Source organism: Diorhabda sublineata, chromosome 2 (genome assembly GCF_026230105.1).
Source record: "Diorhabda sublineata isolate icDioSubl1.1 chromosome 2, icDioSubl1.1, whole genome shotgun sequence".
Taxonomy (NCBI): domain Eukaryota; kingdom Metazoa; phylum Arthropoda; class Insecta; order Coleoptera; family Chrysomelidae; genus Diorhabda; species Diorhabda sublineata.
Genome location: NC_079475.1, coordinates 19,496,982 through 19,599,055, shown reverse-complemented (window position 1 = coordinate 19,599,055; position 102,074 = coordinate 19,496,982). Strand labels below are relative to the sequence as shown.

General features: G+C 31.9%; 5 protein-coding genes across 8 annotated transcripts; 3 read left to right on the top strand and 2 right to left on the bottom strand.

Moving 5' to 3' along the window:
* The first annotated feature begins 10,079 nt into the window (after nt 1-10,079).
* LOC130453252 (branched-chain-amino-acid aminotransferase, cytosolic) lies at nt 10,080-51,751 on the top strand. 3 transcript variants are annotated; one of them, XM_056792883.1, is made up of 8 exons: nt 10,083-10,416; nt 29,096-29,236; nt 30,845-31,054; nt 36,860-37,090; nt 40,975-41,281; nt 42,328-42,482; nt 47,076-47,302; nt 47,690-51,750. In XM_056792883.1, exons 1-7 carry the CDS (start codon nt 10,393-10,395, stop codon nt 47,262-47,264), a joined length of 1,257 nt encoding a protein of 418 aa, XP_056648861.1. In that variant the 5' UTR covers nt 10,083-10,392; the 3' UTR covers nt 47,265-47,302; nt 47,690-51,750. The 3 variants fall into 3 exon arrangements, 2 of the variants coding, with proteins under 2 accessions (XP_056648859.1, XP_056648861.1); XR_008911029.1 differs by having other exon boundaries at nt 10,099-10,416; nt 47,076-47,629; nt 47,690-51,751; XM_056792881.1 differs by having other exon boundaries at nt 10,080-10,416; nt 47,076-51,750.
* A 2,769-nt stretch (nt 51,752-54,520) lies between these two features.
* On the top strand, nt 54,521-68,072 carry LOC130452932 (bifunctional purine biosynthesis protein ATIC). The gene is made up of 8 exons (XM_056792472.1): nt 54,521-54,697; nt 56,802-57,018; nt 57,073-57,348; nt 57,423-57,759; nt 59,914-60,162; nt 64,296-64,695; nt 66,508-66,668; nt 67,690-68,072. Exons 1-8 carry the CDS (start codon nt 54,676-54,678, stop codon nt 67,807-67,809), a joined length of 1,782 nt encoding a protein of 593 aa, XP_056648450.1. The 5' UTR covers nt 54,521-54,675; the 3' UTR covers nt 67,810-68,072.
* A 3,840-nt stretch (nt 68,073-71,912) lies between these two features.
* LOC130453456 (SUMO-conjugating enzyme UBC9-B) lies at nt 71,913-76,322 on the top strand. 2 transcript variants are annotated; one of them, XM_056793218.1, is made up of 3 exons: nt 71,913-72,000; nt 72,568-72,836; nt 75,685-76,322. In XM_056793218.1, the coding sequence occupies exons 2-3, from the start codon at nt 72,569-72,571 to the stop codon at nt 75,897-75,899; spliced, it is 483 nt and encodes a 160-aa protein (XP_056649196.1). In that variant the 5' UTR covers nt 71,913-72,000; nt 72,568; the 3' UTR covers nt 75,900-76,322. The 2 variants fall into 2 exon arrangements, with proteins under 2 accessions (XP_056649196.1, XP_056649197.1); XM_056793219.1 differs by having other exon boundaries at nt 71,973-72,093.
* A 5,130-nt stretch (nt 76,323-81,452) lies between these two features.
* Nucleotides 81,453-86,365, bottom strand: LOC130453460 (uncharacterized). Its single transcript, XM_056793225.1, has one exon. It carries the CDS (start codon nt 85,900-85,902, stop codon nt 84,541-84,543), a length of 1,362 nt encoding a protein of 453 aa, XP_056649203.1. The 5' UTR covers nt 85,903-86,365; the 3' UTR covers nt 81,453-84,540.
* A 5,672-nt stretch (nt 86,366-92,037) lies between these two features.
* Nucleotides 92,038-101,685, bottom strand: LOC130453292 (delta-aminolevulinic acid dehydratase). Its single transcript, XM_056792947.1, has 6 exons — nt 101,296-101,685; nt 101,094-101,241; nt 99,936-100,155; nt 98,671-98,815; nt 96,692-96,996; nt 92,038-92,181 (listed from the first exon to the last, which is right to left on the bottom strand). Exons 1-6 carry the CDS (start codon nt 101,430-101,432, stop codon nt 92,111-92,113), a joined length of 1,026 nt encoding a protein of 341 aa, XP_056648925.1. The 5' UTR covers nt 101,433-101,685; the 3' UTR covers nt 92,038-92,110.
* Between the last annotated feature and the right edge of the window lie 389 nt (nt 101,686-102,074).

Genomic DNA, 102,074 nt, shown 5'->3' with positions numbered 1-102,074 from the left:
AACAATCCAATTTGATGAAGATATTCAAGATTACTTAAGAAGAGTTAGAAAAATTTATTGGTATATTAATTTTTATGTCGTTCGTGAAACTACCGGTATTAAGACTTTGCTGGAATTTGGAAAGAGGACAGCCTCAAGTAAATGATGTAATGATGTGCAACAGATGGGAAACAATAAAGCGTTTCTTAAATATCAACGATAACTCACAATTTAATCCATTTAGATCCAGAATCCAGAAATGGACAGCGCCTTTTGATAGTTCCTAGTGAAGAATATTTGGTCTACCAAAAGAAGACACGAACTCAAACAGTATAACCCAGCAAAATCGGATAAGAGGGGACATAATAACCAAGTTCTGAGGGAGCATTCAGGTTTCAACTACAACTTTGAGTTATTTACGGGCGAGCAACAAGGACCTTAGAGTTAGTGGCAATGTTTTGGCTCGTTTAATGCAGTCCGTACCAAAGCACAAGAATAACAAAATACTTTTTGATAATTGGATACAACAGTCAAAAATTATAAGTATAACTAACTCAGTGTGGTCTTTTGCGTAAAAATGAGAATAGCTCCAGAAGAGGACTTACTCTTCGTCTCAGTGCGGACTGATAATATTGGACCATAGTGGCAAAAAACCGACAAATTTGTCAAGTTTTTTTCATGAGAACCTATACTAAGTGTCGCAAATGAAAGCTAAGTATATTTATATTATACCGTAAAAAGAAATTGTCTTACTTTCATTAATATAAAATTCTTTTCTACTCCAGATATAATAAGATTATGATATCACTTGAGATTTTTTTTTTGGAATCCATACGAACCTACATATGGTTTCTCGAAATAAAAACTTAACACATGTACTTTTTAAAAAATCTGTAGTTTATTTTAAGGCTTTAATAAAACTAGTCACTATGAAAAATATTTTTTTTATTTATATATTTAATATATCATGCAGTAAAGGACCAAATTGTCTAGTCTGTTAACATAGATCCGACTTTTTAAATGTCCCCATTGACAAAAATCAAGTTGAGTAAGATCAAGTCATCTAGGTGGCCACTATATTAATCCATGTCTTCCAGCCGTCCTTCAAAATGATTATCCCAATACCTGTGACCACATATTGGGATATAGTTTCTCTCTATTATTTTCATCCGGAAATGCCTCAATTAGTTTAGCAAGCACTGCAATACGAAGATGTTCCGCTGTTAAATTCTCACGAAAGAAATAAGGACTGATGAATCTTTCTTTACCGATTACTACCCAAAAATAATTTTTTGGGGAGACTGGGAGTGTTTTGTCTAAGCTGTGACGATTTACTGTACCACTTAAACAAAACGTACACTATTAAAATAATATAGATTTTTATCACATATCAAAAAATTCTAAATGTCTGACTTGATCATCTCCTGAGAGTCCGTGAACAAGTTGACCTTTGTATGGGTGTAGTTTTTCTTTCTTTAACAACATTGCTACAAACACGGAACACTATTTTGGTGTAAGGTAATTTCTGTTACAGTTGCGTACTAATAACAGAAAAATAAATAACTTTGCATCGTAGTCCTAGTCTTCTATATTTTAGAATACCCCCCCCCCACGCTTCCCTTCTTTTCTTTTTTCTTCAAACAGCGCTACGGTCCTTTCAGAACCAGGACCTTCTCAGGAAACGACTGCCAATCCTTTCTGTCCTGAGCATAATGCCTCGAACCCCTAGTTGGAACCGGTCCGCCTCAACGTCCTCCAACCAGCAAAGGCGCTATCTTCCTCTCAGTCGCCGTCCTCCAGGAACTCCGTACATGGTTGGCTCTATGGGGTATCTATCAGAAGGCATCCTCTCTTCCCGGATGAACGTCACCAAATCTCTTGTCCTCTTGCTTCAGCTGCTCGCTCGAACTTCTCAACCGTTCCTGAAAGAACCGAAGTGGTTCGTGTCATGATGTCAACATCATCCGCATAGGCGAGGTGCTGTGCGAGCCTATTGCAAATAGTTCCTCTGGGATTCGTCCGAATGCACCTTGAGGCACCTTCCAGTGAGATACTGTACAGTGTTGTCGCTAGAGGGTCTCCCTGACGCAAGCATGTGTTCCTAGAGACCCCAATACCTTCACTCTGTTAGAGGCGTTCCTCAGTGTCATTCTAACCATATGCACCACCTTCTTTGGAGCGACAAACCCCACCAAATTCATGAAGAGATGGTGAAGATCGACATTGTACTCGTAGGTTTTCTCTAGGGTCTGACGGAGCGTAAATATGTGGAAAGGTTACGGCTGAAACCGCACTGATACTCACCCACTTCTTTCTCCATATAATATACCAGCTTTTGTATCTACCTTGTAATTTGAACACGTTTACCGTTTCATTAAATTATGCAACAATTCTGCTTACTGTGCTTCTAGCAATTGAAGACCTCTCAAAATGTCTGTCGTTAAATAAAACACATGCTTCTTAATAAACTTCGAGGTCTCTTTCTCCGTAATTCACCATCTTTAGAATTTATATTCTTTTTTTTTCGGTTAAAGATACCATAATAATAAAATTGATATGATGCTATTTGTAAGATTGATATTGACAACAGTTGTTTAATCAAAACAATTGAAAATATTGATGATCTTAATAGATTTTCTAAAAAGTTACTTTTTTTATCATGTAGTTTCTTCCATAAATTATACATAATTAAATCAAATCAAGTTTATTTAGTTTTTCTTTTATTAATCCTCTTTTGCGACATAATTTTGTATTTTTAACCAAAATGAACGTACAACGCTCCATGAATTTTATGTATTATATATATTTTTGTCTCATCGGTTTTCAACCGATTTCACAATTCTTCTTCGCAGATTGCGTTCCAGAGCTCATTCCGGTTCTACCTCTCTAATATACTTGAAAACTGCTTCAAACCATTTTCCTTTGGTCTCCCCTTTCTTCTTGTACCTCCAACCAATTCTTCAATGGCCTTTTTGCAAATCTATTTCCCAACTACTTATGTCCAGCTACCTTACTCTTTTGGCTTTTATGTATCTTGTTATATATGGGGCTTTTATGTATCTTGTTATTTATGGGGCTTTTATGTATCTTGTTATTTATGGGTATATACAAATCCTTTAGTTCTTCATTAGTTCTTCATCTCCTCTTCTAGTCCTTCACTTTTTATTTTTTTATTCCCCCAAAAATATTCCTCAACACCATCATTTCCCATATAACCAGTTTTGTATCTTCAGCCTTTGATAAAACCCAAGTTTCACTTCCGTATGTAACTATTGGTCATATTATTATTCGGTATATTTTAATTTTGGTTGCTCTAGATAACTCCTTCGATTTTATCATTTGACTCAATGGCTTCACTTCCTTTGGCTATTCTCTTATTTATTTCTGTCCGCTCTTCATTTTTATTTGACAGTGTTGCTCCGAGGTATTCGAATTCACAAACTTTTTCTATCTTATATTTTCTGTCCTTTCTTGCTTTAATTTCTATATATCCCTATCTACCAATTAAATTGTGTCTCGACACCATATACTTTTTCTCTTGGGTTTTTTAATCCATAAATTTTTGAAGCCTCTTCTAGTTACAGATTGTTCTTTCCATTTCTTTTTTTTTTCTGGTTATTGAAGCTAAATCGTCTGCGTATGCAATTATTTGCTGTTTATGGTGATAAATCAGCCCTGTTGTTTTATCTTGTTATCTCGTAAAATATTTTTCAACACCAGATTAAAAGCCACTGTGGAAATTCCATCAGTCGGTACTCTGCTTTGCAAGTTATCTAATGTAATCTTGACTAACTTAACAATTTTTTGACAATTTCTAGTAGATTAGAGACAGCATACATTTTATTACTGTCTACTGTGTCATAAGCCTGAGCTTTAATCCATGGTCGTCTTAAGGGTAAATATTTGATCAGTTGTTCCTCTTCCTTTCTTGTAACCTCTTTGGTAATCTCTGACTATCCTTTCTTGTTACTGGTTAAGACTGTTTCTCACTTATAAAATTGGTATGACGCTAACTGTAAGGTTGAAAATATTGATGTTCTCACGAGATTTTTTTCAAAAGTTAATTCTTTTAATTATGTACTTTTTTTTGATTAACTCAAAATCAAGTTTATTTTGTTTTTTATTTATTAATTCTCTCAGTTTTTTCTTATGTGACGTGTTTTTGTATTTTTAACTAAAATAAACGTACATTAATTCTGTGAATTAATTTATCATAACTGATATAAAATATGAATAATAATTTATGAGGTCTATATTTTGAAATCTCGAACAAAACATATAATTTGTTAAATGAAATGTATGATTTTGATATAGGGCTTCATTACGTTATACAGAGTACTTTAATAGGTATCAACACGTTTACGTTAAAATCGTATGTTAATCAACACCGAGGCTGCTATATTTGCAAAGAAGGCTGGCACTGCAGCTCCGGATTTGGTCCTGCCTGGACATAAAATATTACCATCTTCGCAAATTCGCTTGTTGAGTGTTGAGATTAGAAGCAATATGTCAATGCATAGTTACGTGGCCGCATTAGCTAAAAGAAAGCTTGAAGCCCTCTTTAAGACCAAAAAGCTATATAATCCGCAACAGCTTCTAGGCCCAGATTCGTCCATTTTAAAAATATTACTCTGTTTTACCGATACTACCACGGCAAATGATCTTTCAAGCTGTCCCAGCTAGAGCAGTATTTGTAAGTCCTACTCGACAGGCAGACGTGACTCATGAACACCGAATTCGAGGCACAGACTTTCCTGATATGATGAAATATCTCCATATTCAATTATATTGCCTTTGTCTCTTTTGTATACAGGGTGGACGGAAACTTCTCTTTTATTTCTCCAAACGGTACTCTCGGTATCTTATAGCACTAGTAGAATCTTGGGTTATATAACTCATATCATTTTGATTAAGCATTCTTTAGAATAGAATTCAATTCAATGTAATACTGGTGTTTAAATTCAATTGTTTATCAGAATACTAACGTTAATAGATCGAAATACCGCTCTGATTCTTACTTCCGTGTCCTCATTAGTATTTCGCCACTTTTCTGAACCCCTTTTTCAATCCATCTTTTTCGAATTTGATATTGAAATGATCTCATATAAGCACCCAATCATGTAAACACTATATTTGTTGCCGTATGTTTTGTAATAAAACTGGCAGATTGGAGAACGTATGGTTCTATCATGTGATCAGCTATAATCATTTAATGGCCACCTCCATTGACACTTACTGGTTGAGATTACATTTGGATTACAAAGCGTGTTTTCAAAGTATCGTCTTAAAATAAAAAAAAGAGGTTTATATAAGCCTAAAATAATGTATTAACTCGAAAGACGACATTCTATTTTTCTGCATAATCTCAATTGGTATTAATGAATTTATCGTATATTGGGACCAGATTGTGTATTCCATCATCAAAGAACATTATTTTAATAACTTTTGCATTACGATCGTTTAAACTTCGTCATCATCGCTTTTGCGCCGCTACGCCAGATGCGTCTTCAATTGTGGAAACAAATGCTAGTCGCTCGGCACTAGATCAAGTATGTATAAGAGGTGATTCGATTATTCTTAACCGAAGTAGTGATGTAGTTTTGTTTTTGCTCTGCTTTATGTGGGAGGGCAGTATCGCCAAGGCTAGCGACAATCACTCTCTGTATGTTCTTAAATAAATACTGGGTACATCCACAACTACCTCATTTGATAGAAGGAGACATTTTTTTAAAATTATTTTCGGATGTCCATAGCTACATTTAACGATCTTTTTCAAAAATTAGATCAGGTTTCAAAATACATAATGCGAACTTTAGAGAAGCCAATACCTCCAAAGAGAAATTAACGATAGGCTCGAGGTAAAAAAAATTGGTAAACGATATGTTCATTTTTGAATCTATATATTCATCAAATTCTTTCACTAACTGAAAACTTACATAGATCTACGTCTAAAACATTATATTCCGAGTCATCAGATTGGGCGGAAGTAATTTGGGCGCTAAAGGATTAATGTACTTTTTACAACATGTAAACTAGGCGCTAAGACCGAAAGGTCATTTTAATCCTATGTGTATTTTTGTATTTTTAGATTTTCCTATAAGAGAAATGACCTATTATCACTTAAGGTCTGAAAATATTTACCGTTAGAGGAGGCTACTTTGCACTTTTTTTAAATGAAAAATCTGCCCTTAATAAAGTTTCCTCACAACATTTTTGTAACACTCTACAGAATAAAGTAAATTTTATATTTCTTTATATTTTTATTTAGTACTTAAGTACATATTACATATAAAATAAGAGACTTACATAACCTAACCTAACCTAACCTACTTAAAAATCTATCAACGTTCCCTCTATTGGGTTATTTTATGACTCGACCTACCTGCACTTCTTAGCGCCGAAAATACATGTCGGATTATCTACCCTTCTTGGTCAGTCAGGTAAAGAAGGTGGTTAGCGCCCAAATTACACCCGCCGATTAGATTGATAGGTGTATGCAGTTGGCGATGATATAGCAGGCTTAGATTGTGAGGGGGAGAATGCTATTGACGGACACTGTCAACGTCAATATGTCATTCGTCATCAATTTATGAATTTCCGCCAAATTTCCTTCAGACTTCGGTACACAGGTAGGTGATATTATCAGAAATGTTGTTTCATTTACAGTGGGTTTTGGGTTTGTAGTTGCAAATAAATTGAGTCCAATCTTGATCAATGTTCGATTTATTGAACAGGATTTCAAAAGTGCGTTCAAATAACAATAATAACGGAATAACAATTTCGGAGCACGTTTTTCTTTCGCCTTTCTTTTCGCTCGTGTCACTATTACATGAAACTGTCAAAAAGTGCTTATCGCCTACTAATTTAATAAAATCAGAATACATTAGAATACATAATTACCAACTTTGACTCTACATAAAACAAAAGTATAGTGTGAAGTTGGATAGGGTCAAGGTTGGGTTGGGTTCGGGTCAGCTGTCAATTGATCAATTCTCAACAAGAAATGATTTCTTGTTGAAATCGGTTTGAATGGAGAATATATATTTCTGAGCATGTAGTCAGCTTTTAATTTTATATTAATGAGAAAATGTTATCGAGCTAGGTAGGCAGCATAACCCTAGACGACGAGAGATCTTTTGGAAATAACTGAAAAATTTATAGCTAAATACTCTTTTCTGTAATTTTCCATTGAATATTTCAGGGCGGACTTCAAAGTAGGTGACAGAGTAAAGTATAGATGTAAATTTCCAGGCTGCAATAGTAAATATATGGAAGGAAAGATAAATAAACATTTTTGTTGACTTCCCAAATGCTTTTCTGGTGTGTGTTCTAAATGGGAAAAATTTTGTAAAATCAAATGCTCAACACCAAATTATAGCTTGTGTGGAAATCATTTTTTGGAAATTTTGCAAATTGCAATAGAAAAAATTTGATGTATAAAGCTTCCTATCTCTCATGTGCCCTCATTGTCTACTACCATTTATGAAGATCAAAATTATGCCAAAGTTCATGACTGTATACTAAACCAACAACATTCATATGCTATAAATACAGGTATAGCAGACATTGGAGTTTGTAAATTTTCATATTTCATTGTTACAGAGGAAATTATTAGTTTTGACAAAGAAAAACTGAGTTTTTTGACTGTAGCTGGAACTAACAGGAATAATTCAACACCTAGGGAAATGGTTATGTATTAAGTTCATCTGAATACAATAACCAAAATATCACAATTGAAAAACAGTCTAAAGAATAACAAGTTAAAGACATTGAAGAAGATTCGAGAAATTGGAACATTTGAGTGTATAGAAGAAAGTTTAAATAATGTAAAGAAAAAATTTATTTATTTACAGTTAAGAAATATTCGTAGACAAGGTACTTCGATGGACTATAAAACTTTTGCTCTTTCTATGTCGTAGAAGTCGTAGGTTGAATAGGTATTTATCAAATTATTTTCAGCTGCCTTCAGTTTCAACACTGGAAGGAATGTTGGCAAGAATAGCTTTTGAAACTAGTATCAATGGAACAATTGAAGCTCCAAATTAATAAAATGAATGAACTTGACCGCCACTGTGTATTATTACTACAGGCCTTCATTATGAAAAGCATGAAAGTTCAGTTTCACGTTAAGTAGATATTGGAAACTTTGGAACGGAAAATCAGTTGGCTGATCACTAGTTTTTCTAGATAGTGGAATAAGGAGGAGTTGGAAGCGAGTCATTGCCTATTATTTTACATTACATAGAATACAGACATCTGATTTGAAGCAAATTATTCTTCATTGTGATCATATTATTATTTTATTCTTTTGATTATGGTTAGTGTTTCTAATGAATAATAGGATACAGTAGATATTCTTTGTTATAAATTTGAACGGACCTCGAAAATAAATTAGTTCTGCCAACTACCATCGAGGGCATTGGCATCGAAAATCCGCCATGTTGTTTCCGCTGAATAACAACTAAGTTTGCATTTCTTCTTAGAGTATTGCATTTCTGTGACGTACACTGTGTAAGAGGTTATTAGGAGATAGATTACACGGACGGTGACTGTTTAGAAAGTCGATTAAAATATGCCTTCTGATTATTATGAGGATGAGTGCAGTTATGAAAGCTCGAAACCATGACCTTTTGCCTTTCATATTCTATATCTGTAGATTTGTAAATTTATAATGGTGTGGAATTCTAATACTTGATCAAAAAACGCTTTCAGTAACCTATCACTTGGTCAGGAAATTAAACCCTATTCTTGCTAAAAATAAATAAGACTTACCAAACGGTTATCTTTACTTTTACTCCATTTTTCTGGAATGCTCATTCAAAATCACACATATTCTGCTGTTTTTATATTTTCGTCGTAACTATCTGAGAGCTTGTCTCTCAATACTGATCTCTGTTATGATAATAATAAACAATTACTTCAAAAGTCTATTCTTTAGCATTGCCAACCATAATCCACGTGCAACGCCTCCGAATAGACTAGCTGTTGACTATCTATGTACTGTGTAAGCTTTTAAAAACTGATATGCTATTCTGTAGTTGTGATTTGTTGACAAAAGTGTATAGCGCATGCAGATTCCCTGGGATTGTGTGAATATTTCGGTGACATTCGTTAAAAATAATAATAATCCTGAAAAAAAGCGGGATCCTCGCTATGTGAACGGGCTGCAACGTAAAATTCTAGCAAAGCAAGAAGTGTGAGTCGATGACTTTACTATTTACAATGTTCTGTCAACAATTAGGAGGGATGTAAATATTCTGGCAAAAATTTTATGAAGTAACAATACTGTCGAAAGTAATTTCCTAGAATTTTATGACTTATAGTTTAACAGAAATAAGTCTTATTTTCAGCATCTGTAGGTATTAAGGTTTGACTGTGAAAAGTTTCATGACTTTTGAAATGACCACTTAAAATTGGTCACTGGCTTTTGGTCTAGTACAGTGTGGTATAGAGCGTTGATAAACATATCGATACACAATACACTTAAACTACTCTGTACAACCACCGAATATTAATATGTAGTGGTTATAGATGTAAGAAGAACCGTTTTGTATGGGGGATTAATTGAATAAGTGTCCATTTGTAAACAGCAAATTATAATATGAAGACTTACCAAAATAGCGCTAGTGTAGTTTTGTTTTAGTTCCTTTGAAATAGTTTTGACTTTCAAAAAAGAATTTAATTTACTATCCTACTCTAATAGTTTGTGGCGCTCTTTTTAAAATTCGTCCTCTGGCTACTATAACGCCACCTTAATTTGCTTCCTTTCATCAGACACCGAGATGGTTCTCCTTAGTGGTGGTATAACTTCATATCAAAAGCTTAAGAAAATGTTAGCAATTTGAATTCGATAATATCCTTACATACATCTACCTAGTATGGGACATAATAAATATTTTAATAAATATAGATTTCCATTACAGAAACTATAAATATTTATAATAAATATCTGTTGTTGAATGGTAAAAATGTATTACTGACCATGTCTTACCTACCGATTTTAAACGTTCATTGATAATACGGATAATATAGAATAATGATAAGAATAATGTATCGGAAAGGTCATGATCTCTTATTATCATATTTCGACATAACACTGATTTAGTTTGACAACGAACATTGCTTCGAATACATTACTGCTGTTTCTGTCTTACAATATTACTTGTCCTCGAGTTTTCGCCATTTCACGTTGCGTCAGTTAATTAATAAATATATACACAAGTTTTTCAAAAAAAGATAACTCTATTTATATATAAAACGAACTAATTACTAAATTTGCAGTTTAGTTTGTTGTTCGGACGACTTGATAAAAATTAAATTAAATATTCCATCGACGTGAACGACATTTGCAAGTTCCGATTGTGATTTGAAGAGTGGAAATTGTTTTGTGTATACATATTTTTTATAAGTACAATGGCTGTCATTTCTTCAAAACAGGTACGTTAGAAATTAATTTGAAATTATTATTAAAATTTTATCTACACTTATAAACAGAGAAAGTATCACTTTATCCGGCAGTAGAATAATTCGCTTTATCTCCTAAGTAGAATTTACTAGAATTAAGGTTTGTCTTTTAAATGTTTGTTTAGAATTCACGCCATGATTTTAAATTTTAAATGTTTCAGTTTAATAACAAAAAATATCTTATGCTCTAAATGATACAAATTCAATGAGTTGATGATGGGTTAATTTATAGTATATCACATAACAACCGCAGAAAGTGACATTTAACAAACGCGAGTGTGTTTATCACTATCGAACGAGTTACATACAATATTTTTCCTACGATCCCCACAGCTATAATCTTTTCTATTTGTAATGGTTACAAAAATTTATAGTAATATTATTATTTTTAAAATGAAAAGAAGGTTTTTGGTGATTTATATTTTGCCATATTTCTTGGACAGATTTCAAGTTTTCTGGTACGCCAGTAATGTTTCTGATTCCAATAAATCCCTAAATCCATCTATATAACCTTTCTCTTGAGGGTCCTAATATCGCTTCCTGCATCCACCAGGATTGTCGCGAATGACTTTCGGAACATTGCCCCATATATAACTTCAGATTTGGTAAACGCAGATAGTTAGCAATTACTCTCGGTACATTATAAATTAATACATGAATTTGTTCATTTCTTAAAATCTTTATTGTATTTGGTGTGTAATCATCGGACTTGTGCTTTAGTAGTACTTCAAGTTTTGAATACTTGGTAATATTTAAATCATGATAAATATTAAGTGTGGTGCATAAAATCGAGTGATGTGTCTAAAGACTATTTGGTTTAATTTTCCTAGAAAGTTCTTCTACTTAGAACATTAACACATTTCAGGAAAAATAATAATTGATTCCTTTTTCTTTCCGCCATTTCTTGAACAGAGTACGAGGATGGCCCCAGAAGCACCTTGTCTGACCTATAGTTGGTGGTAGTTGCTTGAAGAATATATCTGAATTACAATCACAATCAATACAGCATATGTTTCAAGTTTGAAGAATCCATGTTGTTTCGTATTTGTTTGGAAGCCATCAATAGTGAACGTTTTCAGTGAATTTGAAAACATGGAAAAAATTGGTCATCGCTATGTGATACAATACTTTTCTTTGAGGGGCTTTAGCACAACCAATATAAAGACTGGGCTAGATTCTACTCTGGGTGAGACTGCTCCTCATTTATCAACAGTAAAATATTGGGTTGCGGAGTTTAAACGTTGCCTTACGACCTATGAGGACCAGCATCGCAGCGGTTGACCAAATGAAGAGACGACTTCAGAAATGCTGAAAAACATCCAAAAAGCGGTACTGGATGATCGTTGACTGAAAGTGCCCGATTTAGCAGGCTTAGTAGGCATTCCAAAAAGTGTGGTACATCGCATATTAACTTAAAATTTCTGAAAATTTAGACATGAGAAAGCTGTGCACAAGTTGGGTGCCAAAACAAAAGAAAAATCAAAACAATGGACTGAAAAGGGAGAACCAAATCCAAAGAAGACAAAGACTGTTCCATCTGCAGGCAAGGTCGTGGCGTTGGTGTTTTGGGAAGCGCTTGGGATAATTTTCATCGAGTATCTTAAAAAGGAAAAACTATCAACGGTGAGTATTATGCAGAATTATTGCAACGCTTGAGCTAAGAAATCAAGCAAAAACGGCTGCATTTGGCTAAGAAGAAAGTGTTGTTTTATCAAGACACTGCACCAGCTCACACACCTGTTGTTGCAATTGTCGATATTAATGAATTAAAGTTTGCATTGCTACCTCTTGAACTCTACTCTCCAGATTCAGCCCCCTCGGATTATGTTCTGTTCCAAAACTTGAAAAAATGTCTCGGTGGTCAAAGATTTTTTAACAATAAAGAGGTGTTGTCGGCAGTTAATGGCTATTTTGAGGAGTTTGACGATTCTTATTATAAAAAGGGTATCGAATTTCGCTGGGAAAAGTGTATGGAGCTAAAAGGAGATTACGATGAAGAATAAATGTATATTTTTTCCTAAAATATTTGTGATTTCTTTGTTGGACCAGGTACTTCCGGGACCATCCTCGTATAGCAGATTTGATACTCTTTTGATATGAGATAAAAATGAAAAGTGGCATTTTTAGCCTCTTCTGGGATATTTGGGGGTGTATTTTCTAGTAATAACTCATCGTCACTTGTAGCGATATCCATATTTCAAAAGAATATAGCCCTATAAAAATCGACAAGAATAATCTGATATTAGTTAGTTACCTACTCATTTCAGTTTTTGAACTACGAAACAACACAATGTGAAATAATTAAGCAACAAATATGTTTGACAATTAAATTTTTTAAATTTTCTATTGCGACGTACGAAATCAACCAATTGTGCGTAATTTGCCATAAAACTCTACATTCAATCACATATGAGTTGCCAAATATCTCTACAATGTCGTGTGTTAATATCCTAAAGGCCGCTTGACATAATGTAATACAACGTGCAAGAAATTACATGCAAGTCTCTGTAAACTGTAAAAGTAAACAAATTCCTAACCTCAAATTTTACCTACTATTTTGTACTTAGCTTAATAATGAAAATAACAAAGCTAAGTTTTACGAAAGTTAGCTGATCTGTTAAGCCAAAAGTAACTAGATTGCAACTTGCACGCAATAAAAATGGCACAAAGCCGATAATGTCAAGACATAGCATGAAATAATCAGATGAACTTCATCTGGTATGCTTTTGATCAAGAAATATTGCCAATATTTTATTCAATATTTTGTGATCGGAAGAAAAATTTTGAAAACTCCTAATAAATATGAAACATAACTATAAAATTATTGGCAAGAGACGTAATATCAGCAGATTAGAAACTCATTTCTCTCTTCTTTTTATTATAATGTTTCCGATGTTCCTTAGTAAATTTAGGATAAAAAATACGTGAATTTTGTATATTGAAAATATTTAGAATTTATCAAAAATACTACTGATTAAAATATGTAAATTGTCATGTTAGAAAACAGCTGAAGCTAATAATTTAATATATAAATACTTTTATTTTTCTTTCTCATGGAGCATAACTCAAAGTAATATGTTTATTTCTATATGAAGATTTGCAACAACTTGTTTTTGACAATTCTGATCGTAAAGTATTCGTTAAAAGGCAATCATTATAAATTGGACGGCATTATACGCCGTTATTTAGACAGATGCACTTAAATGTAGTCCTACTTATAACTTAGAAAAAAATCATAATTTTACCTCGTTAACTTATTACAGCTGAATATTAGATTTTAAAAGGTAAATAGACGAGGAAAATGTACCTGCCTGTTGGGAGTTTGGCTTAAACACGGTACCAGACTTGAGCTTGGCCCTTTTTGTATCCAATTCGTTTTTTTTTCTGGAAAAAAAAATTTCAAAGCATAAACCATGAAGGAAAATAAATTCTTTGCAAATAAAACAAAGTATCCTTATAAATACTCATGGTAGTTAGAGTCGTCTGATCATTTAATTGAATTATGATGGGTTGTAAAGAGTGTGATACCACATACTCATCTTCTTCTTTGATAACATGTTCAACACAGTTTTTCAAAAGCTCTTGGCGGTCTGCTGCTAGAACTTTCTTTACGACTTCTACAACCTCTTTACTCAGTTCTAGAAACTGATTACATTTTAGTAATTCTGATTTTACGTTTGCCCATATTAACTGTATGGAGTTAAATATGCAATAGTAAGGAGGTAGTCTGAGGAGAGTATGACCCTGTTCTTTGCACAGCTTGTCAATATCTCTAACTTTAGACCTTTAACAACAATAAGCAATTCTTTGTTTGTTGGGCCTTTTTTACGAGCCCTGACGGAAATAGAAATATTTTTTTCAGACTTAAATGCTACTACTACTATTTGGTATCTTAAGGAGTTGCCCTGAGTGGTAGGATGCGTTGTCCATAACAATACTGACTGTGCTGGAATGTTAGGTAAAAGCTGTTCACTAAACCACTTTTCTATGTTTCTTCTAGATAAATTATGTATCTATTAGAATTTCGGTAGTCTTTTATCTGACGCAAATAATCTTGTCGCCATCGAACGATCTTTGACGATTAGGTTATTGCTAGCCGTTTATTCAGTTGTTTGTGTTTAAAACCACATGCTGACAAAACTTTTCGCAATGTTTCTAAACTGGTATAATTGTATTCTGGATAATCTATCTTTATTACTTAATTCATTTCATTGCCTTCATTCGCCCATGGTCTAAGGAACGCCATATTTCTGTGTGTACGTTTATGCATTTATGTTTACGATTCGATGTTTTCATTGGTAAACAGTGGAGATGATGAGTCCACGTGGACTGACGGTTTGTTACATGTTATATATTTATGTGTTATATGAATTTTATATTGGGAGTAAACATTTTTTTTCTTAATTTGATATGAGTGCTGTGCATATTTATGAAATATTGATTGACCCTCGCATAACTGTCTTCTGAAATTAATATTGGAAGAACTATACCGTTTTGTGTTAACAAAAATCAATAGTATCAGTGATATGAATAAGCGTGGACGAAATGTATATCGGTGTCTCAATGACGAGGTCATTGTAACTACTTTTAACATTAAGGGAAGTCTACGATACGCCATTTTCAGTATGATCCCCTCAAAAGATTTTTTTCTCAACCAAAGAGCAATAAGTATGTTACTAATCCTTAGCAACCAACTTAATATATAAAGGGACACAAATACCCCAATTTAAATTTAAATGATTAGGTACTTATATATACGTATACCGAATTAAACTACATTTTTTGTTGATTCAATAAAAAAGTTGATGATTACTACTTAAAATTAACTAGGGAATAATTTCGTTTTATAATTAGCATTCAATTAAACGAATATAGGAGAGTATAAAAAAAACATTTTCATTAACTTAAAAGAACGAAGTACGTCGAAACGTTTATTTTTACATGTTATTTTAAACTGATTTTTATAGAAAAGAGACCTAAAATCAAGACAAATTATAAAAAAAAAACATTATTATATATTATTAGCAATTCTAAAATTAACAAAATAACTGAAAATCTATGATTGTCATTGGACTAAAGATTTGTTTATATACGGTAGTCCCTTTTCATTCTTCGCTATTTTTTTCTATTAGTCTTCACTACTGGTCTAGATCCAGCGGATTTCCTGGCGTAGTCTTCTCTGATGTAATCCATCAGCTCCCTCGGTTGGATGATGGGACATATCCTCAGCTCTTGGAATCTTCTGACGGTTTCTTCCATAATATTTCGTATCTTCTTTCGGTCCAAGTATCAGTAGATCTGCTGATTTATAGTATTGTATCCCCACGCTTTAGACGCATAAGGATGGTCCGGATGAGTGGAGCTTGGGTTCCAGTTTGGATCATTTTTCGGTCGTCTCTTTACCTTCCTCGTCTGATCTACTAGATTCGACGTAGTTTTTGAATGTCAGATTGTCTTCCAGGTATTTGATTTTAGTGATTCAAATGACACTTTGTCTTCTGGTTCGTATACAGGTATGGTGTAGCCTTTATTTCCGTTTTCCGTATAATATGATACCTGGTCAGGAGCTCATGGAATGCGATTTTGATAAAAATTATTCTTATGAACGAATGATGAACATGTTGGATAATAGTTTTATTATTCAAATAGAAAAGTTACGTTTTATGATTAATCCAATTTTCCACTTAACGGTAATCCTAATCGGCAAAATTGTGCTACAACTTAACGGAAAACCCTCAATGGATAAGAGAAGAACATAATTTGGGCAACTCCATTCATTCCGGCTCCGGCCAATTTATATCCTGATCCAGAAAATCCTTAATTTCCAGTGAATGCGGTATGGTTTCAGCAAGATGAAACACCACCACGTTACCAGAGCAATGTCCGGAATTTCCTCAATGCAATACTTATCAATCGTTGGTAAGGGAGGCGAGGATCGACAGATTAGCCAGCGCGATAACCTGATCTTATATGATTAGAATAATTTTGAAAGGAATATGTGAACGGTATTGAGTACAGGACGTAAAACAAAGATTTATTCAACAGATCTCAATATGTTAATGTTTGAGCAGGGATTGCTGAAAGCTGTACCATTGGTTTCTTTTTCATTAGAGCAATTTGAATGACGAACGTAATTTGGAATAATCTCATGTCCTGCCCTTTCTGTCACATTTATATCCTGATCCAGAAAATCCTCAATTTCTAGTGAATGCGGTATGGTTTCAGCAAGGTAGAGCTGCACCACATTATCAGAGCAATATCCGGAAGTTCCTCAATGCAATACTTATCAACCGTTGGGTAGGGATCGCATTTTGACGTTAAAGAATATCAAATTATAATTTAAATTTGACGTATAGTGGCATTTCATAAGTATATACAATAACCGAAATAATAATTCCAACTCAGTGTATTTTCTAATTTCGTTAAAATTTTGAATATTTGAAGTTTGCGAAACGTAGTCAAAGTAATGAAAACATTTCTAAAATATCCCTTTGCATAAATAATTATTATTATATATGTTTAAATAACAAAGATTCATTTGCAAGTGAAATTGTTTTCAAAAACAATACCTGATTATACAAACAATTCCTGTTGAGCGCCACAGTATTTGAAAAACTAAACATGAACAGCAATGATGTAACAAAAATTCCAATAATGACACAAAGATCAAAATGATGAAAATTCATTAGAAAAATGGTGAACACATATTAAACTGCGCTTTTTTTCAATTCGTATTGTGACACAATGTCTCTAAATCATACAAATTGAATGCATTTTTTTCTTCAATTTTTACATTTATTTATCTTTTTATCATAAAAACCACTGAGGATGTAGTAATAAAACACTAAATATGTTCAAATCGTCCAAATAATGCCAACGAATTGAAAAACCGTTTTAAAACTATTATATTATTAAGCTTTAAAACAAGCGGGTTTCAAATTTTGGAAAAAGTCTTCTGATGCTGTATCAGGACGTAACGGTTATTGTCCCAAATGTGTTCTAACAGAAAATTTGTCCACAATGGCTGTGTGAGATGCTATGTTATCATAGTACTCAAACAATCGTTAAATGGCCATGTCCCCCAGACATAAAATTCGATTTTCATCATCTTTCGAATTCAAGATGCTGGTGTCAAATAAAGCGTTTTTGATTGGACTGCACTATTCATACATAAAGTAAAACCGAGACAGGAATACCACGAACTAGTTAAGACTATTAAAAATAATCTAAAATATACTTACAACATTAATAACCAAAGCTATGAAAATGATACGTGTGGTCCGAAGATGTTCAAATGCTGATTCACTAGCATATTCCCTAGTTCAGAAGAAAGTCACGAAATAGAAATTTTATATAAAATGCGAAAAGTCAAGCAGCCATTACACCCATTTCTTCAATCGGAGTGCTCAATTTATTTTGTTTTGAATGTTTGGCCACCCCGAGAATCCCCTAATAATCATGTAAGTGCAAATCAAAATCTACGCCTCCAAATTTATCAATTTTTCCATCCATTAGAAGTAATTGTATTATTTTTCATAAACTTATCCCGATTTTTGCGAATCCGTGATTCTGATTTCCTTTATAGATAATCAATGTTATCACATTTTCAAGCAAATTATGAGCAGTAACAATGTGTCAGGTGTCATCAAAATATTTTCCAGATTCAAATTTGAAATTCTAAAAGACTGTGGCCAAGATTTTATGAGAACTAAAACGTTCCTTGTTCCATTTTTTCTTGGGGTATAATGGTCTTAGACCTATTGATAGGTTTAGATTTTTAAATCGTCTTGATTTTAAGTTCTTCTGATTTATAATTAATCTTTGTAAGAGAGATAAAAATTTTACATTTCGACTACTTTGAGTATTTGGAATCAATTCGAACGAAGTCTTTGTCAGCTAGATTATGAGCGTTATCTTAATGGGATTAAATTAAACACCAAACTGCACTTTTATACATATTTTTATATTGTACTTGACCATAAAATATAACAATAATAAACATTACTTACAGTAATTATTTAGAATCATTTAATCTAATTCTCTGATCTATAGCCCAATCTCCATTTCTCTCGGTCCTCATAGTCCCTTGGTTTGGGACATTATCGTGATTATTCCTTTTAACCAGGTAATGTTCCGCCTTTCTTATTCACGTTTTCTTAACATTAATCATTTCTCATATTCTGATATTTGGAATATGTTTTGGTTAACATTAAGGAAATGACAAATAATGTTCAATGAGCTCTCCAAATTCTTTTTGTTCTCATTTACCCAACTACGGAAACAAAATTCTTCACATGAGTATTAAAACTAATTTAATACGTAAAATTTATCTAAAATTTTGACAGATGACATCAGAATTATGGCGGAAACTAACAACCTGTTAATTGTCGCTCTTCCATCGCATCGTATTAATATCAGTATTCCTGATTTCAATGTATAAGTATCGATGAGAAATAGCATGAATATTGGAATATAAAAAACTAATTTTAGTCTGTTTTAAGGACCTTAATAACCACTTATACTTACTTTAATGTAGTATTCTTACATATATTCGCTAACTAGACTGAGGGGACCAAGAAAATGAAACGGGTGAAATATATTTCAGAAGTAGTTGATGTATTGAGATCAACTGATTCTGAGGCCTCGACTGTTTCAAATAATAAATACAACCAGTCAATTTTTCCTTAAGTTTCTCTTAAACACTTTGAGTTTTTATTTTTTCTTCTAAAGGAAGGAAAAAAATGAATTGTCTTCCAATATTGCTAATTTCCGTCATTTTATCTATTATTTCCGTTTTGAAACCGATTTTTACAATCGTGAGCTGCGAGTGCACCGATTTCATGTGCACATGGACCAACATAAAGCTCGAACTTCGCTCTAGATTGCAGAGGTAAGCGGAGCCATGGATTGATCAATTAAATCTAACATTCAGATATGCAGTGAACGTGACTAACGCCGAGCAAATTGAATCGCTGGATTTTTCGCGCTAAGCATCAGCTACTTTCGATTTTTTAAATAAAAACAATTATCAAAATAATGACAGTGTAGGTGCACATGCATTCAGCAACTTCCGCTGTTTATAACTGTCAAGTTTTCAATTTATTATTAATATTAAGAGAAGGGATGCTAATATTTGTTTTATTGTAAATAAAAAAAAATGGATTTACGTAAATAGATATCAATGAACTTTTGACATTAGGGTGTGTAATACAACGTTTAAAAATAATCGTTCCGAGATTCAAAACAACTTACTAAATAACATTGTATATTGCAAAAGCTGGTAGCGATAATAAGTAACCAATATTACCACACCGATTTTTTCAAATATATTTGTGTATATTAAATCAGTTACATTTTATCGTATAAATTATTGTATAAATTAAATTTTAACATAATATTCTGGGTTACAAGAAAAAATTTACTTTCTATTATGAACAAGGGAGACATATCAAAGCAGCAATTAGTGAGTTTCATAGGTGTACAAATGGAAATAAAAATATTTATATACTCGTATTAACTCAATGAAACTCAAAATACATTTGGCTTAGGTGGAACTCCCAAATTTGTAAAAAATTTGGAGATTAGATTTAACGATGTAGAATGTAGATTGGGTGACTTTGGAAATCACTGGTTTGGAAAATATACTTTAATGCGGCCACCATATTCTGATAGACATTTTTTCTCCTCTTTTCCACCGAATCTGCCATCAGGCACGAGAAGAGAATCTACCTCTTATCTTCTTTTAGAATAGCCAAGCCACTGCATTGCATTCAACTGATATTATCTTTGGCTCTCTTCCTTTATGTGGAACGAAAATGCTTCATTAGGCTCTAGGCATTTTTTAATAACAGTAATGTTTCTATTTGAAATAATGAGAGTAGCGAAAAAGCCAAGTTGGATTCAGAAGTAGTAACTTTTGAATTATTGCGTCAGTAAGAATAATATTAGAGGAAACAAAAGAGCAAACTGAAGGTATCTGATTTTTGTAGACTTTGGCACGATAAACAGAAAAGTAATGTGGAACATCCTCAAAGCGCACGAACCATCAGATTCCAGAGTAGTACTTTTTTATAACAATTGTTCAGCCAGGGTACAACGCAAAGGAAATTATCCCAGCAAGTCAAAATTGAAAAGAGACTGATGCTGAGTCTCCAATCTTCTTTACCATTGTAATAGATTGGTTATTGAGGAAAACTGAGGATAGAAGGTGAGGCATCAACTGGAACTTATTTGAAAAACTGGAAGACCTTGAATTCGCGGATGTCAGATGCGAGAGAAAACTAACAATCTACACAATAACTCATGATCAGTTATTTTAAACATGAACAGTGAAATAAAAAAGATATTAAGAATAGCAAAACCGAAACAAAAAGCGCTATTATTTGGGAGGAACAGGTATAGAGCAAATTGAGCAATTTTGCTATTTAGGCAGCATAGAAAGTATAAATGAAGATAATGAAACTATTATCGAAGGAATAATAGGCCGGCGCAAAAGGCTTTCAAGTCATTACTTAAAATATGGTCTTCAGAAAGTATTTCAAGGATAAAACTAAGTCTGCTTTATTCAATCAACATTCAGTCGTTTATCAACAGATGCCTACGAATTATAAGGAAAATTTTTTGGCCAAACAGGATAAGTAAAAAACACCTCTGAAACTTAACTGAAGAAGATAAAACAAACGTACAGATTACGAAGAGGAAATTGAGATGGAAGTGAAAACAGACAAGCATTAAATTATAATAAAATAGGCAAAAGAAAAAGAGGCGGACCTGTACAAACATGGAGAACTATCGCGGAAGAACTGCAACAGATAAACTTAACATGGAAAGAGGATACAGAAATAGCTAAAACAGAAGAAAATGGAGAGCTTTAGTGCTCTACTGGTCATATTAGAGTAAAATTTTATTATTTTTCAAACTAAACCTAATCTAACCTAACATTACCTAATCTAACCACCTCTAAATACTACAACAAAAGCAGATAAAAGACTCTAAAGAATGTATTTGCATTCATATAACACTTCACCCCGACAGATGTTAAAAATTTAGTTGGCATTGCAAGAAACTGACTTAAAGGGTCACTGAACTCCCGGAATTTGGCGAAAATACTGAGTTGTTTTTGCGTTTGATTAAATTGTCATTTTTAATGATTTTCATAAAGTATTGTTTGAAAATTTGGTGAATAAATATAAAAATTTTATAAATGATTTTTTCTCACAGAAAATCGTCCATCTCATATAGAAGTTTCTTCTCAAGTCTGTACGTAGAAGTTAGAATGACTTAAAATAACAGAATTATTTCTATTTTATATCAAAAACTGATAAAAAGTAGGTACACTATATTCATTAAGTTCATTATTTTAATGCACGAGATGCAATGTCTTCCATACCAGTAGCGTCACTCGTCAGATTAAGACAATGACTTACATCCAATTACGACACTCTGCTTGGTAACATATTGCTGGCCCAAATGTTTGTTTGATTCTGGTTGTGTGGATCAGGATTTCCAGTTTTTTTTATTCTATTGTTGAGAGGCTCATTTTCTAACGTTTTTTTTTCCATATCAATCGATTCTAAACTATATGAATTTGCAAAAAGTGCATGGCAGTGTTGTTTAAAGCATCACTGACTGATCATGAGGTAACGTTTGGTTTATAAAATTGTTTGGCCTATAAGGATCTTCAATATCATTATCAACCTATTCGAAAGAATCTGAAATCTATTTTTCCAGTTAGAAAGTTTTTCAGTTTTCCATTTAAATGCACTACCTACAACCAAAATAATAAGAAGTACTCAAGGTGTCCATCTTCTTTGTTTATACTTCTCCTGGAGTATCTTCGCCTGTTTAAACCTATACTTTACCTGAAACTTATTGAAATAGATCTAAAACTCCAGTATTTCCTTGCAAGTCAAATAAGTTGTAACTAATGCTCGGAATTTTGTGCATTGAAAATTAACAAACGTCTATTGAAAATTTTGTATGCTTGAAAATCGTGCGTTATATTATTTTTGTGAACAAAAAATGGATATTTTGAAAAAAAAATTAGGACGCAGAATAAATTGGGATGAAAACTTACTTTTATAAATTATGTTCCCAATATTTGTTTTATGTTATACATTTTCGTAGGATAATGATCTTTTTAATCAGTGAATTGTATACTTTTGATTTTCTGAATTAAAGTTAATAATCAAGTCAATTGGGATAATGATCTTTGTACTCTACACAGGGCAATTTTGTAGCAACTCAGCAATTTGGAACTTCTTTCGTTTGAGGCTGACACAACATTCAGGCAGTCATTAAAATATTTTGATAGTTGGTATCCAAGATTTTTATTCAATAATTTGAAGTTTTCCATAGATAAAGATCCCTTTTTCGCTTTTAATTGCTCACAACAATTTTCCAACATCCTCAACGATTTTTATATGGACACAGATAAAGATTTTCTTAATAGCAACCGGCAAACCTTCTAAATGGGATCTAATAAAAGCCAATTGTCGAACTCACTATAATAATTCTTAATTTGATAATTGATTGTGTATTTGATCACAACTTCAGGCGGAAGTGGGCAATCCTTTATGCTTTAATATTAGCACTCGCTATAAGGAGATTTTAGGAAAATTTGGATCAGTTTATTTACTTCAAGGAACACTTCTCGAATTTTTTCTGCAGCTCGTTTTAATCAATGAGCCGCACAAAACACGTAGTCAATTTTGGGAAATAAACCTTCAAATGTTGCCCCGTTTTATCATATACGGAACATCATCCCTCATTAAAAGTAAAATTCGGTCGCATCCGAGAAATAATTAGTTAATATATTGTTTACAAAACGAGAAACTGTTTCATTATTGATTTTTTCTAATATAATGCACGATATTAAATGAGGTGTTGGAAGTTTGTTGAGGTCAAGGATGCCTGCTATCAAGGATCACACACAAAAGACACGAGCATCCGTTGCTTCATCTACCATTGTCTAAATGAAATTATCTGCCAAATTTTCTTTGATTTTTTTAACAGTTAATATAAAACTTACTAAAACACTCCATTAGACTGGATTAGGATAAGTAACTTTGGTAACTTCGCATTTTTCTGAATTACTAATAAAAATGGAAGAGGAATCCGAGTATTGTTTATAACAATGTTTAATAATAAAATCCACGACTTTCACTGCTCAAACAGTAATATCAAACACTTTTAATGAAAACTATTTACAAATGCACTCAAAATTGTCTTAAAGATAGTATAGAAAATTCAGCACAGAGCAAAACAACAACAAAAACTGTCTTACTCCACTGTCATTTTGAAATAAACAACTGCTAGACCACAAAGTACTAAGTATTAACACGCGTTGGTCGCAAAAGAAAGCTGTTGACAATTGTTAAGATGAGAAAAACATCTTACATAGGACACATCTTAAGAAAAGACAAATACCTTCTGCTACAGAACAGGGCAGAGTAGAGAGAATGGAAGGCATCGACAGGAAGAAGAAATCCTGGCTCCGTAACATAAGAGACTGTACAAATTTCAGCGTTGGAGAATTGTTTCATGTTGCGAGGGACAGAGACGCATTTAAAAACGTGGTCGCCAACCTTCAATGATATGAGAAGAAGAAGAAGACCACAAAACTATTAGTAGCGCATTTCAATACTACTGACTTCTTTGAGATCTACTGGTGATAATGTATATGGCTTATAACAGTTTATGTTCCCATACTCAATAAATCCTTGTATAACTTAGTTCAAGTTCAGGGAATGCATATTACAATCCAATTTCCGGATTTTCTAAAACAATTTTTATGAACTTGTGCGATTGTATTCAAATGAAATAACGCTTATTTCTTTATTCAAATAAAGCTAGCAGTAAATAGAGTTCCTTAATCCCAAGTACGTTTCGTTACTTTATTTTACAACTTATAGAGACTCTCACTCTGTTGTATATTTATACGACGGTTGCCACTTAAGTTTTGAGATATGGCAACACTGATGTGAATATGTCAAATCTGAAATTGCCATCATAAAGTTTGACATTTCTAATGGCGAACGTACTCCGGATATTTGAAATTAATCTTGATCAGAAAATAGAATTAAATCCAGTTCGATACTGAGGGTAAACTGATATTGTAAGATCCTCATCGCTCAAAAAAAGCTCGTGTTGATTGGTGCGAATAAATGCTGAAAAAATTCGATAGCGGAGCTTCAAAAGACGTCTATAAGATCGTGACATGTGACGAATCATGGATCTTTGCTTATGAACGAGAAAATAAACATAAATCGACTGTATGGGTTTCTGAGTACGAGCCAAATCCAACAAAAGTTGTACAAATCACTTCGAAGCAAATGGTCGTCTGTTTTCTCGGATAATACCAGCATTTGTTTGCCAGAAGTGTTCGAAAAAATCATGGAAACCAATCGAGAAGACGAATCATCTCCACCACGACAATGTGAGCTCTCTCCATCAGTTCAAACAAAAACGTTTTTGAACAGTTAAAACATGAAATTGATGGGTCATCCACCACTCAATGATTTCTTCTTATTCCTGCAGAAAAAATAAATAAATTGCGAGGTCAACGTTTTTCTATAGCTGAAAAAGCGGTTGATGCGTTCAAATCACGTTTTATATATTCGAGAATATATTATAATAATCAGCACTATGTGTCCTGTGGTTCTTGCAATTTCTTCCATAATATATGTCATTGAATAACTCTAAACATTGATTCAGAGTATCTTCCTTCCGAAGTTTCTCCAATAGTAGTGACAACATTTTGTTGTTGTCGTATATAGCATTTTTTATCTCCACTTATAGCAACTTATCAATCTTTTCGAAATTTTCAACGATTCTTTTATTTCTGTCGAAGTTGCTGTTGTGCTTTATATTTGGCACAGTTAAATATGGTGCTTTTTTTCTTCTGATTTCGAAAATATGTAGTTGCATGTCATCTTATCTTTTCTATTTCGTGTATTAAATATTAAGGACCACCTGTAGGAATCTTTGGTGGGTGTCAGTAATCTACTAACTACCTTCTTTGCAATATGATATTCGATAAATATGTATAAAATATGCTTCGTTTGGTTAAGTTTGGAACCATAATATTTATACTAAAAACACTGTTTACACTACCACTACATCAACACTCACGAAGGTGTAATTGTGAGTGTTGATGTAGTGGTAGTGTAAACAGTGTATTCAGTATGCATAGTTCGGAACATGTAAAATTTGAATTATTTTCTTTGAAGAGCAACATAAAAAGTTGCAGAGAAAGAATATATGGCGTTTAACTTCAAGTAATAATATATTTTTAAATATTTACACATACACACCAGGGTAGCTACTTAAGTTTCGAGATAAACAAATAGAAACAAATATTTATAATTGGATATGGCTTTATCATTTTTCAAATATTCTCAATTAAAATCGACACACTTTTTCATGCGTTGGAACCAATTGTCGAAGCATTTTTTCCATTTCGGTTAAGGTATGCTTACATATTGTTTTTGTTATGTAACTATATAGTTTTTCTAATTAAAATGTGTAATTCTGGTGTTTACTTCTTTTGCTTAAAATGGGCTTCAGACTGTCCTGTATTCTTTAAAGTACCAATTTTTGGGATCGAACAAGGGTCAAGATCTGGTTTATTGCATGACGAGAAGACTGCAAACTAAATGATCATTATTTGCGATGAGCAATTTCACTGGGGCCATATAGGATGGCACTTACTCTATATTAGTTTTTAAAAATTTAGTTGGTTTGCTAAGAACTTTTGTATGAAATATGCCTGTCCAGAAACAATATTAATAGAGGTCACATTATAATTAATTATTATTGTACTGGTTTTCTTATTTATTCCTACTTTTTCTATAGGTGGCTTAAGTTATAAGTTATAAACTTATTTGATTTATTTAAATTCACTGGTAACTTTTGTGTGTCGTTCCGTTCATTATAACTTTTAATTATAAACTGACTCCGCTAAACAAACTTATTTTTATATCCAAAACGAATTCCTCAAATATTCTAGAAAAATAAACAAATAAAACAAATAAATAAAAAGACCTTCCTAGAAATTAGTTGAAAATAAACAATGTAAACAAATCGTCTACTTTGTAAACAAACCTCAAAGGAATTCCTCTTTCGCCAAATTTTGGAGTTTTATTATCACCGGATCGGCTTCACGGACCATATTCTGGACTTGTTCAAAACATTACGCCCTTATTAGATGGAAGCTCCTCCTGGAACTCATGTATAACGGGGATTGGATGTTTAAATCGGCAACTGGACCCATTCCTTTACTTTACACGTCATATAAAAATAGCAGGACACCGTCTTTACTGATGACGATGTTGATAACTGCTTATTAATACGTGAACGCCGGTATCCTGGAATATCACCTCTACCATGTTCCTGACAACTCGCCAATGTTCGCGGAGGCCTTGAAGCATTTCCCACAAATCGCAAGATCGATCTTCAAATTCATTTTTGATTATCAGGTAGAAGATGTGTTTGATTGTCAGCTTCTTGCCGGGGGCTGGGGTCTGTCCCCAAGTTTTTCTTATTGATCAAACTTCTTCCGGAAGACAGTTGCTAACTCTCGTGCGTACCTGATACGAGCAGGGATGTTACCGGCTAGCGAATAGTGACTCCATATCTAGCTTTGCTCATGGTTTTCTTCGAAAGGCGATTTTGGTGGACTACTTTCGGTTTTCCAATGGAAATCTTGCTTATGCAATAGATGACATCATTGGTTCCTTTTTGATTAAGGATGATAGACCTTCCCAGGACTTTTGTAATTTTGGAGAAAATTCCTTTCTCCTCGTCTAGTTGTGCAGCCATACTTACTAACCCTCTTTAATACCGCCGCCTGAGGCTTCCGTGTTGTATCGTTTTTTAATTCTGTCACTGGCAACTTAAATATTTGATTTGATTTGATAGCCGATCGAGAAGCCATTATAAATAGGCATTGATACTGATACCAATCTCTTTCGTGGCTGGAAACTTCTTGGGACAGATAACTGCTAGTGGTCCTGTTCGTTCTCTCGACCATTCCATCTGATTGTGGATATAATGCTGTTGTTCTGTTCTTCTTCAACAACAGCTGGTCACATATTTCCTGGAGCACATGGCTCTCGAAGTTTTTCCCTTGATCGCTGTGAAATAATCCATCACGACCACGATATCTAAAGCAATCCTTTCGAAATGATTTCCAACATTCTAATGGTCCACGCGTGTCTTTATCTTACGATCGTAGAACAAATAGTACATTTCTCACACCAGTCTTTACATTGTCGGAGCTGTTCATCCAATAAAATCTTTTATGGACTCGCTGAAGGGTTTTCATCACTCCTAGATGTCCTCCCGATGGACAGTCGTGTAACTTCTTCAGTACCTTGGCTACTCTCGTTCTTAGAATGACTAGCTGTCTCCTCTTCTCGGGACCATTATACCATTATCGTTCTTAAGGATTCTCTTTAAAAGGCCCTCTCCCAGGACAAGGAAATCTCATTACCTTTAGTGCCGGTGCTACTTCTTGCTAGGTATGTCACCAATTTTCTTTCTTTCATTGCCGAAATATTTTCAGGTAAGGATTATTTTCCTGATCTTCTTTGATCGTTGTGGGTGACCATTCATCAATGACACTGTAGTTCTCGAAACTAGGGCTTCCTCAAATTTGACTTTATTGTTCTGGGCGCTGTCTGTTGGGTACGCCCGCCCAGTCAAGGTATTGACTTTTCGATGACCACAGAAGTGAAAGGCAAGGCTACAATCCTGGGTCGGAGCTGCCTCCTTGTTGGCGACCCGTTTCAGTTTTCCCTATGTTTTTGCGGAATTCCCGGGCTGCTTGCAGGATATGAGTACATCCCTGGCTTACTAAGATTCTGACATTTGCCCTTTCTTGGCTTCTTGTTAACCATAACTTTCAACTGCGTCATATTCAAGAGAAGCATTCACGGCAACTACTAAGGTTTTAAGATAGGTTAACCGAAGCGTCTTCATATAATGGTTGCGCAGGCCTTCAATAAATACCTAGATACCCAAACATTTTGTCATGTGCCTTGGAGCTGATGAATAAGCGAATCGGACAAGTCGGGCAATGTCTACCTCGTAGTCTTGAAGAGATTTTTCTAGCAGAAATATCGCTCTTCGTGGTTGAAATCTTCTCATCCATATTGGTAGAAATATCGTCCTCCATGGTCGAAATCTTCTCGTTCATTTTAGTAGAAATTTCGTTCTTCATTCTAGAAATTAACCAGATTAAGTTGAAACACATAAGGTGAAACTAATTCCTTCAAAGACAAGTTTTTGGATCCAATTCGTCACTTACCAGTGCCACTTTGAGTCTTTATACTAATTCACCCTTCTTACCGGGCGTTTCTTCAATAAACAAACAAAACATATGAATAAAAAGATCTTTCTAGGTATTAGTTAAAAAAAACAATGTAAACAAATCGACATCTATGATAAAAACATATATAAAAAACCTCAAACGAATTACGCTTGTGCCAAATTTTAGAGTTCTATTATAACCGGACAGGACCGGCCCATATCGTGGACTTGTTCGTAACATTATTATTATATCAAAAACATTTTTAATATATGAAAAACCCACCGATATTAATTTTTTCGTCCATTCATGATATTCTTTCATTATCTATTTTAATTGTAGAGCGTCTACAGATGGATACTAAAGCATCAACATAAATTAAAACAAACTGTTAGATCCTGTTCCTTGCAAGTTAAAGAAGCTCCTCAAATAGATGATATTGCAAATGAACGTTATGAAACTGATTCGGAAATAACATTTAAGGTAAATTGTTTTTTATATATTTTTGTAACTTTTCAATTTGTTTTATATACATACATACCTTTGTGCATTAAAGTGAGATTATAAAAACTAATTGTTTATATAAATTTGACATTTTATGCTGCTTTTTGGAACCACATACACGAGAGATTAACACTAAATCTTTAGTACAAATCCAGTTAGCAAAATCTACTTAGTTTTAATCAAATGATTGAACAACACGATACTTGCTACTTATTAAATAATCGGTGGACACTTTTTATATAACTTATTGTAGATAAGAGTTATTTTATGAGAGATATGGTTTTCTTTAGAGATGGCCCTGATATAGGAATAACTTCTCTGCATGGCCGGGATTGGTTCGCGTTGTATATGCGTTCGGGAGGTAGTAAACTCGGCCAGATAGCAGTTAGATGACCTTTTAGTGTGATAAACTCGACCAAATAAATTTGAGATGCAATATTTGTACATGTAATCTTGACAAGATTTTAGGGTGCCATTTAAAAACCAAAAAAGTGAATTAGATATAAAAATAGTTCAATTGAGTTAAGTAAATTGAAGTATACAACTGTCAGATAGATATATATAAACTAATATTTTCAAAAATTTACTAATTCATACCGATAAAATTTTCTAGTTTCTAACGTAACCTAACCAAGCATTAAAATGTAAATTTGCCCCTTTTCTGTTTTCGAATACATACTTACCTGCCTCTTGTACTCAAGTACCATTGACACTTTACAATTCACAATATAGAAATGAGAGATCGGAAGTATGGAAAGTCATCAGCAGAAGCATCGCGACAATTCCAAACCATTATTAGCAAACCGTAACTGAATATAAAAATATTGATGTGAACGATATCACACAGTTGCGCGAAGAAAAAGAAGCTGGAGAAAGTATGATTTAACGAAATATCTTGATACTTATCAAATATACTAGTTTTTTCGGTATCAGGCTCAATTCAGTCTTTCTTTCTTCTTTGTACCTTTCGATGCTTTCGTTGGTGTATGTTTTTTGCAGTCTCTATAAAGAAATTCTCAACTTTACTTGAGATCCTTCTTCTTCGTTTTCTCACTGCTGTTCGTGGTTTAGATGTTATTTTGGCCTTGAATATTTGGCATTGTTTTCTCCGATGTATTACGTCAGTTCACTCATCTGGATGTTAGAGTAGGTCCTCAGTTATCCTGCTAGCTATGTTCTCTTGAATTTTCGTAGAGTCCCACTCTATTTAAAGTATATCAATAAGATATACTAAGAGAAGTTTACTGTTTGTCTCAAGATGATGGGTTTGGGACTTGTTTCTATGTCTGCGTAGCTAGAGAGCCACAACTTTACATTAAAAATTCGCAGAGATACGTCAGTTTGGACAAAACACTCCCAAAACTAGTGAAGGATTTCTTTTTTCATTTTCTTATTTAGAAACGAGAAATGTGTTAAAATTTGTTAAATAAATGCAACTTTCAAATTGGTATGGAAAATAGTTCAAATATAAAACCACTTAGATAAAAAACAGTATGTCATGAATTTTGAAGCTCAAGTTTTTTTAATATTATCTCAGTATTCTTATACAGCTAAAAAATCATGACAATGTTTTACACTTTATTGCAGGCTAGTGATCTCACTACAAAACTCGCCGATCCGGGAAAACTTCGACCAAAACCTGATGTTAGTGAATTAAAATTTGGACATTTCTTTAGTGACCATATGCTGAAAATAAACTATTACGAAAAATTGGGAGGCTGGCAGAAACCCAAAATAGTACCATTTGGAAATCTTTCACTGCATCCTGCAGCTAGAGCACTACATTACGCTATTGAGGTAAGATATATTCAAATGAAATTCAATCGCCAACTTAAGCATTCACAAAAAGTAGTGGTAAACATGAAGTATCTCCTTTCCATATTCTACTCAACAATAAAGAAAAAAAATTCAATTTCTATGAAATTTAATACTTGTAGAAAAAGATTAGTGTGAACATCTGGAGTAGATTTTTTTTTCTTCATCGCTCTGATCCTTCCTGGCGACGATTCCTGTTATAATTACAATTTCTGCAAGGAATATTTACGCATACCTTATGACATCTGGTTTGAAAATTTGTCACCATCATATTTACCCCCCAAAATAATTTCCATAATCTGGGATAACTTGTAGTGGACAGCAATTTGAAATGTCTGTATAAACTAACGTGTTATGCTTTGTTTTGACATAATAATTTCCCATTAAAATTTATTTAAATTTAAAAACATTGCAAAAATGTAACCCAAACAAACGTACAACCTCGTGTATGTAATTTAATTCACTCCCAGTGAGAACCATTGGGATCTGTTAGTCACATTCAGTTGAAGGATATAATAATGTTCCTTATTTTTACCCTCCATTGACGTATCCTCACGGATTAACAAATTTCTGTTTTATATTAATGTAACTGTGAAGAATAAATAAATTTAGCTACTAAATTCTAAGGTTTATTGTATTCATTAAAATTTATGGTACATGATCTTAATGGGAACCCACATCATAAATGATTGATTCCGGGTGTCCCTTGGACAATTGAGTTCTATTAAGGTATCAAATTACGTACTTTATTTTGTATAGATGTGACTTTAACGACCATAGATAATTATAACCTTTCATACAATACAATTTTTCAGTATTTAAGGGCGGTCAGTAAACAGATAGATGTCTTAATATTCTGGCGTTTGTTCGAGTACGGTTGTCGGATTATTGAAACCACGTTTAACTACTGATTTTATTATTTTATAAGCATTATATCAACCATCATTGGTTAGCAAGATTTCAACTCCACTTTTTTTCTACAAATAAACTCATCATCTATTCTGCTTGCTCGAATGTATTTACTTGACTTGTCTTATTGGGTTAGGGTATTATACATAATCTGATCAAATTTTAACCGAATTTGGGTATTCAAAGAATCGGTAACATTTTCATAGATCATAGACTGATGAATGAGACGTTTTGGCTTCCCAGCCACTCTGCTCTACAAGAATTTTGCCTCTACATTTGCTTTCAAAATACGTATGCTCCTTCCAAAGTAGGATATTTTACTGGATTTTTGTCCCACTTCCTAAGATGTTAGTTATACTCCTTCGAGGTACTTAACAATTTGAATAAATCGGCAAGATATTCGCAGAGTAGATGCTCTGCTGTTTCCATGACTAGCTTACGCAATATGCAGTTGCCGTTCTCTGTCATACCTATAGTCTTAAGCTTTTTTCTTAAATTGATATACAACCTACAACCTTTTTTGATGTTAATGTAAAGTTTGCGTGAAGTTTGTGTTTTCAATGGAACTACGGCTACGGGAACGTAGCACACCTCAAAATTCGCCGATGATACTGCTATAATGACTCAAAGCTAAGAAGATCTTCAAATTCTATTCGAAAGAGTCAACCGAGAATGTGAAAATGTAGGACTCACTATAAATATTAAAAAACTAAATTCATGTTTATAAGTAAAAACCAAAATATTAATATTTACCCTATTCCCACACTGAATGGAAAACAAATAGAATAGGTGCAAAAATATAAGTATCTTGGTTCAATCATAAACGCTCGAATGAATCCAGACGAAGAAATCAAGATCAGAATTGAAATGGCTCGAGAAGCATTTGTCAAGTACTCCTCAAAGTTTGCAAGCAGAAATCTTAACCTCCGCAAACAGAATAGGATTCATAGAATGTTATGTGTGGTCATTACTGCTGTACGGAGTGGAAACTTGAATCTTGAAAGCTCAAATGATAGAAAAACTTGTGGCATTTGAGAAGTGGCTCTATAGACGCATCCTAAAGATACCCTGGACTGACAGAATCACCAACGACAAAGTACTAAGACGTATTGGTCGCAAAAGAAAGCTGTTGACAATTATTAAGATTAAAAAACATCTTACAACATCTTAAGCAAAGACAAATACCTACTGCTACAGAACAGGGCAGAGTAGAGAGAATGGAAGGCATCGACAGGAAGAAGAAATCCTGGCTCCGAAACATAAGAGAGTGGACAAATCTCAGTGTCGGAGATTTGTTTCATGTTGCGAGGGTCAGAGACGCATTTAAAAACATGGTCGCCAACTTTCAATAAAAAGACGGCATGAGAAGAAGAATAACCGTTCCAATAACGGTCCAAACTAGCAGGTTGGAACAAATCTGTAATGTACATGAAATTTTATAGTGTAAGGAAATTATGTACTTTTTGCTGATAAAATTAGTCTCCAATATTGTCTGTTTACGAACGGTTTGGTAGAAAAATATTGTCTTCATCTATTTTACACAAATAAGAGATACATATGTACACATTTTAATCAATAAATTAAATCGAATCTTGTTTATTGTAGTTAAACTTAGAGTGCAATTGAACTGGAAAAGTTTATTCGAAATAATATTGATTATTTGACTACAAACGACTGTTGCATTTATATATTTCTAAATTAATTGTTTTTGTGTACTTTTCTTATTGCACTCAAGGTCAGTACAATGAACTTATTGAGAACCCGATTTTCAATATATACCAGTAGTATATAGTAGCTAGATTATTGACTAGTTTTTATCTTCTTTATAATTATATCACTTTAATATCATACAGACTGTCCCGAAAAAATGGATATAGGACATTTTATAAATGTTAAAGTTGAGTTCAAATACTGAATTTCACAAAAATTTCGATTTTTCTGAAGCTTTCAAATAATAATATTGTAATACCACTAATGTAACAAATGACACACGCGAGTGCATATCTTAGGATTTCTAAGAAGGTTGCCACCTTATAGTAGAAGAACTACAGCCGGAATTTCACAATAATCGGTAATATGGAGTTTCACCATCGTAAACCATTCATTTGGTGTCGTTAGTTAATTCCGAAGCCGGCTGACACCCTAGTGGATACAGGGAGTAGTTCTGAGGAGTGAAAGTGGTCAATTTTTCGTGATAAATAAACGATCGATAATATGCCTGACAATTTGTCAAGATATAGTACGTGGAATAACTAAAAAGAATACCAAAGGGCGGACGCGTCAGTGGATACATGGACAGTGGCAGACAAGGGTAAAGAGGGTCAAATTTTGGGAAAAAAAGATCAGTAATATGTCAGCCTTTTTTACTAAAGAATGGTTGATCTCTTAGTAGTACAAATCCAAAAGGGCTGACACCCTGGTAGATACAAAGGGCTGCTATGCAGGGTCAAATGTTTCACCTAGAGCATTGACATCGTATAGGGCTCTCGTACTTCGGTACTACTCGTTCGATTTTGACTTATATGGTCTCAATTTGTTTGTTTTTTTCATATTTATATAAACAATGCTTCGATATACCCATAATATGTATATATACAAATAAGAAATTTCTTCAATTTCCTATTTGTTAGACCTATTGATATATTAATAAATCTAAACTAAATGTTCTTGATTTTAGGTTTCTTCTGTTTTAAAATTAGTTTTTTTGATAGTTCTTAAAAGAAAGTCTTTATCAAAATATGATATTGGCACTGACAATTTGCGTATTTATATTGATCTATAGATCACCTTCATCATGAATATCAAAATAAGGATAAAATCAACTTTTTTCCATTAAGAAAAATTAATTTTTCCTTGGTTTCCACATCTTGAATATATTAAATTTATTAGAATTTACAAAATAGAGCTATAAATTTTACTTAAATTATTTAGAACTTTTTTATCATTTATAGCTTTTTCGTTCTTATGAATGTGAACCATTTCTAAAAATTCTCTTTTTCGTGTATTAGATTCCTTTTCAAGAATTTTTGAGTCTTTATAATTGAATTTATGTTTTTTTGATATTTCATGGTTTGTTGATGCAGTTCTATTTTTTTATCGTATTGATGACCTCTTAGTCTATTTTCTAAATACTGAGATGTTTGCCCTATGTAGACAGCGTCATAATTAGTACAAGGCACTTGCTATATAATATTACTTCTTTTGTTTTTTGGTGTTTTAGATTTTAATTTAGTGAAATATTTGGATAATGTATTACGTCCTCTATGACATAATTCGATAATTGCTGGAAAAGTCTTTGTACATATGGTGAGAAAAAATGTTTCATATTTTGATGTTTCGTTTCTATTTTATTTTTAAATTGATTGTAGTATCTGTTTATCCTTTTCTTGAATTTGTTATTTATCATTTTTTCCGGATAATTACTTTCTTTCAATGCAGTTTTTGCTTTTTGAATAGCTAAGCATCTAAATTCAGGATCTGATAGTTGGATAGATCTATCAGCCAAACTTATTATCACTGATCTTTTTTGTGCCATAGGATGACACGAATTGAAGTTTAAATATTTTGAGAACCAAATTGCTTTCGTATTCCAACCAATTTGAGATGTGCAAACCAAGGAAAAATTAATTTTATTTTTTATTTTTTTTATTGGAACAAAGCTCTAAGTTGATTTTATCCTTATTTTGATATTCATGATGAAGGTGATCTATAGATTGATATAAATAAGCAAATTGTCAGTGTGCATATCATATTTTGATAAAGACTTAAAGAAAAGTCGAAACGTCAAAATTTATCTTTCTTTTAAGAACCATAAAACTAATTTTAAAACAGAAGAGATCTAAAATCAAGAACATTTAGATGCATGTATATATATATATATATATATATATATATATATATATATATATATATATATATATATATATATATATATATATATATATATATATATATGTTCTTGTGTTTTAAAATTTGATTTTCTCAATAATTTTTAAGAGATTGGTGAAAAATTGACGTTTTGACTTTTCTTTAAGTCTATATAAAAATATTTATAATTGTAACGGAATCTTTGCGCCCTATATTATTACCCCTTTTGTTATTGGGAACGTGGAAATGAAACACCAAAGTGGACTAATTTTAATATATTTTCTGAACTTACAAATATTTATGTATTTATCGTCTGGGAAATAATTAATAATGATTTTCGGTGGTTTTGAATTTTATTAATTCTTGTAGTCACTTTGAATATTGAAATTTGAATCCCATGAATTTAAAAATTTGTACAACAATTAATACAATTCAAAACCACCGAAAGTTACCCTTGTCTGCCACCCCTTTGTATCCACTGACATGTTAGCCCTTTGGTACTCTTTTTAGTTATGCAAAGTACTATATCTTGACAAATTGTCAGGCATATTATCGATCGCTTATCTTCCCGACAAATTGATCACTTTCACCCCTCGGAACTCTCCCCTGTATCGACTAGCTTGGTATATTAGACCATTGTATTAATCCTCTTCACACTGGCGATTTACTATCTAAATTAAGAATTTATAATCTCGAGTTGATCGTTTCAAGTCACATGGAATTGGAAAATCATGAGTTTTTTCAGCAGTAAACAATACTTCTTAATAATTGAAAAACTGATTTTATTGGAATTATTTTAGAAAAACTATGACATTGAAAGCGCCCGCATTCTTAAACGAAATTTCATAATCTGAACATCAGGACACACATATTGTTTATTTATTTCTGATGGAGATTAAAAGTTTTGTACCAAAAATTCCAACCCACTAAGAAACTTATTATTTTACTTTCAAAATCTACTTTCTAGTTTTTAGGAGTAAATTTCTATTTGAAGAAGTAACTTTGTTTCAGCTATTTGAAGGAACAAAAGTGTATAGAGGTGTAGATGGCAAATTGAGATGGTTTCGACCGGACCTAAATATGATACGTATGAATAAATCCGCCGAAATGGTCGGATTACCAACTTTCAACTGTGACGAACTGATTAAATGTATTACCAGATTAATACAAATAGATCAAGAATGGGTACCGCATAGTGAGAAGGCCAGTTTGTATATAAGACCTACGTTCATCGCCATTGATGTGAGTACTAATTTTTCAGTTTTTCATAACACAATCAACTGGAGTCTAACAAACAAAAAATTAGAATATGAACGTAGATTGGTTAGAGCTGTGGTTTGACCCCGTCGTAAAACGTGATCATTGTAATATTTTTTCTCAATATTAAACTGCATACTCGGGGATCTAGAGAACTTTGTCCTTTAAAGGAAATGTAGAATACCCTAAGACGGTGATTTCCAACCTTTTTGTACTTGCGCCCTCTTTTAAAAAAATGTTGCCCTCTTAATTTTCCTAAAAATGTAATTTCATAAATAATCAACTCATAATATACGCAAGTTTTACAAAGAATTTCGTCTCATAAAACAAATTTGCTTCATCTCTATTATTATCAGGAAGAAATATGGCGATCTCTTCTTTTAGCTCAAACACCCTTTGAAGTACTTTGGGCACGAGACAGTCAACGGGCCTTACAATAACATAGAAGTGATCTATATTCTGAAACCATGTCATCACAAATTTTGCGAAATGCCTTCCTCTCAATGGGCTATTTTGAATAAAATTTACAACTCTTGTAATAACTTCAAATACTGTATATCTCTACCCATATCTCTTGAATTATGCAGACTAGAAACCACTGCCCTAAGACATGTTTTTAACAATTTTATTTAAAAACTCACAAAAAGTCAAGAATAGGCTATGAATTTATATATCAAGGCTGCAGAGAAATTGATTTTTTTAAAAATTTGTTGGTCCTATAACTTCTCAGGGATGCAACTTTGGATAAAGGTAAATTGCCCTCGATCAAAACTCAAATGTAGCAAGCTCTACGTATCATTGTATCCAATTATCTTCTTACAGCAATTCAACTTCCTTTGATGATTGTATCAATATACTTTTTAAAGCGTATTTTCCCATGTCTCATCCTAATAGTAAATTTTTCAATTTTGTTTCATTATCATTGTCTGTCTTTTTATCTATGCCGATTTAATGTTATGTTTAGCAAGGCTAAATTTAATTTCATTGCTCATTGCAATTGCAACTTTATATCGAAGAGAAGAAGATTACCTTTAACAAGTACGATGAGATACTTATAAAATTCTGAGCCCTCTCATTAGAGATAGGCTATTAGGATACATTAAAAAAAGAACATGATACTTTTAGCAGCTTATCAGAACCGGGAGATCGAGAACAGATGCAGTGCAAGTGATGTCACAAAAAGTAGAAAAGTGCTTTTATTACGATATGGACCTGCGCCTAATGTTTGTAGACTTTAAAAAAGTTTTTGATAGCGTCACCAAGAAACTCTTAAAGTAGGCGATGGTAAAAAAATTACTAAATTATAAAGGATGACGATTTAAGGCCAAAATTTTGACGGAGTTAGTTGTAACAAAGGTAGTTCCAATAGAAAGAGGTGTTAGGCAGAGAGACGCTCTCTCAACAGCTCTGTTCAACATTGCAATAGACAGAGTAGTAGATAATAGAAAGAAGAAAAATATCCCAAAAGATTACGCAGAAAATAGAATATGCTAATGGCAAGGGATAAGAGAAGCCTGGAGAAACTTATAATATAGTTGATGAAAAAGGCCAGTTGGAGGTGAATACTCAAAAAACAAAACACATATTGGTAACCAAGAGAAGGACAAATAATTATAAGGATATCATTCTGGGAGGATATCTATTCCAAAAAGTGAAAGATTGCAAGTATTTGGATGTAACAATAAGTAAATAATAGAAACATAGATGTAGCGGAGAGAATCAGAGCGGCGAATAGAGTGTTCTGAATGTTTTACAGGAGTGAAAAGCTGAGCACGCGCATAAATTTGAGAATGTACAGAACAGGAATTAGACCATTTATAACATATAGGACCGAAACCATGTGCCGGTCAATGACGGCCGAAGAGGATCTTAAAATATCGGAGAAAAAGATGTTAAAGAAGATACTGAGGCCGGTCACGACAGACAGAGGATAGCTGAGAAGGTTAATGAATCACAAGATTAAAATTGAGGTGAAATAGTAGAAGCCAGCCATAGGACGGCTAAGAGGCCAGTCTAAAGCATGCTGGGAATAATAAGTAATGCAGGATATTGAAGCGGAGGATGCTGAGGAACTGAAGAAAAATCGTAGAAGATAGAAAAAAGTGGAGTAGGATAGTTAGAGAAGCGACGAAGAAGATGATAGGCTGGGGAGTGAACAAAAAAAAGCAGAGTGATTCACCACAGAGGTCGGAAGGACGCTATCATCCGCAATAGATGAGAAGCCAATAAATATGGAAAACAGCATACTTTCTATAGGAAATAAGGCTCATATTATAATATACAAATTAATATGCGGAGCCTCAGTCTACTTCACACAACTTCAACTCTGCTGGTGGTACAAAACAAATGCTTATGTATGATAATCAAATATCCTTGCTACGGTATTTTTTCAATTAAATATGTCAAAAGACCTTAGACCTGTTAACCACAAAGAAATTTGCCACGATAGTGAGTGCTGACCTCTGTATTTATCTCTCACATAACACGCTTCTTAAATCTCAATACCCCATCAAGTTCGAACCAGTGGTAAATTCAACCCCATCTCATCGATAAATCTGTACTACCCCTACCGAGCATTACTTTCAAATCAAACATATTCAATGTCAGACATATTGTTTTCTCGAAAACTAATTTATCCGTTCGAATTTTTGGGTTGTTTTTAGGGGTAACTTATTCGAATTACGTTAAGTATATATGGGTGACAGAAATATTCAATGAAAAACTTATAGATGATGCTTTGATTAACTTGGAACACCTGAAAAAATTACGACAAAGAAGACAAGGATATCTGAATGAAGACCAATATAATTGGTGTTAAAATTTTTGTAGACTTTACAAAACTTTTCCCTAATATATAGTCCGACTTACAGTTACGCATGTAGGCCTCCCAAAACAAAAAACGTACTGTAAACTGAATATTGATTTTAAATAAACTAATAATCCGGTAGCAGGTGGCTTTTGCACATATTAAGTATATTATAATCCCTGTATGTATGTATGTATAAATTTGGGGTTTAATATATACTGCGACCCAAAGGATCCATTGTGTCCCCCTTTCTCGCTGCGATACTCGAGAACCAAGTGTTTAGAGCTGATCCATCAATCCCATTCCTTTTAAAACGTCTCGAATGTGGGATGGCTTTAATTACAGAGTTCTTCGTCTTCTATTTCATACGCACCCAGGTGTAGTGCTCTGGAGTTTCACACTTCGAGAGAATGTGGATAGAGGTTTCGCCCTCTGTGCAACAAAATCTGCACGCCGCATTATCTGCTAGGTCTAGCGTCTTCAGGTGTTTGTTGAGGCGACAGTGCCCTGATAGAACTCCTGTTAGTTTTCGTAGATTTTTCTTACTTAATACATTCTGCAGATCTACTCTGATTATAGTTTCCCAGAAGAGTCTTTGCCGTTCTGCACCTTCTTTTCTAGTGCTTTTTCCATTGTTCTGTAGCTGATACCACAGAAAGGCTCAGGTCCTATGGAGGGCTTGCCGCTTTAACGAGTTTATAAGCTATTTCATTTCCCTTTGCTCCAGTGTGTTCCGGAATCCATTGTAGGGTAATGTTATTTTACTTGCCTGGCTCGCTCAATTTTTCTAGGCAATCCCTACTTTTTGCTCTAAATTTTGGCATTTTAACTCAAAAAATGATGGAGCTATGAATTTAAAAAAAGGAATTGGAATTGGAATTTCTTCCAATATCTTCTTATTTAATGACAATAAGTATCAGAAATTCAAGTCCAAAAAACAAGTATAAAAACCACGTTAAAATTCTCTATTGCCAGAAGGTGCAGACAAAAGGCAAAAAAAATATTTTAATTGAAACTTTAATTTTCTTAAAAACTGTATTTATCAAGATATATTTGATTTCAGGGAACTCTCGGAGTAGCGAAAAGTGAGTCTTCATTACTTTACGTCATAATGTGCCCTGTGGGATCTTACTGGGCAGAAGGGCAAAATGATTCCGTCGCTTTGTATGCAGACCCAAGATACGCTCGAGCTTGGCCCGGTGGTTGTGGAAACAGTAAATTAGGTTCAAATTACGCACCGACAATTAGAGTTCAAAGTGATGCTCAGAAAAGAGGCTTGCAGCAAGTTTTGTGGTTATATGGACCGGAGAACTACATTACAGAAGTGGGAACTATGAACATTTTCCTTTATTATAAAGATTCTAATGGAGGTAAGAAGTATTTAACGATGGTGAATTATTACTATGTGAAAGTAATCTATAAGGTGATGAACAGACTTAGTCCAATACAATCTAATGATAAGCGAGACTGATTTCGGTGTTGCTGTTAATTCTAGGGTCGAAATTTTTTTCGAACCATAGAGATATTCCCTTTAACACTCCAGTACATGCCTTGTATATGACAGATACAAGGGCTGAGGTTTCTGAGCCGAGTTACTGAAGAGCTATTCGCCAATCACTTCGCAGATAGTACTTTCATATGTAAATTTTATCTATTTATCTCTAGTACTTTTGCCTCTATATATCTCTAAGTACAAGGACACGAATTTTATTAGTGAGTATAAGTAGTATAAGTCATTATAATAAATGACGGTCAGGGTGCAATCGCAAATATTCGGGTAATATCCATCTGAATCTTTGCTTGTAATATTCCTTTGACATATTTGTCGAACTAAAATAGGATTTTTTGTTTGAAACCTTATTTCGTTTTGGTCATAAATTGTGACGAATTAGCGTAGAGTTTCGAAGTTATTGCAGGTTGTGAATCCGCGAAAATCCTACTTCAAATAACTCCAAATAGTATCGTAATGAAGCTCTTCCAATTGTATTGATTGGTTAGGTCAGATAAGCTAAGGTTAGGTTAGGTTAGTATTATGAGCAATTATAATCTCTACTTAACTCTACTTAATCTAACTTAAAAAAACCTAACCTAAACTAACAACACGTTTATAATGATATATAAACTTATCAATTCACGAAAATTGAATATGTAGCATTGAACATATAAGCACGTGTGTAGACATTTAAAATTATTTCAATATAAAAACATTGTACAAATTATAAGAATAACTGCGGACTATGAAAATATACAATATATATTATAATTTTTTGATATCGCTTTCAACTAAATGAAAGTAGTTTCGACAAATTGTCACATTTATTTTCAAAACCAATTCACAATCTAAATTTGGCGCCGGCACCGTAGGAAAATTAATTGTTGTGATCCATAGTTTAGTTAATATTCATATTTTTTCCAGAAAAAGTTTTGGCAACTCCGCCATTAAACGAATTAATTCTTCCTGGTGTAATAAGAGACTCCATACTTGCATTGGGAAGGCAATGGAAGGAATTTAGAGTAGAAGAACGGATGGTAACGATGAGGGAATTAGTAAATCTCCAAAAACAAGGACGAGTAAGTAAATTTTAATTGTTTCCAATTAGTTAATTAATTCATTTGTTTTCAAAAAGTTGACGCACTAATTCAAATCGGTTTGGATTGTTGCCTAATTCGATTCTATTTAAGGATTTATGAATTCGCAATTGTTACAATATTACCAACATAGGAAAACAAATAGTGCGCGTTCAATTTGTCGAATAAACGTTTGTTTACAAAATCCACACTCATTTATTTCGAAATTAATATTAATAGGCTTCATATCATTAAACAATAAACATAGGAAAAATTTAACTTATTTGCATTCCAGTGAATGTGCATTAAGATATGTAAACAGAACTTACCTTGCTCTCAGTTTTTTGAAACGAAAGAAAAGCACTGAGCACGAGAAAACAGACGAAAACTTGCCTCGACTCAAGGCTCGCACGTTTCTTAATAGTGGGCGAGTTGATGCTTAGAAGAGTGTGCGTGGTATTTGAGCAACAATATGCGCCGGTTTAAATAAACTTCCTGAAATTTATATTCTGAGTATGTTTTCAAGTATAACCAAATTTGTACAATACAAATTCGAAACAATATAAAATAAACTACGCATTTTAGAAGCGTATTAGTACCTTGATGAACTGAAAAACGAAAAAATCCTTTTTTTTTACATCTGATATAATATATTTTTTCATTTATTTGCATTCATAAAGAATGTAATTTCTGAATTGGTTAAAAGAACGTGAAAAAGGTACCGTATCGGTTCATTTTTTCTCGCTTTTGCGTTAAAAAAAGGTGCCGTAACGTGTCATTTTCTAACGCAATTATAAAATTGTGAAGAAAGTTTAAACTGCACACCAGATGATGTTGCAACTGCAGCGACTATGAATCTTCTTGAGAAATCCAGGGAACAGGAATATAATTATAAAATAGTTTTATGGAGTAGCGTACTAAAAAAGGCATAAACAGTTTCACAGAAAGAGCTTACTTTGAAACTAAATCCAAAATGTGAAAGTCTTCAACACTTTGGTCGTCTTATTCAAAACTAAAAGGCAAAAAATTTTAACGTAAGCTTAGATATTATTCATAACATCTTTTAAGTTGCTTTAATATTCGAAATCTCAGGAGCTCTGCGAAGAGAACAATTATATAAAATGAAATATGACGATATTAATAATACCGGAAATGTTTTAATTACCACTGATATGTGTGTGATATGTGACAATAAATTAAACTTAAACTTTATAAAAAATATAAAAACCAACGACCCACAAATGTCAAAACCAATCATTCCTTTTTGCAGTATATAAATGGAAAATGTAAAATCCTAGTTGTACCTTTTCAAAAATTCCTTCATTTATCGCAACATATTTGAATTTACGTAATCCAAAAAAAATGCACTGGGCATACATTTCGACGCTCTTCGGAGCGAATGGATTCCACAGTGAAAATTTTAACGGGAACCAATAGTTCGACTTCAAGCAACATTGTAAATGTTCACGATCCTAACAACAATTCAATAAGTACGATTACAAAATAAAAATTGATAAAAGTTTTGTCAAATTTTTTTTGTCTATCGACGTAGAAAAAATTTTGTATGAAACTCCTGAGTAAAGTAACTTTTCACTCTTAGAAATTGTCGGACTCGCCTTCGACCCGTCGAACCGTCCTACTCGTGAAAAAAAATATTACTTCACTTTCTTGTTGCATAAATAACTATTAGCAATCTTCAGAGGAGAAAAAGCAGAGAAAAAATTAAGAAATGTAATGATATACATCGTTATCAAGCATTTCCTGGTTGTAATTATATTGATTTTCTCGAAATGCTAACTTACATACTTTTTTCTTTATGTTCGTTGTTTTAAATTATTAAATCCCCTTGCCACTTTAACTAATGTTTCATTGCAAAATGACCCTTTTCCTAATTGCTTTAAGACAGCTATAATTATATCTCTGCATAAAGGAGGAGATAAAAATCAAGCATTGGTCAAAAAGAGGCTTTTATCATTTTGGTTTAAATATAAAATACTTACTACCCATCAATTTGAATTTTGAAATAACACATGCACAAATGATGCTATAGTCTCCCTCCTAAATAATGTCTACTCCAGCCTAAACAGCCATCACTCCACTACAACAACTTTTTGTTATTTTTCTAAGGCTTTCTATTGTGTCAATTATAATATTTTAATTAACAAACTGCAGTACTACGGTTTCAGGAACCCCTCTCGCATGGTTTGAGTTATACCTTACAAACAGAAGTCAACTTGCAAGAGTTGATACAACGATGTGTTCTTGCAAGCAAATAGAATGTGGAGTGCCTCAAGGCTCAGTACAAGGTCCTATTTTGTTTCTCCTGTTTATAAATGATTTAGCCTATCTAGACATGAGTGGTAAAATATATCTGTTTGCAGACGACAGTTTCTCTTAGAGCAACCCTGATCTCACGGCACTTCATAGGATCATATCTAGTGACCTTATCACCCTTAAATCATGGTGCGATTCTAATCTTCTGTAACACAACGTTTCTAAAACTGAAGCTAGTTAGTTAGTTAAATAACACCACCCTTGACGTCGTTGAATCTGTAAAATTCTTGGGCCTTGAAATGGGAGTTACATATTACCGCCTTATCTAAGAAATTAAGTTCCTCCTGTTTTGCGCTGGGATCTAATTCAAAAGAACTGAACTTATCCACCTCCTTAACAGTTTATAATGAGTCGCATCTCCGATTTGCCCTTCCCTTCTGGAGTACGAGTGGGCGACTCAATTTGAGTGAATCTTTAAACTACAAAAGAGAACTGTTAGATATTTACTTGGACTAAACAGTAGGGTCACTACAGGTACTTCTTTAAAAGATTAAAAATTCTGACTCTTCCTTCTTTATTCCTCTTTACCTAATTGCCTAATTCGTAAACACTCTTCTCCAATTTCAGAAAGATCGTTGCAATGGTATCCACTTAGGAACGCGAAGTACGACCTTTACTTACCTACTCCACGTTCAGAATTAGTTAATGGCTCAATATTTTACAATGCAAATAAATGCATAATTACTTGCCAATTGAAATCGATATCATCTTTTCCGCATTTCGCAATCATTTGAGGGCATATTTACTGGAAAATACATTCTACTTTGTAAACGACTTCTATTCTAATAAATAATAATATTTAATTCCGGGCCTGCTGCATACTGATTTCATTTTGCTATGGACTTATATACTAATTATTAACTATTACTATTACCTATAATTTTGTTACTCATTGTGGTTTTATTCTGTATATTGAAATTTTATTTTATTTCTATCTTTTTTTAGTTATTTTTATGTTTGTTTTTTAGTTTCTACAAACTTTTGTCTACAAATTGTAAGATTTTTTGTCAATGAAGCATTTATCTGAAAATTCGAAATTCTCTCACTAATAATGCACAAAGTATTATCAACTACTACTACCTGTGCTCTAAGTAGCGATTTCCAGAATACAGTCCCCACTTAGTAAAAGAAACAAATTTCCTTTTCACAGTAAATGGACTGATTTATAGACCTAGTTCGAAAAAGGGTGAACTAATACAGTTTGTTCTTCTTAAATTGGCTGCTAATAAATCATAAATATTGACCGATTTGTCTCTATTTTTCCCCATATATGTTTGATAAGGTTGACTGCGCCAATTTCAAATCCAAGTTTATAACTGCCATACACGAACCGAAAAAAATTAGCAAACACATTATACTTCTAGGAAGCATGAGGATAAATTTGTTAACATAAACTACAGCTACAAAAAATGAACATCAATTAAGGATTATTGTGAAATTCTGTGATGCTATTAGGTAGATCTTCTTACAATCAACCGAAATCAGCAATGTTGATTCATCAGAAGGTCTCCAAACTTCGGCCATGTAGAGTTCTCATCTGGACAACTATTTTCGAAATTACAAAATTACTCTCTACGCGACCGCTAAATGCCAAGTAAACTATAAATATAGATCGGTGTGACACGATTTTTGTTGTAGATCCGTTTGACATTCTATTGACTGTACAACTTTTATGTTCATTCCATTATTATTAGTTATACATGTAATAGTTATTTAAAAAAAGAAGAATATAAATATATTTTATTCCCTCTATGAAATAACTTATTCGATTTATTATTTTTTTCCTATATGATTCAATAAGGGTGCATTTCTAATGCAATTGAGGGTAAAAACCATGCTAACGCGGCCCACAGGGGTAGCAAACTACAAGATTGTGCATTTCGTGACCTGCATGACACATGCGCTAATTGACCAATTTTTCTTTTTGTAATACAGATTTATACCCTTTATCTGATTGATCGTAAAGTGTTTTTCAATTGGATACACACTGGAGATGGAATTCGTCGTTCATTATTGTATCCATATTAAATCAAAAGGGGACCCGATCAAAAATCTCAAAAAACAAAAAAGAGGTGATAAAGGCGCATGTGCAAACGTTGTACGCAAAGTCGTCGGTTTATTAGAAATGAGCCAATTTTATGTGAAAATCGTCCGCGAAATGCATTAGAAATGTACCTTAAAACGAACTTTCCGACACCCTTCGATTTTCTTAGGGATGGATTCGTAAGATTCTACTGTATTCTAATTTGTTATTTTTTGCAGCTTTTAGAGATGTTTGGTGCGGGTACTGCTTGTATAATAACCCCTGTAGCATCTATCGAATTTCTCGGCGATACCATCACCATACCCACCATGCAACAGGAGAATCCCATTTACCGAAAATTGAGGAGTTACCTTTCGGCTATTCAATACGGTCACATAGAACACCCATGGGGAATGATAATCGATTAGTAATATCGAATAGTATTTATAACGACTGTGGTACATATGTAAATAGCTTTGTTGTTTTTAATTTATGTTTTTAGACTTAAATAAGAACGAAAAACGTCCTGAACTAAATATTTGACGACTCTGGTCAAAATAAAAACTCAACTTGCCACATGCGACAAGGTTACATAAAGAGCGAATATAAATTCACATTCGAACAATGCTGCCAACCTTTGTAAAGAGCATGGAATTTGAGGTTATTTTGATTTAAAATCATGGACATATTTTAGTGTTATATTAAAATTGTTTAACTTACCATTTCGTATCTTTTGTTGAATATGTTTTATAAACAAATTCTGATTTCATTTGCGCCTAGAGCGAAGAAAAGGGTATAAACTTTTGCTAACAAGAAAGGGAAAGGGAATGCACAAATTCATTTTTGGTTTTAGGATTGAATATGCAACAGAAATGACTTCTGATCCACAATAATTAATGAAATTGAAGATGTTAGACAACAAATTATGAAAAACTGAGCGGAGAAAGGTGGGATTACGAACAAGACAAACTTGACAACATCATACAATGTATACAAGATTTTCAGTGCTTGAATTCAATATTCCAAAGATGCAGTTTTCAACCAGATTAATATAATAGCTACTTTCCATCTACATGAAATTTCAGATTATTCTCACTTGTGAGGTCTTAACTCAGTTCAGTGCAATTTTCTTTTCAATCTCACAAGTGAGACTTAACTGAGTTTTTATTAGCAATCTGTATAAGTTTGAGATCGTGTGCTTTAGTGATTTTTGTGAACTCAGATTGAAAGTGATGTTGAAGACATCACGTCAGATTTTGCCATCAAAATAAGCAAGAAAGTACTAAATATTAAATGGTGTCGTTTCTTTCGCTGCGAGTATCAGACGATAGACCAATGATATTGGTAAATTTTATGTGATTATTTAGAATATCAACTCACATTACGCATTCCTTTTATTCACTGGGCAGTGAAGTCATTATCTGAGTATAAGATTCTCACGTAATTGAGTGACTCAGTTCACTTAAATGTAAATGGAAAGCAGCTGATATCTTGGCTTAGTTAAGCTGTGGCTTGTTCGTACTTACGATAGCTAATTCATATTTTTGATTAATGTAATTTACGATCTTTGCATTTTTTTAAAAATTATAGTTTGACGTATATAAATTCATCTACTTTACGGTTTGAAATAGTTATAGGCAATGAAACTACAACATCTCGACTAGGCATGTAGGGCATATTAAATCATAAAATTTTTAAATGTAATTATATGTGAAGAAACAAAATATTTTTTATTTATTTTCCACTAAAAGTTTAGACAAATGTATTAGTCGTAATTTTAATGATTTTGGATCATTCTACTCTACCAACAGGGCACTTAGATACATATGGTGGGGTAAAGTTGAATGAAATTGTTTAAATTATAATTTTTATTTATAATCACTCTTACAAATTACTTGTTACTTTACCAAGTGTAATATTTTTAGTCTTTAGAACAGAATTGCTAAAACTTTCTTTCCTTCAATTAAAATAAAACTAAAAAAAAATAGAAACAAAAAAATCTAAAATTACATTTAAGTACTATCATCAAATTTTGTTCATTATTTTTATTAAATACTGTTATTTTTGTTCCCCACCACGTTGTCCCTTTTTTTCTCAAGTATAGATCCTATTACTTTGTCTCATGTCGCTTTAGGTCTTCCTCTTTTTTTGTTTTTGCCTGATTTTACTTCCCGAACTCTCTTCACTAGTCTTAAATCTTCCATTCTTTGTAAATGACCCGACCAACTTAACTGCATTGGCTCAATGAATTTAATGAGAAACATGATTTCCAGATTTTGTTGTATTTTTGTGTCACAGTAAATAGTGCAGCATATGCATTCAAGGAGGTAACAAATAAGGATTTGTCTTTGGGAGCACTAAGTCACACAAGGTTTAGCAGCAAATATAAAAACTTGCGATCTCTTCAACAACACTTACTGCACACTCTGGGCAATATTGAAGCAACTGACTCAAAAACTGGCAGAGATGCTCACGGATTGATCACACGTATTACCAAAATTGAGTTCATTTTTGTATTGAATATTGAACCTCTTTTATGAAAAAATTAAATTTTTTCATAGTACAAACAGAATCATAATGGATCTATTCATGAAGTAGTTCAGGTGGCTGACAGCGTAGTTATGTCCATAAATGGTAAAATACACGAAGAAGAATTCCAAAAGTTTTTTACTGAAGCATTTGATTTTTGTGAAAGACATGGCTTTGAGAGGCCAACAGTTGAACGCAAAAGAAAACTAACACCTAAAATAGGAGAAGGAGGTGTTCATCTTGAATATGATTCGCAACTATCCTATTTTTTGGAAACGTTCTACTTCTCTGTTAGATACACTTAGTGAGAGCATTAGGTTACGATTTAAAAAACAACAGACTCTACTCTGCAACATGAAATTATTGCTGACTGCATCGACGAAAAACAATTCAGTTTGTAAAACCGTATCAAAAAAGCATTTTTTGTTGTGGTTATAGTCCCAGAGCTGGCTACATTAAACTGTACCGATAAAGTACACGACGTTTGAGTTCGTAAACCCCTAGAAAATAGTTGTGACGTTACCAAATGGCTGTTCTGCCTGTTCGGATAGGAAGCATATGAAAATGCCAGCCGAGTTTCCACGTCGAACAAATGTGCCTAAAAAACCGATGGGGTACACGCGTGAAAATTTTTTTATAGGTTTTTATAGAGTTCAACTAAGAGCGGTAAAGCAGTGGCAGAAATGTAACCGTTCAGAAAACCTCCGGCAGAAGCGATAAAGACTGTCGGAAAACTCATGTGAAAAAACCGATGGGGTACACGTGCCAAAATTTTTTACGTGCTGTTAGGAAAAATTCAAAAAATATCGACGTACATGTAAAATTATATACATTCGCAGTTGTTGCATTCAAAACCTGTTTTTTATAATGCCATTCCAAATATCTTTTTGTTCTACCCCAAATTGAAAAAATATTTATATATATATATGTATATATATATATATATATATATATATATATATATATATATATATACATATATATACGAAAACTTAATTCGACTAAGTTTAATAAAGTGAAAATAATGCATTAATCAAATTAAGATTTTTATTATTAACATAAATAGGGTTATCGACGATTTAAAACTTAATTCCTTAATAATAGGTACACGTTCACGTCGCACACGCCTTAGGTCGGCCCTGGTAAAAATATTGATTTTTTCGGCCTATTTCGATCTCTATCTCCTAATAAAGATTATTGTCAATCAGAAGAGAGGTAAAATAAAGGAGTTTTGTCAACACGAAATAAAATAAATAATTAATTAAAAAAATGTACTAAATCCATTTAAAACTGTTAACTTGCCTTTGATATACAGGGTGTTTCGAATTAAGTACGCACTATTGCTAACTTTTTTAATAGTCTAGATACGAAGTCGGTTAAAGAGCAAAGTATTAGTATTATGTATGTTTTATATGAGCTTTTATATTTTGCAAATAATTTAGAAAGGTTTGAGCCAAAAACATACAGGGTGTTCTATTAAAAAATATTCTATTTGTCCGAATTACTCGAAAACGGTATAAGCAATTGTTTTTCTGTTTTCACCATCTTAATCAGCGTGAAAATACTACTTTGCATATTAAACGTCTTCGTATCTAGAATATTAAAAAAGTGAGCAATGGTGCGCACCTAATTTGAAACACCTTGTATATGTGGATATTCACAGGATGTTACAGAAGATCGTGAACACATAGCACAACATATCCAATACTATTAGCTGACTGCCTGTCGATGCGATCACATCGAATAATAGAATTAATATAAAAGATAGAGAGAGCGAGGTATAGGAGCTTGTTCAAGTGAGCCTGAACTGCTGATAAAGAGAGAAAAAACATTGATATACCACTCTTCATCTCTTTAATCTATTCTGATGCCGCCATGACGTCGAACGGCAAAGGAGGAAAATAACAAGTTTGATTTTAATAGATCATTTCGAGTATCGTTGGCCATTTTGTCGTGGTGCACAAAGGTTTTGTTTCCTTGTGTAGCAGAATAATAGTTTCGAGCGCTTTTTTATATAAATGAGTATTTTATATCACAAGAAGAAATAGTACTGATAATAGTTTTAATGTGAATAACGAAATGTTTATCCTTCAAGAAAATATGACGGTTAATTGTGACGTCATCCTAAGATGAGTAGTAGAGAGTTATAAAAAGTGGTAAACCAATGCTCTATCTCTCTCCAATACTAACAATCTGTACATCGGATGCGTTTAAACATTTATAGGAGCATTCTAGAAATGTCATCATATAAATCGATTATTGTAATAAATGCTTGTGTATCTATGTGCCTCTTGTACCATTGTGCCCGACTTTCTCTAATTATGATAAAAATATCGTTTAATTGCCTTAACCAACACTCTACAATTTGTCAAATTTTTTTATATACATAACTGTATGATTGATTAGTTATTTAATAAATTATTTTATTCGTACAATTTTTTTCTTTCAATTTCTACCTTCGCCTGATTGTGATTTATACATAGAATACAATCAAAGTAGTAAAAGAAGATTTTGGGGGTGGAAAGTATTGAAGCAAGCTCAAAATTGGCAAACATTTTCATGGTGATAAATATTTGCGGAAAAATGGGTGGCGGAAAGAAAAAAAAATTTGTTTTATACAAGAAATAGTTATTTTCCTAACAAGGGCGGAAAGTGATACTTTCCCGCACGTGACCGCAGAACTACGCGGAGCGGAGTTCGGGCAAGCGGTCAAGTGCGGGAAAGACACTTTACGCATGAGTTAGGAACATTATTTTTTCTACAACCGTATATACAAAAGAGTTTACCAACCCATTTTTCAAAAATTATTTATTCCAACAAACATAATAATGTACAAAATTGCCGGTCCAGTGAAGTTATTTGGTTTCAACTGGAAGGTAGATGACGTCGATGAGGATGGCATCGGTTGCAGGTCGCATAAAGATGACGATGACGGTTTTAAGTCATTTGGTAGGTAACAGCTCGGAATTAATTTCATTTACAGCCTTCAAAATGGCTTCGGGAAGTTCTTCGTCGGATGAATCCATTACATGGTTATATAAAAAATATCTGTATTATTTTATATTTTCAAAAAATTAAAAATGCTACAAAAAGCTAGAAAAGATTTAATTTTTATTTGATGGACTATTTCGTAAATATTTATTTACCTGTAGTAACAATAGTTATAATCTCAGAAGTAAAAAACTATCTAATAAGGTCAAAATTTGCATAATTTTACTTTCCCGCATAAATAGACGACGATTATTTGTCAAATTGTTACAGAGAATGCCAAAATTGTGTACCGAAATAATAGAAGCAAAAGGGGTTACATAGATCAATCAAAAATTTAAATATTTAACAATTACAGACTAGTTTTATTAGTACTATATTCTCATCTATATAATATTCTTCAAAATAAAAATACCATAATCGATCATATTGTTATTATTTCTTGTCTATCACGCAAACTATAGGGTGGACAAAAACAATCTACAATTGTTGAAAAAAATTTCTACATGTTTCCAAAATTTTGTATGCGTGGCACAAGTTTTTGCATGCTTTCTTCATAGAAGTATTCCGCCTGTGTTTTCAACCATATGATTACATGCTCTTTTAGCTCGTCATCATTGTTCAAATGTTAACTATCAAGAGAAGATTTTGCTTAAGCTTCTGTTCAATTTCGTAAACCAGCTCTTCAATAACCAAAGACAGAGGTCAACATCGTTCTTTATCGTGCACTTGATCACGTCCTTTATCGTACTATCTGATCCATATTTTAATCATTGAGTCACTCATGGCATCATATCCGTAAACTTCGCTGATTTGTTGATGATGGCATGTTTAATTAAGATTGGCATCATAAAGAAGTACTTCAAATAATACAGCAATCAATCAATAATAGCAGCAATCTTAAAATGGAGTGCATTGCTTCTGTAGTCATAGTAATTGCCGCCTATGCTCGGAACTGTGATCGCCGCGCTGCAGCTGATAGAAATAGAAATTGAGCTTTCATTGTTGTTACACCTACTGAAAACTTTTAATTTTTTTTAAAAAAATTAGCTCTTCTACTAACGTCCGTATTCGATCTACTAGCCATAGGATTGTAAGCCGTGTTGACGAGCCATTTAACTATCGATGCTATTTTACATTAAAAACCTCATATATGAATGATTTATTTTACAAAAAAATTCTAGTTAATTTGATTAAATCTTTTTTAGAAAATTCCATCTAAACTGACAATCAAATAGAAAATATGATAATAAATTATCATCCTGCGTTCTCAGTCTTGCAAATTTTTTGTTTATCCTACGAATAATTTAAATAAAATTCGGGATTTGTAACAAACCTGTCTCAGACCATTGTTCGTTTAAATTAGAAGACTTTGATCTGATTAAACAGTATACAACGTACATGACAGCCTTAAAACAAAAAAATGCATTTTTCGCGATTCAAATTGTCAAAGAGGAACATAAGTATATCGTATCTAGCCTTAAGGTTAACTGGTAGAGCAGGGATCAACGGGGTAATCGGTGCAAATTTACCAAATAAGTTGACCTGTAAGTAAGTTAGGTTTTCCCCTTAATTTTCATTAAAAATTCCTATTTTGTTAAAAATAATTAGTATCTATAAATCAAAGTTGATTATTCATTTTCAATTCTTAAGTACGAAGTGCAGATGGTTTGGCCAGATCTTTCGCCGTACCATTTCATGTTTTATTAGGAAAAACTTGTATAACGAAGAACAAGACTTGGAAGAGTCGAAGGGATAGATAAGAGGTTGTAAAATAAACATTGTGTAAGACGATAAAAATATATGGATATCGAAGTATTGTTACAGATATTTCTAACCATACCTCGTATACTGTTATTAAAACAATATGATGAAAAAATTGACAAATAACCATCTCACGTTATTTTTGGTTCTCATAATCTGAAAATTTGAAATATGATCTTTTCTTCATAACCTAATTACTGAATGAACAATCAAATTTACACTATATTATAACGTTATATATTTTGTTAATTATTCTCTCGTTCAATATATCAGAGTCCTATTTACTGTGACCTCATACTTTTGTGTGATTAATAATTTTTATTAAGATAATCGAACGAGCTATAGTATCCATACTCGATATCATAAAATTAGAATAACTAACGTCATAACGGTTTAGTAGTTATTTCTTAATTTACTTCTGTATTCTGTATGTTTTGTTATCCAAGTTTATCGCTTGTGACCTTTTTATATTTTATAAAAGCATAATCATTCAAGAGTAGTTTAATTTCGTACATTTATCATTGAGTTATATACTAGTAATTATAAACTTGCGTTGCAATGGCAACAGGTGGTAAAATAGGTAAGCGAACACATAGAATAACTTAACCTAAAACTTAATGTGTTTGTACCTCTTGAAATATTTTAATACAAATAAATTATAATATAAATACTTATAATCAAAAGTAGTTTTTGAATTGAAGTAACTAGTTCATTTTAAAATACATCTCCGTTTATTCTAGAGTCAAATTAAAGCAGGCGTGTCTATGAAACCACGTCACCTTTACTGAAAGTTGGAGATATTTTTTTTATTTGATTTTAAATGTGCTTCTAAACTAAAGGGTTGCAATTTTGAAATTTTGTGTGGAAAAATATTATCTATTGTGAAAATGTATAAAAACAAGATATTTGTTTACGAGTTTTGCTAACCTTTAAATATAACATTACATAGAAGTATTAGACTGACATTTATTTTTTTTTAATTCTTCAAGATGTATGAGTTGTTATGGAATAAATTGAATAGATATTTCATTTTTTACTAAGATAAAATAATTGAATTAGCTTAGTAACAATTTATAAAAAGCTTATTTAATGAAATAATAATACTCCCAGTATTGTTGTTATTGAATTTAATCATCTAATTTATTGAAAATTCATCCCAAGGTTATCTCACTATCAGAAACTTACATTCAGTTAGAAATAGATACTTTTTCTTACACAAGAATAACATCATTTTGATTTTCCAAAGATGTGTACTGCAACAAAAACTGGATCTTCAATGAAAATATTTTAATAAATGACTGAAAAAATTGTACGCTTGAAATGTGTCATAGTTTTGTTGTACAGCTTTTAATCATAAGAATTTCGAAATACTGATAATTGTTTTGTAAATACTTGTTTTGTTACCATATTTTATCAAAACTGTTATACCAAAGCTTTATAAAACAATAATGACGCAATTAAAAATATTTCAAAAACACATGATGCAACAATTTCGAAAGTTAATAAAATACTTAACATTTTATTATATTGATATAATATGGGAAACTCTTTAGATTTATAAGTAATGTTTTTTAATGTACTATGTTTTATCATACATTAACATCCTTTATTTTGATACATTTTGCACACCTCATTTACAATCGAAATCTATATTATTGGCGACTACGCTAGATTTCTGATCAATGGTTCGCAGTTTGAAGTGAATATTGCGCCACTTAGCTTTCGCTAGGAAATATTTAACAGCATGTACCAAATAGCGACGCTCTTTGATGTTGTCTTCAGTTCAGTAATAACGTCGAAACTAGTCAGTAGTTACTCCCTCTTCTTGCAATTGCGAGCAATTGGGGATTTTAATATCGACAAAGTGGTCGATTTACATCACGCTCTTCAGAAGGGTTGTATTTCAATATTCGTCGAAGCATTCAGGAAAGTAATTGTTTTCCCCTTTGAAAAACGGCTGAATACATTTTCGAAATTATTTCATAGGTGAATAGTAGAAATCCTTTATTTTGATATATTTTTCACACCTCATTGTGTGTGAAAGTATGTAACTACTGGTTTTATCGCAGTCTTATATACTCTTAATTTGGTTGCCCGATTTATTCTTTGTCTCATTTTGGGTTATTTTTGCTGCTTATCATTGTTCCTAAGTACTTAAAGGTGTAAACCTTTTTGAAGAAGAGGTCATTTATCTTTACTTTTTCTTGTTTGTGTACTTCCTATTCCCATATATTTTGTTTTTTTCCTGATTTATTTTCAATCCTCTTTTTACTCCCTTTCTTACAATTTTTTCTAATGTGATCTCAAGACTCTTTCGGTCCCTTGTTAATAGAGTTAAATTATCAGCAAATGCTGTTACTTCTATTGATTTATTAATGATACTTCCATCGAAATTACATTCTCTTATTATACCTTCAATTGAAATGTTAAACAATACCGCTGATAGTCCATCACCCTGCCTTATCCCAGCATTTATTTAAGAAACAATTAATCCAGTAATTATTTTGAAATATTCTAAAACTAAATCTCTCATTGGTATCCTTGTGGGATTCTTATGAATATATATGTTTATATCGAACAAACTGAAAGTATTTGCAGAAGGAATACAACATATATAATTTTGTTTTTACCAAAATGATATTTTGAATAATACTAATGATTCCCTTTAATTATTCAATTTTCAGCATTATTATCAGTCTCAAACAAATTGGGATTAGTAGAATTTGGTAAGAATTTACACAATCTTGGATTCACTTTAGTGGGAAGCGGTGGTACTGCTGCTATTTTAAGAGATGCTGGTCTTACAATCAAGGATGTTTCTGATATTTCTGGAGCACCAGAAATTCTTGGTGGCAGAGTGAAAACATTACACCCTATAGTACATGGAGGAATTCTAGCAAGGTTTTAAAGAAATAAGATTCCTGTTGCTTTGTTTTTACAGTAAATAATTTTTAGACTTTCACCTTCAGATCAAGAAGATCTAAAAAAACAAAAAATTGAAATGATAAGAATAGTAGTGTGCAATTTATATCCATTTGTAGAAACAGTTTCGAATCCACAAGTAACATTAGATGATGCAGTTGAAAATATTGATATTGGTGGAGTAACATTATTACGAGCAGCAGCCAAAAATCACCAAAGAGTTACAGTAGTAACAGATCCTAATGATTACTCTCTTGTTATACAAGAGCTTAAGAATAATCCAGGAAAAGATACTTCTTTACAAACTAGGTAATTACTTGATCCCTTTGATTTATATCCTAGAATAGTAGATGATTTTAATAAAACTTTATTTAATATTTTAGGCAAACTTTGGCATTAAAAGCTTTCACACATACTGCTGAATATGATGCCGCTATTTCAGATTATTTCAGAAAAGAATTTTCTAGCGGTATATCTCAATTAACATTAAGATATGGTATGAACCCTCATCAGAAACCCGCACAACTTTTTACAACACTTGAAAAACTACCATTAACTGTCGTCAATGGATCACCAGGCTACATTAATTTATGTGATGCACTTAACGGTTGGCAATTAGTAAAAGAACTAAAAGCGTCTTTAGGTCTACCAGCAGCTACCAGCTTCAAACATGTTTCTCCTGCGGGTGCTGCTGTAGGTGTTCCTTTGGATCAGAGTCAAGTTAGTAATCAATTATTTTTTGTTGTTTAAAAATGATATGATAAATTTTTATTTTTAATTCTCTCACATAAAGGATGTAAAATATTTGCACAGGAGTGCTCAAAGGCTACAAAAGAATAGGGAACGATTTTTTTTGTTCAAATTATTAGTTCTCAAACTTTTTTGATTCACAGGCCACTTTCAAAATTTTTCTGTGGTAAAAGAATGTGGTAAAAGGGGTAAAAAGAAATATAGTATTCTTCTTGTGTTGTAGGTATTTATTCAAATTATATAAATGATTGCCCTATTAATTATTATTGTTATAACAGTTGTAATATGTATAATCAAACATTCATAACGTAAAGTAACTACAATGATAATTACAAAAAAAATATAATTTTAATTAGAGGGATGTACTTGAAGGATTGATAGCAAATTATCAGAATTTGATTTAAGTTTTGTAAGGAATAACTGTAAATCTCCTCGTTTTGGGTTATTCAATCTGCTCCTTTTTTATTGTTAATAAGTTTGTAATGGCACTAAAACATTTTGCGACAAGATATTACGAGAGAAACGCGATCAGAAGCTTTTGCACAATTCCCCACAGTCCCGGATGTTTTTCTGGTATTTCTACCTGCAGCCAAAATTTTTTATACCTTCCTTTTATCATTTTTATTATTATTTTTATCATTTTATCAAATGGATTTATGATCAATTTCATTTTTTGTTTAAAGCAAATAGGATACTTGCATTTTAAAAAGTATTTATTTTATACGTTTTTTATATGAAATAATGTCAAAAAGTAAAATATTTAATTGAAAATAGCAAAAATTCCAAATTTTTAGCTACATAAGAAAACGATTGTCATTGGTTTTCATTTGTGACGTCATCGGTGTAAGAAAAACATTGAGCAGTTGTCTGCTTGATGTTCACGAGGTTATCGTTGCCGGCAACGTAGCGTGTGTTATTATAATACAGTTTTTATTGAATAGTTAAATGAAACATTTTTCTATATATAATAATAAAGTAAATAAACCTTTTATAGGTTAAGTTCTTACATTACGTTAAAAATTAAAAGCATAATAAACTTAATTACTATAAAATATTAAAATAAGCTTAATTTGAATCTTACTTATATTAAAAAATAATTACATCTCCCAGGATCGTCAAAACAACCAACACTTTATAGTGGAATTATGGATTAGGTAAAAGTGTATTTATGAAAAAAAATATATATATACAAAAAAAATTTTGGTTTTGTATTATTGATTTTATATTTAAACTTATATCATTTTCATGACCTGTAACTCGAAAACCTTTTTTTCTTTATTTTAGAAAATACCAAAATATATTCTTTAACAAAGTTAACATTGTTTTTAGCAGATGTTTTAAAATGGAAAACTTTACTTCCAAAATTATAAAATTAATATTATAAAAGTATAATATCTTAAAAGGGCAGAATTTTTGCATTCAATATTTTACACAAACCATTTTTGTCATTCGAATTTCTTGGCATCATAAAAAAATTTGATCAGGTGTTTTAGTCGTGGCATTTTTACATCCTGGCACAAAACACGATTTATATACCATTTTTCATATTAATAGAAGTTTAATAATAAATAAATATTTTAAAATAACTGTCGTATTTACTTTGTATCATATGTTCAGTGGTTATTTTATACCTATGACGTCACGCAATATGGCGGCCTTACTGAAATGTTTAAACTACCTACAAAATTTTTGAATTTTCTATAATTTTTTTTCTCTATCAATATTGATCAAAGAGTTAGAAGAATATATAATAAAAGTTGTATATAAACTATTTTTTTCTTATACCATGCAAGTACTCTATTATAAAATAAACAATATATATAAAATATAACTATATTTATATAACAAAGAGGCAGGTAGGTACTTACTTTTCCGTCACTGGCCAACATTAATATGGATTCACTTTTCTTTACGAAAGTCTGGAAACTAATTCCGTCACTGGCCAACAATATCACAAGTCTGAACAATAATTAATATACTGATTTTGTATGGATGCAAAAATACAAATGGGCTCTTATTAAATACAATAGAAAATAATACATTATCAGAAGAACAAAATTCTTTTATACTCCCTGCATTGGTGGATTTGATTAAGCGATTACTTCAATGTAATTTTTGTTCTAGGCTAAAGTTTGCATGGTTGATGATCTTCTAGAAAAACTATCGCCACTAGCTATTGCTTATGCTAGAGCAAGAGGAGCCGATAGAATGTCTTCTTTCGGTGACTTTGTAGCTCTTTCAGATATTTGTGATCAACCTACAGCACGTTTAATATCCAGAGAAGTATCAGATGGAATCATTGCTCCGGGTTATACACCTGAAGCCCTCGAATTATTAAGAAAAAAGAAAAATGGAAACTACTGTGTTTTGCAGGTAAAAAGACAAACTGGAGTTAATTTTTTATTTTGTAAAGTAAACAATTCTACTATCAAAAACTCATTATAAGCATCGTTTAGTGTTTACATAAATTTGCCATTTAGGTTCTATGGGCCAATGGGAAATTGCTTCGAATCTTACGATTAAAACTTACTAACAACACGCCACGTGTCGAATATATGTGCATGTTTTTCCATTTGAATCAATTATTTGCTTACACACTCAGACCACCACACGCCACCCCATCCCAGGGGGACGATTCAAAATTCTCAGATGTAACCAACGCGTGTTATGACGTGTGAATGCCCCCCTCTTGCTTTTGTATGCCAGTATAGATAGTATTCAGAAAAGTTTTAAAGCATTGGATTTATATTAAAGATTGACTCGTAATGCAACAATAATTGTTAATAGAAAAACGTGGTAATAAATTTTCTATATATGTGATTTTCTTTTTAATTTTATCTTTGACAAGATTGTGTAAATAATCAAATTATTCTTTATCCATAAGGAAGAACATATGATACAGATTAGGATCTGCTTCCAGTTCTCGGATTAATACACCTGAAGCACCATGTTTTTCACGATATTTTTTTTTATTTTATGGACCCAAAATTTTCTTTTTTCTTGCTGTGCAAAAACACATTCTCCTAAAAAATCTAGGTCGCTAGACGAATTACTAGTGCTCTCCATAAAGTACTCAAAGCTATTGAAAATTTTTGTGTATTACGTGAACCGACGTTACATGCCGTGGGGTGGCGTGGCGTGTTGGTAGTGCGTTTCGATCTTTATGGACTCTTCTATGGGGTGAGGAGGATTTCTCCAACATGCTCTTTTTAACCATAATGTAGGCCTGATAATCAATTTAAATCTTTTGTGCTTGTAAAAGTGGATATAGAAACATATTCTCACATTTAACCTACGTTTGGGATGTTATCTATGTTCTGTTATGACTTCTTAAACAAAACTAACTTTAGGAGGAGTGATTTGAGTTTTATCGAGAAGTAGCTTGTTTCTAGTATGAATTTCTACAAAGCAACCAGTATTACTATTTTATTTTGAAAGTTATTTGTATCTGCTTTAGAATTATGCCCAAAAATGTTGAAAATATTCAAAAAAAAATTCTCATACCTTTTTCAATTTATTGATTCACTTCAAAATAACACAGACATTTTAATAATTTTTATATAGGTACTAAACTAAACCTAGATATGTATTCAATACATAAAGCAAATTGTCATTATAAAAACAGTAAACCACTAAATATTTTTCGAAATTCTCATTAAAAATGGGAAAAAATTCATAAATGGAAAATTTTTTCCCACCTCAACTGATGTTATAGGGGCGTTTTTATAATTGTTGATTATTGCAAAATCCAAATAAATAAAACAACGCAACCCCATCGAATTTGGGCTCGTTTAATTCATCTTGACGAGTACTTTGATATTAGATGGTAACCAGGGTGTGATGATGGAGCTGGAATGTTTCCAAAGGAACTCCGTAATTAAACGACGCAATGCCATTGAATTTGAGCTCGTTTAATTAGTATTGATAGTATCTTGGTTGGCGTGAATATGCAACTCCAACAAATTTACAAAAAAAAAGTTCGATCCATTTGTTATGTCTGATTGATTAGGTGGATGACTGAATGCCAAGGTGAGCACGTGCCGAGGGCTGAATGGTATGAGGGTGTTTATTCATTTCAATCGACCTCAGTGGGGTGGACAGTTTTGGTCCTATACTAGGAACAACATGAAAAAGAAACTACTACACAAAGAAAATGACGTTTAGAGAAGAGGAAATTGTAGCGACAAGATAATTGTTAGAACACTGCAAAAATAAGCAAGGAACTGATATAATACAAACACAACAGAGAAGAAAAAATTAATTACAAGAAAAATACTTGGCCAGGCTTGAAAAGAACAGAATGCTCAGGCAAGCAAGTCAGTTAACACAAACAGCAGAGGAATGTATCGTAACATCAGATAATGAATGGCAGAAATACATATTGCTATAAAGTGTCTAATTTTTGCACAAAGAGATGTTGCGGCTTATTTGGACAATATGCAGTCCGTAAAATACATAAACATAAACATAAAGGTTATAAAACCGCTGCGATTTGCTACGAACTACATCGTAGTAAATCTCGAATTAAAAATAGTAAAAAGTTAGAAATAAAATCAAACTAAAGAAAACCTTTTCTAAAACCTAGCTTTCATTATTTGTTAATAAATTGAACTAAAAAGTTGAAAATGAACTAATTTTTTTCTACTTCTTGTTCGTTTAAAGTTTTGGATATTGATTAGAAACGTTGAGTTAATTTTATTTTACATTTTGATGGTATAATTAAGAACATTTAGCACCTTATTTTTCCTCTTGCTGTCATAATGTAACACGTTCTTATTTATAAAATTGGCACTATGATAAGAAAGGGACGATTTAATAATTAAAGTGTAAATATTTAGTGTTGAAAATATATAATTATGTACAACTAGGAATAATTTATCATAGACGAAGAAGCTCTATTAATGTTAAAGGTTACAATGAACTTTTATTAGTGTTAGTTTATTTTTAACTTTTTAGTTAATTTTATTAACAAAAATAGAAGGTTATTTTTAAAAAAGGTTTTTTTTTTCTTTAATTTCATTGACCAACATACACAAAGAAAATATAGATACATGTACAAGGTGTTTCAATATTGATATGCTTTTCACCTCAATGTTTCCAATCAATATCTAAAAAGGCAAAAACAACAAGAAATTCATAGATTTAAATTTCTTAGCCAAGTGGCTAATATTTTAGAGGGAGAACTACTGAATCCATTGATTTAACTCTTGCAATCAGCAATTATAAAAACGCCCCTATTACATCAGTTGAGATGGAAAAAAAATTCCATCTATAAATTTTGATAATCAGACAGGAGATAAAATTTTCTAATGAGAACCTCAAAAAACATTTAGTGGTTTACTGTTCTTTGTAACCTTAAATTCCTTGTCAGGAGACTCTTCTTCAGGAAGTGGTATTCGGCCTTAGTTAAAGTATAACTGGTACTTAGATGGGATAAACAATTAATATTGAATTAATAAATTGATGTAGGTCTTGAAGTTTTTTTCATATTTTCAACATTTTTGTGTATATTTTGATTACATTTGTGTATTTGGGTTTTCCCACTAATTATTGATCTAAACCATCTATTCTTTGAATGCACTAAAAGTTTTTTTAATTAAAAAAAATGTCAATTCTAAATACACCTAAGTATTTCCCTAGGAATAACAACAAATAATTAATATGTTTCTGATTACAGAAATTCATAAAAACAGTCAGTATAACCTTATTTTTCTTTGATTTTATTTTTAACTTTTTAGTAGTTACTACAATATAGTTTGTAGCACGTTGCAGCATTTTTACAACATTTTATTTCGTTACATAGTCCGTAGTTAGTTCACATATTGTCCAAATAAGCTGTCAAACTTTATAATTTTTAAAAACTATATTTTTCGCAAAAGGAGGGGTTTTTCAGTTTGCGGCAATTGTAGTATAACGTGAGGTATAGGCCCAGGCTCTACACTGCTCCAATATGCCTTAGAAGGAAGTACAAATGTAATTATCGTGTTATTAAAGTACTCAACGCTACCACGTTGCAAATTCCTCTGGTTAGTCTTTTTCTGCCGTTCATTCTCTGCTGTTACAATACGTTCCTCTGATATTTGGGTTCACTGACTTGTGTATAAGTAAACAATTGGAGCACTTAGTTTAGGTTTCCTTGTATTTAATGAATAATACAATTTATTCTAATATTAGAAGTTTATTAATTTTTTAAACAAATACAAACATCAATTACTTCGACATATTGAAATGGCTGAATAGTTATAAGAAGACCTACCAAATAAAGTATTAAAACACCACTCAAAAATAAAAAGGGAACCTTACAAATAATCTGTTTAAAAATAAAAATCGTCGGGTTGACGAAATAACGAATTTATTCCTTTCTTTTGTACCATACTCTTTATTATACTAATATATTATCTAATAAGTAAAAGGAATTATTAAGAGAATTGAAATTGTTTGGAAGGGTTGTAGAGTTTCAAATACGATTATGTTTTAAACCCTGTTAAATTTATTTTAATTTCCAGATTGATCCGAATTATGTTCCAAATCCAACAGAAAAAAAGATCCTTTTCGGACTAACTTTAGAACAACAAAGAAATAACGCCGAAATAAATAAAACGTTATTTTCAAATATTGTATCCGAAAATAAGACTCTTCCCGATTCTGCTATTAGAGATCTTATTGTCGCCACCATAGCCCTCAAATATACACAAAGTAATTCAGTTTGTTACGCTAAAGATGGACAAGTTATCGGTATTGGTGCTGGTCAACAATCTAGAATCCATTGCACAAGATTGGCTGGCGATAAAGCTGATAATTGGTGGTTAAGACAACATCCCAAAGTGCTTAACATGAAATTCAAGAAAAGTGTTAAAAGGGCAGATATTTCTAATGCAATAGATAATTTCGTTAATGGAACTGTAGGTAAGATTCTTTTAATACATTTTTTTTTAATAATTTGCTAGTCATAACCAAAATTTTCATATAAAAATACATTCTTTTGAGATTTTCAATCAATAGCTCATTTGAGAAGTTCCTATTATCAGTTATTGTTATATCAAGATCATTTAATCTACTTTTTCTTGGTACTAGAGGTTTAACAGTTCTAACCAAAGTTAATCTAAAAAGTGAGGTAGACAAGAAAGATTTCGAAAAAAAATAAAAAAAGATGTAAGTCAGTTTATTTTTCAAAAGAAAATTTAATCAATATCCAAGAGAATCCGAAGAAAATATGTTAATATAACAAAGTGAATATTGGACTACTTTAAGGCAAAAATAACTGGAGAAGATGGAAATGTACATACTATAGGGGTCAGTCTCAGGTGCTCATAGTATTGCCAGCTAATACTATGATAAAATAGTATAAGAGAAAATCTCAGGTATTTATAAGAAGTCGGAGATGTCAGCTCTCCTTTTATTAATAGTAAATATAACTCAACAAACACTAGATTTTCATGAGAGAAGTATGACGTGGTCAAATAAACATTTGATCTATCCCCAGTTATTCGGATATACACTCGTGAGCAGAAAAGTCAACTCAGGTGACACCCCTGCAATCGCACACAAAATTGATTCATAGTTAGCACATCCATCCATCAGAGGTAAAATAGGAAGTGTGTAAGTGGGTGGTTGGCTTAGCCGTTGAGGGTGAATATGTCAAGCTTTGTAGTAATAGGCAACTAGTAATACTTTTATAGAGCAGTGTAAACCTGGCTATTTCTATATATGTACATATCAGTGTTGTGTAGAGGGGACTGGGTAATTGGTCCATTGTCATCTGTCGTCACGATGTGAGATCTCGCTTAACTTTTGTTACTTTATTTAATTCAAATAATTAACAATTTCTAATTATGTTATTCTACAATAGTTCATCATAACATAACATGGCGTCTGGTTATTAAAAACCTACGAAAAAGTTAGTGAAAATACACGACATCACTAGTTGCAAGTTGTGGTGATAACCTGTTAGTATTTGGTGGTGGTGAATGATGAAACTGAAGTCAGAGTCTCCACCGGGCAAAGACGAGGAGTAATCCACCTCAAAAAAAGGATTAAAAGCGCCAAAAGCGATAGCCATAATCCACATGAGATTGAAAGGCTTGATGATGATGATGATGATGATGATGAGTAGAAAGTCAACATTTTTTTTTTCTATTGGAAGTAGCCATACAACAGAAGTGACCACTATGTCTCAATAATTAATGAAACTAGGTAAATGTTTGACGAAAAACTTAACAGGCTAATTTTCATTGTTATACTACTTATTTTGTTACTTTTTCAAAATTGCTTCATTTTAATACGGAACAACAATAAGTCAATAAGACGTTTGAATTTGTCACTAAAAGCGCTAGTTGAATATCTTTATTTGTTTGGCAACATTAATCCATAATTGTCGGAAATCACTACTAATGACTTATGTTTTAATTTGTCAAATAAATTACACTCCAGTGGTATGTACAAAGGTGGTCAGGTGTCAAGTGATAGAATACAATTGATAGCTACGAATGTTGTATGGTAGCATTGATTGAAGAAGTTAAAATCACACTTACAACATAGAATTAAGTATGTCTAAAATTGGCATCAAAATATATAAAATGAAATCTCACCGAGCTGGTTAATATAGAACTTAAACTGAAGGCAAGAAATTTAATCTAGTGAATACTATACACAATATAAGAAGACAACTCCAAATATATGATACTACACGAACAAATAAAAATTATATCAAACTTGTAGGTAAAGATATGGATAGAGCTACATTTGAAGCAATGTATGACGAAGTACCTATAGAGCTAACACCAACTGAAAGGCATACGTGGCTTAGTAATTTGACTGGAGTTGTTGTAGCTTCCGATGCCTTCTTTCCATTTAGGGATAACGTTGATAGAGCAAGACAAGTAAGATCAATTCATTTATATCCACTGTACACTTTTCCCAAGAGAAAAAATAATTTTATTTACAATTAAGAAGTTTTTATGATAAAAATTGTACTTTAAATTTAGTTTTTCACAACTTTTGTCATTTAAGTTAGAACTTTGATGATATATACTGAACACACTGTTTACTACCGCTACAACAACTCTCACTATTACATGATTTGGTCCTTTGAGTCTTCAATAGGTGATTAATTAGTGTCAGGCTCGACGTTTTGCAAGCAAACTTCTGAGAGATGTAATTACCAGTTTTGGTTTTGGACCCATTTGTGAATTTGCTGATTCCAATCTGACGATCCAGTCAGCCTCATCGATTCCTTGTTTCCCTTCCCCAAACACCGCAAACGAACTGAACTTGGCTGTCATCACCACCAGTTCTTGTATCACTTTTTTACACTCCAACACAAGCTCAGAGCACACCATTTATTTGTTATGGCTTGTATGACCAAGCCGATTTGGATTACTGTATTTTTAAGGCGTCTTACGTATACATTCAATCTAATCCTACAGTTTGGAGGACGATAGCATGTTCCCCAAGCTCGAAAAATTCATTCATTATTTGCTCCATCATTCAGTATTACAATCTTAGAGCCACCCGCCCATTGTTTTCTGTCAGTAATGTGTGCCTCCAAGCCCTTATTATTAACGGTCACAGGAGCCATTGGGTCACTGCCCGTTAATTTGATTGGGCATTTACCTGAAGTCTGCGTTCAGATTTTCGCATGGCTAGTTGCTCCAGTTTGTCTCATTGTACAGCTAATTTCAACGGAGTATAATCCTGTAAAGTCCTATGGTATTGAAGGTGTTTTGTATAGGGATAAAAAACATTACACATTACAACATAAATAATTTGAAAAAGGCTACATAAGGGTTGATGAAGCAACTATTGCAAAATACTTTATAAAAAATAAAAATAATTCTTTTCTTCATGAGACATTAATATTTATATTCGTTATATATTTTTTAAACATATATCTTGTTTCAGAGTGGAGTCTCGTACATCGGTAGTCCCTCTGGATCTACTAATGACGAAGAAATAATTAAAGCATGCAATGAACACAAGATTGTTTTAGCTCACACAAACTTACGTTTGTTTCACCATTGATTTTGGTCCAATTATTAAATTTATTATTCTTTTGTTTTTAATAAACTTCTTTTTGTAATCATGCATATTTTTATTCTACTTTCTATAAAAATTTAAGGATAAACTGATTCATACAAGGCATTTGGATGAAATATAATTTTTTGTACATGGTATTTAGTAGATTACTATAGTAATTGCTTGGTAGAGGGTTGTATAAAGAGTATAACATTCAATAATAACCATATGTGTGCTTATTTAGATGAATAAAGGAATAGTATAATTCATTAGATGATATTTTGCCTTCAAAATGCACATTATTCAAACTGCTAACTAAATATAATTAAATTAAACACTCCAGTGTTTATATCAAAGTAAATTTGTGGTGATTTTATTCTTTATATTAGCTGGTAAGTTTTTCGAATATGTTTTTAACTTTGTTTTTTTTATTATAGTGCTCACAAAAACTTTCTATTTTGGTGTAGATTCATATTTTCTATTTATTTGGGAAACAGAACGAATAGAATAGAAAAGGTTCCTGTTTGGTTAAATTTTAAGAAAATATAAATTCAATGTCATTCATGTGTTAGAGCATTAGCTCCTTTTTATTCAAATATGTTCTATTTACTCATTCCTTCTTCAGTAATTTCCATCTGTGTTCCCGTTTTATTCCCGCAGTTCTACAGCTTCCAGGTTGGAAGTTTCAACCTCACATAAGGATCCAACCCGTGCATCACAAGCAACAAATTTAACAACTCGAACATCTAGGAATCCAGTTGAGGGCTACAACCATCCCGGATTTCCATATATAAGTCCCAACCTTTTGTTTAATGTATAAAAATCTAAGTTGTTTTCAATTTATAAGTGCTTTTATTCGTTGTACTCTGTGTTTTGTTGTCAAACTTCTTTTATTATTTATTATAAATATTAGTTTGGATAATCGTGTTCGGGGATGGTTGGTTTAATTTTTAATATTAATTAAATTCAAAAGGTTTTTCCATCTTTTTTATTCAATTTAACGTCGTTGGTTAAAAAGCTGGTGGCGTACAATTGAATATTAATTGTTCATCCCATCTAAGTATGTACTGGTTATTTATATATTTAAGCTGAGGCCGAAAGCTACTTCCTAAGGAAGAGTCTCCTGCTGGGGAAGTGAGATTATAAGTTGTTCACAAGATATCGAAAGTTTTACATTTTTTTAATTACAATTTTTAGAACGCAAGAAGCCTGGAACCATGATGGAATTTTTGGAACCATTAGTTCATACTGAACTGAATAGTTATCGTCTTCAGAGACTGAAGGTAAACAGTTTACATTCAGTCACAGTGTAATTGTGAGTGTTGATGTCGTGGTAGTGTAAATAGTAAGCACACTATTTAGAGAAAGTATTAAGACAGTGAGATAATGATAACAGTGAAAAGAGCAAATAAAATGGTGTAGTATTCAAATTGACAAACTCTAGCAGAAATATTTTCCTTTAATAATAAAACATAATAACAAGTGAGACGACTACTAGCCCAGGAATTTTAGCTAAAACACTACTGCAATGTGGAAAAAGTTACAGGGATTGTTTAAAATTTAATGCTATTTCAGAAAATCACAAAATTAGAAAAATCGCACGACAGAATTTATATCTAGTTATCAAAACTTTATTTAATCTCACAGACCAATCAGAGCTTACATATACGTTTTACAATCTGTTTCTACTTGTATGCTGCTCTACTATTCTTCAGGATACATGCGCAAGGATGCCAGATGGTTAGAAGCAAAAATCGTAAGGTATTTAGCAAGAAAATCGTGAGGAACTGTAATATTCCGAAATAAAGCTCTTGTATTGGGAATAAAAGTAGAAAATACAAGTAGATATTTTCTTTATTCGCCTACTTTTACATCAAGTGCCTAAGTAAAATAAACTAAAACACATAATAAAATTAAACATACCTAATAAAGAAATGATGAATAATGTAAAAAAGAGATTTTATGAAATACAGTTCAAATCTGAATTACTTTTTTGTTTGGGAATAAATTGCCGCAGAATTTAATTTATTTGTTAAATCTGTGCACACAGTGAAGTTGTTGCAATTAGCGTTATTTTAAAGAACCCTTCCAATGTTGGTTTTAAGGCAATTTCTCAACTGGGTTTAGCTAAGATTTACTTGTGAAAACACTTTTTCGTCATCAATAGTTCACACCGTCCTATGTAGATAATATTCACATTTTGGAAAATGTTATGGGGTCCTACACTAATTATTGAATTGAAGAATGGCATTCTCTATATTATCTGCATTATTTGTTCTCTGTCAGATAATTTGGCGACAGCTCGCTTCATCTTTCGTATGTACCGATCATAATGTTCCCTTGATCCATGGACTCTTGCACACTGAGTTTTTCTCCTTTTACAGATAATATATTTTTTATGTATTTATGCCATATGTATGACAAATATGAGATCTGGCATCTCTGTACATACGCAACGTATGCTCAGGTTGTATCGAGATTAGCGCAATGTGTTTACCACGAAGAGAGGGGTTGATTCCAAGAGGAGCGGTGGGAGTGTGGATAGGTTGTGATGCGAGGCTTCGGGGACAAGTGGCTACATGTCTGTCATGTTTCGTTTGGATTTTTACGGTGATTACAATTGCATTTTTTGTCTGTTCGTAAGGGATAACTCTACTAGCCGTGACTGTAAATGTGAATACATAAGAGTGATTTCAAGTGAGCAGCTTTTCAATATGACTTCGCCATATTATTAATTAGCATTTAATTATATTTGCCTTAGAATCTCAGATATAAAAAGTTGTCTTACAGTATCTATTGTCAAACATAACTGTATGTTTGAAGACTCTCATCCTCTACTTAATTCATATAGAACAGGAACATACGGGAGTATAAAAAGTGAATAACTACATTGAACATATAGCATTTAACGTCTACGGAAGTGTCTAAATAAAAATCTGAATTTTATGAGAAATACCCTGGCAGAATAAAGATCGATTTTATAGAAAATAAGCAGATGGTGAGCTTCGATTTAATTTGTACTACCATAAAAATCTATAAAATAATTTGCACCGCAAAAAGCAAAGAAAATACTGTGCTGACGAAAATGTAAGATTCTAGCAAAAAAGGGAAGCTTTTATTTAAGTTATGAAGTAAATAGCTTTATTTTCATCTGCCTTTTAAGAGTGGATCAACAGCACCAATGGTCGTACCTTATGCGCCTGTGCGGTAGAAAATCATGATTCTAGTAGAAAATTAAATCAATTTTTAAAAAATGTTAAGCATTAATGAATGTTTTCATTTGAACTACCTATAAATAATCATTAATTAATTTGCACCCTCAGATAAAGTGGTGAAGTGATAAAAGTAACGTGCGCTCTAAATGATAATCTTTACAGAAACAAATTAGATTGTAATGAAATAAAGCCTTATGATTATTTTAATTCCATATAATTTTATATAATTAATTTAATTACTTCAATCAATACATTACCAACTCAACATGTCCTGAACCGGACGCCATGTTTTGGACATTTGGAGATATAATATCTCTATGGTTTTGGAGCGCTTTTAATTTGTGCTAGGTATCAGAAGTGAAATTTGTTAAATTGACTGTGTTCTGTGACCAAACGTCAAGTTGTAACCTTTCTTAGAAGAAAAATGATTGAATTCATTTATGAAGATAGGAAAAATAAATTAGTTAGGTTAGGAAATACAGTAAGAGAATATTGTTTTGTGCTCAAAACAATATTCCCATCCTTAAGGTATGTTCTGTGGTTTTGAGTAACCCGGTTGTGATTCCATTTCAAAAACACATTTAAATTTAGATAAATCTTGGATTATGAATTTAATCTAATCTAAGAGATAAATCCCTACATAAAAGTTTGTGTTTAAAGCGCAATTTTCAAACACACGAAACACAATCAACTATCTGATGCTTGTTGGAAAAGAAGGCCTGGGTATCAAGGAGGTTAGTCACTCTTATCTCCATTATTTGCCTCATATTCTGCTCTAGCATCTCTCGCTTACATCAACTTGAAGAAGACCTATAAAGTAATAGCGAGAAAAACCCTGCAGACAATTGAGTGCTTTGTGATTTGTCATCTACAGTTCTGTGGTAACAAGTTTCCATAGATCTATAGACCACGCTTCAAATTCGGTTATTACTTCTGTCATTACCTCTTCTTTTCAATCAAACCAAATTTACGGAATATATAGGTACGTGTGTCTACTGTGATTTGTGGTTCTACTAGACGATATTTTGTTATTTCTGAAATTCTTCTTCATAAAATTATTTAAAAACATATCTGGGTATGATGGTTTAAAAAGTATTTCGATATTTGCATGAATAGGATATAACAGTATGATTATACTAAAATTACTTCAGCGTCACAAAGACCTTGCCCGCGTTTTCTCGTTAGAAGCTTGTTAAATACGAATTTTATGTTTAGGAAGCCAATATTTTTATATGCATCTGTCAATATTACTACTGTAAAATATATTTTTATGATTTATATTGTGGAACTCCGTTTTTTCCCCAATAAATACTTGGCGTCTACATGTTTAACTTGTTTTTGTTTTATATAAATTTTAATGATAAATACGAATTTTATAGTTGATATATCTGAACTGTTTCTAATAATTGCAAACATTTTGTTTACTTAGTAGTTAACTATTGCTTAAGTATCTGAAATAAATCATTTTTCCTTTTATTGTTATGTAAAGTGTGAGAAAAATTTATAAGTTGATGAAAATATAAATAATTCCATATTTTATTTTTATCAGAATGTCAGGAATAGCAGGTGCTCGGTTAACAGAAGAAAGAAAAGCATGGAGGAAAGACCATCCATTTGGGTTTGTTGCCAGACCTTCCAAAAATGCAGATGGTACTCTTAATTTAATGAATTGGGAGTGTTCTATTCCTGGCAAAAAGGGAACTCCGTGGGAAGAAGGACATTATAAATTAAGAATGTTATTTAAAGAAGACTACCCTACAAGTCCACCAAAATGCAAATTTGAACCGCCATTATTTCATCCAAATGTTTATCCATCAGGTAAAGTGGCAAAGCAAAATTATTTTAGTTCAATACAGTGGTTTCTGATAGACTACCTTTTATATTATAATTGCTAAAACATGTCATTTCTCCTATTAAGCTTAACACCTTCATAGTGGAAGAGATATACCTTCTAGCTGTCCTTTCTCAACTACAGACGAGGTAATATGTCTCATCTATTACGCCATTGATGCAAGTAATTCAAGTTCAAAGAAACAAACACTTTACATATCCCTTTAGTAAGGTCAAAGCTTTCATAAAGTGATCTCCAGTTGGAAATAACATTTAATAAAAGAATGTTAATTGAAAAAATTATTAAATTCTATAAGGAAAAAGGTTTCAGTTTGATATAGGTAGATTATTGCGAAAAAATTTCAAAAAATATGCAAGTAGAATATATTGTAAATATGTTTATTAGTAGTAGATGAAAAATTAATATTTAACTTTAATTTCAATTATTTTTTTATACTTTAAATATTAGTTTTTTATAAATTTATATATATTTACAATAATCATTTGATCAAACCTATTCTAGTTTTGTAATAGAATTCTAGAGGTTAAAGTGCAATGGATTTTTCAATGGCGTGGACGAGACACCATCGGAAGTACCGGCTCTTGCGAGTTTAGACTAAGTAAGCCTGACCACAATTACGGGGGAGATAATATATAATATCAAAAAATTAAAAGTAAAATTTCACTGCAAGATCATTTCAGCCAATGACAGATTTACAGATTTGAAATCTGTAGACTATTATTCTTTTGCTGCCTCTACTGACGTATGAAATTTGACACCTATGTTCAAAATTATTTAAGTTACATTTTTCATAAAAAAAATTCATATTTTTTATTACACTCACAGTTCAAAAACAATAAATTAATATGTTTTCTTGATTGAAGTTTCAGTTAAATTATAAAAAAATTATAGTATATTTTTGAGCCTTCGAACTCGTAAAATAATTAATTATATTGTTGAATGAAAGCTTATTCATTGGGTCTGACTCAGTGCATAAATGAGCTGAAACAACGTTCATTTTTTGACTTACAGTTAATTGTAAACAGTTATCCACTGTTTTCAAGCAATAAAAGTTTCTCCCACCTGAATAATTTGTTCTCTGGTGTAAAAAGAGTAATATGAATGCTATATTAAAGTATGGATAAATATTTTTTTTCTAGCAAAAACAAAGATTTTTTTCACTACTAGTGTTCTAGCTTCTCCCGCTACAACCGATGGTGACAACTCACTCAATTTTGCGAGAAATAAAAATTATCTCTAAATCAGTCTATTAATAATAATGAGAAATATCTTAACTCAGAAGTAATCGCTCGCAGCCAATACAATACTGTCATCATTTGCCTTATGAAATTCTCTTTTTTGTTGCTCTTTTCCAATTTCTTTAGTATATTCTTTTTAAACATTCAATTCCATCGTTTTTTCTTCTAAACGGGTACTTAAAGTTCTTTTGCTCAGCTATGAAAAACTTAATGGATTGATTTATATATATCAGCAGCAGTTTCAACATTATTTTTTTTTATTTTGTATTGAAATGAAAAATGTTCAAATAATCAAAATGAAATGGAAATATGCCGCCCTAGGCCACAGCCTACTGATAAATTCACCACAGATTTCAGCTGTATAAGGGAATTGGGAAAAAATATAGTCATATAAAAAATAAACCAATGATTCCCGTGTGTGAGATAAAACTAAGTTTTTCTGCTCACAACGAAAGTGCTGTAGAAATAACAAATATCTATTAATTGAGAAAACTGTTTTTCATTCTATTTTATGTTGCTCCGAAATTAAACAAAACTGAAAAATAGTTTTCTCACATGAAACCAATTTTCTGTTTTATAGAAGACTATATTATTATACATTCTTGAATCTTATCTAATCCTCCTAGCATTGTAGTTTATTTATTATAAAGGACATGAAATGAATTTGTTTTTTTAAATTAATTATTTAAGCAAAAATCATAACATAGCTTCCACAGAAAATTTCAATGGATCCTGCGACACATCTGATTCAATATGTTCAAATAAATGTCTTTTTGTCCCTTTTTGCAAATTGGTCCCCAAGTCCCTTTTTCGGTTCCAGGCCTCAATGATGGCAGCCTTCATATCTATTTGTTATTCCTTTTACATAAATATATTTGTACATACTTTCTTAATAGGTTTGTTTTCTTCCTGCTTTGCTTCATTTCCAGTCATGAGACACAATCACCGTAACTTTATTTTGATGGGACATACATACTGTTTACCGTACATTCACCCATTTTCATGAAATTCTTAATCAAAAACTGACAAAATATTTTTGTGTTTGAATAACATAATTTAAAATATTTATCTTATTCATTTAAAATTATTCTGTTAAATGAATCAAGGTATGCAAATCTGAATTTTAATACCTTTATTTTAAAAAAAGAAGAAAAACTTTGATGAGACAAAAGGTTTAATAATTTCAAAAAAAATACTCATTTATATATTATTGATATTTGAAGGTTCCTACAAGTCCTTTTTTTTTATGTTTTGTCCTAAAGTTCCTTTTTTGGGAAAGTTGTGTGCTAAAATCTGTACAATAAATAAATATCCACAAGTTCTGATAAGAAAAAATTCTTAAAGGATTTCACAGTTATACCTTTATGGACCTAATAGATCTGTTTCGAATGCAATTTTATTTAATTTTAATTCCCAGAGTATACATATAAAGGTTAAAAAATTGATAATTATGTTCCCCACTTTAGAACAATCAACACAAAAACATTCCATATTCTTTCCTTAAAGAGCAACTTCTGATTTATTCATAGAGGCCCAACATGCACTCATTATACATTCATGTTCATTTCTTTTACAGGGACTGTATGTTTGTCATTGCTCGATGAAGAAAAAGACTGGAGACCAGCTATAACTATTAAACAGATACTTTTGGGTATTCAAGACTTGTTAAATGAACCAAATGTAAAAGATCCCGCACAGGCTGAAGCATATACCATCTATTGTCAGAATCGTTTAGAATATGAAAAGAGAGTAAGAGCTCAAGCACGAGCCATGAGTCATCAAGAAAGTTAAGTTTTGATTGGCTTAATGGAGTTATACATGAACTTTTGTCTTATCTTATTTTATCTTTCTGGTTAAGTCTTATTTTGTAATAGCTGACAATACATTTCACTCAAAATTTAATATATTTAGATTACCATCAATTATCTCAAACCAGACCAAAATTGTAAAAATTACAACTATTGTCCCCCATACAAATATTGGGGTTTTATTAAGAATATATTGTATATTTGTCTTTTATTATAACTAAAATTTGCCTGTTCGAAAATACTTGATGAAGATAATAAAAAACAATGCGAAGTATATCTTTTTTTGTTATTTCATCATGTATAAATAATAGAAATCATTTTGACCAATACATCAATAGCAGTAAACGAAAATAATTCAATTTTAAATTATTAAACTTGATGGAATAAATAATTTAATAGATAAAAATAGTTTTTTTTAATGTATTCACTTTCCTTAAATTTTACTAAATCATTTGATGTGATTATTATTAATCAATAACTTTGTTTCTAATTGAAGAATAACTCAAATGATATTATTAATTTAACTAACAAATATTCTTTTAAGGAGGATGTTCTGGTCTAAAAGCCTAAATTTTAGGCATTTTTGAACTCTTTAGGGTTATAGTTATGGGATTATTCATGGAAAACACATCGGACAAAAATGACCTCTAAAGGCTTACGTACACATGCGCACCCGTTTGTCGAAATTTTCTACGACCATTCTGTATAAATGTGGCTGAATGTGGGATCTCAAAACCCCAAAAGCGACAATTTTGGCGATTAGGATGATTTTTCTCGAAAAATGAGCATTTATTTGTTGATGCTCAATGATCTCTCTTCGCTGAACATGGTCATTAGGCTTCGGTTGTGTTAATTGAACTTTGGAAGCATGGAGGAAGAGTATACGCTGCAGAGAGCTTCTTGAAATATGCAATTCTTGTCGAGGACGCCGAATTGAGGTTCTGGGATTGTCGCAGACACTCACGGACTGCTTCGTTATTGACATTTGGACGACCAGTGTGTTGGTATCTCCAACGGATCCTGTCTCCCGAATTTTTTGTTGACGAAGTTAAAACACTATTTCGACTACGAGCTTTCATTATTTTTGAAATATTGTTCAATAATGAAGACACGCTGTTCTATCGTGTAACGTCCCATTTTTAATAACCCTAAACTATCAGCTGTCGTTTTGTTTTTTTAGGGTTATCAACACTTTACTTCGTAAATGGCGCCAAATTTAAATATTGCGTTAATTTTGGCACACCAGCTATTTTACAAGAAATGTAAGAGAAGGGGGTTCGTTGGTTTTGTGATGAGGATGTTATTCATGTGAAGGAAGAGATTTATTATGTTTGACTCTGATATAGAAATTACTCCTCTACAGGGCAGGGGTTGTGTTGGATGCCGTGTACTGCAATAGGCCGATAAAGAAAAAAAGAGAACAATGAAGACGATTAATGAAAAATAAAGAAACGCCTAATCCAAAAAAGAAAACGGTTCTTTGCAGATATTGCTGATATTTGTTTTTTTTTGTATTACTATATTTTTATATTTTATTCGTCGGCCATTTCGCTTGTGAATTGGTTTACCAGGATACAGAAAACCTGCAACACTGGCGAAACATTTATAAAGATACATACTAACTGTTTAATTACTATTTACTTAAAAAATATTCCCTATGGGGCAGTAAGCCCAAATAAATTTTGGAACCACTGCTCTAACTGTATAAATTACAGTTTCAAATATACACAGGCAACAACTTGAAATTAAATTTAAACATATGTATTGGTCGTAAATTTGAACTGACTTGGAAAACAAATTACTGTTGTACAAGGCTCTACTTAACCGATTGGGATTTATGTGGGAACTGCAAGCAATTCTAACCTAGAAATATTGCAGCGGTTTCAAAATAAAGTGTTACGATCTATAGTAAATGCCCAATGGTATGTTACATCAGCATCTATAGAGAAAGACCTTCTGTAGAGGAAGTTGTCAAAAGTTGCAGCAGCAGGTACAGTGATCGTGTAAGTACACATCCTAATATTGTCACGAAAGAACTGTTTGACAATAAAGGTGAAGTGCTCAGACAAAAACGCTTTAAACCTGACGATTTGGTAAACAGATTTACATGAGGTTTATCAAAATGTATAGTGTTTATTGTTATTTCTGTTGTATTAGTAAGTTAGAGTGTCCTTAGATATATTACATTACTATATACCTTTAGAGAGAGGGGGAGGAGAAAATGGTTAATTGTTACAATTTGTAGACAAAATATCTAAATAAAGATACAAATAAACTAAAATTTCAATATACAGAAGAAAACCACAATGATTAACAAAATTATAGGTAATAGTAATAGGTAACAATTAGTATATAAGTCCATAGCAAAATTAAACTAGTATGCATCATGCTTGGAAATGAATATTATTATTAAAATAGAAGTCTTTGTAAAAAAGTAGAAGGTACTTTCCAGTAAATATGCCCTTAAATTATTGCGGAATGCGAGAATCGATGATATCGATTTTATTTCAATTGGCAAGTGATTGTGCATTTTTTGCATTGTAAAATATTGAGCCCTTAACTAATTCGGAACGTGGAGTAGGTAGGTAAAGGTCGTGCTCCGCGTTCTTAAGTGGATAGCCGTGCTATGATCTTTCTGAAATTGGAGAAGCGTGCTAACGAATTCAAAGATGAATAAGGAAGGCAGAGTCAGAATATTTAATCTTTTAAAGAAGTCCCTGCTGTTTAGTCCGAATAAATATCTTGAAAAACACTAAATAATAAGAAATCATATGTGAACATCATAGAAAAACTTCAGTATTAAAATTGTGGGTAAATTCAATTAGAGTATCAAGCCATTTTCAATAGAATAACCAATATGTTGATGAGACATTAAATATCTTCTTTAAGAAGGGGTTGGTGGTTTAGTAAATAGTCCATGTCATCAGCATTAAATGTTTAGATTTTCTTGCTGTCTCTAAGGACCACACTGTTAATTGAAACACAACAGTAAACTGTAGATTGGTGGAATGAAATAATTGGAAAATCTTCCTTAGATGGAATCGAATCTCAAATGCAGCAACAATTTATAGGTAAGGATATTGTTAGGTTTATTTTGTATAATTTATTTTAAAATACAGTCTACTACAGGAATCAACACAATAACAGTTTATGATCCTTCGACCCGGATCAGGAATGATCGTAGAGCAAAATTAGAGGTATTCCCAATCTTAGCATGTAACAAGTAAGTCTCCTTCATTTTTTCCATTCGCTATTTGTGCAAGGTTAATACAGATATAGTATTGTAACAGAAAAGTTTGGAATTTATTAATTGTAATGTTATAAGGATGAAAATATAAGTTGTTGTGAACTTATTTCTTCACTTAATTGAAATATAGACAAGTTCGCTTGTAATATTAATATTTATAGGTATTATGAAAATAAAACTTCCCTTTCTTCAATAAAACATTGCATACAAAAATTGAGCAATTAAAATATCAAAAACTTAGACCTAATTTTAATAAATATCATTACTTGCAAATCATATAAAATATTTATTAAAAAGCATTTCAAAAGCTTAAAAACAACGGTCACTAAATCAGAAAGACACACGAGCAAGATCATTCAGTTTTTATGTCAAATTTATCAACTTGATATCTAGGGCCCGAGAGAGAAGGGCAGATTGTCACAGGCCCAGGGGCCCTCATTTTTTTCATTTTCTCGGGCCACATTGAGTTCCAGAGTAGTTTGTAACGGTATGAAGTCTAAGAATTGTTTTATCTTATTATTTTTTGAAACACTTTTTACGAAGCTTTCAAAGATGTGATGTTATTTCTAAACCAAATATGGTGGTATTCAAGTTAAAAAATTAAAAATGTAGAGAAAGTTTGAAATGATTAATTATCCCTCAGCCTCACTGTTTTTAATTAATTAGTTTCAAAATAGTTCAAATATTTTGTTAACAAGAACTATAAGCAATAGTCGATTAAAAGTAAAAATTAATAGTTCAAACAAAAATTGCACTTAGTAAAATATTTATAATAAATTAAAATTTTACATGCATCAAAATTTACTTATTTCGAACATAGCTAGGTAATAAATGATGAGTGAAAGCAATTAAAATTTGTATTTGTATTAAACAGTTTCATACTGCATTGCATTTTTTTAGCCCTGTAAGCCTATTAACCTATTGGTATAGAGATGTTTCAGAAAAGCTTAGCTCATGCCACGAATTTTTATTAACTTTTAAACGGACTTTGGAAAAAATGAGATTTAGGTCGAAAAAAGCGCAGTAGTTTAAGTAAAAACAGTTCTTTTCGGTTTGGGGATATATTTTGTAGTTTTTTTATTTATATTTAATTTAAATGGGGGGCAGGCGGATACAGCAGCGGCCGCGTTATTCCCTATCGTTGGCCATTTGACAGGTGAACCGGTTCACCATGTTTCAGGGGAACGACGAAGTATGTGTGAAAGGGTTTTATCTGATGAATATGGGAGAATTGTCTAGGAAGTTAAGGTAGAGTTCAGGGAGGTCTTCGTATGCAGTTGCTAGCAGCCGGAGGGGCGGGTAGGGAAGTTTCCTCTTTGGCTTTGAGACGAGGAGCCGTTCATTGGCGAGCCAAGGAGTAAGAAGTGTTTCTTTGATAGCGGAGTCCTTTGATTCGATGGTACGAATCCCATAGCGGGCTTGGAGAACATTTAGACGACCTGGACTGTTCAAGTCAGGAATTTTTTAAACAGATAGTCGGGTAGTTCTATAGAAGTTTGCTCTATATTCGATAATGGGGCGGATGTATGTTTTGTACGTTTGAAGTAAGGTGAGAGGGTGGATTCGTCCAAAATTTCCCCCGAACGCGTTAATGAGATCGGCCGCCCAACTGAGGGTGTGAGTGAATTTCACCCCAGATAGACGGCTTCTCTGCGGATCTCGAGCCTTTCTCCCCAAAGTCTTAATTAAAGTTTTAAGGTTGATGTTTGCGCAAGAAATTCGGATGTTTGAAGACGGTGGCTTTTGAGTTTTTAGGATAGAGTCACCCTCCATTTCCAATGCGAAAATTAATTCAGAAGATTCTGAACTTTAATTAGAAAATTAATTTAACTTTTAGTCATCTGTGTGAGACGTCTATAAAATAGGTTGTGGAAAGAGAAATCGTGGAAGACACCATCAGAACAAGATTTCCAGAGATGAGGACTCAACCCAACAAGATAAGAGAGATGACATGCTATTCCAGACTATAAGTATACAAGACTCAACCAAAATCAGATATGAACCCAAAAGAAACAGAGCTATTAGAGGTTTTGTCAATTCATGAATATCAGAAAGTTCTCAAATAGCAGCAACTGGTACAACTCTGAATAAAAGGATATCGGCACACTTCTATTCAACTCATGGAAATAGGATGGAAAGTGAACAGGAAAATAGCTCTTCTCGAAGTTCATAGTTATTTGTGGGTGATGATTATAACACTCTCACTCTTAAATAGTAGAAGTTGGGAGGGCAAGGCAGTACTTACGTAAAATTATATTCCAGTTTGAAAATTTGAAATGAAAAAAAAAATAAATATACAAATTTATTTATCAAAATATAAATGTCAACAATACAAAAAAATTACACTTAACACCTACATCACATATCTCAGACATTGTAAATAGAGCATATATATAAAAAATTTAACAATCAGATTATATAACAAATTCAAAGTGGTCTAGAGAGACGCTATATAAATTCACAATTACTTAAAATGGACGGAATTTGTAAAAAAAGTGTAGGTAAATATATTATAAATATGCTTGATAGAAGCATACAATTTAAAATGAGTATTATTTTTATTGATTGTTATAAAAAGTAGACATTTATATACAGACTATTGAACCTTTATATATGTCATTATTGGATACTACAATATTAGTGTACATGACTAAAAACATTAATTTTATTAATTCTTAACAAAATATTGGTTATTGTATAAAAACATAAACAGTCACGGGATTAAAATAAGTACATAAATATTCACAAAGATTCAACCATATAATATTTTATATTATTGGTTATGATTTTTGTCTAATAATACTTTTTTTAATATCTAACAATTTTTATATCAATAGATAATTATACCTAACTAAAACATGTTTTCATCATATAGAAAAAATAATATTCTGTTAATTAACTTGATATTTGATCTTCCAAAACACAATACAATCATTTGAATACATCTCAACAAATACATGGGAACTGTATTACCTAATGCTATAAGTAGGTTTATACAGGTAAATAAAAAAACAATTAACTTCACATGTGTCACTATATATGAGATAATATGAAAATAAAAGTTGAAAAGATCAACTTTTAACTTTAAATTTTATCTGAAAACTTGAATGCTATAATAGCATATAAATATTCTAATTTTTATTTGCCTGTATAAACGCACTATTAATCTATTTTACTACTTGGTTTCCTCTGTTAGCTGAAAAATTTCAGTATTTAAGTGAATTGCGGGAATTCCCCAAATTGTGATAAAATATACTTGTCGTGTGACTAAAAAGATTCTAAAATCTTTATTACGAAATATTAAATAAATGGAAGAAATTCGGAGCATAATTTGCATAATTGCAATTTCAATATTTTTTAGATACCTCCACATTCCAATATTGAACATGTGCATTTATATTCAAATAGCCTTCAGTGAATTGAGCTAATTACTTATATAACACATATTTTGAAACCATTTCATCATCAATTTAATTTAAAAAAAAAACATATTTATAATTAAAATATAATATCAAAAAATCCTGTATTGATTCAATCAAATTCTGAAACTATTTGTGTTGACCTTGTTAAATTCCAATCAATAATTCTTTATGTATATAAAATGTTAAATACCACATCTTAAGTATAAAATAATTTAAAGAATGTTTCAAGAAATGCTACTAGTACCATTTCAGCATGTTACTGTATAAATTTGATATTTTTCTTCAAATTATGAATCACTTCTTAATTTATCATAATGTGTATACACATCAATGATGTGTATTTTAAAAATAAACCTTAGTTCACAACCAAAAAAATAAATATTGAATTTAAAAAAAAATTTAAAAATTATCATTAAATGCTGGGTTAACTTAAAATAGTTGATTAATATAATTGAATTAAAAAAAGACAGACATCATAATCTAACAACTAATGTGATGAAAATATTTTTTTTTATTTTTTAAACAAACATTGTCCTGTAACTAACAATGAAATTAAAAAAGGTGAAAATTCAACAATTTCCAGTGTTATATTAGTAGAAGACACAATATTGAATAAAGAAGTGAATTGCTAAGAAAGAGTTGCACCTTGGGAAATAGGACATAAAACCCACAAAAAAAGTAGCCAACTTTAAGAGGAGTTTATATATTTTGGAAGCAGAACAGTGAGATTTAGAGTTTTGTACAAAATATCTTCTAGGTATAGGTGCAGAGTAGCTGTAAAGCTAAAACAAACTTTCAAAACAATCTACAATCTGCATATCTCAATATAAAGTCTGAACAGAAGTAGATAAAAAATTGCAATAGGATTGAAATATATCAATAGTATGCAATAAAAATAAAAATGACCACTTCAGCATTTCTTGAAAGTATATTTAATAAGGGAACGTCCGACGTGGTCATACTATAGTCCTTTTGGGGCCTTTCCCTCCCTGCAAAAATAGCCCAATGTAGGTTGTTCCATGACCTCTCACCCTTGCCCGATTTATGTGATTTTGTTTCACAATATTTTATGTTTTCTATTCCATATTTATTAAGAAAATATTTTACTGTAAATGGATAACATTTATTTGTGTTTTATATAGTATATTTGTATATCTCTCATAACATGCGACTTAATAAATATTTAGTAATAAATGATAAATCATCCATAAAATACAATCTATTAACTTTCAATAAATATTTGTTAGCTACTAATAAATATTATTAAACTGTTAATAAATATTTATTATTTTTTGAACAATGTATTCTTGATTCTTCCTGAATTAGCATTTGTGTGCCAAATAAAATCATTTTCTTTAACAAAATTTTATCTTAGCCGAGCTATGTAGTTTATGGACACTACCTAATATCAAATATTAGTGTGAATTCTTTTCTATGACCACTATTAGTAATATCCCTAATTGAAAGATATCAAAGGTTTTGGCACTGTTTGTTCAAAATATTTCTATTTAATGATATATTTTACTGGGCACAGATATATCATATTATTTTTTCTATATAAGTATTTCCTAAATCTATTAAATATAAAAAGTGAAAATGTTTTTTAAATACATGAAAAAATTGGGTTCTCTAGTTTATAAACATACCAACAGCAAAAAAATACTAAAATGGTATAATACTAGACAAAAACTTTGAATAATAAAAAATACCAAATACTTTGACTTGTATTTTCCTTACCAGAAAAAACATTATAATCTAAATATGGAATTGAGGCAGTATTCAAAAAGTGGAGATGCAATGTTCTTTATACTGAGAAAAATTGAAAATGTTAGAAACTTAAATACAAATGATAACTACATTGAGCACCTAAAGGTAACAATTTCACATAATCAAATAATTATTTAAGAATGAAACAAAAATGTCTACATACAAATCGAAGTTTTGACAAAAGCTACTTATTTGGAATGTTGGGGTCCCAGACTTACACTAAATCTTTTTAATGGTAATGAATCTTTACCTTTTGACTTGGTTACAAAATTTGGAACCCTTGCCCTCATTCCACAGTAGTAGGGATCTTCGTACTGTTGGGCATCTTTAGACTTCTCTTTTCCTCTAGATGATCCAAAAGGCTTCAACCAGCTTTTTGACACACCATCATCATAATCTGGAGAAGGAATTTCGTGTGGTATTTGTGGGTACATATTTTCCCTGGGTGGTAATTTTGGTGGTTTGTCACTCCTTCTTTGCGTAAAGTTTGGCAATCTGGTACGTAAACCACAATAGTAAGGATCTTCTTCAAATTTCTTGGTATCATTTGGTCTTTCTTTGTCTCTAGAAGTATATGTTTTAAGTTGTCTCCCTGACATATAATCATCATAATCAGGTTGGGGGATATCTTGTGGGTACATATTTTCTCTAGGAGGTAATTTTGGAGGTTTATCACTTCTACGTTGATTTTGCATTAAAAGATGCTCCCTTGTAGTTGCAACAGTGCTGCCGGTAAAACTTCCAGTTCCAAAGTGATTATTATCTGTCACAGCAATACTATATGGATCTTCATCAGGGACAGGTATTCTAGGTCTATTTTTTATGTCCACAACTCTTTGTACTGGTGGTAATTTTGATTTTAGCATATCTAAAGCCACAATATTTATAATTAATACCCATATAGGACACTCCAATATTTCTGGTTCAACTTTTACAAAGCCTATAGCACTTAAACATTGACATTCTAAACGTCTTCTATCTGGATATGCTCTTCTTAATTCTCTGTTAACATTAGTTTGAAATTTTTTCATATCAAACAGTTTCACAGGTTTGTCTGGCTCTAATGCACAATTTGGTAGTTTTAACACTTCGTTCCCTATAGCATTTTCAGTATCTAATGCTGTGTTTTTAATATATACATTACATTTAGATACCCTCTTTATAAGAATGTTACCTGCATCATCCATTTTTATTTTAACACCATGTCCAATGTGTCTTTTATATTCTTCTGTTTTTTGATCTCTCATGGGATTTTCAAATCCACAAAGACCTATTCTGAACCCATCAAAGCCATCGTCAGAGTCATTTACTGTCAGTACAGGGGCCCTTGCGTAAGCTTTTGCAACTCTTCTATTTCTTTCCAACACAATCACTTTCGCCCAAATCTCGTCATCAATTTGGGTCCATTTATTAAGAACTTCTTGTATGTGATCTCTATATAATTTGTCTTTTTGGTACCAAACATCTTCCTCATCATCAGGGGGTTGAAAAACAGTGTCCATATGGAGGTCGTCACGTGACCTTGATAAAATTCTACGTCGAGATACCATTTCTTGATGCGGATTTGGTAACGATAGTCTAATATGTTTTTCAAACGAAGTAGTGGGTGTCAAAAATACATATGTTTAATTTTTGCGAAGAAATAATAACAGAGTCTATACATAACGTAAGGCACATACAAAAACACAATAACAAAGTTTCACTAGTGAACGACAATACGCTCGAAATCACACACTTCTGTTGCAGAGATTAGAAAGTTAACACTTTCTAATCTTTGGAAGGCCGCCGTCGTTGCTACAAGGCCGCCCTCCTGCATGCCAACGACTTGCACTCCCATCCATTACCATACCAAGAAAAATTATTTGTAGTGGTCACATTGAAAAAATAGAATTTAATATTTCTAAATCCTTTATGATTATTAATTGCTTTTGGAACTCAAAATTTTTAATATTAAGGAAATGTTTTATAGAGCCTGGTAATTTATAACAATAAAACAGTTTTAAAATATTCTAGAAAACTGAAGTGAGAGCAGTTGGTATTAATAAACGACAGATTTAGAATTCACAAATCTATTTGTCAATGTTCCGAAGACAACCGAATATACAGTGGCGTTATTATTTAAGTCAGAGAAGGCAGTCATTTGAGTGTAATAGTTATTTAGGTATTGACCGAAAAAGAATAGAAATAGCCAATTAGCGCTATTCTCTAGATTGCCAAAAAATGTGTTAATTTGTAAAAATATATATAAGTTGAAAATAATACTGAAAATGAAAAATAATGATAGTAGTATGATGAGTACTCATTATTATTATATAGAATCGGTTATCGCTTCTATTCTTCGGTAATACAAATAATAGTTTTACAGAATAAAGCTAATAATTGGATAAATCTATTAAACTAGGTCGATTCGATCTTTAAAGTTTGACGCTTATAGATATTGATTACTACCCAATCCTTCAACCCATTATTCAATTTCAATTTCTGAATAGCCGACGATGGGGATTAATACAGCCGCAGTTGTGTATATGTAACTTAACTTTTCACACTCGGAAAAAGCTTTTTTAAAATTATTTATTTAAGAAAGTTACAACTATTCAGATTTTAAGTAAATTCTAGACTAATAATAAAAACTGACAAGAGTCAAAGATAAAATATAAGCAAAAACTAGTTCTAACGGAAATAACAATGTCTGGTGATTACAAAATATAATGATTAAGTAATTTATTTAATGTATATAAAGGAATTTAAACTTTATAACACCTCCCCCCTTAGATCGAGGCACCCCTTGGAAGTTGAACTTTATTTTCTTGTAATTTCACTGGAGTTTCTTCTTCTTCTTCTGCGTTTTCTTCCCAAATAACCAAACAATAATCAATACTTTGCAAGAGTACAGACATACAGCCCAAATGCTGGGAATAGAGGTTTAATCTTTCCTCAACTATTGGTGTCAATCCTTCCGAAGATATTTTGTTAAATTCAATTTTTCCAAAGGCTGGTATTAATTTGGTTAAAATGTGTTTGAAGTTTATTAAGTATCAGTGGTTGACCGAAAGTTCTCGCTTGAAATATCAATTCTTGAAATCATCTGCATAAATAGTATTAAAATTTGGACTTGAGGTTTGTTTGTATTCGTCGAACTCTTCAACCTCTAAAGGAGTACTAACATGTATGTATCAGATATTGGGTATTATATACACTGCGACCTAAAGGACATATTGTGTCTCCTTTTCTTGCTGCGATACTCCTTTTAGAAAGTCGAGAACGTGAGATGACTGTGGAGTCAAAAATCTTCGTTTTCTTTATCATATGCTCCCATGTGTATTGTTCTGGAGTTACGTAATGCTTCACACACGAGAGAATGTGGATAGAGGTTACGTCCTCCGTGCAACAAAATCTGCACACCACATTATTTGCTAAGTCTAGCGTCTTTAGGTGTCTATTGAGGCGACAGTGCCCCCATAAGACTTTTGTTAGTATTCGTAGGTTGTTCTTACTTAGGATGATACATGTAGCAGATCTACTCTGGTTATAATTTCCCAGAAGAGTCTTTGACTGTCTCAGCCAATGTAGATTGTTCCAATAATTGGTATTGCTCATATCTACCTTCTTGTCTAGTGTTTTCTATATTGTTCTGTAGCTGATACGACAGAAAGGTTCAGGTTCCATAAAGGGCCTTTCTGCATCCGCTTTAGCGAACTTATGAGCTATTTCCTTTCATTTCATTCCGGTGTGTCCCAGAATCCACTTTAGGGCAACTTTATTTTCCTTGCCTTGTTCGTTTAATTTTTCTGCAATCCCAAACGAGCTTGGATTTTATGGTATTATTATTATGGTATTGGAGCTTAAAGCTCTATTGGCTGTTTGGCTATCGGAAATTTTCTTGTTTTCGATAGTTCCTCTCTAGATTAACTGAACATATTTTTCAATTGTGTTTGGTGTGTTGCCCAGGCTCTCAGAAGAGCCCGTACACTTCTATTCCAGTTCTGTCTGCTTCTTTAGATCCTTTATACTATTTAATGGTGTTTCTGTTCTTTTCTTGTATGGTGATATGATTCTACTTATTTCTATAGTTCAACTTTTTCGATGAATCATCCTGAGGCATGTACCAGATTTGGTCATTATTTAGGGACGGTTTTTTTAGCGATTTCGTCTCTGAACAGTCTAAATGATGTTTTTTCTGTTACGCTTTGTGGAGAAGTGGGAGATTTAGAATCACTTCTAGTGCAGCTGTTAGGCATAATTTCATGGCCCCGTTTGCACATATTCAAGCAAGTCTTTGTACCTTTGTGGTATTCAGACTAGTTGTAGTACCCCACACCACTGCCCCGTATGTGATTATTGGTTTCACAATGGTTGTATACATCTATAGTAGGATCTTTGGGTTACAAACCCAATTCTTCCCTGTAATGTTTCTGCACACCATTAGGGCTTTTGTGGCTTTAGTGATTTTCTCTTTTTCGTGTTTGTTCCAGAGAATTTTACTATCTAGAGCCGCAGCTGTACCAGCATTTACTTGAATAAAAAATAATCTATTACTGTCTCCAAAAAGTTGTTTGGTTCGTCAAATGTTTTTTGCTCCTTTTATTCCAGTTTATAACGCACTACCCTCCTAAATCCACCACAATTCCAGCTGTGTAGAGGAACAGTTTACTATATCAGAGCCAAACTAAAATATTCCTAATCTCATATGAATAACGTCTCTATCCGATTCAACATTAATCAAAGTTTAATGATTTTGTTTCTTATTTACTTTTTATTCTGTTCTATGTTTTATTCTGTCCTATCTATCTAATTAATTATCTACTTTCAACAGTACGGTGAAGATATTTCTGAAGCGTTGCAAGAGAATATTTGAATTAGAAAGTCATGTCTTAACAATTCAACGAAATCATTCATTTATTCCACCTTGGAATAAATGTTTCCATTTCTGTCATCTCCATATCGCAATTCCCATCTTGTAATGTTGCTTCTTTTATTTATATATTAATTATTTTGCTTTTGTGCCATTACTAGTATCTATAAAGAAACAACACGAGTTATAATAATTCACTCTAATAAATTGGGAAAATATTCTTGTGATTAAGTAATTTTTTCAAAATTTTTACTTAATCCTAAGTCAACTCACCAATAGAAGTGTTATCAAAAGAAATAGCTGATCTGAGTATTAAACAAATGACACTTATGGAAAAGTCAAGAATAAGACAAATATTAGCAATAGACCACAAACAGTGAAAAAAACAATTGAATATCAACGCAGACCGACCATACAAAAAACGAAAATACAATTGTTCTGTTCATTAAATTACCATGAAACATTTTCGACATGTACTTTTTAAGTTCCTATCTTTTATTTGCTCTTTTATTCCTTCTCTTTTTAACCCCATTGCTTCAGCTGCTTCTTTTAAATTCTCAGTACATGTTTTTCTTGGTCTTTCTTTATTATTTTCACCTGCTTTTTTGGATTCGAAAGTTTTTTAGTATTCTGAACATTCGGCATATGTGTCCAAACCATCTTAATTGTACTTCATACATTTTATCTCTAACTGGTTTTATCTCTTCAGCTCTTCTCTATACAGGGTGTCCCACGACGAGTTAAAACTATATAAATCTAAATACTTATAGTAAAATCATGGAAATTTCCACGTTTGAGTTTTTGGATACGATCTTTTTTTCAATTAAAATATTTTCAAAGATGGTTGACTTCCAGTTCTATTGGAAGTTGACTGTAACTTTGTTATTTTAAATGGAACACCCTGTATATTAATACATTTTGAAATCTACGTAAAATTTTAGTATACTTTTGTCTAAAAACTTTTTTCGAAAAATGCATACTTTTTGAGTTATAAAATTTAGACCAGCATCGGTAAAGTTTAGTTATAGGAAGGTATACATGAATTTTCCTTATTTTTTACCCCTGAATGCATTAAAATAGAAAAAACCGGGTGGTTCTATTTAAAAAAATAAAAAAATTTGATAATCATGAAGTTAAACTTTGGAACACTTTTTATACACATCCAGTATAAAATGAAAAATTTTTCAACATATATTCAAATACTTCTAACCTTGCTAAAAGCAATCGAACAGAAACTATTTTCATATCTTTGAGGGTATCCTCGTAAAATAATAATTTATAAGGGTCTACAACGTTAAAATTTTTTACAAAAAAATTAATGAGATGCAGGTCTAAATTTTATAACTCAAAAAGTATTCATTTTTCGAAAAAAATTTTTAGACAAAAGTATACTAAAATTTCACGTAGAATGTATTAATATCATTTAAAATAACAAAGTTACAGTCGACTTCCAGTAGAACCGGAAATCAGCCATCTTTGACAACTCAAACGTAGAAATTTTCATGATGTTACTACAAGTATTTTGCCATATACAGTTAGTTTTAACTCGTATATTTCTCATTTCTATTGCATTTGTCTACCAATTATGTGAAACAGTTCGAAGCAGCTGCTAGAGTGAATAATCGGTCCGATAAGGAGAAAGCATTGAAGTTCACTATCACACCACGAGGAGACGCCTTAGATGTACTCCAGATGATACCTTTTGAAGAAACTGATGACTTCGAACTGATGACGAAGAGGTTGGACATGCGATTTGGCCACGAACATTTAGAACACTTGTACCAAACTCAAACACACTTCTATTAGATTCAAAAACTTTGACCTCTTAATTTTATTTTGACGTCTTAAAAGAACTGGTAAAAGAACTCAAAGACCGATCTCTAGATTCATTTATCTGAGCTGCTACCTATGAGCCCGTGAGTCATTGATCACGTTTACTGATTAATACAATACGTTTACTTTCAGCGGTTGTGGTTTCGAAGCTGCTCTGAACGTTTTATATCGCGAAGGCTCCTCGTGGATGCATATTTTTTCACGTTGTAGTTAACGGTACGTCGAGGTATTTGTACTTCGGCGACATTGGTGCGGTTAATTTTACCTAGACTTGAGATCAATGCACTAGTTTCAACTGATAGTTTCTTCGATCTACCCATTTTAAAACTTACAAGTCTTAATTTATGAGAACGAAAACAATTCATGTACGAACTTCACAAAAGGATATCTTGGTCCGAAAAGTATAAATCATAGCTCGTTCTTGTGTCTCACAGGGCTTACTGGTACCTACTAAACTATAATCATAAACACCGAAGAAATAATACACAGTTACAGAATAATAAACAAGTCAGCCGGTACTTGCAAGTTTTAACTTGTCGCACTTAAATTTAACGAATGGGTTATGAGGTGGGCAAAAACTTTTCACCGATAGTGAACATTAATATATTCATTAAAAAAATTCGATTTATAATATTGTATACATATAACATTTCATTGATGGATTGGCAACTTTCGTATTTTTCGTTTTACCAGGGATAGGAATTAATTGGATTTTTTGGAGCCCCTGGTGATATTTACATTGAACACACTGTTTACACTAGTACTACATCAGCACTAACAATTACACTGTCTGATGCACGTTAAGTTAACCATAACTGAAGGTATAGTTTACCTTCATTCTCTGGAGACGATAACATGGTTATCGAAACACGCATCAGACAATGTAATTCTGTGTGTTGGTGTAAACAGTGTTTCAATAGGGATGGAGATAATTAAATTTAAGAACAAATCTGACAAAATAATCATCCAACCTGTTAATTAATTATTAGAAGAAAAATAATTGAGCTAAAACATTTTTATTAAACAAAAAAAAATATAACAATTTTCTAAATTAATTTATTACTTTCATCCATTCATAACTTATTTCTGGGTTGTAACCATTCTAACACAACTGGAGTGAAGTAGGATATAATTACATCAGCACCTAATAAAAAAAAATTATTTTATTATGCAATCCAATAATTAAATGCAATATTTTGAGAAATTTATAGTAAAATGAAAATTAACAATGAAAAGCAATTGATTAGGAAAAATTATAATTTAAAAAAAACTAAAAAAAATTATTTTAATTCATTGGTTACTTTTCTATATTTCTATAAACAAATAAAACAAACAAATAAAAAGACCTTCCTAGAAATTAGTTCTAAAAAAATAAAATAAACAACTCGCCGCTGTTTATAAAAAACGTCAAAGGCAATATAAAGGGTGCCGACAAACATCAAACGATTCGGTGTACTCGCCAAAGTTCCATTATAACTGGACAAGACCGTTTCGCGGCCTGTGTCTTAAACGAGTTCGTAATACATTATTACTTTCTTTCCCCATTTTATTAATAAGCACGAATTGGCTCTCTACCGTAAGATGGACGGTAGAGAGCCAAAGGAGTTTTTCGGTGGGTTTCTTATGTAGTATCGTATCTCTAGGATAGCTTGTAAAGCTTCTAGCCCGTAATCAATAGATTCAAGATTCGATGTCAATCGTAATTTTTTACTAGTATCATTCCAAAACAAAAAAACTAGTTTAAGATTGTCATAGAAAGCACCCCACGCTTTTATAATAGTGACATCAACTTTCTCATGCTTATGCCAGAAATTTTTTTTCTTTTTAGTTCGATTATTAATAAAAGCAAGTTTTTCGGTGTTTTAAACTGTATTTTATTTTATGCTATTTAGTTTAATTTGCTATTATAAAACCCGTCTTCCATATGTATGTGTTTATTGTTGCATCTCGATTTTATAAGTCTGGGACTGCGCGCTTACGTAGTTCCCCCAATAGATCCCTTTCTTACTCTCATGGCAAGGATACAAAAAGAAATTTATGAATTGATGCGAATCTTATCAGGATAATAAGATATTTTGATCGTATTATTGTATTGTCGTCAGCCTTTGACAAGTGTGCGAAAGTGAAACCAAATAATCGGTTACAAACATACAGGTGAAACTAATAAAATCGAGTTGAAAAGAAAGCGTTGCATTTTAATTAACAAATTATATGTAAGAAAAATGAGGAAAATAATAAACTAACTTTTAATGAGCAACACAGAAAATAATTGAAAAGGAAGAAAAGTATTATATTTGGATAAGTGAATGTAATTGGAGAAAAAAAGAAGGTACATAAAAATATTAATGACACCAGTTTAGTATATTTAAATTATATAAATTGTATATATGAGGATGGTCCCAGAAGTACCTGGTCTAGCAAAGAAAACATGCAAAGTTTAGAAAAAAATATATTTCTTTTTCAACGTCTTCTCCTTTTATAGTTTAAGAATAGGAAATAATCCGACGGAGCTAAATCTGGCGAATATGGTGCATGAGGTAGCAATTCAAACTTCAATTCAATAATTTTAGCCATTGCAATAACAGATGTGTGGGCTGGTGCATAGTCTTCATGAAACAACCCTCTTTTCTTATCCAAACGCTTCCGTTTTTGCTTGATTTCTTCACTCAAACGTTGCAATAAATTCGCATAGTTTTATAGTTTTTCGTCTTTCAAGATAGTCAATGAAAATTATACCACACGCATCCCAACAAACCGACGACATGACCTTGTCTATCGATGGAACGGTCTTTGATTTCTTTGGATCTGGTTCTCCTTTTCATTCTATTGTTTTGATTGTTCTTTTGTTTCGGGTGTGAAGTGATGGACTCACGTATCATCTATGGTTATGAAACGACGCAAAAATTCGGCTTTATTTCTGTGAAACATTGCCAAACGCTTGATGAAAACATCTTCACGACTATGTGTGAGCAAACGCGGCACCCATCTTGCGCACAGCTTTCTCATGTCCAAATGTTCAATTGATATGCGATGTACAGCCATTTTTAAAATGGCTACTATGTCTACTAGCTCGCGCACTTTCAGGATAACGAAGGAGCAGTAGAATCTATTCATATTGGTTGCGCTAATGCATTTCAAACGTATTGTATTATAACGATGACCAATTTTTTCCATGTTTACAAAAACGTTCACTATTGATGGCTACCAAACAAATGTGCGAATATATTCAGGTAAATTGGGGTCTACTTTATCTACAGTGTTGTGATTATTTGAGTATTAAAATGCATTTTGAGGTCGTGGAGTTAAAAAGCTTGTTATGATAGTTTTTAACACTTAAATCATAAATAACTATTTTGTACAACTGCCATTAAAACACTTTTAATGACAGCCAACAGTGTTAAACGTAATTGTTTAACATGTTAAATATATTTTAATAGTGTTAAAAATATATTTAACACAGTGTTGTGATTATTTGAATATTAAAATGCATTTTGAAGTTTAATGTCATTCGCCTCTGCCTGGTAACAATAGAAAAAATATATCATTGGAAGAATTAAATATTAATAACAATGATAGAATTTATATTGAAGAAATTCAACGAAAATCTAAACGAAATAGAGAATATGCTTCAACAGTAAGTAGTATAATAAACAGAACAAAACTTATAGCACTATAAATATTCACTTTTGATGAATCTTCTTCTGAAAGCTTGAAAGTAATGAGAAATCCTGGTATATTGATAGTTTTCATCCAATAGCAAATGTTAATAAATGTATAATAAACATTGCAGGTTAATATGAGTACCTATTTCAATTGTAAATTATTATACTCATTTAGATTGCACTGAATAAAAATTAGACTTATCTGTGTAGCTTTATTCGCAAAAAGCTAAACTATTTTATTGAATTGATTTAATACATTAATTGATTAAATTGTAATTTTATCATTTTATTACCAAAATAGGGCACAAATAACATTTGTGATAGAAGTGATTTTAATTTGTTATTTAAATTGTTTAATGCGCTTCCCTCATTTCACTCACAAAATAAAACATTACTTTCAACACTCTCATCATAAATAACTATTACATACAGGGTGTTTTTATATTCGACCCACAACGCTCTACCACAGAGAGATCTCAATAAATGATTCATTTTGATATAGGAATATGAACCCTTACGGGACCTAGTTGCTGAAATATAGGGATTTTAAATAAAAATCAAAAATTTGCCATAAATCAAAGACGCCTTTAAAGTTTTTTTTCAAATTTGGTAGTCAATATGCTCCTTAATAAAGTAATATTTTGACATAAACAAACTTTATCCCCCTATTTTTTACGCCACTGGAGCAAATCCTTTTTTAATTTTGCTTGAAATTGCCTGATTATTTGTAGTTGAAAAACTAATAACTTTTTATGGACGGTGATGTAGAAATTTGAAAACAAAAGTCTGCAAGCACGTAAGTAATTTACAAATTAATTAATTATTCGTTTAAATTCGAATAATGATTAAGCGTGAGTAGTACAAAACAAATAAAAATTATTCATAATCTCAATTTCAAACAAAAATGTATTATAATAATAACAAAATTGGTAATGAAAATAAAAATAATAATGGCACAAATTAGATAACGCTGTATTGCAACAATAATAAAATTGACAAAGTTAGAGTAGTTGTTCAAACTGTTGACTGCTTACTTCAATACACTGATTACACCGTTTTGTCATTGAAATTGAAATTATGAATAATTTTGTAAATTACTTACATGCTTGAAGACTTTTGTTTAGAGGCAAATTTCTACAACACCGTTCATTTCAGTTACATAAAAGGTTATTAGTTTTTTATCTAAAAATAATCAAGCAATTTAAAACAAAATTAAAAGAATTTACTCCAGTGGCGTAAAAAATAGGGGGATAAAAGTGACAACTAACCCTGACAGCACGTCACGGGTTAAATTTTTCCAAAGTTTGTTTTTGCCAAAATATTACTTTATTAAGGAGCATATTGGTCACCAAATTCGAAAAAAAAATTAAAGGCGTCCTTGATTTATGGCAAATTTTTGATTTTGATTTAAAATTATGAGCTCCCTATATTTCAGCAACTAGGCCCCGTAAGGGTTTGTATTTCTATATCAAAATTAATTATTTATTGAGATCTCTCTGTGGTAGAGCGTTGTCGGTCGAATATAGAAATATCCTGTATTTTCCACATATGCAAATAAATTATTGATCATTTAGTTATGCGTCATTTAACTAATTATGTTTCCAACTCCAATCAGGTATTATTTGACCTTTCCACCTAAGTATCAATAGGTCGAAATTTACAAAGTTAAAAGACTTCAATTGTAATAAATTCATCCAAAATAAAAAATTGAGACATAATTTATGCCAACAATAACTAATGTGTTGGTTTCAGCTTGAAGCTTATGCATTTTTCCTGCTAACAAATGACCCAAAAGTTTTGGCAAAAAAAGATTTGAGCATATATTTTCATAGTATTTTAATGAAACTTTTGCAAAACTATTGTGACATTATGACAAGGAAGTTGGGTAAATTCATTCAACAGCTTAAGCTTCAAGTTGAAACCAACATATTAGAACTGAAAAACATAATGGAAGGGTATACAGTGAAGTAAATAGGAGAGTGTGAAAAGTACCTGCTCTTCTTATTGACTCCAGAACTTCCATTAGTACTATTTTTAATTCTGCATTTCCCTTTGAGGCCGCATGGTAAATCATGGTATATTCCCCAGATACTTGATATGCAAACATTGGATATTCCGGGTGTTTTTCTTTTAGTTCTTTCAAAATGTCCATGTATATCATAGTGGGTTTCACCATAAGCATATCAGAACCTTCAGCTATATCTCGTTCTGCTGCTCTTATAGCCAGCCCTGTACTGGTTGGGGGTAACTGATAGCATTTCCGATCTCCATGGGCTGGTTTTGACTTTGCGGCATCTCTAAAAAAAAGCAAAATGAAATGCACAATTGTAAAATTAGCAAAATAAAAATATTTTATATCAATAAAATTACATTATGTAAATATATTTTTTTAATATGTAAAAATGGACAAAATTGAAAAAAAATTTCATTTTTGTTCTCCCAAATGCTGCTCATTTACTATGAAATTAACCTGTTGTAACATTTTTAGCCTTTTTGCTTTTTTTAATAGCTATTCTGGATTTAATAGCATAGCTATTTATTTCTATCCTTAATCGGTGTCATATATAAGATTTGATATTTTTCAAGTCTAATTCTTAGTGTTTCTCTTTATATAATTTATACAGAGTGAGTTTTTGTGTATGGAACGCCTAATTGTCTCAGAAAAGGCTGGTACGATTTTTATAAATTTTTGTGCGCAAGGGTCTTGCGATACGACCAATATTATGGTGGTATATACATTGTTGTCAGATCTCCCCTTTTTCTGGAAAAATTAAGAACTTTATTATTTCAAATGAATCACCCAATACATTTTGTGTTTTTATACTCATTATTTTTCATGTAATATTCTCTATACTTAAATGCCAAAATTTCCAAGTTATAGCTACATTTACAGTATCTCCACCAAAGTTACAATAGATATTGTACATTTAGATGTCTACAATTGAATAAACTCGTTTGATTTGAATATTCTTTAATAATTTATGTGCTAATACAAATCTCGTAATAAGGTCTAGTGTCAATAAGTTAGTAAAAAGCTTAACGAAACTAGTGACAGACATATTTATGTGATGTTAGAAGTAGATCCACATTTGTGAATTAGAAAAATTATGAATTTAAAAAAAACACACAGTAAAGGCGATTACAGCAGATGCTTAAAATGTTGTCCATTTACTTCAATACAACAAGCTATGCGATTTTTAAACCTTTGCAATACATCCCTGACTGCTCAATTCTTCTTATCTCTGTGGTGATCTTATCGTTTTATTCCTGAATATTGGCAGCTTTTGTTTGATAAACGATCTTTTTTAAGTGACCCCACAGGAAAGAGTCTAAAGGATTCACGTCGGGTGATCGCGAGGGCCATTCTATACCACTACGCCTTCCAATCCATCTTCTGGGAAACATATTATTTAGGTATTGCCTCACCACACACGCATAGTAAGGTGGGGGCACAAACTTGTAGCCAAATATTGTCGTTTGGGATATTGTTATTGTCTGAAAAGGAAAAAAGGCCAATTATTTTGTCGCCTATTATTCCAGCCCACACATTCAGTTTTCGGGATATTGTTTGTGCCAATTTACGTTTCCATTAATCTAGAAGGACCTCTCTTCGTATTTGCTGCAGGATATTTACGAATGAATTATAAACACCCTAACACCATATTTTAACAGTGACAAGTCCGTAATTTTTTTTGTGGGAGAAATTTGAACTGTTTTTTACTGAAAAATATACTCAATTTCATTTCTGACAAGATAATAACCCGCCCCGGCTGCAATAGACCTTGGTACGTCACTGTATATAAACACATCAAAAAACCAAAGTAGTGATTGAATCTCTGATATAACTTCTACTGCATTATACATTAATATTATTATGTATAAATTGAATATTCACATAATAATATTTGGGAAAAGTTGTCAGATTTGATTATATATCAATTATTTGAATTTGCAGTTATAGTTTTCCTTACCTAAATGGACCATAAAAACTGGATGCAAATTTGGCAGTGTAGGATAAAATTGCCACTTTTTCTTGTAATCCACTGTTTACTAATTTTGTCTTAATCGCTCCTATTCTTCCATCCATCATATCTGATGGTGCTATGATGTCTGCTCCTAATATAAATATTGACAAATCAACTTACTAAAAACTGTCTAAAATAACAACAAAAATCTTATTCCAGAAGCAAAAAGGATTTTTCCTCTAATAATATATTCAATTCACTTATTTTGGTACCAATTTGTCATTATCTAATATTATAATTCATGATTGTCAACAACCATATCTACTCAAATAATAAAATATATTTTGGTCTCTATTGTTAATATTATTACAAAAGAGCACATCAAACATCTTATAATCATTTGCAATTAGTTTTATATTCATACCTAAACATAAGTACGAGGATGTATTGATATCTATTTAGCCTAGACCAGTTCTATGCATAAACTTGTACTTGGGTACATTTCTACGATCCAGAAACAAAGCAGCAATCGATGGAATGGTGACACTCTGGTTCTTTAAGACATAAAAAGTTTCGTGTCCAAAAATCTGCTGGAAAGGTTCTTGCTTCAGTTTTTTCGGATTTCCATGGAGTAATCATGATTGAATTTTTGGATAAGGGTAGAACAATAACTGGAGATTACTAATCGACTTTACTGACTACTCTACGGGAAACAATTAAAGGGAAAAGACATGGAAAGCTATCCAAAGGTGTTTTGTTTTTTAGCAGGACAACGCTCCTGCACACAAATCTCATGTAGCCATGCAAAAAATTAGTGATTTAGGGTTTGAATTATTAGAACACCCCCCTTATTCACTATATTTGGCTCCGTCCAACTAACATCTCTTTCCTTAACTGAAAAAAAGTTTAAAGGCCGTAAATGTTCTTCCAACGAGGAGGTGTGGAGGTCTGGTTTGCAGAGTCAAAAGAAACATTTTTTGAAAGGTCTAGAGATGTTGCAGGTTCGCTGTAATAAATGTATCCAAATAAGAGAAGAATATGTAGTAATAAAATATTTTGACATTGAAATTTTTTTTGGTTTTATATATACTACTACTATACTATACACTCTCAATTACACCGTTTTGTTTTTATACATTTCCATAAATTGCCGGTTGGTATCCAGCTCGAAGTACCAGATGGTGTTGTTATGTTAGTCAAGTGAAATAAACAGTGTATTATATATGAATATCACCAAAACTTCCAGATATATTAACTTAATATTAAGTTACCTGCTTTTGCATAAGCTAGAGCTACATCAGAAATTCTCTTCAGACTAGCAGTATTGTCTAAAGTTCCATCAGGCTTAAGAATTCCACAATGGCCATGGGAACTGTAAGGACATAAGCATACATCACAAGCTATAGTCAAATTTGGAAACCAACTTTTTATTTTGGGAAGTGCTCTCATTACAGGATTATCAGGACTATCTGCATGTGTTGCCACATCATCCTGTAAAATTTTACATAAAATAGTAGTCTAAATAATAATGAGTTTGTACATTTTCTGAATAAGAAGGTTTCTAGTGGTTATTTGTAAAAATATACCAACAAATCTCAACTTAATAAGAATACTAGAAGTAACTCACATATAAGGACCAAATATTTTGTTTTATTTATTTATGCTTTTTTTTATTTTTTAGTTACCTTTTTTTACCAGTTTTAATTGTTAGTTATCTTTTTTTATAAATTTTTTTCAGTTAGTTCATTTGAAGTCAAAATAATACTAACTATTGTGAAAGTATATGATAATAAACATTTTTATATAAGGAATATTAAATTTAAAACTTGCTCAAAATTAATGAATTATGATAATAATACTGTCAGAGGAGAAACCATTGAGAGTAGGTCTAGAAAATTTAGGTAACTACTAAGGCATGTTTCCAGATATTTAGGGAGTAATATATGAATACATTCATTTAATATATGTGTCAAGTATTTTATGTATGGTCAACACAGAATAATGAGCTGTAGGTTCAGGCCGTCACTACCACTACATGCTTTTGTTTTAACATTTTTAAGTATATTTAAAACTTCTTCATAATTTTTTAAATGAAATGATAATGAAGTGTTTGCAAGTGATGAGGACAATGCAGTACTAGATCAACAGCACTCGGATAACTAATATTTATAAAAAATTGATGAGAAACTTTATTTAGTACAAATTTACTACTTTTTGAATAGATATTAAATTATTGTTTCAGATATATAGTTGAGAGTTACCTGAAAATTTCTCAATTTTCATTAAAAATAGGATGCTAATAGAAAAAAGTTTATGTTCAAAGTAATATATCCTATATCTATTTTCTCAAGCATAATGATTGAAAAACAATAATTTTCAGATGACTTATTTCAGAACACTAATTAATAATAAAAATTACGTGTACTTACCTTAGGCAGATTTTCAATTACCCCAAAAAGTAGGACAGACTGTAATCCATTCTTAATAATACCTTCCAGATGTTGTTTTAGTTTATTTATCCCATATCTAGAAATTCCTGGCATGCTATTGATGGGCTGAACAGCATTATCGTCTTCTCTAGAATAATATATTAAAATATATCTAAATAAATGATAAATGTATGTCACTTACACAATAAACAGTGGATACATTAAATTCTTTGGAGTAATTTCACATTTAATACTTTGCCAGCCTCTTAACGTTGGATTAAATATACTACTGTGTAAAATATGTTTATTTTGTACTTTAAAATTACTTTTTTCATACATACTTTCTAATTTTATAAAACAGTATTCAATATAGCAAGATATTGTTACACACAAAATTTTGACCAATTAACCTATAGTATGTAGATTTAGTGAATGACTTTCGATAAATGTTAATCAACAATTACATGGTCAAATTGTAGAATGACCAATACCAAAATTAGAAATTACTTATTTAAATGGGCAAATCTGAATCTACTTCTTTCTATAAAGTGACGTTAGAAAGCATAATTCTAAGAGTATTTACGTAACCTATTACTTATGCAACCAAACATTCAATTCAAAAATTATTTATGTATGATATGATATGAGACTTATTGTTTATATTTATAAAATATATTTATATATTGTACTCACCTGCTACTTAGACAATAGAAAATACTCATTTATTTTCATTGATTTCTTCATATATTTGAAATAAGTTTTTAGTGACAATTATAAGGACAAATGTAAGATAAAATTTGATCAAATAACTTTCAAAGTACTACCCTTGGCTAGCAATACACTTATCGCGACATTTTAGAATGGAATCATTTCTGTAAGGTCCCTTCCGGCTTTCTTAATGCAAAGAATGTTGTCAAAACTTCCTTTAAACACATTTTTCAGGCAGAAGTCGTATGAATTACGTATTTCTGACAATACGAA

Bases quoted from the DNA above. Each gene is read 5' to 3' on its own strand.
- LOC130453456 (XM_056793218.1), top strand. From the start codon at position 72,569: ATGTCAGGAATAGCAGGTGCTCGGTTAACAGAAGAAAGAAAAGCATGG. The intron at 72,837-75,684 runs GTAAAGTGGCAA...TTTCTTTTACAG, and splicing joins TCCAAATGTTTATCCATCAG to GGACTGTATGTTTGTCATTG.
- LOC130453252 (XM_056792881.1), top strand. From the start codon at position 10,393: ATGGCTGTCATTTCTTCAAAACAG. The intron at 41,282-42,327 runs GTAAGAAGTATT...TATTTTTTCCAG, and splicing joins TTATAAAGATTCTAATGGAG to AAAAAGTTTTGGCAACTCCG. The intron at 42,483-47,075 runs GTAAGTAAATTT...TATTTTTTGCAG, and splicing joins ATCTCCAAAAACAAGGACGA to CTTTTAGAGATGTTTGGTGC.
- LOC130453292 (XM_056792947.1), bottom strand. From the start codon at position 101,432: ATGTATGAAAAAAGTAATTTTAAAGTACAAAATAAACATATTTTACAC. The intron at 101,242-101,295 runs GTAAGTGACATA...ATATTATTCTAG, and splicing joins ATGTATCCACTGTTTATTGT to AGAAGACGATAATGCTGTTC. The intron at 92,182-96,691 runs GTACTTTTCACA...TTTTTTTATTAG, and splicing joins GGAGTCAATAAGAAGAGCAG to GTGCTGATGTAATTATATCC.
- LOC130452932 (XM_056792472.1), top strand. From the start codon at position 54,676: ATGGCAACAGGTGGTAAAATAG. The intron at 57,760-59,913 runs GTTAGTAATCAA...TTTTTGTTCTAG, and splicing joins TTCCTTTGGATCAGAGTCAA to GCTAAAGTTTGCATGGTTGA. The intron at 60,163-64,295 runs GTAAAAAGACAA...TTTAATTTCCAG, and splicing joins GAAACTACTGTGTTTTGCAG to ATTGATCCGAATTATGTTCC.
- LOC130453460 (XM_056793225.1), bottom strand. From the start codon at position 85,902: ATGGTATCTCGACGTAGAATTTTATCAAGGTCACGTGACGACCTCCAT.